This window comes from Rhizopus delemar, genomic scaffold, assembly GCF_000149305.1.
Source record: "Rhizopus delemar RA 99-880 supercont3.9 genomic scaffold, whole genome shotgun sequence".
NCBI lineage: Eukaryota > Fungi > Mucoromycota > Mucoromycetes > Mucorales > Rhizopodaceae > Rhizopus > Rhizopus delemar.
In genome coordinates, this window is record NW_027137835.1 from 583,229 (window position 1) to 705,124 (window position 121,896).

General features: G+C 37.3%; 36 protein-coding genes across 36 annotated transcripts; 16 read left to right on the plus strand and 20 right to left on the minus strand.

The window, feature by feature from the left end:
- Positions 1 to 1,593: 1,593 nt before the first annotated feature.
- Positions 1,594 to 2,964, minus strand: RO3G_11311 (uncharacterized protein; the record flags this gene model as incomplete). Its single annotated transcript, XM_067665895.1, has 7 exons — positions 1,594 to 1,640; positions 1,736 to 1,962; positions 2,031 to 2,159; positions 2,218 to 2,324; positions 2,402 to 2,557; positions 2,645 to 2,896; positions 2,959 to 2,964. 7 exons carry the CDS (start codon positions 2,962 to 2,964, stop codon positions 1,594 to 1,596), a joined length of 924 nt encoding a protein of 307 aa, XP_067521996.1.
- Positions 2,965 to 4,585: 1,621 nt separating this feature from the next.
- On the plus strand, positions 4,586 to 5,445 carry RO3G_11312 (uncharacterized protein; the record flags this gene model as incomplete). The annotated part of the gene is made up of 3 exons (XM_067665896.1): positions 4,586 to 5,086; positions 5,150 to 5,198; positions 5,336 to 5,445. 3 exons carry the CDS (start codon positions 4,586 to 4,588, stop codon positions 5,443 to 5,445), a joined length of 660 nt encoding a protein of 219 aa, XP_067521997.1.
- A 1,649-nt stretch (positions 5,446 to 7,094) lies between these two features.
- Positions 7,095 to 8,006, plus strand: RO3G_11313 (uncharacterized protein; the record flags this gene model as incomplete). Its single annotated transcript, XM_067665897.1, has 2 exons — positions 7,095 to 7,606; positions 7,658 to 8,006. 2 exons carry the CDS (start codon positions 7,095 to 7,097, stop codon positions 8,004 to 8,006), a joined length of 861 nt encoding a protein of 286 aa, XP_067521998.1.
- A 6,059-nt stretch (positions 8,007 to 14,065) lies between these two features.
- Positions 14,066 to 15,043, plus strand: RO3G_11314 (uncharacterized protein; the record flags this gene model as incomplete). Its single annotated transcript, XM_067665898.1, has 5 exons — positions 14,066 to 14,400; positions 14,447 to 14,506; positions 14,557 to 14,674; positions 14,728 to 14,933; positions 14,992 to 15,043. 5 exons carry the CDS (start codon positions 14,066 to 14,068, stop codon positions 15,041 to 15,043), a joined length of 771 nt encoding a protein of 256 aa, XP_067521999.1.
- A 3,548-nt stretch (positions 15,044 to 18,591) lies between these two features.
- RO3G_11315 (uncharacterized protein) lies at positions 18,592 to 19,194 on the plus strand (the record flags this gene model as incomplete). Its single annotated transcript, XM_067665899.1, has 2 exons — positions 18,592 to 18,746; positions 18,792 to 19,194. 2 exons carry the CDS (start codon positions 18,592 to 18,594, stop codon positions 19,192 to 19,194), a joined length of 558 nt encoding a protein of 185 aa, XP_067522000.1.
- Positions 19,195 to 19,544: 350 nt separating this feature from the next.
- On the minus strand, positions 19,545 to 22,859 carry RO3G_11316 (uncharacterized protein; the record flags this gene model as incomplete). Its single annotated transcript, XM_067665900.1, has 7 exons — positions 19,545 to 19,580; positions 19,640 to 20,385; positions 20,433 to 20,562; positions 20,609 to 20,663; positions 20,712 to 22,285; positions 22,336 to 22,617; positions 22,668 to 22,859. The coding sequence occupies 7 exons, from the start codon at positions 22,857 to 22,859 to the stop codon at positions 19,545 to 19,547; spliced, it is 3,015 nt and encodes a 1,004-aa protein (XP_067522001.1).
- A 1,147-nt stretch (positions 22,860 to 24,006) lies between these two features.
- On the plus strand, positions 24,007 to 24,402 carry RO3G_11317 (uncharacterized protein; the record flags this gene model as incomplete). The annotated part of the gene is made up of 1 exon (XM_067665901.1): positions 24,007 to 24,402. The coding sequence occupies one exon, from the start codon at positions 24,007 to 24,009 to the stop codon at positions 24,400 to 24,402; it is 396 nt and encodes a 131-aa protein (XP_067522002.1).
- Positions 24,403 to 27,070: 2,668 nt separating this feature from the next.
- RO3G_11318 (uncharacterized protein) lies at positions 27,071 to 27,613 on the plus strand (the record flags this gene model as incomplete). The annotated part of the gene is made up of 3 exons (XM_067665902.1): positions 27,071 to 27,124; positions 27,190 to 27,281; positions 27,331 to 27,613. The coding sequence occupies 3 exons, from the start codon at positions 27,071 to 27,073 to the stop codon at positions 27,611 to 27,613; spliced, it is 429 nt and encodes a 142-aa protein (XP_067522003.1).
- Positions 27,614 to 28,798: 1,185 nt separating this feature from the next.
- Positions 28,799 to 29,770, minus strand: RO3G_11319 (uncharacterized protein; the record flags this gene model as incomplete). The annotated part of the gene is made up of 3 exons (XM_067665903.1): positions 28,799 to 29,266; positions 29,313 to 29,683; positions 29,764 to 29,770. The coding sequence occupies 3 exons, from the start codon at positions 29,768 to 29,770 to the stop codon at positions 28,799 to 28,801; spliced, it is 846 nt and encodes a 281-aa protein (XP_067522004.1).
- Positions 29,771 to 29,993: 223 nt separating this feature from the next.
- On the minus strand, positions 29,994 to 30,781 carry RO3G_11320 (uncharacterized protein; the record flags this gene model as incomplete). Its single annotated transcript, XM_067665904.1, has 5 exons — positions 29,994 to 29,999; positions 30,088 to 30,184; positions 30,240 to 30,333; positions 30,380 to 30,566; positions 30,623 to 30,781. 5 exons carry the CDS (start codon positions 30,779 to 30,781, stop codon positions 29,994 to 29,996), a joined length of 543 nt encoding a protein of 180 aa, XP_067522005.1.
- A 1,289-nt stretch (positions 30,782 to 32,070) lies between these two features.
- On the minus strand, positions 32,071 to 33,050 carry RO3G_11321 (uncharacterized protein; the record flags this gene model as incomplete). The annotated part of the gene is made up of 5 exons (XM_067665905.1): positions 32,071 to 32,160; positions 32,212 to 32,380; positions 32,499 to 32,785; positions 32,830 to 32,927; positions 32,975 to 33,050. 5 exons carry the CDS (start codon positions 33,048 to 33,050, stop codon positions 32,071 to 32,073), a joined length of 720 nt encoding a protein of 239 aa, XP_067522006.1.
- Positions 33,051 to 33,428: 378 nt separating this feature from the next.
- On the minus strand, positions 33,429 to 35,137 carry RO3G_11322 (uncharacterized protein; the record flags this gene model as incomplete). Its single annotated transcript, XM_067665906.1, has 2 exons — positions 33,429 to 34,754; positions 34,796 to 35,137. 2 exons carry the CDS (start codon positions 35,135 to 35,137, stop codon positions 33,429 to 33,431), a joined length of 1,668 nt encoding a protein of 555 aa, XP_067522007.1.
- A 6,333-nt stretch (positions 35,138 to 41,470) lies between these two features.
- On the plus strand, positions 41,471 to 44,274 carry RO3G_11323 (uncharacterized protein; the record flags this gene model as incomplete). Its single annotated transcript, XM_067665907.1, has 9 exons — positions 41,471 to 42,104; positions 42,150 to 42,533; positions 42,582 to 42,839; positions 42,889 to 43,002; positions 43,055 to 43,261; positions 43,308 to 43,740; positions 43,788 to 43,861; positions 43,921 to 44,118; positions 44,171 to 44,274. The coding sequence occupies 9 exons, from the start codon at positions 41,471 to 41,473 to the stop codon at positions 44,272 to 44,274; spliced, it is 2,406 nt and encodes an 801-aa protein (XP_067522008.1).
- A 4,294-nt stretch (positions 44,275 to 48,568) lies between these two features.
- RO3G_11324 (uncharacterized protein) lies at positions 48,569 to 49,287 on the minus strand (the record flags this gene model as incomplete). Its single annotated transcript, XM_067665908.1, has 2 exons — positions 48,569 to 48,616; positions 48,772 to 49,287. 2 exons carry the CDS (start codon positions 49,285 to 49,287, stop codon positions 48,569 to 48,571), a joined length of 564 nt encoding a protein of 187 aa, XP_067522009.1.
- Positions 49,288 to 50,277: 990 nt separating this feature from the next.
- Positions 50,278 to 52,935, plus strand: RO3G_11325 (uncharacterized protein; the record flags this gene model as incomplete). The annotated part of the gene is made up of 6 exons (XM_067665909.1): positions 50,278 to 50,988; positions 51,039 to 51,093; positions 51,150 to 51,651; positions 51,699 to 52,334; positions 52,376 to 52,508; positions 52,564 to 52,935. The coding sequence occupies 6 exons, from the start codon at positions 50,278 to 50,280 to the stop codon at positions 52,933 to 52,935; spliced, it is 2,409 nt and encodes an 802-aa protein (XP_067522010.1).
- A 520-nt stretch (positions 52,936 to 53,455) lies between these two features.
- Positions 53,456 to 55,261, plus strand: RO3G_11326 (uncharacterized protein; the record flags this gene model as incomplete). The annotated part of the gene is made up of 3 exons (XM_067665910.1): positions 53,456 to 53,693; positions 53,736 to 54,117; positions 54,172 to 55,261. 3 exons carry the CDS (start codon positions 53,456 to 53,458, stop codon positions 55,259 to 55,261), a joined length of 1,710 nt encoding a protein of 569 aa, XP_067522011.1.
- Positions 55,262 to 55,774: 513 nt separating this feature from the next.
- On the minus strand, positions 55,775 to 58,779 carry RO3G_11327 (calcium-translocating P-type ATPase, PMCA-type; the record flags this gene model as incomplete). Its single annotated transcript, XM_067665911.1, has 10 exons — positions 55,775 to 55,781; positions 55,859 to 56,068; positions 56,114 to 56,559; positions 56,605 to 56,735; positions 56,777 to 57,384; positions 57,430 to 57,648; positions 57,702 to 57,808; positions 57,855 to 58,029; positions 58,075 to 58,405; positions 58,452 to 58,779. 10 exons carry the CDS (start codon positions 58,777 to 58,779, stop codon positions 55,775 to 55,777), a joined length of 2,562 nt encoding a protein of 853 aa, XP_067522012.1.
- Positions 58,780 to 60,310: 1,531 nt separating this feature from the next.
- Positions 60,311 to 60,684, minus strand: RO3G_11328 (uncharacterized protein; the record flags this gene model as incomplete). The annotated part of the gene is made up of 3 exons (XM_067665912.1): positions 60,311 to 60,402; positions 60,471 to 60,498; positions 60,526 to 60,684. 3 exons carry the CDS (start codon positions 60,682 to 60,684, stop codon positions 60,311 to 60,313), a joined length of 279 nt encoding a protein of 92 aa, XP_067522013.1.
- A 1,168-nt stretch (positions 60,685 to 61,852) lies between these two features.
- Positions 61,853 to 62,431, plus strand: RO3G_11329 (uncharacterized protein; the record flags this gene model as incomplete). The annotated part of the gene is made up of 2 exons (XM_067665913.1): positions 61,853 to 62,043; positions 62,092 to 62,431. 2 exons carry the CDS (start codon positions 61,853 to 61,855, stop codon positions 62,429 to 62,431), a joined length of 531 nt encoding a protein of 176 aa, XP_067522014.1.
- Positions 62,432 to 63,379: 948 nt separating this feature from the next.
- On the plus strand, positions 63,380 to 65,779 carry RO3G_11330 (uncharacterized protein; the record flags this gene model as incomplete). Its single annotated transcript, XM_067665914.1, has 5 exons — positions 63,380 to 63,469; positions 63,519 to 63,550; positions 63,702 to 64,327; positions 64,380 to 65,279; positions 65,331 to 65,779. 5 exons carry the CDS (start codon positions 63,380 to 63,382, stop codon positions 65,777 to 65,779), a joined length of 2,097 nt encoding a protein of 698 aa, XP_067522015.1.
- A 472-nt stretch (positions 65,780 to 66,251) lies between these two features.
- Positions 66,252 to 67,891, plus strand: RO3G_11331 (uncharacterized protein; the record flags this gene model as incomplete). Its single annotated transcript, XM_067665915.1, has 3 exons — positions 66,252 to 66,408; positions 66,458 to 66,513; positions 66,569 to 67,891. The coding sequence occupies 3 exons, from the start codon at positions 66,252 to 66,254 to the stop codon at positions 67,889 to 67,891; spliced, it is 1,536 nt and encodes a 511-aa protein (XP_067522016.1).
- Positions 67,892 to 67,939: 48 nt separating this feature from the next.
- On the minus strand, positions 67,940 to 68,521 carry RO3G_11332 (uncharacterized protein; the record flags this gene model as incomplete). Its single annotated transcript, XM_067665916.1, has 2 exons — positions 67,940 to 68,350; positions 68,402 to 68,521. 2 exons carry the CDS (start codon positions 68,519 to 68,521, stop codon positions 67,940 to 67,942), a joined length of 531 nt encoding a protein of 176 aa, XP_067522017.1.
- An 878-nt stretch (positions 68,522 to 69,399) lies between these two features.
- Positions 69,400 to 71,551, minus strand: RO3G_11333 (uncharacterized protein; the record flags this gene model as incomplete). The annotated part of the gene is made up of 9 exons (XM_067665917.1): positions 69,400 to 69,452; positions 69,500 to 69,591; positions 69,641 to 70,483; positions 70,530 to 70,626; positions 70,673 to 70,766; positions 70,818 to 71,037; positions 71,096 to 71,178; positions 71,239 to 71,318; positions 71,485 to 71,551. 9 exons carry the CDS (start codon positions 71,549 to 71,551, stop codon positions 69,400 to 69,402), a joined length of 1,629 nt encoding a protein of 542 aa, XP_067522018.1.
- Positions 71,552 to 71,871: 320 nt separating this feature from the next.
- RO3G_11334 (uncharacterized protein) lies at positions 71,872 to 72,472 on the minus strand (the record flags this gene model as incomplete). Its single annotated transcript, XM_067665918.1, has 4 exons — positions 71,872 to 71,895; positions 71,978 to 72,002; positions 72,052 to 72,222; positions 72,273 to 72,472. 4 exons carry the CDS (start codon positions 72,470 to 72,472, stop codon positions 71,872 to 71,874), a joined length of 420 nt encoding a protein of 139 aa, XP_067522019.1.
- A 508-nt stretch (positions 72,473 to 72,980) lies between these two features.
- On the minus strand, positions 72,981 to 73,890 carry RO3G_11335 (uncharacterized protein; the record flags this gene model as incomplete). The annotated part of the gene is made up of 2 exons (XM_067665919.1): positions 72,981 to 73,561; positions 73,611 to 73,890. 2 exons carry the CDS (start codon positions 73,888 to 73,890, stop codon positions 72,981 to 72,983), a joined length of 861 nt encoding a protein of 286 aa, XP_067522020.1.
- A 1,037-nt stretch (positions 73,891 to 74,927) lies between these two features.
- RO3G_11336 (uncharacterized protein) lies at positions 74,928 to 76,745 on the plus strand (the record flags this gene model as incomplete). The annotated part of the gene is made up of 1 exon (XM_067665920.1): positions 74,928 to 76,745. One exon carries the CDS (start codon positions 74,928 to 74,930, stop codon positions 76,743 to 76,745), a length of 1,818 nt encoding a protein of 605 aa, XP_067522021.1.
- Positions 76,746 to 76,847: 102 nt separating this feature from the next.
- On the minus strand, positions 76,848 to 77,350 carry RO3G_11337 (uncharacterized protein; the record flags this gene model as incomplete). The annotated part of the gene is made up of 2 exons (XM_067665921.1): positions 76,848 to 77,276; positions 77,330 to 77,350. The coding sequence occupies 2 exons, from the start codon at positions 77,348 to 77,350 to the stop codon at positions 76,848 to 76,850; spliced, it is 450 nt and encodes a 149-aa protein (XP_067522022.1).
- A 1,378-nt stretch (positions 77,351 to 78,728) lies between these two features.
- RO3G_11338 (uncharacterized protein) lies at positions 78,729 to 79,434 on the minus strand (the record flags this gene model as incomplete). Its single annotated transcript, XM_067665922.1, has 5 exons — positions 78,729 to 78,823; positions 78,883 to 78,891; positions 78,987 to 79,021; positions 79,287 to 79,363; positions 79,420 to 79,434. 5 exons carry the CDS (start codon positions 79,432 to 79,434, stop codon positions 78,729 to 78,731), a joined length of 231 nt encoding a protein of 76 aa, XP_067522023.1.
- Positions 79,435 to 81,605: 2,171 nt separating this feature from the next.
- RO3G_11339 (uncharacterized protein) lies at positions 81,606 to 82,985 on the minus strand (the record flags this gene model as incomplete). Its single annotated transcript, XM_067665923.1, has 3 exons — positions 81,606 to 82,651; positions 82,723 to 82,800; positions 82,889 to 82,985. 3 exons carry the CDS (start codon positions 82,983 to 82,985, stop codon positions 81,606 to 81,608), a joined length of 1,221 nt encoding a protein of 406 aa, XP_067522024.1.
- Positions 82,986 to 86,945: 3,960 nt separating this feature from the next.
- Positions 86,946 to 88,031, plus strand: RO3G_11340 (uncharacterized protein; the record flags this gene model as incomplete). Its single annotated transcript, XM_067665924.1, has 2 exons — positions 86,946 to 87,005; positions 87,069 to 88,031. 2 exons carry the CDS (start codon positions 86,946 to 86,948, stop codon positions 88,029 to 88,031), a joined length of 1,023 nt encoding a protein of 340 aa, XP_067522025.1.
- Positions 88,032 to 88,977: 946 nt separating this feature from the next.
- Positions 88,978 to 91,608, minus strand: RO3G_11341 (uncharacterized protein; the record flags this gene model as incomplete). The annotated part of the gene is made up of 3 exons (XM_067665925.1): positions 88,978 to 90,395; positions 90,567 to 91,430; positions 91,548 to 91,608. The coding sequence occupies 3 exons, from the start codon at positions 91,606 to 91,608 to the stop codon at positions 88,978 to 88,980; spliced, it is 2,343 nt and encodes a 780-aa protein (XP_067522026.1).
- Positions 91,609 to 92,137: 529 nt separating this feature from the next.
- RO3G_11342 (26S protease regulatory subunit 7) lies at positions 92,138 to 93,790 on the minus strand (the record flags this gene model as incomplete). The annotated part of the gene is made up of 7 exons (XM_067665926.1): positions 92,138 to 92,155; positions 92,218 to 93,079; positions 93,135 to 93,369; positions 93,428 to 93,509; positions 93,564 to 93,601; positions 93,665 to 93,709; positions 93,763 to 93,790. 7 exons carry the CDS (start codon positions 93,788 to 93,790, stop codon positions 92,138 to 92,140), a joined length of 1,308 nt encoding a protein of 435 aa, XP_067522027.1.
- Positions 93,791 to 95,028: 1,238 nt separating this feature from the next.
- RO3G_11343 (uncharacterized protein) lies at positions 95,029 to 96,310 on the minus strand (the record flags this gene model as incomplete). The annotated part of the gene is made up of 3 exons (XM_067665927.1): positions 95,029 to 95,303; positions 95,431 to 95,482; positions 95,537 to 96,310. 3 exons carry the CDS (start codon positions 96,308 to 96,310, stop codon positions 95,029 to 95,031), a joined length of 1,101 nt encoding a protein of 366 aa, XP_067522028.1.
- An 8,624-nt stretch (positions 96,311 to 104,934) lies between these two features.
- RO3G_11344 (uncharacterized protein) lies at positions 104,935 to 106,259 on the minus strand (the record flags this gene model as incomplete). Its single annotated transcript, XM_067665928.1, has 6 exons — positions 104,935 to 105,405; positions 105,452 to 105,530; positions 105,665 to 105,822; positions 105,872 to 105,991; positions 106,042 to 106,171; positions 106,249 to 106,259. 6 exons carry the CDS (start codon positions 106,257 to 106,259, stop codon positions 104,935 to 104,937), a joined length of 969 nt encoding a protein of 322 aa, XP_067522029.1.
- Positions 106,260 to 112,098: 5,839 nt separating this feature from the next.
- Positions 112,099 to 112,378, plus strand: RO3G_11345 (uncharacterized protein; the record flags this gene model as incomplete). Its single annotated transcript, XM_067665929.1, has 3 exons — positions 112,099 to 112,178; positions 112,225 to 112,257; positions 112,309 to 112,378. The coding sequence occupies 3 exons, from the start codon at positions 112,099 to 112,101 to the stop codon at positions 112,376 to 112,378; spliced, it is 183 nt and encodes a 60-aa protein (XP_067522030.1).
- A 2,232-nt stretch (positions 112,379 to 114,610) lies between these two features.
- On the plus strand, positions 114,611 to 114,814 carry RO3G_11346 (uncharacterized protein; the record flags this gene model as incomplete). Its single annotated transcript, XM_067665930.1, has 2 exons — positions 114,611 to 114,619; positions 114,698 to 114,814. 2 exons carry the CDS (start codon positions 114,611 to 114,613, stop codon positions 114,812 to 114,814), a joined length of 126 nt encoding a protein of 41 aa, XP_067522031.1.
- Between the last annotated feature and the right edge of the window lie 7,082 nt (positions 114,815 to 121,896).

The following is a 121,896-nucleotide window of genomic DNA, read 5'->3' on the forward strand; positions in this document are numbered from 1 at the left end:
TTCACCGGGAGGGATCCTTTGTAGCGAATCTTGATTCGAATTGAAGCAAAAAATACCTTTGACTTGTATTTATTGGCTTATAATTAAGAAATTGAAGCTAGATTCAGAATGAGTAAAGGTAGTCTGAATTGGTAAGGATAAGCAAGACGGATACGTAAAATACATATTGATATAGTCTCTAGGAATAGAGTCAATAGCCTTGGATAAGAGATTACAAGTATTGAAAAGATGCAAGAAAGGATGTCGTCAACCTTCTTGAAACAGAAATGGAATAGCAGGATGTGCTGAGTAGAATGGATTCTGGATGTGAAATTGTAAGAAGGAAGACATCTTCAAACTCTGATCCTGACGATCTAGTATTAGGTATTTAATCTAATGAAAGTACAAAGCAGCTTGCTGAATACTTGGGTCAAGTACAGTGAAGCTACCTTATTGCTTTGGAAGTGTTAACACTCTCCATTTAATCCTCAGAAGCACATTTTTGTTCTGGAATTGGGAAACCACCGATCTAGTCTTATTAATCACTAGCTTAAGGACAGGAGTTACTCGGAGTAGATACCAACACATAGGCGAAATAAGAGAGTTAGCAATATTTGATCTGCCCAATATTGACAAAGTTCTTGTAGAATTCAGCAGTTTTTGTTTCTGTAATTTATGAACAAAGTTAGTCATAAAAGTGGTACGTTGCAACTTGGATCGAGCCAAAGGAATCATAAGTAAACTATCGGTCTCCGGTTGGAAGATAGGTAAATCGAGGAGATACCCATTGATTCTAGTGCGGTGATATGGTTTCATCCAAAGAGTACAATAGAGTCTACTTTATTATTATTATTGATACCAGCATTCGATGAGTCACAGTACACTTTGAGGCGCTGTTTCAGCTGTGAAAAGTCTTGTAAATTTCGTACAAAAACTAGTGTACCATCAATATAGCAGAGTACTTTAACATTTATCGTATGTACGCCTAAGTCCTGAAGTTGCAGCTGTTCCTCTTGTCGTATTTATCTATTAAACACGTATTGCTCGTACGAGATTACTCAAATCTTATATAAGAAACAATAAGTTTTTTTGTAAATAAATAGTTTATTTCTATTTATAAGATATAATGTAATAGGAGTCACACGTCTGAGAGCAGTGTTTAAGCGATGGAACATGCTAGTCAAGGTCGAGTCTGCCCCTTTTGAGGGTGACAAACTGCGACATAGCACGAGTGACCAACTGTTTATCAATAAAAGGAAAGCCGTCAATAATAAATCTCCAATGGGCACACCAGATAACAAAGAGTATGCAGCAGCTTAGAGTCCAGAGATCAGTATTGTCAACAAAAGGAAACCGCTGAAAGGACCAGAGGATTGAGCATACATCATATTGAGTGAAAGTGAGGTGTGGATTAAAGAAGTTGAAGGCATCTATTCACACTCTCCATTTCCTTGGACAGCGCACGAAGAGGTGTTGTAGGTCTTCATTATTAGCAGAGCAAAATTTACATTGTGAAAGGGTCAAACCGTTATCGAATTTTGAGAGAAGTGACTGACTAAAGAGTTTACGATGGAATAGACGATAATTCTTGGAAAGATAAGGGGATTTTAAAGCTCATGATCTCAAATATGATTTTTGGGCCTTTAGCATGTTCAGCGCAACTATATACTGTTAAAGAAGATCCTGTGTCACGTTATATACGTTTGTAAGCATTGTGTAAAAAGGATCATAGGCAATATGTAAAGATTTACTTTACCTATTATTTGAATGAGTAACATACATTTAGCATTGTTCTCTTCGAGACCATTTGTTCCAAATAGTGATAGGCGCAATAAGCCTTCATGTACATTTACTGAATCTTTCTTCTTGTACTTGGCCTTAACCTCAACACAACCAGAATAGTTGATAACCCTTCTTTCACGAATAACTGCGCAACCGGCATCTGGACGTTTGTTGTAAGTTTTTAAAGTTGTCTTGTTCAACCTATTAATTGGATATAGAATTAGTATCTTTAATACTGGAGTCTAATAAGTTTTTATCAGGCTGCTTACCACAAAAAGAGCTTGTCCCCCTCAGGTCGATGAAGTATAGGACTGAGGATAGGGTCAATATAGTTCGTAATGAGCTCTTGTTCTTCTACACTGTTGTCGATTATTTCTTGATTATGCAATTTGTTTATCCTAAAACGGTAAAGTAATTGTTAGAGTCTAGCATCGTATAATATGTTATACTACGTACATATTCACTAACACATCAATCATCTTTCTGTCTTCTTTTTTAGCTTTTTCATAAATCCTAAACAGCATGATCTTCAACTCATCCCGACTAGAACCAGTCTCATCTATCTAAAAAAAAAAAGAACGAGAAAATATATGTATAAGGTTGCATTATAGTTCCACTCTTACATTTAAATTTATATCACCCTAAATGCTTCTGTAATTTCAGAGAAAACGTCCTTATCAACTTTTTCATAGTTTTTGTACTCGTCCAACATGTCCTTATATAAAACACTCATGTCTACTTCGGAATAGGTTTGTTCTTTTTTCAATAATATGATATTGTAAAGAGATCTAGCAATCTAGGAGTGTCAGTAGACGTAGTAAATTAAAGCAAGACTTATTACTAACAGAATCTCATGCAAGTGCGCGTTTACAGATAAACTCACTGACTTTGCCTGTGCAAAGGATTTTTCTTGAAATGTTTTGAATAGCTTCAAGCATTCAGGAGTGTCTTCAGAAGAAGAGACAGCACTCCAAAATCTCTTTCCATTATCTTTGATTGAGTAAAGCAAGTTTTCTTGTTCAGAATGTTCGTCTTCATCTTCAGAATGTTCGTTTTCATCTTCAAAATGATCATCAAAACCATCAGAATCTACCCTAGACAAACCACGTTCACTATCATCCTTGTCAGTTGTTGTCTATATTTTGATAATAGTAGGAGTGTTACTGTTAGCATATACATCAAATTTCTTTTTTTCACTCTCATTTACATCTAGCTTGTTCTGAATTTGCTTTCCATTGGCCCTGACCAGCTTAACAGAAACCTTATTTCTTTTGACAGTTGTTAATTTGTACGTTATGTTTAGTTTTGCTATACGGTGAAGTGATAACAGAAAGTAATTAATAGAAGACTGTAAAAGACTATTAATGTACAATAACAACAAAATCAACAATAGCACCAGTCCTGGAATTCAATTGCTTGAACATGCAAAAAAAAAATATACTCGGCGCCCAAAATTAATTTTAGTGGGAAGAAAGCCTTTTTGTTTACTACTTTACAACAATACATACTTTGAAATAACATATTAGACTAAGGTAATTGGGGAAAATATACAATTGTAAAGAGTATTGTGGTACTTTTGATAGATAAAATAAATGATGTATCAATTGAGTATTCATTTTCATGTTGATTCTTTTGGTGTTCTTTTCTGTTTAGTGTGCTGGTGTAAGTCTTCTTATAAAATTGGTAACCCCAAAATAGATCTGAAATACTAGGATCCTTTTTAGAAGAAAGAAAGATGTCCTTTATTAAAGTGTATTCTTTGTGTATATTTATATATTCTATTTCAAGGGGCTTGATCATCATTTCTTTGTCTTGAGATACAGCATAATCGGGACTTCTTTTGGGTTGGGATAGATAATTTATAGGTTCGCTTGCGCATTTTATATTTGGAAGGCCCATCATATTGTATTTCCATTGGGTCATGTCTATACTTAGTTACTATTCCTTCATTCATAGAATTGATACTGACACTTTGAACACACGATATAGTTTGAAAAGTAACAAAAAAAAGCTATACAGCAGTTTCAGTTGGTATTTCAATAGGATTGGAGCATCCTTATTTTGCATCAAATCAAGCATTGGTTGCCACTATGTTTATTATTATTACTATTATTATTATTATCCTTTCAATTCTTTGAGTCTTATCTACTCCCATTGTAAAAAGATTGAGAAGCTGATATGGTAATTCTGATCATCTGCATATATTTATGTTTTTGTAAACATTACCTACGCCTCCCTCCAATCATGATTTATCAAACTACCAAAGCCATTACATTCCATAGTCAAGAATAGAATTTCAGTTTTTTATATTTCTAATCTAGTCTTGAGGTATTTATGTATTTTCTTTCTTTTGGTAGGAAATCAACTGTTTTTGCAATAGTTTACCTTCATGTGTAACCAATATTGTGTAAGCTTAACCATTGACTTGACACTATGCTGCTCTTCATTACTTGATTGTGTCAAAAACTACGCCTTCATATTTATATAGTCTGCAGCAACCAATCCTGACGAATAAAGATTCAGAGTATCATTGAATATTTTCTCCTTACTCCTTCTTTTATATTAAGTAATAGGATAAGGCAGATTCAAAAGATACGTAGACTTAAGCATAGTACCTACTTTTTTGTGTATGGATATGACTTTAAAGATACAGATGACCATCGTTAATAAAGGACTATCTATTGAAAGTAATATGAAACATAAACAAAGCTTAATGATAAACAAAGCTATCCAATCAGGGACAGCTTTATTTTGAGGATAAAAATAAGATACATTTCTCTTTTTTTTTCTTTTTTTTTACATTTTATATTTGTTCACAAGTATTATGATCCTACATAATACTTTTAAAGATGAGGTTATCATTGATTCTGATGCCGAATTGATGGATGCCTCTGACGAAGATGAAGAAATGTATACTACAGCACCTAACTCTTCTACCACTCATGCTATTACTGCTACATCAAAGCCACAGGTGCCTTTGGATATAAATGACAGGCTCAACGCTTTCAAAGTTTCAAATAAACCCTCAAAAACTCTTGATACCTACAAGACTGACTCTGAACGTGGTTTGTTTAAACACAAGCTCACTAAACCTGTATCTCTTAAAAACATTCCATGTTACAGGGATCAGTCAGATTCTCGGTTCAGGATAATTGATGGGCAGTGCCTTTTTTATGAGGAGGGTAAAAAAAAATCCTTTGAAGTGTATACCTATGATTATACCAACGTCGATCATTTAAATATATCTGAAAATGAATGCTATGAGCCTTTTACAGATCAATGGTTAAAATTGAAAAGAGAAGAGTATTTCAAAAATTTAAGATTAGTAAGTTTACAAAAGATAGGGATGTAAACACACATTTACTTTTTTTTTTTTTTATCAACATAGAGGCTAGACGATTTTTGTATTGAGTGTGAAACACCCATCACAGTTCAATGTAAAGAGAAACTCTTGAATGTTGATATAGTAAAAAGAAGAAAGAGAGGTCCAATGTGTATGCTGTGTTACAAGTAAGACATGCTATATGTACAATGGTATATTTATTAGATTTCTTTCTTATCATAGATTAATCAGCTCTGCATCAACACTCAATGAAGAGATCGAAATCCTTGAATATTTACTTAATGGAAATTTGTCTCCAAAAGAAGCAATACCGCAAGGATTGGCACCAGAAACAATATTGAATATGCTCTCTAGCAGAAGGCGTCACATAAAAAAAAAGAAGCAGTCGTGTCAAATCCGGTATATCTTCTGCTGGATGTGTTGAGCTTTTGGTGCTGGTGAACAAATCAAGCATGCGTTGTGCCGTTACAAATTCCAAAACCTTTCTCTCATATCCCTCAGGAAAGATGCGTTATTGGGCTCTTACATTTGATCATATTTTGCCATTATCGATAGCAAGCGAACGTTATAGTGATGGTTCACATGTTGATAACTTGCAAGTGATGTGCACACTCATGAACCATGTCAAAGGCGACTGTCTTAATCAACCTTTTCTCAATTGGTGGACAAGGTTCAAGCAGGCCAAATTGAATTGTTTTTTAAATTATAATCCTACACACTTTCTCCTCTTTCAACAAAAAATTTTATTAAAATAACATATTATGCTTTCTTATTCTCTCATTTGGCTTCAAGTAATAGTACTTTTGACATGTTCCATAATGAATAATTCAAAAAAAAAAAAAAACTATCTCATCAGTTATTTTGGACAAAACATAAAAAGGCGCATTCAATTCCTTCAAGTGTGATGAGTATATTTAGTTTTCAACTAAATTAGGTTGAAACCAAGTTTTGTTGGATACAAGTATTCTGGCATTTATTATCAAACTTTCATTTATACTGATTTAGTCATAAACAAAACTGGACTTTTTTTTGTTGTTTTCATTTTGTAAGACGGTTCATAAACAATACATCAATTTATAAATAATCCAAATTTAAAAAGTTCATTAGTAAGCGAGGTTATAAACGTATACATTTTCCATCCTACTCATCTTTTTTTAATCAAATTGAAGAATATCGGAATAAAAGCATACATGCTGGCATTGAATGATGATCTCTAAGACAGTATGCTACAGTCAGCAGAAAATTAATGCGCAATGATTACTTGAATTTGTTAAAACATCCTGGCTTTCTTTTAAATGCGCAAACATGAGGAGCCATGTCTATGCTATTACTAACTCTAACTTTGTGCTTAGTCATGAAAATAAAATGAATTGAACCGCATGAAAAAGCTTATAAACTAATATCCATTTACTTAAAATCTTATTGAATACTTCATTGATAAACACCTGTCCTATTAAGTTAGGTCAACTAAAATAATGCAAGCAAAGTAAAAACTCTCTATGATCAATGGTAAAAATGAGCCAAAAAAATAACCAATCCCACGAATTCATTTTTGAGCATAAAATCAATAGAAAAGAAAATAGTAGCAATTATCAGGTTAAAAGTATTGGCAAAGAGAAAAAGAAATTATTTGGTTGTGAATAGTATAGGAATATGAAATATTGAATTATTGCTTCATTTCAATACCTTGCTTATAATTAAATATTGAATACGTAAGCTTTTGGGTTTTACAGAATTCGAGGATCTCATTTTCCGGCAGAATACGAAAAAAAAAATATTTAGAGATCTTTTTTCTTGACATAATTTGATGGATAGATTTTTTTTTTCATTGGTAAAATTTAGTCTAGAATCATTTAAAAATTGAAAGATAGTAATCAATCCATCATATCCAATGAACGACGCATGTTTCAGATATTTGAAACTTTTGCAAATCATTTTACATATAAAAAGGAGAAAGCTTTTTTTTTTTCAGTTATCAATACATACAAACATGAAGCTTTTCTCTTTATTGACAACATTTGGTTTGATTACACTAGTATGTGCAACTGATGTCTTTTACGGTCTTAATTATGGTATCAACATCAACGCCTGTCCTACATTGGATCAGTATAAGGCAGACTTTAAAACTATTCAACAATACACCAATAGAGTTCGTATCTTTTCCTTATCTCCTTGTAACCAAGGACAGTTGGCTCTTCAGGCCGCAAATGCCCTCGGGATGAATATTTATTTGGGTATGTGGATCGATCGTCCAGATACATTTACCAATGAAATGAATGCTCTTACCAGCATTATCAACTCGGGCGAAAGTCTGGATAATGTGGATGCCATTATTGTAGGATCAGAAGTGCTTTATCGTAATGATACAGATGCTAATTCATTGGCTGCATACTTGCAAAATGTCAGAAAACTTGTTACGCCTAAAGGCGTTAGCGTAACAAATGCTGATGTCTATTATGAGTTCGTTCCAGTTGTGGTTGATCAATTGGACTTTTTAATGATGTAAGTTGAATTTTTCAAGAAACTGCTTTGATTACTTACTGCTGTTTATAGGAATGCATTCCCTTACTGGGAAGGTCTCACTGTTGATCAAGGTGCAGCTGCCTTATTGGATCACTATCAAGACGCCGTCAGTAGAGCCCAAGGCAAACCAGTTCGTATCTCTGAAACAGGCTGGCCATCTGCAGGTGAGAATTATGGTGCTTCTATTGCTTCTGAGGAAAATCAAAAGTTGTATTTATCCAACGTTTTGTGTCAAACTCGTAAAAATAATATTGATGTGCTTTGGTTCTCTGCTTTTGATGAACCCTACAAGTCTGGAGTTGAACAACATTGGGGAATTATGAATTCCGACAAGACGCTCAAATCTTCTCTCTCTCCAATCACTAGCCTTGGTTGCTAATTAAATCTTGAATTTTTGGAATGCAAACATATTTGTGAAACACTTAAGTTATTAAATATGCAAAATAAAAGAAGTTTTATGTGTATTTTTCAATTCAAAAAAAATCATTTTCAATACAATGTCTCCAGATGATACCTAATTTTTCCCAGGCCAGCTTCAAAATAGACCCAAAGAGGACAAAGATTTACTACAGTAACAAAAAGAGGTTTTATAGGCTGTTGGGCAATCAGAAAATGATTTTTATCAAAACTGAGGGTTCCTTGCAAATAATATTTTTTGTATGAATTTAACTTCGTTCTGCTTTACTTCATTTCATGAAGCTATCCCTATTTTATCTTATTCTGAAACTACATATTAGGAAATAAAGAATTAATGGAGTTAGTAGGCAGATAAGTTGCTATATTTGATTCTATCAAATGTTAAATCAACTTGTTAGATTACATCTGGTTCCAAATTGAAGCAATAGTTCACCTACTTTTGATATACTCTATAAAGCCATTTCGAAGCATTTGTCTTATATGTGCTATTAAGCATATTTTCATTTATGTTGAATTTCGTATCCTCCAGAGCTTAAAGAAAAAGAGCAAAAAGAGATACATGTTTTTTTTTTTTTTTTTTGTAAACTTTCTCGTGACACGAGATCAATTGATCAATATCATGTAAGCCTTGTTTAAGAAGTGAATGTTTTATGCTTTGTAAGCTAGAGAAACTGTGGATTTGTAATTACATTAGTAAAAGGTTATTCATAAATAAAGTCTATAAAGGATAAAGAGAAAAACGCACGATGCGGCCCTTTTGGTTTTGTTGAATAAAAAAGTAAAATTGTAGCCAACTTGCGATGTTAACGATTGTTAGTTATTGAGCCTTAGTTATAGATGCCGCTAATAAAGCTTGGATTTCATGTAACCTTTTTCATTGACATGGCAAGCTCTTTCTAAAGTCACTAGTATATCTTGGCTTACTTCTTGGTTCTTCCGTTTTTATAACAGCTTTACTTGACAAATTGTTCTTATAGATCTAATCAATTTGCAACTTACTTTTCCTGTAGTTTAACTCTCTGCTCGCATGTCTAACTTCCATCATTAATACACTTGCTTTATCTAAGTTGATGCATGTATTTTACTATATTAAAGAAAATGATGGGCTCCTATCTGACAAAACCAATCATATAGTCTTGCCTCCTATAGAACCCCATCCATGCTTAGGCTTTTCAACTATGTTTATATATCAATTGAAGGATGAACTGGATGCACTTTAATTTGGATGGTTTACTCTTCTTATGACGGGATACCTATAGCGTTCAGTGCATTCGTTTTAATCAGTTCTTTTCATTCGTAAAGCAATCATTCCTTTTCATCTCGCTGACGCTATTCTTTATCACTATGGAATATAACTCAGTCAAAGTTACTTCTTCCCAATGCTCCATTCTATTGACATGTCGATTTTAGGTCATGTTTTCCGTCATCAAGGCTTCTACATCATATTTATTCCAATCTTTTTTCAATCAATCTGCTTCCAGGTTCGTGATGTGCTAAAAAAGATTCCTTTTTTATGTATGCCTCTTCCCTTTTTACTACCTCTTCTACCTTGTTTTTATAATATAAATTTTATGATAGATGCTTTCAATACTCTGATTTTGCATCCTGTTTCTATTATTTCGGCTCTAAATGCTTTTAAATACCTTCTGATCCTACTTTCAATGTACTTGGATTTCCTTTCGTGATTATTTCTGGGTTATGCTCTCTTGGTTATTTGCATACTCATTGGTCTCTGGTGACTGACTATGTTCATTTTGTCTTTACTGGGTTATAGCTATTTTATATAGAAAGACTAAATTTAGAATGGGTTGTAAAATCATGAATATAGTAAGGGGTTTTTTTCCATTGATAATTAAAAGAGTAACGATGGCAAGTGTTGAACGAAAGAGGGAGAGAGGGATTTGATGACCAAGAGGTATTATCTAGAGCATTAGTAGACAAGTGGAATTGATTGATAAAGAAGCTTGGCAAATAACATTAATCCACATGAGTCAACCAGCTTGAACAAATCTCTTGGGATGTCTATTGTAGAATACATACCTGCTTTAGACATCTCAATAAAACTGGTACCATCCATTACTGAGTCCGAACAAGCAAAAATTGTTCGATCTGTTGAACATAATTAGTCCTCTGTCTCTTACACCATTGGTACAGAACCAGTAGAGCAACATGGGCAGTGAAGTGCTCATGTTATGCAAAAGAGGGATCACTTTGTCCAAGAACATACTTTGTCACCGTGCATACCTATGATAAGCATTCAGACAGGAACGACTCTAAACCAGTAATGTGTTTCCACGAATCGAGGCACCATCAGGTTCACTAGCCATATTGATGCCAAGTAGAGTAAAATGTAGAGCAGGCTGAAAAAATAGTCGTCATTTTAAGCAAATTGACAAAGAGGTAGTATGAAGTAGACTAACGGCCAAAAATAAATGAGAAAATATAATGACTTTTAAAGCATTTGAAGGAGCATAAGTTACCTATTATCAATTAAACTATGATTCTGAAATGACTGTAAATATATATATATATATATATATATGAATTATACACTAAATCACAATGAGAATAATGAGAATAATGAGAATAATGAGAATAATGAGAGTAGTATTTTTTTGAAAAGTAAAAAAGCTCCATATTTATATGAATCTCCTTCCCCCCCCCTTTTTTTTAAAAAAAAAAAAGATAAAAAATGACTCATTGTTTACAATATATTTGGTACACATATTTTATCAAATGATTTTCTTGATTATTTTTTTTTTGTTTATCATTCCCAATTTTACCCCTTTATATACCATGTTTCACACAAACGGAGAGTACAAAAAAGGCAACACCATTCATAGCTTACTTTGTTTATATAGATAAAATTGAAAAATATGAAAAACAGTATTCAAAGTGTATTTGATTAGTTTTACTAAAAGTCTTTTTTTTTCTTACTTGACATACTATCAATTATATACCTAACTTGCATCAAGTGAATAGCGATGGTCACACAGCATAATTCTTGTATTTCATAATAATCTTTTTTGAGTGACATATAAAGAAAAACATTCATGTGGTTATTAAAGGGATAAGCTCCTTTGCGAAAACGACAAAGGTAATTAATTGATTGCTTCCTACAATAATTTGTATCAGTAAAGGTATCCTATCATTTTTGAACTTTATTAAGGCTAACTTGACCCCTTTTTTCTCTTGTTTAAAAGTCACATTGTAATCAAATCCTATTGCATGCTATGTTACACATGGCTGGGAATGTGCTTTCTTTTTATGTTTTTTTAAAAAGAAGGAAGCGATAAGGACTACTTTTACAAAAAGAGAAGGATATATTTACTCTAAGGTGAGGCTCAGGGGACTTTTCTTTCGATACATAATTTTTATTAGTAAAGAGGGCAAAGGTCGAGGAAGGGGGAATAACAGTTGGCTTTTAAAATTTTATAAGACGTTTATGCAGATTGGTGTACAAATAATAAAAAGAGCTCAGTTAGAGAAATGCTTTTTTCTTATCCTTTTTCTTTAATGTTTAATGTAAAAAATTATATTATTTTCTGAAAGATAAATAAAAAGCAAAGGGTACAAGATTAAAATTAAAAATGAAGATATGACTCTCATTTATTCGTTAACATGAAACAATACCGCTCTCTATTTATTATTCCATTTATAGACAAATATATTTTTGAATTGCTATACTGTTTAAAAATAAAAATGTAATTACATAAAAATAGAAAGAACCTTATGTATATATAAAGATAGATGAGTGTTGTGTTGTTTTTTCATTCAATGAAATCCATGTTTTCTGGATAAAGTGCTTTATTATTTTTCAAAACATCAATTTTTTGTTCCTCATGTACTATGGCTATTTTTTTAAAAAAAAAATGGTACATTTTTCCAGTGTATATTTTATATGTCGCTCCTAGAACAATGACAATAATCGCTGACAAAATCATCACATTGCTGTTTTTCTTTATGTACTATATTAAGAGCGCACCTTCAAGAATCGTATTCAGTATTTATCTTCTACCAACTATGCAACTAGATCTTCAGTCAATGTTGTCTGCAAACATAGCTTAACAAAGCCGTTCATTATCGACCATTTCACTGAAAACGAAAAGTCATAGTCATTTTTCCAAAAAGCCTTATAATTTTGGGGTGACTCTTTGTTTGATTTTATTTTGGTAGGTGAAACATGTAGACAGCTTAATTTTCATATATGATATGTACATTCATCTATGTGAGCACACTATGTATTTAGATGTTGAATAAACGCTTTTTATTCAAACAACAGTCGTTATTTTACTAAATTTATTACAATACCTGAGATAATTATAAAATTATAATATAAAATTTCTGTTCTATCTTCACACACAGTCTAATCTTTTTCTTCTCTTAAGTTGCAGTACTTGTACCAATTGTTGAAAAAGGAACAGGTTTATAATAAATTACGAAATGTCTTTATCAATTGTATATTCAAAAGATAAAAATTTGCTAAGTATATTTATACGTTATAAATGCTTATTGTACACTGAATTCCCATAAATGCTAATAAATAAACGAACATGTATGTACAGCTGAATCACATTGCTCATTTCACAAACTGCAGACAAAAGGTCGATAAGATAGCAGGATCATTGGATGAATGCTACACATAGAACAATCCATTTGAGCCACAAAATAAAAAACCATGTGATCATTCTCAAGTAAAATACCATTGGAAAAAGACAGTGATGATATGAAGGATGCAGAAAAAAAAGGTTAAATAGGACACCTAAGCTATTTGCACATTTAGTATAATACAGGACGTATGAGATTAAGGATAGGTACAAGATTACCCCATCTTGTTGTTTTTCATTTCTTTTCAATATAAACAATATTTACAAAATGGAATGATCGAAAATCTCAATAAAGAACGTATTCAAAATCTATGTAGTACGGAATATTTAAACCATTTAATTGTAAATGTTTACACATTAACATGCAAGTGTGTTTGCTGGGTGTCAAACACAAGAGCTCAAATTTATTTTACAGAAATTGAATGTGTTACTTGAGTTAAACAAATATAAAACCAAATAAGGATATAAAAAGGTGTACAAAGGTTTGCCCGCTCCTTATCTGAAGAAAGTGAAATACGATCAACATAAAATCATATTTCCCGCCAATTTATATCAATCTAAAATATGATACCAAGACTTTTCCTGAGCGGGAATAGTTTGAATAGATCAATCAATTATTATTGTTATTATGTCTATCATCTATATACAAAGCTTATGCCAAAGACCGTTCCTCTTCTTCAGCCCTATTCTCTTTGCTGTCGATAGCCATGATTCACTGACTATATCCTTTTTTTGCCTTTAGGAGAACCAAGGTGGATTACAAATCATATAGTCTATCAAAAATCATTAAAGCATTTATTAATTGTTGCACATTGTATTCTACAGAAAATGCAAGCTGGGATTATCTCAATTAAAAACGACAACAAACTAAAGAATATAGAGAGTTTTAAAGCTTGAAAATTTCTATTAAGTATGGAAAACGTCTTTATTTTGTATGGAGTGCTTTGATGAATGCAACTTGGTAAAAGAACTTTAAATTGTAGTTATGATAGGCAGAAAATAGCTTGCTGAGATAAGAATGACAGCTAGATTCATGTTAAATTATCTTTTAAAGTTCCTGAACCTATTTTGATATCCTCTCATCGTATAGTACTAGTTTATCCATGCTGCAAACTTTAAAAATTATATCAGAACATGATATTGAACCTTTCTACAATTCAATTGGGCTTTTAAGATTAGATCAATGAATGTAAAACTAGTAAGTCAGTTGTAAGTGAATTTCTCTGCTGTGATACAATAATTATAAAATGAATATATTCCTAGCAGTCTTATGTTTAGAATGAACTAGATCAATCAAACAAGAGATAAGCAAAATAAAAAAAAAGCGGTTGGGGAATTATGGGTAAACGATGTCCCAAAACCAACTAGAACAGTCGAGAGAGAGACAGAAAAAAAAAACAGTTTGGGGTGGACCATGGGTAAACAATGTCCCAAGAAACTACAAAAATTTTGCGACTGTTTAGATAGGAGTTTATTTTTGTTCAATGTCAATGCGATACCCCTTTTGATCTGTGATCCTCTCTGCTATATAAAACGATTGCATTTTCATTTATTTATTTTTCAACACAAGATGTCATCTTCTTATGGAAACGTACCTGAGTCACAATTGAGTGCTGATTTAAGTTCTGTTTTACCTATTCGTAAAGTACTCAAGGATGGTCAAATAGGTTATATTCAAATGGTGGATAAAAATAATAAGCCTTTGGTCAGCTATCTTCACCAAAGATTCAATAAAGAAATTGAAGATGGGTAAAAGTAGAATAAATAAAATGTGCGTGTATTAATCTCAGAATAGGTTAACTTATCCCCAAGAAACGTTATTTGATGAAAACCAATTTGAAAGTTTCTTCCTTGGGTAAAAACCTGTATGGATCATCTTGTTCTTGTACTTACATATAAATCTAGTTATGATGCTTTTGTGATGTCTAAGGATAGTCTTATTGAACTTGGTGACAATGATTTTAATGAAAAAATAATGGGCATGTTTTACATCAAACCTAATTATCCTGGCAGGAGTTCTCATGTAAATTAAAATAACAGTATTATTGGGAACATAATTGTAATAGTGCTCATTAGATTTGTAATGGCGGATTCTTTGTCATGGAGCATTTCCGAGGCATTGGTGTTGGTATTGCTATGGGTGAAGCATTTAAAATATTAGTGCCTGCTATTGGATATAAAGCGTCCGTATTTAACCTTGTTTATGAAACTAATATTGCTTCAGTATCAATCTGGAGAAAACTTGGATTTCAAGAAGTAGGACGTATTCCTCAAGCTGGAAGGTAAATTATATATTCAACAAGTTGGAAACTCAAATGTTGCTGTTAGATTAAAAAATAGTCCTGGAAAATTAGTAGATGCCATAATCTTTTATCATGACTTTTCAAAATAAATGAATAAATAAAGCAATATATAATTTTTTTAAAAAAAGTTTTTAATATCTGAGGAATAATATCTCTGTGCATACACTTGGAGGTTCTTGGGTTGGTTGATTTGATTAATAATCTTCAACTGTATTTTTTTTATTATCTTTTTAGCTGGCCATTTTACATAAAGAATAACCTTTGATCAAGCGACATGACCACCATTGAGCTGACACAAAGAGGCGCTACAAGTAGGATACAAATTGATGATTTGTCCAAGCTAAAGACTGTGCTGATGCACAAGTAATCTATATTCAGAAAAAGCGCAATTAGTTTACAAGCATTGAAGGCAGTTTGTTTTTATGTAAAAAAGAAAACCAAATATTAACTAGAGATTGACATCCATAAAGTAGAAAATCGTACAAGCTTTTTGAGCTTATGATGTTCAACAGAAGGGTTAAGAAAACTAGCGGTCAATTACCCATGGAGCAAATTAGTTATTCAGCAATTGTATAATGCTGGGCTAAGAGAGGGATTATTTTCCGTTGTTGCTGCTGCTACTACTATGCATCCAAAACGCAAATCATCGAATTTGGTCAAGTCCCGAACTATATTGTGTAAATTTTCATAATTCATTCATTATTCTCTTGCTGACTATCTTTAACGCAGTAAAATTTCTTATTTCCATATCCTTTCCAAATAAGTTTGTAAACCTTGTTGTTGTGTGGAGTGCGTGCAAGAAAAAAAAAAAAAGTCAGATACTATCAGTTTGATTTCAAGAGAAAAACGCAGTTTGATGCCTCTGACATGATTGTTTCATGATTCAAAAATTATGTAAGGCACATGTTTAGTATCACAATCTTTACGGTATACTTTGTTAAGGTTGATATCAACCATAAAAGTAGTCAAGCACCACCTTTCAATGCTTAGATCACGTCATGACTTTAAAGTCACTTCAAAGTCCTTTACAATCTTAGGAACAGGGATACTATCACCTTGGACAGCAACAAAGTTTCTAGAGTGCCACGTCTGGTTTTAAACGTTGAATCTCTGCGGAAAGATAGCATTCATGCTTCAAGTAAAAACAACTTGTTCACTGAACCCTATTACTTTACATACCAATGACAGCAAGCCAGGTTTAGTTTAGATCAGTTTCTTTTTTTTTAGCTACTATTTGTGTCGAACCTCTAGCCATGATTCTAAAAGCCATCTCTTTCAGGTTCAGACTATGTTCGCACCAGTGGATCATGTCTGCAGAAGGGATAGCGACAGTAAGGCTCCATCGAAACTAGTCTGACATATGAGTTTGGTGGAAGCGTGTTCTGAACAAGAGGTATTAAACAAGAATGAGGTTGACATGTATAAAGCCAGATGTTTGGATGAAAAAAGTCATACAAATATCAGATGGCATTCTTTTGGTTTATCTTGACCAAATCACCAGCATTCTTGAACTCCAAAACGAAATTCTTGACATTCTACTGTAAATTCATGTGTTTCTCATCTTTCTATATCTGATGACTGTGGATAACAATGGTCTACAGTAACAAGCATGGTGAAATGCAGCAACAAGCCTTTATTTTTTCATTATGCAAATTGTTCTCCATACAAAGGTAGCAACGCTGATCTTACTAAATGGCCAAAAAAAAAAGGAGCCCAAGTCTATAATGCCTCTTTTGTTTAAAGACTAATTATTCACCATACAATTTTTAATTAAACATCATTCAATGGATAGAGGATCCAATAGGGATAGTCAATATTTACCTATTGCATGATAGAGTCCTGCTTTTCTTTTCCTTTTTCGATGCTAAAGTTATTACCTGTTTTATAAGGAATCAGAGGGTTAGCAGAATGGCTGTATCCGGTAAACATTGTACTTGTTCTTTAACTGAAGCCACAATAAGCCATAAACTCGAATAATACCTTTGGACTCAAAGCAACAATATCTTCTATTTTCCCATCACCTAACCGGTATCGTTCAATTCCTCCCTCTTTTTCTCATGTCGCTGATATCCAGTATGCATAAAGCTGTCATTGAAATGATTTTTTTTATGAAAGCATCTTGAAACAAATAAAAGTGAGCTAGAATAACTTGCTCTTTTATTGAAAGATGACCCATGGCAATTTTTATTGTATGACTATGCAATCATGTTTAGGCAACCTAAAGAGTAGAGCTCGTGCAAAGAAACGCACTGACAGATGGACAGATAGCAAGAACGTGTTGGATGAAGGGACCCGTCTTTTTGTCATACGCGGTTGGAAGTCACCGGCAGACTCACACAATGGACAAGCAGTCAAAGCAGGATTTAGAGAACCGCCAACTGTCAGATTTTCTCTCATTCTCTCTTTTTTTCTTTTTCCTGAATGAGTCTTGTTGAAATAAAGCAATGCGAAAACAAATATTTGATATTTAAAGCAAAAGGTTTAATAACAAAAAATACAGAGTTCCTAGTGTTTAATAGAAAAAAAAAAAGATGTTGAGCGATTAAGAAAAGAATATAGAATCGTAGGTGCTTTATGTGGCACCCTACCCGACTATCCTCTACAGAATACATTTTATGGTCTTCCACTTTGCCTATCGCCAGAAGAAGTCGATCTTCTCTTGAGTTTGAGTAAGTAAAGAGATTAGCATGCCATGTCTCATTCTCTTCTTGAGTTAGATGTCGCCACAGTAAAAAATACGAAATCAGCACCAAATGTACCGAAAAGGAATGATGTGTTTCGCTATTTCTGGTCTTTGAAGTATCACATCACCAGTGGATACAAGTTTGGGGGTGACTATTTGCTGTATCCGGGAGATCCCATGTGTTTTCACAGTCAGTTCATTGTCTCTGTGAAAACAGAGGAGGAAGCCATTTCACCCAAAGAGATCGTGTTGATGGGCAGACTGGCCACCAACGTGAAAAAGATGTTTCTCTTGGCTGGACCCAGCCAGGATGGGACCAAGAATGAGATGATGACTTATTCTGTCGAGTGGGCGGGTTTTTAAGTTGTAAAATGATCTACATTTGTAAAGAACACTGTTTTTAAATTAATCGTATGGGGGAACTATCACCAAATCAGTTACTGTATAACACACAAGAATGATCTACAGCAAGTAAAATGCACTGGAGAGGGGGGAAATAAAATGAACATATTTTTAATTGTGTCAAAAAAAAATGATAAACTCTCCTTTAAACCTCTTGTTGCACCTCTTTTTTTTTTTTTTTTTTTTTTTTTTTTTTTTTTTTTTTTTTTTTTGGGGGTGATGATGAAAATTGACAGGAAACCATTACTTTTAGCAACCACCTTTCTTTGCTTTTTCGGCATCTTGTTTTATGGTTCTCGACTGGCACGACCTTCGACTTCATCTGTAACGATGCATCCTTCCATCGAGAACAATCCCAATCTCTTGCCCGTCCGCCCGAACGCCCCACGAGTCAAGGCGGCCTTTGTGATCCTGACGAGAAACAGTGAGTTGGAGGCGCTCAGAAAGACAATGCAGCAGCTCGAGGCCAGGTTCAATCACAAGTTTCAGTATCCCTACGTCTTTTTGAACGATGTCGAATTCACAGAGGAATTCAAGACGCTGACCAGCAGCATGACCGATGCCGAGATCCAATATGGTCTGATACCCAAGGAGCACTGGAGTTATCCAGACTGGATCGATATCCCAAAGGCAGATAAAGCAAGACACAAGATGGGCGCGGCCAACATTATCTATGGTGACAGTCTTTCCTATCGACACATGTGCAGGTAAGCAAAATCAAGAGCGTAGGTCGAACCTGATCCTGTCACTAGATTCGAAAGTGGCTTCTTTTATCGTCATCCGCTGATGCAAGACTACGAATACTATTGGCGTGTGGAGCCTGGGGTAGAGTATTCGTGTGATATTGATTACGATCCATTCCTGTACATGAAAGAAAACAACAAAAAGTACGGTTGGACACTGTCCCTGATCGAATATGAATCGACCATTCCTACCCTCTGGAAGACGGTCAAGTCTTTCATGAAGGACTATCCACAGCTCATACCCAAAAACAACCTGATCGACTTCATCTCTTACAATCACGGCAAGGATTACAACCTCTGTCATTTTTGGAGTAACTTTGAGATTGGGGATTTAAAGTTTTTGAGAAGTGAAGCTTATTCGACCTTTTTTGATTACTTGGATCGATCGGGTGGATTCTTTTATGAAAGGTAAGCAAGATAGCTGGGGGATGCTTTATTAACGATGCTAGATGGGGTGATGCTCCTGTGCATTCGATTGCGGTGGGTATCTTTTTGAATAAATCAGAAGTACACTTTTTTAATGATATTGGCTATAAACACGATCCGTTCATGCATTGTCCGATCGCAAGAGAATTACAAAAGAAATGTCACTGTAATGCACAAGAGAGTTTTGGTAAGTAAAGAGGAGATGAATGGATCGATTGACTAATTGAATGCAGATGACACAACCAATTCTTGTTTACGTCGATGGATGGAAGTTTAATAATAAAATAACAATGAAGAATGAATTATGAAATACAATTGTCTTTTTTAAAAAAAAAGTTATACTTGAACCGCGATATGATTGCCCACACGCACCTACAATGAAAAAAAAAAGCATGAGCATGGATCCAAAAGGATATCTCTTTTGTTCTTACCAACGTCTCTAGTGAATTCTGTGCGTTCTCTAACAGGTCATCATCAAATCTAATTTTATTCTTTTCAAACAACACCACCAGCGTGCTCCCACCAAAGGCAAAATAACCCAATTCGTCCGTCCTCGCGACCTTGTCACCTTCTTGCTTGGTCAACACGATCGAACCGACCATCATCGCCCCGATACAGACCACGGCCACTTTACCTAACGTGTCTGTTTCGAAATAAACCACGTCACGTTTATTATCGCCATAGACATCCAGCGTGGTTCGGATGGCCATCGGATTCACCGTATAATACTGTCCTGACACATGATGGATCCTCGTCAGCTGGCCGTCCACCGGACAGTGGAATCGGTGGTAGTCTTGGGGCGCCAAGCGAAAGATGGCCAGGGCGCCGTCTTCAAACGCCTGGGCCTCGACGGGATCGTCCAGGAGCTTGGGCAGACTGAATTCGATGCCCTTGATCCAGAGTTGGGTGGCCGTGCTGACGGTCGGAAAGGCCATCATCCGACAGTCGGCCGGGCTCACGATCACCCCAGGGTCCTCCGGACTGTCACAGGGACGTGCGCCCGGTTTGAGTTTTCGGTAAAAGAATTCGTTAAAGGTACGAAAGCTTTCGATGGGTTCCAAGACATCGGTCAGGTCGAGTTGATGGAATTTGATAAAAGACGGAATGTCTCGCTTGGATATCGGGTTGTCAAAACGACGGCCTTGTTTATAAGACATGTTGGCGAGGATGCGTTTGGCTAAAAAGAGGTGAGGACGCGTGTATATCGATCGGATTCAGCTTTACCTGTCTTGGATTGAATGCCGGTCTTCATGCCTTTATAGACCAATCGCATGCCCAGTCGAATGTAGACACTCATCCGTTCATCGATCAATTGGCCCGTGGCTCGGTCCTGGACGATGATGTTGGCATTATTCTAATACAAAACGTGAATAAGAAGCATCTCTGTCGCTTGACCTTACTGTGCCTGCCGAATACCGTCCATAGCCTACTTTGTTCACCAGCTTGATAAACCACCTATCACCTATCAGTCTCTCCCATCCCAACCTTTCACTGTCGACTTACTTTCTCTGTGCTTGCGCTTCACTCCCAAAATTGCCCATCAGGAATCGATCGACCGTCGTCCAATCGTTCGCTGCACATGTGGCCACATGCGTCACGATGTCCATCTGTCCTCGCTTGGACAGGTTGGGTTTATGACAGATCGGGCACTCGTTCAGCCGAATCACTTTCTCATGAAACGCCTTGTGTCCCTTCCTGGTCGTCTCCGGATCGAGTGCCAAGAGGGGACCATTGACGTATTGAATGCCTTCACCTTCGGCCAGGGCCTCATAATCGGCTTCGTCCGGGGAAGGCATGGACTCGCTGCTGTTCGTACTACTGTCATCATCATCCTCATCATTCGAAAAGTATTCTGAATCTTCCTCGATGGCCTCCTCTTCATCATCATCGTCTTCCATGATATCCTCCTCGTCATCCTCCTCGTCATCATCAGCGATAAAGAACGGATGCTGAGTGGACACGATCTGCTCTTCTTCTTCTTCTTCATCCGCCACCTTCATGCACCATTCCAAGCTCTCTGCCAGCTCATCCAGCGTCAGATCCTCCGAAAGCTCTTTGTCATGCCTCTGCCAGAACTGATCCAAGGTCGTCTCGGAGATGGTGGATCCCAAGGTCTCGAGCATCGATTGGACCTCGAGTCGACTGAGGCTCGTCGCGGTATCGGACACACAGGTCTTGGCCAAGGTGATCCAGAACATGCGACGGATGTCTGGGTACGGCACAAACTTGGCACGGAGGGTCAGGGTCGGGTGCACGCTGTCTTTCCACTTGTCGGGTTTGGCGAGATCCAAGGGGATCGTCAGTCGACCCATCTGGTGCTCGATCGTCTCGGACGGACTGGTGCTCTGGGCCATGTCTTCGGTCGACATCGCCGACAGACTGGACGTGTGCTGGATGAGGTCGGTGATCGAGAGGGTTTGGGAAGCGACGAAATCATGGTTGGAAAACTTGTCCTTGTCATAGACGGCAAACTTGATCTTGTAATTCCCTTGGGTGTTGCGGACGTGGAAATACAGCTTCTCGTTCCACACCGGGTTCAGGTTGTGTCGAATGGCGCGTGTCCGAAACGTGCTGGAACCATAGCTCACGATCACAAAGGGGTCCATGTCAAAACCGGTCCGTGTCATGTTGCGCTCCGGTGGTAAATCCTTCGCATGTTCAATTTCCAAAAAGGTGATGCCCATGATGTCCGAGTCGTATTGTGTGGAATAATAACGTGATTTACGACGACGGATCAGTCGCAGTCGACGGCGGGGCGGTGTGGATGGGGTCGAGGTGCTCTTTTTCTTTGTGAAGCGAGAGGTGAAGCTGGTCGTGGATGCGCTGGGCTGAATCGAAGGAGGTGTGTCGGGTGTCTTTGTGGATTCAGTTAGAAATAAGTCGTCTTCCTCTGTCATGTATTGCCAATCCTCTTTGAGGGCCGCAGGGTTGTGGGGTAGTTCGATGCCTTGGGCGGTGCGGAGGACAAGTCCGTATTGTACGCAGATCTCAGGTTGTACTGAGGGAGAATCTTCCCGTTTTCTTCGACGTTGATAGAATGTCTTGTGTTGATGCTTCAGTAGTGGATACCAAGTGGGCTATGGGATTGCATCAGATCTCTATTCTGCCTGTTATCAAATAAACCAACCTGACTGTCTTCAAAGGAGATTGCGTTGTCTGTAAACAGCTGATCCAAAGACCAACTACACTGTCCCAAGAAAATAGAAGAGAATTTATCTTTACTGTAGACAGCTAAACATAAACCATGTTTTTTAAATGCTCTTAGTCGTCTCTTGTGTTGAAGAATATCGGTTGTCAAGTTGACTTCTAATTGACATGACCATTCTGGGTCAAATGTCTTTTTGATGGCATCCGTTCTTTGTCGAATACCTCCACAACGTACTGTCACATATGGATTTGGTACATTGGTCTAATGATAAAAATAAGGAGAGGGGACTTTATGTTAATAAGAGTGCTTACTTGATCGTTTTGATTTAAATGACAGGCTTTTATTATAGATATTTTTAATATTAACTCTGCTGAAACAAGGTCATCCTTGACTTTAATTTTACGACGTCTAAATGAAGACAGACGATGAACAAAAGGAAGTCGATAATGATTCACATCATTGGCACTACTACTTCTTCGATGAAGTCGAGTGTTATTTTCCATAAGTGTTGAAAGTAAAAAAAGAAGAAGAAAAAAAAAAAAAAGAGGAAAAAATGGGCTTTTTTTATTTTTAATTTCTCTCCCCGCTAATGTTCCATTTTTAGAAAAATGACACACACACATTCAATGAAAAAAAAAAACTCGTTTTTAATAAAGTTGCATCTGATGCAGGGTGAATGGTAATCATGATCGGTAATTTACATCAAAAAAGTGAATTCGAATCCACCACGGACATTTTGTGTGACTTTTTATAAAGCAGAAGAATTAAAAAAAAAAAGAGCGCAATGATCACACTTGTAACACTTTTGAGGCTTTTTATGAATGTTTCATCCACCCCATTCCACTGACTCTTTAAAAATAGCCCAGGCATTGTATTTGTCTCTCAAGTCAAGTAAAAAACCTCATTCTTTTACAAGTCCCCCCTTTTCTGTGAGCAAGCAACTCATTTCAAATCCATGATGCTATGCCATTCACTGCAGAAAAAAGTAACGTCAGCAACACAGATGAATACAATGACACGTGCTTGAGCTTTTCAATTACATAATGCGCTTCACACCACTTTTATGCCATGACGACACTCGTAACCCCATTTCATTTTAAACTTGCCAAAGGGCATTTTATGCATCAAGTTCTTTATGGTTTCTTTTTGAATTAGTGTTCACTATGACAACTGATGGTATCACAACAGTGAGCGTGAGAAAGAAAAAAGATGAGTTTATAGTGGGTTGATAAAAGAAGACAATGAATCACTTTTGATAAAAACAAGTGATTCCATCTCTCTCTCCTTTTTTTTTCCGTTTTTCCTACTGGGATTCAATCGAGTCTTTTGTTCCATCTTCTTTACACAGCCATTCTTCAAAAAGAGTGGCCTATTTATTTTTTGAGGAAATAAGCCGATACTGACAAGTGGCATCCAACACACTTGCTTCAAGCGTTTCTGCATCCCTTCCATCTGTCTCGCTCAACTGTTCTTTTGATGAAGGATGGATGCATGGCCATGGATGTTCTTCATGTTTTCTTGCATCTATTATAAAATAAGCCTGTTGGAGAAACAAAGAGGGAGTGATATCCCCCTCCCGCTTTATATCTAAAACAAAGAATGTCATCTCTCTTTCTATCTTGAAGGCACACCTCATGGCTTTTTTAAACAATGTCTAAAGTCGGAATACGTCGTCGCATCCAAAGCACACTGGAAGCCATCCACCGTCTCTCTACTTCGCTCGACCGTCATGCCTGTGGCCCCTTCGCGCTTGGCTCCAGTCCTCCATGGCGTTCCATTGTCAAAACGTCTTTTTTTGTCTCGCTCATTTCGATGCCGGTCGGTGATTGCACCCATCTTCCACAGAAGGGTTCCAAGAGCCTTCAGACCCCGAGGTGGATCGAACCACGATTGGAACAGGTTTCCAAACTGGCTTTGATCCCAGGTAGCATCCGGTCGTCAAGCACTCCCTGCCCAATCCATTCCCTCGTCTTTTCCTCCTTTTTAGCTTGCCTTGATCACCGACATGGACTTGCCCCCCACGGGGCGCATCACACCTACCGCTGACCTTGCTTGAATTTCCAGAGCATCGCTGGCATTCACTCTCACAGAGGCGAGTCCCTTCTGGAGCTCATGTCCTGCTGCTCTAGCCGCGGCTGTCGGGTCTGGTGTGTGACACCAAAGGATGACCCTCTAGTGTTGATTCGAGAGGACCAATGCATCTCTCCATGTGGATTGTCGCTTGCTGAACCATCGCCTGTTGTGTTCTGAATCCCTGAGAGAGGCTGTATCGGAAGACATGAGTTGTCAGTCCCTGATGCTTGTCCAAGGTCTGCGTAGGACACGGACCATCTTGGTTTTAGAAGCTGTTGTCATGGTTCGATCGGCTGGTTTGGTGGGTCGTTGTCTTCTTTCATGGCCTCGTCTCCCCCCCAAAAAAAAGCTTCTGCGGTTTTGTTCATGTCTATCTCCTGTTCAAAACCGTTTGAGTTTGGCTCCCTATCCCCTCAAGAGAGAATGCCAGATCCTTCTGAAGACATTCAAAGCTACTTGGGAGACAAAGGACGTGGGTAGTGCGCTCTTTAGCAACCTGGTCCAATTCTTTCCTTGTAGCACACACACCCCGCAGATCGCAAGACGTCTCATTTTCTTCAGGATTTGGCCTGGGCCTTCTTGTCCTCCCTTCTTCCATGATGCATTTGAGGTCGCTATCTATTTCTGTGGTTGATCTGGCTGTTGTACGCAGTCGTTCTGTGCCCTTGTCGATGGCCGCCACAGTGTGTGCTGCACCCATGATGTGTTTACGTAGTTCAGGGATATGCAACTTATGGACAGTCTCTGTCGTATTGGATAGTATCTCTCATGAATTTCTAGAGTTTTGCTTTGAGGCTGTTTGATCTCGTAAGAAAAAGACGATAGAATTCAATGAGACTTAATTCTATTTTTATTTAATACCATTGTATCTAGTATTTGTATTCTTTTCATGTAGGGTTCAGTGAAATCCTTTTCAAGATGCTTTAATTAATTATAGCTGTAGATCTAGTATGAATCAATTTTAATAGGAAGACCTGTTCCTGGTTATGCAAGTGGACTGTTTATAATTATCTAAGTAGATCTACTTTGCATTTATGTTTCGTTGCATCAGGAGCTATATTAAAACAACTTGTACTGAGCTAAAGGAGTGGAATTAGTGATGGCTGAATAATAGAGAAAAGACTGTAACAACTCTTTGTAAAGCATTCACTACTCTGATTTCTTATTAAATCATGTTTAAAGTAGGTTGGAATACGACAGAGATCAAAAGAGGAAGAGAGCGCTCCAATCCTTTATATAGTTTCTCTGAAAGTTCAGGGCGTTCTGATCTCTCGGCTTGATCCTCTCTCTTCTCAAGTCTCATGGTGAGATCAAGCAATGACTGGATTTGGTTCTTGGTAAGGTCATGTATACTTGACATAATGTTTTCATGATGCACGACTTTGAAAGGTATAAAGAGAGAACAAAAGAAAAAAAATGTTTACCATATATTATTGCTAAAGACAAAGCGCGACCTGAAAGGCTACTGCCACATTGAGAATCGAAGTAAAGCCATCCTCTATTGGTATAGGCACGACCGACAACAACTGGCTTTCAATAGAGCACATCATGGCGCTTGCAAACTAAAATAAGATTAAGAGTAATAATAATAAAGTAAAACAGGAATAGAAAATAGGACAACTCTTTGAAGAATGGTCTTTATAAGAAGTAAAGTGTATGAAATGAAATATTCCAAGAGAAAGGCATTTGCATGAACATAATTAAGATAAGACACTTGTTTTATATGCAAATACAAAAATATCAGTAAATATACCAATAAAGTAAATACACACATTGTTAACCCATGCAAAGAAAAATACAGTAGTGAATTAATAATACTATTTTAGGAACTCTTTGTATTCTTTAAGCTTACTCTTGTTATTAGAAAACCAGTTTCAAAATGTATGTTAGCGTGCCCACAGCCGTCTCTAAAAAAAGAGAGACACATTCTGCATCTACCACCCACGGTTGAATCGCAGGCTGTACGGACATCACTTCATATTGTTCAAAACATCAAGCAATTAGTAATTAATCGTCTTGTTGACTAGTCTGAAGCAATCTGAAGCTAGCAGAGTTTAAAGAAATTGTACTGACCTACAGCTTGTTGAAAGAGTAGAATACAATCCTCTTACTATCGTTGAAGTAAATAAATTCGTAAAATAGAAGAAAAGAGGAGCAGCTGATAGAAACTTCTTGCCGTTATTGTTTTTGATGACGCGTCTTTCAATTTTTAGTGACGTAAAGTGGAAACGCGTTCATTTTCTTTCGATGCCAAAAATTAAAATCAAGCATTTAAAGGAGAGTTACGCTCACAAAGACTGGCTTAAAAGCGCAGTTGAAGCCGAATCCTCGCTTGACTATTTTTCATTTGCGAATTATTTCAAAAAAAGTGAAGCTGAAACAAACACTCATTATTCCAATATATTGAGTTTTTTACTGAATAAAAACCAATCTAAAACGCTTCGTAACATGGCTATCAATGCTCAAAGCATTTTTGCGGTTAGTATACAATTAATATAAGCCATCACTGTATATACTAACCCGTTGTTGAGCACAGAAGAGAGATGGCAATGGCAACTTTGCTAGACGATATGAAGAGTACTGGAGAAACCGTAGTTCACAAGAAGCAAATGATATAGTAGTAGAGCGTCAAAGGACAACAATGATAAGGATTAATGAAGCAGCATGTAGTGCTATCGAAGCTCTAAGTAGTAATGTAAAGCAAAGTATAAAAGAGAATAAAAAATACAGACAGCTAAAGTAAGTATATATTTTTAATAGCTGAATGCACAAAACGTGGAAGTTGAAAGCGAGAGTACAGAGAAACCTATGCAAGAAGTGTTAAGTTTTTCAAAGGATTTATGCTCTGATAAGTAAGTTAAAATATACATGCACAATAGCAACTAATTTTAGATGTATTAGAGTGGGAGAGCTGAATATCATTGATCTGAGTGAACCAGCAGTTACTAGTCTCATGAAGAAGAAATTCAAAGTATCAGTGTATGAAGAGCTAATCAATAGCATAAGTCTTAAGCCTGCACAACTAACTTTGTATGCTGAAAATTTAATTGATGCAATGTCAAAAGCTGCACCGTCAGCAAGAGCTTTGAGAAAAATCCTTAAAAGCCATGATACCCCAAATGAAATCGATCCCCTATTACATGCTGATATTTCTTATATGGAAGTAACGATCAGATATTTGTGAGTATAATAATTCACTAAATTTTACTGATAACTTATAAGCGCACATATGGGTATAGACTTGATCTTATTGAAAGCCCTCGGAATCCGCTCTTATTTCGAAACTCAGAAAGAACATCAGCTGTATACTTTATGACATATATGTTAAACCAACTCTTCTTGTCGCATAATGATATTCTTGAGTTCGGATGGATTGAAAATGAGTGCTGTACGACAGGAAAGACAAAATGGGATGGAATTTTGTTTCTGGTTGGAGATCAGAACGTAACAACAACGTTGGTAGAGTTTTCAGGTGGTTTGAAGCAAACATCCAACACAAAAGAATGCAAGGATGTCCTCAAGTTATACCGCAATTTGCTAAAGATATTAGAGAGTATTCCGAGCAACATTAAGAAACAAGCGTTTTGTGTCAGATTTTATGGTATATAAATTAGTCTTCTCAACACTTTTTCTAACTGTAATAGACGAATGGATGCACTTTGAACACTTGGTTAAAATCAACAAAGATTATATCCGTAACACGGTTGTTTCTTTCCAGTGTCCCTCTAACGCAAGATTACTAGTTGAATATGTAAAAAGGATACCCATGATTTTTGCATGGAAAGAAGCGATTGTCACACAAGCTTTAGAATTCAGACAACACTAAAGTACAATGACAACTTGCTACTTTTTTATTTTATTGTCAAGCGCCATTATCTAGTTAATAACATGTGTCAAGTTATTTTCAAAATCTATGCCAAATTTTTCAAAAAAGTATTCAAATTGGGAATGAAATGATTGTACAATGCGAATGATACCAGTTGACCTTTTTTTTTAAAAAATAAATAAATAAATAACTCAATGTTTCATGGAAAGTAAGAAATGGGTTACAAAGAGGGTATTCAAACGTCTTTCGACCATCTTAAATGCGGTTTTCTCAATACTCTAGACTCAAAAGACATGTCAAAGTAGTTGATTTAAAAAAAGAAAGCATTTCATATTTTCGCAAGCATTGTAGGATGGAAGGAGAGTTTATTTAGGTCAAAAAGAGGATACAAATTTAGACTAGATTTACATGATCTGACGTGCTGTATTTGCTATTTCCTGCAATACTCGCTTTCGAAGATACTCAACCGTATCCGATACTTGCTCAAATTCAATCCTATGATGCCATGCTTAAGAACACCTCATGCCTGCATTCTTTTGTCACTTACTTTTCATCTGGCCCACAATAGATGGTCTCGACAGGAAGCAGCAACCTGGAAGTACTCGTCACAAAGCAGCCCTCCCACTGTCCTGCCTTGGCCTCATTCAGATCAGGAAACTCCCACTGGATCCGGATGCCTTCCTTTTGACAGATGTCGATCAGCAATCGCAAGATGGTGCCCAGCAAGACATGCTCCAGTCCGGCACAGAACACGACCGGTTCCCCAGCGACCCGTTTGACGGCCAAGAAGTTGGAGGCCATGCCTTCATAGACACGACCCTGGCTGTCGACCAAGATGATCTCGTTCACGTCCTTTGGCTTGTTCTCTTCGAGATCAGAGCGTTCACGCACCCATTCGGAATCCTTCACGACCGGATTCGTTCTGGATCGGTCGCTGACTTGGACCTTGACCCGCTGCTGCAGCACAGGACCCAGATGGCTGAAATGGGCCGCCAAGATCGGTTTTTCGTCCTAAGAGAGCATCAATCCCACTGTTTCGTGTGCGTGTCAGGCGTACCTTGAAACAATACGAGATCATGATCGATACCTTGGCCTCACTCGATCGATCCTCTTGGGTGTCATAGTAGGACGCAAGTCCCTTGGCTAGCAGTGGCACCAACTTTTCTTTGAGTCGTGTCGTGTCTTTGAATGACTCGAGTGCACTGTTCACCTTGGTCGTGTCGTCATGGTCCCAGTGGATGAGAGAAAGGGATTGCGTGAGGCGTTTTATGTGAGCGTCAAATTCGACAATGGCATTTCTATGCAGTGTACGCATACCGGTGTAAGCGCCTCGAGGATAAGAAAGGATGAATTCGTGAAATGTGGTATGGCCTACTTTCAGATCGTACACTGCGGTTGATTCTAGTGGGTTGACTTGTTCTATAATAACTATACATGAAATAAGTTTATATAGAAAATAATTGCATTTGATTCTATCGACTTGCGTGCAGTAGGTTTTCTAACTGTACTTGACATTCTAAAGAGATGGTGAAAAGAAAGTCTTTTTTGAAAGGAAAGCATTAGAAAAGAAGAAAAGGAAAAAAAAAAGGCATGTATTCAAAGATATGAGTCATTGTGTTACAGTGAATTCTGTTTTTTTTTTTTTTATGCATGAAATATAATTTATTTTCTCATCGTCTCTGTTTTGCTTTATATCTTGTACAATTATCGCAATACCATTTCCCTTTTGGGACTGTTTTCAAATCTACACAAGCGATATGAAACCATTCGATCTCACACTATGCAAATCAGATGAGCATCATCATAGCAGGAAAAAATAAAGAGGGACTTACATCAGCATTATCACAAGCAACCATCTCACCAAAAGAGACTTGCTGACAATAACAATAAAGAGGTTCGTTTGGATCAATGGACATGTCTGTGTCGGATCTAAAGAGAGGAAAGCATGAGATGCGCCGATGGCTTCGTATCGCTGTAACCTTACGATTTTAATTTTGTATTCTTTCTTCTTGGCCATGTCTTTGTCTTGTTGCTACTCCCATTCGCTGGTTTTAGCCTCACGTCTTCTTTTCTTCTCTCTAATAATCCGTTGAATAAACATAAAGCATTAATCTCTCCACTTACTCTTGGCTACCAAATCTCGTTTTTCTATTTCTTGATCAAATGCATCCTTTGACGAAGACAATCTTGAAACTAAACTTTTAGAAGAAGGCGTTAACCCTGGTAAGGAAACAATATGAATATTTCCGGTTGTATTGGTTTCTTCAAATTTGACTAAATCAGCATCTAAACGATTACAATGTCTCTCAACCTAACACGTATTAGTTCCTCTCTTCTCGTCCCCTATTCCAATTCCCGTCTATTTACTGCTTCAAAGGTCACTTTGGCCAAAGCCGCTTTTTCACTGGTACGTTTGGAGGTCTCTGTCAAGAGGTCAACCAGATGCTGTAGTTTTTCAAATCGAACGTCTGCCTCAAAACTATCAATATTATCAATCAATTCAATGGCCATTTGTGCTGTAGACATGACAGACTCTGTAGATACAGTGGTAAGCAATAAAGATAATGTGGGAATGGTTATAAAAAACCTTGAGCGTAACCGTCCATTTCTTTTAGAAGAGTGAAATTCTTTTGAAGATCAAGCTGAAGTGCTTCAATAACTAATACACAGTATATTCAGCCTACAGCAGCCTCGGTTCTTTCTATCTTTACCGTCCAAGTAATCATCAATATATAATAAACTGTCCATACTTAAGAAAAAAGTCAACTTTTTTTTTAGTGTGTGCATCTGTATATGTCGTTCCTGGAGTTTAAATATCGCATCATGTGATTGTATGCAAAAAAAAAACTCATTTTTGAGTGAGATCACTTGAGAAAAAAATTGGTTCAATGAAGCAAAGCTTTGGGTCCTCTTTTTTTTTTTTGTCTTTATGGTTCATCTAAATAGAACGAGTACTTTAGTGTATGAAGATGGTATTGGTGAACTTTGTAAGAAAAGATGGGGGGAAAGATCGTCTTGTGAAAATGGAGGTTGGTTTGGGTGTCTTTTGGACAGAGCTCAAGGATTTAGAATGATCAAAAAATGCTGTACAAGAGCCAAGGGGGTTGAATGAGTTGAAAAGAAGCTCACTTTTACTCTATCAAAGAAATGCATTCAATAACTCGGATAGCAGATCCATCTGGTTATTCGGATGGACGTAGGCAGATACAGATTATTTAGACAATGACAAGACTGTGCTACATATCAATAGGAAAAAAAATAAAAAACGATAGCTTGATCCACATTAGGTGCTCGTGCAGAGGTAGCTTTGTCATAGACACAAGCAAAAGACAACAGTTTTACTTGGACTAGCTTTTTCGGTGGTGCTGTTATCCCAAGCAGATCAAGAGATTTGGTTCAGGATAAAAAAAAAGGGGGGGAGGGGTACTGTGACAGGATAGGACTTCAACTTTGCATGAACACGAACAATTCAAGGAGAGCATTCTGTTGCGATAGAGAGTGAACCAATCGAAAAGAACATTGTTGCTGAAAAAGGGGATTGATAGACGGGGATATTGTCGCATTCACCTTTCTCGCTATTCCTCAGAGTTGAATCCCAAGAGTAGTTTTAGTGGGGTTGCAAAAGCAAGATGAAACAAGGGCTGCTACAAGGCTTTGTTTCAAGGATACGTGATGCGTAAAACAGTATTCTTTTGAGAGATTCTTTAGCATTGGTAGCTATCCTATAACCAGATGGGATGATTGAAATACTATTTAGATTGTCGAGAATTTGCAAGTTGGTCAATGGTTTCCAAGTGGTATAAAATGGTATTTATTTAGGGTTCTAATACAACTTCAGTCAACATGCCCTTTTGAAGATCACTCATCAAGATTTCTTCTGCTTTTCCTAAATCATCTGCCGAGACCTAATGAATAATTAGAGAATGTGACAAGGAAAAAAAAAAAAGAGAAATTACCAAGACATTAGCACTTTTAAATGTACTGAGATATAATAAATTCATATGAGCAGTGAGTGGACGAGAAATAGACCAGACGATACCACATCGATCCAAGTTAGAACCAGCTAAATTGACTTGGATGACACGGTATCTGGGCGAATCTTCATCTTGAAAAATGCTTTCTTCACTAAATAAATCCAAGATGGTTTGATTAGCGATGAGTGATATACCTTCGTTGGATGCTGTATAAGAAAAGAATCTACTATGAATTCATCAGATTCAATCGTCCAATGACACCTTCTTACCTATCACTCTTTCCACCAGGGGAGATTAGCTCTGGATAAGACAAGATCTTGAGGACGGTCATGGCCCAATCTGACTTTAAATGTGGGTTCAATCCAACACACTGCAATTCATCCGTCAGCACACACTTTTCGAAATTTTCATGCATCGGTTCGATGCCTTCGTTTGAGGAATGGACTGAGCTGGATGGTGGTGAGTGACCTAGGTGATCATTGAGCGCTTCTTGATCAAATTCATAATTCAATTCTCTTAGCAGTTCAATCGCCTGCAGCAGTCGTCTCTCTTTCACCTATCGATCGGTTAAACACAGCCTGAATGATCCGAGCCTTTTACCAAAACAAAATCCGTTTGATAGGTCGACATGTAAAAGATGGAAAACTTGGCTTGAGCCAAAGGGCCCGAGATGTCACTGATACGCTTTCCACTGGCACCTATCTTATTTTAGATTCCGCACAAGATGACTCAAGTTGACAGTTACCTTGGCCACCTTCATCGTCCACTTGCAAGACACGATAGACATCATTTGAGAATCGCATGTCATGGCATCCGGTCATGGTCAGTGGAGGAACAAAGTCTCGATCGATCACTTGTTTATCGGCCACAATCGATATCTCATAGGCATTCTCTGTAAATGAAAAGAAATATCGGAAACTAATCAATAAGATTCAGTGGAAAGTCTAAATGGATTCTATTTACTCGTTGGTGTCTTGAAAAAAGCATGATTTCACAATCGCATGCGTTACATGCTGCAAGTGAGACTGAGGAAAATGAAGTAATTTGACTTTACAGGGTAAAATGGTAATCATCAAAGAGTGAGAATAAAAGCAAGAAAAAAAAAAAAAAAAAAAAAAAAAAAGTTTAAAAGAGATCAAGCGTGACACAAGAGGAGATTGAACAACAACAATAAAAAGAAACTCGGAAAATTTTTTTTTTCAACTTTTTAATGGCAAGAGGGATTGAATGACCTTTTCGTACATGTAAGGCGAGTGATCCATCAGCATACTTTTAGAAAACAAGACTTCTGAAAACCTTGCGTGCACGTCATCACACCGACTCAACCTAACTTTATTGCCAGAGGCCGTGATCCAATACACCGTTCCTGGCGGATACATCTTTTCGGCCGTCATGTCTGCTCGCATCGTCTTGATCGTCGCCCAAAACCAACGGTCGTCCACGTCCGACCTGCCCTTCATCTTTTCGACCACACGACCCATGATTTCCTCGGCCGCGTTGCGTTCGACGTGCAAGGTCCGTGCGACATTTTTGAAATCCTGCAAGAGACCCAGGCTGAGACAGCTGACCATGTCGTACCCGTGCACCACGGTGGTCACCAGGCCCGCACAGCGCTGGCTGAGCGAGATCGAGACCACGCCAGGAGGACCATAAGCATAGCAGTGGATCGGTCGACCGACCGGCAGGCCTGATCTGGCCGAGGTCGTGTGCTGTCCGTCGACGGACTGAGCCCAGAGCACACAGAGCAGGCTGGCGACGCCGCCGCCGAGGGAGTGGCCGCAGAGGACGAGCGAGTAGGTGGGGTAGGTCAGCAGGCCGTCTCGGATCGTCTCAAACACCTTGCCCTGGGTCAGCCGTTGGGCGGCCTTGAGCATCCCGCTGTGGGCCAGGTGGCGTTCGCCGTCGAGATCGAGGGGCGAATAATCAAAGCTGAGGTCGGTCAAGAGGTCGCTGAGGCCCAGGGTGCCTCGACAGGTCAGCACGATCGCTTGGGACTCATGGTCGACCGTGACATAGTGTACCAGGGTCTTTAGGTGTGAGCCCAGCAGGGGCTGTGGATCGGTATAGGACGAGAGCAAGATGTCGTCGACTGAGTTGCGGGTATGATGGGCAAAGGCCTGGTGGTTTGGATGATGCGTGCTGGGTAGGCTGGCAGGGATATCGCCGATGCCCAAGATCCGCATGAAGGATTCACCATAGGCGGCGGTGGCATAGTGGATATAACGAGCGATGGGGTATAGGATCTCACAGGTCGGCTGTGCATAATAGGGTGGTGGGAGGGATCGGTCGGTTTCGTACAAGACCGTGGTCGGTATCGGGCGGTGGGTGAGGTTCTGGAGGACGGCAAAGGCTGTCAGGGCTTTGGTGAGTCCGGTCAAGATGGCCATCTTGCCTGCCTTGGCCAGATCAAAATCGGGGTCATGAAGAAGCTCTTTGGTGAGTCGGGTGATGATGTAAGCAATCGCGCGTGATGTCTCATTCGATCCAAAGAGTGTGTCAAAGATGCGAACGGATTCTTCAGCGGCCTACTGAATGTGAATAAAACGTCTTGTCCTTCAACCGTTACCTTCAGTCCATATTGAATCGTCCGTGAGGTGAGTTGAAGACCGGTGATGGTGAACAGTTCGGCTAGTGAAAACGTATGGCTCACGAGGTCCAATCCGGCCAGTGTGTATTTTTCAAGTGATGATTCGTCTGAAGGATGTAGATTTTTAGCAGTTGTAATCATGTTCGATAAAGCGTTCCTGGATAGTCCCAAGGAGAATAAAGTACCCTGTTTGGCTACTTCAAACAGACTATCTACTAAAACAGATGAACATCGAAGTGAAATACGTGTGGCAAGTGAGAAACGAGTGATTGTGTTTGCCAAGTGAGGTGATAGTAAAGAGGATTCATCGTTTGTTGTCATTTTAAATACAAAAAAAAAAAAAAAAAAAAAATGAAAAAGCCAACAATTAGTTCCCTTCTTTTTTTTAATTTATTCTTTTTTTTATTTTTTTTGGGGTTCTCTTTATTTATTCAAATTTGCAGATCAAAAGTTTATTTCCCCACACACACACACAATAATAATTAAAACAATCACTGTAGCTTTGTAAACCGACGATGATAAATCTAAAATATTTCTTGTTTGCTTTTTTATTTTTATTTTTTTTTTTTTTTTTTTTTTTGCGGAGAAATATGTGTGTGGGGTTTGCACAGCATTTGGGTCTCTAACTCCCCTGAATGTTTCTGCCAAAAAAAAAAAAAAAAAAAAAAAAAAAAAAAAAAAAAAAAAAAAAAAAAAAAAAAATTGTTCTCATGACTTTCTTGTGTAAACAAGTAGGTAAGACACAATGTGAACACAAAATCTATTTAAGAAATGATTTGTATACAGTCGTTCTACTGCCAAATCAAGGACCTTCTAAAAAAATCTATGGATTTTAAAATAAAATTAGGCAACTTTCCGAAAAAAGGAATTCCTTAAGCAACCATCGATTACAGCAGTCACATCTCAATACATGCTTCTTTATTTATCAATTGTCTTGTTCACAGATGCACACTTTTACTAACAATAATGTATACAATGTTGTCTTCTTCATCTATCAACATTTTTCAATGCTTTTTTATTCAAAAACATGCTTCTGAATATGTTATTGAGCCTTTGGCCAATATCCCAGTTTGCAGACAAAATCGAATTTGATGCTTGATATGCCAATATTGCCAATGGGATCAGACATCAGACTCATGTTAATAAGAGAAATGATACTGCTATTTCCTTATGTTCAAAGAGGCATTGAAAGCTTGATGTTGCCGAAAGAGACGCATTACTTCATATCAGAACACGGCAAAACAAAAACGGTAAAGAAACAATCATGTTAGCATCAAAAGGATTACCTTCTGGTGAAGCATCTGAATCAAATAAAGTAACTACTAAACAAAGGAGAGTAACAAGGAAACCTTTCACTAAGTCTTGAAAATTCAGCGATTTATGGTTGTTTAAAGAGATTCGTGCAACAGTTTTCCTTTGTTTCATCCTTTATTTTTCGCCCTTATACCCCTTTATCTGTTGCAACTCCTTTGCTGCTACCCTTTTATCTGCTTCTATTGTTTCCTCATATTTGATTTCTATTCAAATAAGATGCTTCTGACTGCAGAAGAAGTGGCTTATTTGATTTATAGTCTTGAAATCACTCAAGAAAATGGTGCATTAGTACTATCAAGCTTACGCGACGCAGGCCTAGAACCATTAACATTAGTCAATAGCGGTCCTTTCGTTGCCATAGTAGTAGCGAGTACAAAGTTGGCGATGGAACCCTGGAGATTCAAATGTTTGGAGACAAATCACGTTCATTTTCCAATAGTCACAGAACACATAAAAACAGAAAGTAACACCACCATCAACACTACCACCACGTCAAATAGTGTGTTGACTGCACCTTCACGTGAGACCATCATTGACTTTGCGAAGCAAATCTTCACTATGGATGCTGTATCAACAGTAACCAAACAGCGTTTCCTTACAGAGAATGTGAAATATTTGGTACTTATAGAATGAAAACAGTAAGAAGTCAGTAGCTGACAACTACTATTTATTAAGTAAAGAAAGGAACTAATGATTTAAAATGAACCCTGGATTATATCGTCTGACTATTGATTGTATAGTCTGACGTGGACTGGACTGCGATCAATAATAAAATAATAAACAAAGGCGTCATTAATGACCAAATACGACAGAGCGAGATTTTCGAAATTATGCAGCTTTACATACCGAATGATCACATTGATTGCTCCATCTTATCAGAATGGATGTCGAAAAAGGGTTCATGGGGTACATCCAGACACAAACAAGTGAACAAGGTTCGCGTTTGTGGCCGTTTATACAACATGATTCACAGTCAATTTCGTAATTTCACATGAGTGCACGTTACCAACGTCCACCAGTTCTGGGCACATGTACTATCATCCTTGCCGAGCGTTTACACAATAGGCCATGTGTAAGACATCAATACCAAGGAATCACCGCTGGCCAAAGTGAAATCCATCAATCTCCAAATCTATACGCTTAAGAAGAAACTTTTCTGTGAATACCTATTTGCTTCAACCAACACGTCTGCCAATGACCCTTTGCAGTCACAGAGTTATGGCCGTAGCTTTGACTTGTATGCAAAACGGGTGGGACGCAGTGGCAATACTCAAGCTAGGATGAACAAGATGACTGGAACTGCCCAACAAAGGGGCGTTAGCAACCAAATTTGCCAAAGAATTGGGAATTGAGCCTCGTGTTGCTCAAAGATGGTGGGAAAATTACAAAGCAAAAGAGGAAATGCCCTACAAAAAATCCATTGTTAGTAATGGCAGTAAAAACATTTTTATCAACAAGCATGACAATCAAATAAAACAAATTGGTCAATGACGATCCGCAGTTAGCCGTAGAGGATACTATCTAAAAACTAGCTGCTCAGTTCGAGGAATTTAAAATCTCCAATCGCAACTAAACCATCACTTCAAAAATAATATGTGTATGACAATAAAGAAGCCTATATTTGAAGCTGAAGTGAGGAATTTTGTGAGCACCTTACAGGATAGATACGAGTAGTTTATAGAATGGAGGGATGCCGATCTTGATTATACAAAAAATGATGTATTTATAGATGAGGCCGACTTCCACATTAATATGAGATTTGACTGGGCTAGATCCGCCAGTGGAACTCCTGCCATAGTAAAAATACCAAAATTAAATCACTATCGCATGCAGTTATCGGCGCTATACACTCGTCTCGTGTTCTTCTTATCACACTGAGGAAATCATCTCCAAAAAAAAACCTAAACCGGCTCCCAAACCCAAAAAGTCTAAAGTTAATAGTGAAAAGAAAAAAGAGCCACACAACCAAACAGCAGCGATGACAAAGTAGCTGGAAAAGACGAAACAACATCTGGAGAAGCTGAAGATGACTGTAAGGCTCCTAAAGATACCACTACTTAACATTTTGTTAAGTTTATGGACGACCTTCTCGATGTCATGGGTACAGATGAGGTTTTAACAGGAGTTATTTGGTATTAGATAATACTTCAATTCACAAATCGCGGCATTTGAGACGAAAGATAGAAAGTAGAGGAGACGAATTGATGTTTTTGCCACCTTGTTCTTCTGAGCTGAACCCTATTGAGCAGATTTGGACGACAATGAAAGAGTCGCTCAAGCGTCATCGAATGTTGACAGAAGAAAACTTATCGAGTAGAATTTCTGATGCTTATAAACAAGTTCTTATTAAAGGATCAAAGTTGATTTCAGCAATCTTTCGGTTGCCTTCTTTGGTAGCTACAGCTGCGATTCGTGACAGACATTGTTTTGCAATTAAGGACACGAGCTACACGGACAATTCAGATCTACTAGACATGTCCCAGAAAGACACTATCTAGAGAGTATTCCTATTCTCCACACTTTAGAATGAGTAAATTGGTCTTGTTTACTGTTGTGAATGCTGTATCCTGAAGTAGCATGCATGAGAGTTGTTCGCTTCCTAGCGACTGCTTGGGCATATTTTTCAGCTTAAGAGAAGGCTCTGGTGCATGTGGTCGCTACGTGACTGCGTTGAACGACTGGTGAGACATTGTATTGCAAAGAGCCATGTGAATTGAACTTTGAATTTTTTTCGGAAAGTCTCACAGTATTATTTTGAAGTCCCTGATTTTTATAGAAAGTTCTTGATTTGGCATTGGAGTAACTGTGCAATTTATAATAAAGATGAAAAAGAAGCTTTTGTGTGTGTGTACGTTAAAAGATTTGCCTTTCTTGATTTTATATGACGGATTTATACATGAAATAGGAAAAATAAAAAGCGTCGCTCTTTTTTCGTACGAGGACCATCATCTGCATGTAAAAATACGGGCGATGTGAATCCATTTGGAATTCGCACGCATACTTTACTTGTGATTACAACAAGAAGAGATTGAATGTGATTTCTTGACTAGAAAAAACATGGTGGTTGAAGGAAAGCAATTCACTTTAAATTCTCAAAAGGTCTCTTGCTTTCACTCTCCATATTTCTCTCTTTATGCATCGCTGGCCAGGAAGTAGAGTTAACTTGATGCTCAATACTCTCACACGTTGATCACAACTCCTGAAGGTTAGCTTTAGTCTGAACAAAGTTAACGTTACATCCACCACGACTGTAGTTTTTTCAATTCAGATCCTTCTTTGTGCAACCCACACAGTTGTTTATTTTACCCCCTTTCCTTGTCTTGCCTCTTTTATCATTTTTTTAGTAGAGAAAGCCAAGGTCTGTTTAAATTCTGAGTTGATATTCGTCATTCATTTGTTCATCTTTGTTTATGTCGCCTATTTCATCTACATCTATCTGCATGCATATGTAGTCGAAAGTTGTTAGATTAAAACTAGAAAGGTTTAACAAAATAAGTTGTTTTCTTCATAACAATCCTAGATGAAAACGAGCTGTTCTATTCAAGAGGCACAGTGTATGTAATTTTACATGAATTTCTCTCTATCGCTTGCTGTTATACCTGTATGGCATTTGCCTTTTTGAATTCATTATTGAGTGGTGACCCTTGATTTTTATTGTCAGTCAATCTTTACTCATTCATCTTTTATGCTCAAAAGATTGATGGCTGGACTTTATGCCTTGTTTCTTTTGTTTTATTTTGGGCAATTATCAAAGTGCTTGATGGTTGACTTAGGTTATTAAAGATGCATTTCAGTTGAAATATATATATTTACTTCTTATAAAGAAGCATACAGTCAGACTTGTGGATTTTGTCGATTTAGAAAAAATAATCGTCGACAAATGAAATCCATTGTTTGGTTTGATAGAATTGATTATCAATTAAATCCAGATTAATATGTCGATTGATGCTGAAGTAATTGTTGATTTGAATTAGAGTATTTTGTCGAAACTTTAAGGCCATGATTAGTGTCGCATGGTATCGAAGTAGCTTCATAATAATGTTTTCACTACCCCCTTTTCCAAGTTGTTTGTTGTTAATATGTGCTAAAGCGTTCATTCTGACTGAAAGTGTATCTTTATCCTGATGCATTTAAGGTCTTCCTGGTTCATTTCTATTGATAAAACAGATAGAAAAATACGAGTATGCATAGGTGGTGTGAATTTTCTTGTGGAAGAGTCGATTTAGGTGTAATTATGTTATCATCCATTCTAATGTTTGAGACAGCGGAAACATGGGCAGTCTTTTGTTCCAATCACCCATTTCTCAGAACCATCCATTGAGCGTATTGCAAAACCAGACATAAAAAACACTCTAGCCTGGAATTAATTCACGCATGTTGATAGCATTGACATGTTTTGACAATCATTGGATAGAGAATTCAATTTTGCACTAAGCCATAGCACAAAGAATGAACAAAGCCGGAAGATAACTCTAAATTTGAATACTTTTATTTTGATCCCATCTTTATTCGCTTAAACAAGACTTGAGATTAAATGACAAAAGATAGTGACGACAGATATGACTTAAAAATCTCTATAAACAGAAACACGGCTATTTATTCTAGTAGCTGGCTATCAGGATCTATTCCTTGTTTTATTTAATAAAAATGGAGTCGACAACAATAAGGCTGCAGCCTTACTGACATGTAAAAACGTAATACAATTGTCATCAAATCATTTAGTCGCGTGATTTGTGAAGTAGATGCTGTCTATAAAAGACTAAAAAAAGCCACGCATTTTTTCTTCTATTGTCAACGTTATCACAAATTCTGTCTATTGAATCCCCAAAAAAAAGGGGGATGTCAGGGCCCACATACTTTTTTTATAAATCCAATTGAGCGTGTCATGTCTTTTGAGCATTTGGATTAGTTGGAGAGGACAAAGCTTGAATTTGCCATCAACGAGTTATTCAAAGCGGCACTTTGATCAACAGTTGCACTTTGTTCTGGTCATTAGCAACCAAAGGGCCGGATCAAGTGAGACCATGGGCTGACAGCAAGAAAGCAGTTTTGAATTTACTGTTTTCAAGAATCCAAACCGCGCTGCAGGCACTGTTTCTTGATAGTCTTGAAAGTTTTGAATTTTTTTTTTTTATGGCTAAAAAAGTATAGTATTCCAAGTGAGAACTTGTGCCATCATTTCGTGTCTGTCATTATTTTAACGTCAGCGAAAACAGTTATACAAGGTTCTTTTGTCCTCAATTTGCCTAGAAAAATCCGGCTCGAAAACAGGCAGTTGGCGGGATCTCAAAGAGGACGGATAAAACAAAGTATTCTGGTTCTATTTTTTTTTTTTATAAAATGGCAACTGCACAAACATTCATTAACCAACTTGAAACACTCGACCAGTCCGTTCGATCCGATTCCCTCGAGAGCGTCTTGAGCTGTATTCAAAACCCTTTAGAGTGGTTCAGCTCTGATTCGCCACTTAGTCCTTCTCAGCAACTAGCCATCGTGCGCGATTCCAGTTGGAAGAAACACCTCTTCACCGTCTTTCACGACATCTTGCCCTCCTGGGCCTTTTCACTCTCAGGCTACCGTCAGTCGGTTCTGTCGACAGCTTGGATAGAACACAGCCCGAGCGCGATCGGTGTGGTCATGGCCAAGACGAGTTTACCTATTTTGTTAGAATGCATATCCGCCGATCGATCTCTGGACACCTTGGAGATGATCGCGGCAGGTCTAAAGCATGTGGTTCTAACGGCATTCAAGCTATATCCTGCCGGACTTGAGCCTGACGAAATACCGTTCTTTTGCTCGCTGCTGTGTTCCATACCCGGACGATTGACCAATGCGTTAGGAGGAGGGGAAGCAAGAGCATGGTATAGCGATCGAGTGTATTATGGTCGACTGGCTCAATCAGTAGCTCAACATGCAGTCTCTGTCCGATTCTCGGGTGAACTTTTGGGCAAGATGATACGTCAGGGTTATGAAGGTAGTTGTGGATGATAAAAAACGGAAAGATTAATCATCGTTATAGATCAAGCCATTGCTTCTCTTTTTCCTATCGCTCTTCAGTCACCCACACCTTTTCCTTCCATCTTTGAATATACCACTTCTGTGATCTCCACAGCCGATCAAATCACCAAGGCCGTCCTTTCCTATGCACTCCAGCATGCCATCCAGGCTCAAGCGCTGGCACCTGTCTTGTTTGACGCAGATCAAACACTGCGCGTCCAGGATTTCTTGCTCTGTGCCTTGCTCCGTTTGTCCAAGTGGAGCTTAGCCAACGACCGACTGGCCAAATTAGCAGTGGCCACCGCTCTCTGTGCTGGTCTCGATCTCTCGCCAGTGACAAAGCAAGTCATTCAATTGTGGTCAGATCCGGTCTTCATTAAACATGCTGCCTATCGAGAGAAAGAATGTACGTAGACAGATAGACTAGGAGGGCTTGGACTGATCTGTATCATAGATGTGACGATAGGTGTGCTTGTGCTTTTGGGATATCTGGACGATGATACCATTCGTAATAACATCATGCCTAGCACACGATTAGTCATGAGTGTTTCATTTTATTTTGATCAAGCAGAGATGATGACAGCCAAATTGGGAGCACTGATAGCAGAGGCTGTTTCCAGTCGATTGGATACAAAACCTTTGAATACAGGATTGTTGGATGGAGATGATAGGTTATTGGCATTAAAGCAAATCATAAAAAATCCAAAGGAAGGTAAGTGTGAAGGTTACAGCGGCAAGAGTGAAAATCTGATGCGGTCTAGATACTGTCATGAACGATAAAGTGGAAGAAACGACAGTAGATCCCTTGGTGGAAACAGACGATGAAGAGGAGAAAGAGCTGGATCCAGATGCAAGTTATCTTCCTCAAGAAGAAAGTAAACGAAAAAAAAGTGCAGATGCAAAACAAGTTTTCATTTTTTTTTCTAGGCGAAGAAGAGTTTCAAGCGTATGCAATGGAAGAAGAATCAGACGATGAAGGAAATAGGAGAGAAACAAAAAATCATAAAAAACCTGCCTTTATACGCGACTTGGTGCGTTACTTGGCTGATAAAGAAGATCCGGTCCGACTTGAGATTGGATTAAAATCAGCAGAAGAAATGATCCGACAGTCCACAGGAAAAGGAACCGAATTAGGTAACGCCCAAAGATCCTAGACAGTGATACTCACGTGTGTGATTAGATGAATCTTGTAAAGCGTTGGCAGAGCATTTGATTAGCTTTCCAGAGACATTTGAAATTGACCATTTTCGACAGTTGCAGCAGAATGCATTGACTGCCCTGATTGCAGGCGTGCCAAAAAAGGTGACAGGCTATGTGATTGATACGATGTATGATCGAAATACGTCCGCAGGACAATCACAGATCATCTTGGCCTCCATCACGTTGGCCGTTCGAGAACTAGCTGGATGGAGCCCCAAATCAGGCGAGACCAGTGCAGGTTCGGTAGAGGAAGGATTGGCAGATCGATTAGGTACCTCTTTGTTTGTGTCCAAGAGATTAGAGGTGGAAAAGAAACGAAAGACAGAAAGGAATCGATTGGCAGGCTTAGCAGGCCCTGTCTTTTTCTTTCCTTTGCTTGTCGGTTGGTGGGAAGGCGCCCAAGGACGTATAAAGTAAAGTAGAGTTGTATTGATGGCATGCGATGTTTATCTATTTGTAGGTATTGGATTGGAAATAACCCATTATTGATCGAAAGGTTTATTATGACTTTAAATATCATTTTGCACAGTTCAAGTAAGTTGATCATGAAACATATACAAAAAAAGTGCTCGTTTTTATTCAATAATAAAAAGCAAATACACCTGATAAACGAAGTATTGTAAGAGAATATTTTGAATTTGCATTATCCATGAGATATGCAAATATTACTTGTAAAAGATCGTTATTGCTCGGAATTGAAGTCATTATCAATCAAAGTTATAAAGATCAAGAGACTTTATTGTTTCAAGATTTCACAAGAGAATTGGTTGAAACAAAAGAGTGGTTGGAAGGTAAGATGGAATCTAGAGGAGTTTATGAAATAACATGAACTCGTTTATGTAGAAATTTTGGAAAATTCAACCGCTGATGATCAACTTAAAGAATTAACGATAAGGATCCTACTGAGATTATCAGAAATAAATCAACAACAATTATTAAAAATGTAATAAACTCATTAGATAATCATTTGACGCGCTTTTTATATATAAAAGAAGAAAAGGAAGAAAAGCAATGGTAATGATGGTGGTATAAAATGACAAAAAATAACTTTTATTGTGGATATATAACCTTGGTTCAGATCATCTTTCTTTTTTTTTTTTTTTTTTTTTTTTTTTTTTTTTTTTTGCAGTGAAATGATGGACTTCATTGTCAACTTCAAAAAATATGTTTTTCACAATTTCATCAGGAAGAAATTAGCGTCAAGTTTTGTTCCGTCAGTAATCTAAGGGTTATAAACTTGCTTCAAAATTGGGATTATTTCAGAAGCTTGGGTTGGAAAGTAAATAATCTTTACACGATTAAGACAAAACCATCCATTGGCGAATGTGAACAGCTGAATGCATGCGTTGATCCAATTCTCTCAAACATAATGGCTGATTCTGAAAAGAATCTTCCCAAATTTAAGCAAACGTCACATATGATGCAACCAAAGACAAACATATGGAAGCGATGATATCCGTTATACATCAACTGGAATTTGGTGCTAGTTTTGGCTTCGGAGAAGCCAAGGTGGCACAGCCTAAGAGCAACAAGTTACAATTTTGTCATAATTTGCTGCATTTAACAGTTTGTTGCAAGGATACACTTGATATCAACCATTTGAAAGCATCTTTCTCCTTTCAAATCCATGGTAAGAGTAGAAAAAGGAGGACAAGGAAAAAAACAAAAAAGTAAATACCCTCACTCACTGATTTTTGCTTTACTTTTTAGACTTCAATTTCACATTCTTTTTGACTCTCTCATGTCATGATGGGTTATATGAAATATAAGAAATTAGTCACTTGGTTTTTCTCCAGTCCCTCGATGAATTCTGTGCCTTTGTGAATCTCAAAAACATTCGCACATTGTTGCAGGTGTCCAATGTCTTTTGATGGATGTGCAAAAAGGACAACGCAAGGGATACAATCTGGTCATGCCTTCAAGGATAGGAATCGAATGGGCGATATTCGCTTTGGACATGAGAGACATGTTTTCCCTTTGTTATCCCTGTTATGTTCTGGTAAAGGTAATAACAAAGATAAACCAAAAGAATACTTTTTGAGACTGAACTTTATTTAAGACAATTTTAATTGTTAAAAAGAAATCATTACAAAGTCTACTATTTATATTCTTCTATCAGTTGGCGGGTAAATGAGTAGTTATGAGCGTAGATCCAATCATTGACACGTTTGATTGAAGAATGATCACTGAATCGATTATGAAAATTTTTAATTCGTTGTTTTATAGATCTTATTGTTCTTTAACTGATTTGGGAGAGTTGTCCCGTCTTCATTGAGAGGAAATATATATTTATATGAAATGCCTCCAGTCAGATCAAAGTTGACTAGGTACCTGATCCATCATTATTCATTTACAGATATGATGAATAGTAAAGATCATGACTTATTTATTGTTCATGTTTACTTTATAGAATGAATCTAATGGTGATAGTTTTATATAAAAAGAAGAAGAATATATTTTATTTAATAAAGATTTAAATTATTATCTTTTATTAATTTTAATATACTTCTTTTAGTTGTGATTATTCAATGTCCGTTATGATCAGACTCTGTTCTACAACAATCCCATCATGTCATTACAAAATAAACCCCGTCCGATTTCTTCATCCTCTTATATATCTGGTTAATATTCATGTCACAGTAGTTGCTATATGAGGCGAACCCCCCTTTTTTTGTCCTCAATGCCGTCAACAGCCAACACCAATTTATTTTCAGTACAATGTAGAAATTTTTCCAACGACAGCGAAAATATTTATTCCGCTCAACATAAATTCACCTACAAAATTCAGTAGGCTATGTAGTTAAAATGCTGGATATGCCAAAAATAATCACAATATTACACAAGAAAAAGGAATTATTTTCTCATTTTAGATTTTCCAAAAATTCAAAAACAAAGGCAAGTAGAATTGATTGATCAGCTGCATTCATCAGTCTTTCTTGTAAGTAATTTTTTATTTCTCAAAGCTAACAGATAGGCCATTTCATCTTAAACTGATGCTTATACCATGTCAGATAAGAAAGTGTCACTCTTTTTTGTTTGTGCAACTCTTCTGCATAAAGTTTAAATGTGATTGAAACGCCTACCGTTTTTTCTAGTTTTTAGTTTTGGCCATCAAAAGTACATATGCAAAATAAAGTCTCCATTTTTTTGTATTTAATCCATGACATGTATAAAAAGACTTTATTAATGTAGAAATATATAGTGTTTTCTTCTTGTTTAATTTAAAAATAGGGGTAAATATATGTTCACTTTTGTGTGTAACGCACACTTTGGAAAAGAATTAAACTATCCCTAATAATTTGATTTTCGTCTTGATTAGCTTTCGGTTCTCGCTTTAATAAGCCAAAGTTATAGTTCTCAAGAGAAAATATAAAGTAAAGTATTAATGTCAATTCTTGTGGTTGAAATTCTTTGGTTTTGTTTACACAAAGTGATTTTTGTTTTATTTTAAAAGCTAATGAAGAATAAAAAGTTGAAATGTAACCAGGCATATGATTTATGCTGATGGATAATCATCTGTTGAAGGCTGTGGCTATTTACTACAGTCCTCTCCTACAGTTACTTTCTGCTATAATAACTATTAGATTAGTAAAATAAGGAGTTTTGGTGTTGTCCATTCAACTTACAAATAAATAATTTTTAATAATAAAAAAATATGATGTCTGCTAAAGAATATTCATGCTTAAATGTAACTGGACATGATTTTTATGAATAGGACATAAACCTCTTGAAAATACGCCATTGCTTATAATTAACATTATTTTCTTTTGTACTTCCTCTTTTTACATTTTTTGCTTTTCATGATTACATTATGAGTTGCTATAACTTGAGCCAGGCAGTGTGGTTTTCTAGGTAATGATAGATTTTTCTTGTAATCTTCTAAATTACTATTTCTTAAAGCACAGGTTGATTTAGTTTTCGATCATTGTTAATCCTATTCTTTTTTTTTTTTTTTTGCATATACCATGATGAATAGTGCTTTTTGTCATGGTACATTCATGATTACTCGAACTAATTCTAGAGAAAAGTAGTAACTCTACCCTCATTTTTCAACCTATATTAATTCATCATTACCTTTGTCTATCATCTGAAACTTTCTCCATAATCGATTAATATGCCAAATCACCCACAGTAGGAGATTGTACAGGTACGGCGGTTTTTTTTTCTTTGAAAAAAATATTCGTCTACAGCCTCAAATCATAAATACTCCATTAGCAAGTAACAACCGCCTTTTTATATGAGTGATTGTAAAGCATATAATAACAAAGATCATCGTAAATTTATGAAATAGAGATGGCTATTTATAACTCAATGGTGACATGATATTGGATAAGCACATCTAAAGGTAAAAATGAATTTTACTACCTATTAGTTTCCTTAAATCTGTCAGTGAAAGTACTTGATGATTTTTTAAACGGTTTCAGGAAAATGATTCTATTCGTCTGTCTGTACGCTTGCTTTCCTATTCATTACTTGGATTTAACCCTGTTTTGCTGCTCTGAATTGAGAAATTTACTAATCAGCTTCAACATCGATATGCTACATACGTTAACACTGCGCAAACGGCAATGCTATGTATATAGGAATATCTCATTTACATATTCTAAAACAAATCATCCACTATAAAACGAAACAAAACAGAATCAAGATGAACTAGAGTTGGATAAGCATAAAAATGTAGCATAGTACGTTATTTATTTATTTATAATATTTAGATGCACGAATCTTTGTTTCTCTGAGCTGCCTCCACCATCTGCTGAATTCATCATTTAATACCGATCCCTTGACATAGTTTATGATATGACACGTTATTTGCAAATTCTTGATACGAGAGCCATCTCGGTATTTTTTACTTTCAATACTTAATGGGGTAATATGGTCGATAGAGAATACCCAATACCGCGGCCTGTCTCTTCGATTGCGGAAGAATATTTTTGAGTTTGTAATGGCGCATCTCATGTTTGATTTAGCTACGAGCGTCAGCAATTCGATAGGCTCAGCGGAAGCAATCTCAGAGCCAACTCGGCAACTTCTTGTTCTTAACATTCTCGACCTTATATCAAATGCTTTTACTACTTCTTTAATTGTCAATTCATTTGCAACTTCTTCTTTAGGAGACAATTCTCCGCTTAACAAGTATTCCATTATTTCTATTTCTTCATTCAAACTTACAGGAAATGAAAACAACCTGTTATAAAGTAGATTAATGAATAAACTATAGCCTACTCATGTATTTACCGGCTACACAAATAGCAGTAGGGTCCTCTCTTTCTCTTCCTGATCAAATATCTGTTGTGCATGCAGATATCATCTCGTGTAAGAATGACATTGCATTCGACACAAACATCATCTCGTCGCTTTAAGTAGTACAAAAAGAAAAAAAGTTGATTTAGGTAGTACATGTGCTGTTATTTTTTTTTTTATAAAAAAAATAAAAAACTTACCACTATTAGGCTTTCAAAATACTGCCTCCTTTTCCACCTTAACCAAGGAGCTGAATAGGGCTCATAACAGTCGTCTTTGGATAGAGGCAAGTAATCAACATGGGTATAATCATAGGTATAGGACTCAAAGGTGTCAGAGTCGTCAAAGCAATAATATCGATCATGATGACGTTTCCTAAAAACCACTCTTTCACCAATACTCAACCTATCGATGTAACGTGCATCATCTCTATCCATCGGACGCTTGGTGATCCTATGTCTTGATGAAGCACGTTCAGGGATAGTATGATTGGTGACAAGAGGTTTTGAAGGTTCACTTGAAAGCCTTAGAGTCTTAAGCCTATCATTTATACCCATAAGGATGGGTGGTTTTGTTGTAACAGCAGTGGTTTGCATCGTAGGTGAACTGGGTGCTGTAAAAAAGATGTCATCGTCATCGTCATCATCGGATATAACTATTATTTCATCATCAGAAATAAAGATAATATCCTGTTCAGAAGCATCGCATTGGGTCATAATAAAAAAGAAGAAAAAGTAAATGTGAAAAGGAGAAAAAGGAAAAAAAGGGAAAAATTCCGCATTCTTATCCTCAAAACAAAGTTGCTCCTGATTTGTAATCTTGTTCATGTTTCATGCTAATTTTTTTTTTTTTCTTTTTTTATAATTCTTGTTACCACATTCTTGAACACATGTCATCGCATAAAAAAGTAGGAGTTCAAGTTTATTCAGATTGATGTGTAAACAAGTGTCAATAAGCATTCTCTTTCAAAAAGCAAAGAGATGGCAAACCAAATGACTAGCCTTCTTTGATCTTTTTCTGTATTCTCATTTTTATTCTTTAATAAGCTCTTTTGCATCTTTTTAAACCAAGATCATAAAAAATACTTTTTATGTATTCATACGTATTTGAGAATAAACACTGCTGCAAAAAAGGGATGATTTATTGTATTATTACAACCAACTCTAAAAAAGAAAATACAGTACATGTATTCAATCGCTTTAGATTGCGAATTGGATGCGTCCTTTTGTAAATAGAGTTGACAAGGGAAATAAAGGCACTTGTTCATTTAAGTAGAAATTATAAAGTGGCAGAGTGCTCAACACAAAGCATCGAAAAAAGAAGTTTAAAAAAGTGAAACGGGTGAGCTCAATGAATGTAAGCAAAAAAAGAATGTTTTTATCTTGAATGTTCGTTTGTGAATCAGCCAATGTTGGAATGTTTAATGAGACGACAGGAGAACCTCACAGATGTTGAAAAATAAATGTATTGTAATAAAAAAAGATCAAAACAAACAATAGCATAGCTAAACAAGCGTGGTGCTGAGGCTATTAAAAATAAATAAAAGAATGTCTTAAAAAGAAGGGGGAGAAGAAAGCTGTGCTTCAACACAAAAAGGTCTCACAAGCCACACAGGTCAACGCGAAAAAAAAAAAAAGATAAAATTCAATTTTTCGCGGCGTTACTTTTTTTTTCCTTTATTCAGGTTATCACTTTTTTTATTTAGCATGAGTAGTCAACAACCTTCCGATTTCACACCTGACACACCCAGTAGAGGTGGACGTCGTACTGACCTTCTTTCTTCTCAAATCGACACGCCCATGACCAACAATGTCAGAACGCCTCGTCAGCAGCGTCACCGTCGTTCCGAATTCTCTTCGACCTTTTTACCTGAAGATATGGGTGCCACTTCGCCCTTGGCTTATCCATCCACACCCGTGCGAAACAACACCTTTTTCGACACACCCCGTACACCTTTCCGTACACCTTTCACCACCAACACGACCGGCACCCCTCTTCGTCTCGACAGCCCTGCTCAGTTTGCCACACTTGACCCTGACATGGAAGAGACCGACCCTTCTCTGGGCGCTCGTCTCATCTGGGGTACGACGGTCAACATTCAAGAAGCCATCGGTCGTTTCAGAAACTTTCTCTCCCACTTTACACTCGCTCACCGTAAGGAGCAGACGGGCGAAGCGATGTCGGCCGATGATCATTCACCCTTTTATCCCATGTACCTCGCCCACTTGTTCAACACCAAGAGTACCAATGTCAACTTGAACTGTAAGAATCTGTTGGCCTATCCCGAGACACGCGGCTTGTATGAGCAACTGGTCAAGTATCCTCAAGAAATCATCCCCTTGATGGATCACACGGTGACCGAATTCTATTTGAATCAATACGAACATGAAGATCTGGGTGCATTAAGTCAGTTGAAGGTAAGGGAGTGAATGGATCAAAAGATCGGCCAAAACTAATAGAGTGGTAGGTTCGTCCGTATAATCTGGAAGGTTCAGTGAACATGAGAGATTTAGATCCACAAAGTAAGTAAGACAAGAAAGAGAGAGAGAAGGAGACTAAAGCGAGAGGTGACATGTAGATGTGGATCAATTGATTACCATCAAGGGTCTCCTCATTCGATCTTCACCCATCATTCCCGACATGAAAGAAGCCTTTTTCCGCTGCTTGATCTGTGATAATGAAGTCACTGTCGCTGTCGATCGCGGTCGTATCCTCGAACCCACCCGCTGTCATCGCGAAAGCTGTGGTGCAGACAACTGTATGAGCTTGATTCACAACCGCTGTACGTTTTCTGATAAACAGGTCGCTCGTATTCAAGAGACACCCGATGTTGTTCCGGATGGTCAGACGCCTCAGACGGTCACGATGTGTCTGTACGATGACTTGGTGGATGTGGCTAAACCAGGTGATCGTCTGGAGATCACCGGTATTTTCCGTGGTGTGCCTGTCCGTGTGAATCCAAAGCAGAGAGTCATCCGTGCCTTGTTCAGAACCTATCTGGATGTGGTGCACATCAAGCGTACGGATAAAAAGAGAGTGTCGGTCGATAAAAGCCTGGGTGAAACATCGGCTCATGAAAAGTAAGTGTGGGGACGAAGAAAAAGTAAAGACTGAGTTGTATGATTAGTTATGAAGAAGGAGATGAAATCGAACGCGTGTCGGGTACGGATGAAGAAGAAATCATTGGTCTCAGTCGACGTCCTAATCTCTATGAGATCTTATCCCGCTCGATTGCACCCAGTATCTATGAATTAGACGATGTCAAGAAAGGCATCCTGCTCCAACTCTTTGGTGGCACGCATAAGAAATCCACAAAGAACGGATCTTCTCAATTCAGAGGAGATATCAACGTGTTGCTTGTCGGTGATCCCGGTACAAGTAAATCCCAATTGCTTCAGTACGTACACAAGATTGCTCCTCGAGGTGTCTATACCTCGGGTAAGGGCAGTAGTGCGGTGGGTTTAACGGCCTACATCACACGAGACCCTGACACGCGCCAGTTGGTCTTGGAAAGTGGTGCACTTGTATTAAGTGATGGTGGTGTATGCTGTATTGATGAATTCGACAAAATGTCGGACACGACACGATCTGTATTGCACGAAGTCATGGAACAGCAAACCATTTCGGTCGCCAAGGCCGGTATTATCACCACACTGAACGCAAGAACGTCCATCTGTGCCTCTGCTAACCCTATTGGATCGAGATGGAACAAGAATCTGTCTGTGCCTGCTAATTTGAACTTGCCACCCCCTCTTTTATCCAGGTTTGAAAAATAGAAGGAGATGTAGATTGTGTGATTAACAGGTATGAGGATAGATTTGATTTGTTGTACTTGATCCTGGATCGTGTGGATGAAGATGCTGATCGTAGACTGGCTAAACATTTAGTAACATTATATATGGAAGACAATCCATTCACAGCTGGTGTGGACATTGTGGTAAGAATGACTCTAAAAAAAAAGAAGGCCCTATTCACACGCATTGTTCTTTTAGGGCATTGAGCTATTGACAAAATACATCAATTATGCCAAGGAAAAGATTCAACCCGAGCTGAGCAATGAGGCGGCCAACACACTCGTCGATTGCTATGTAGAGCTTCGAAAGCAAGGACAAGACCGAGGTAGTTCAGACCGAAGGATCACAGCCACCACACGTCAATTGGAATCCATGATCCGAATGTCTGAAGCACACGCCCGTATGCGACTATCAAGTGTGGTTGAAGTCGGAGATGTGTTGGAAGCCTCGCGTCTGTTGCGTGAGGCCATCAAGGAATATGCGACGGATCCAAAGACGGGAAGAATTGATATGGACTTGATGTTGAACGTTTTACCTAAATTAATTGAAGACGATGTACAGAATAACTAAATAACTAAACGATTTTTATAATTTCAGTAAACAAGGGTATCTTTTTATTGTTTGGATAAATGGGTTTGTAATCTTTCGACTCTTTCAATGACTTGTTGCATCAACAGTTGGCTCGAGTTCAGTCTTTTTTTAGAATCCATCAATTTTTCTAAACAGGGTTGAAGTTTGGGTGGTTCGGTGATGTCTGAGAATTGATCTAATCCTGTGTACCTTTTTCAGTTTTACATTTCTTTTTTTTATTTTCTTATCGTCACCTTCCATCAGTTTATCCATCTCTTGACTTAATTCTCTTTGACTTGTTTGAACGTTCGCCATCGCTTGGTCTATTTCCAGCACAACAGGACCAAATAAAGAACGAAGGTCTTGAGGTAAAGATTCACTCATGTTCAGTGGGAAATAAAAAAAGAAAACCAGTGTGGGATAAGTGGAGTTGCAAAAAAAAAAAGTGTGGCTGGGTTATTTTATCAGCATCACAAAGTTTTTTTTTTTTTTCTTTTTCCTTTTTCTTTAATTGATAATAATGACTGATTCAACCAAACCTCATTTTCATCTTCCTTCCATTTTTGATAATCAAAGTGGCTGGGGTCCTGCCTCTGATCTCGTTCCTGCTCAATTCAATGAGATTCCTTATGCACCTTACAGTAAAGGAGACAAATTAGGTCGTGTGGCCGATTGGACCAATCCTGAAGGTCAAAAGCAAGACAACAGAGAACAAACCCGTCAAGGAAGAACGGGTGGATTCAACCGGTTCAACAAAGGTAAGGGATGCCCATGTATGAGTGGATGCTAATAGAAAATAGAACAACCTCAAGCTTACGGCGCTTCATTCGCTTCTGCCTTTGCTTACTTTCACAACGAAGATGAGTCTTCCTTTGCTGTGGTTGACAACCGTTCTGCTGGTACAAAGAAGCAGGCTATGAAGAACACCGTGGCTCCTCGTAACGCCCGTGCTCAGGTCACCAAGCAACCCAGTTTCCGTACGGTCGGTCAACGTGTCACCAACACGGCCGTGGGTGGCAAGTATGCTCAACAAAAGAGACGTTATGGATTCAAGGATTATGATAAGCCTCAACGGGTCAGAAATGCTTCTATCACCATTGGACCTGATTGGAAAGTGTTGGATGAGATTGAATTCAGCCGATTGGGTAAATTGAACTTTGCGGTGCCTCAAGCAACCGATGTGTAAGTGTGCAGGATGGGTAGAAAAGAGAGAGAGACTGACGCGTTGGGTTCTAGTGCTTCTTTTGGTTCTGTGAATGTATACAACAGAGCGTATGACCGAGTCAATACAAAGAACGAAAAGCCTCTGGCTCACATTGATCGTGTGAAATACGACACGATGACTTCTGAAGATCCAGTGATTCAGCAATACATTGAAGAGAACAAGGCAACTGTGTTTGCTACGGATGTCGTGCTGGCTCTCTTGATGTGTGCCACACGTACGGTCTATCCTTGGGATGTGATTGTCAAGAAGACCAGCGATGGCAAGGTCATCTTGGACAAGCGTCCAGGCAGCGCTGCTGATTTTATCACCGTGAACGAAAATTCCTATGACCCTCCTGCCGAATCTGAAAAGGACACGATCAACTCCTGGTCTGCTCTCTGCAATGAAGCGACCTACATCAACCAAAACTTCTCTCGTCAAGTGGTCGATCAAGAATCCATCCCATTTGAAAAGCCCAACCCGTTCGCCAGCGAATCCGAAATGCCCGAGCTCGCTTCTTGTGGTTACCGCTACAGATCCTTCAACATGAGTCCGGTCAGTGAGGATGACGCAGAGGCTGAAAAGATCGAGATGATTGTCCGTACAGAGGTGGATGCTGCTGTCAAGACAGCCAGTGGCACCAATTACGTGACCGTGCGTGCCTTGAACGAATTTGACAATACAGCTCAAGGATCCGGAGGTGCCTTGCCCTGGAAGAAGAGTTTGGATTCTCAACGCGGTGCGGTCGTGGCTACTGAAATGAGAAACAATGCGGCCAAGTTGGCTCGTTGGGCCGTCCAGTCCATCTTGGCCGGTGCCGAACAGCTCAAGTTGGGTTATGTTGCCCGTGCGAATCCAAAGGATAACTCTCGTCATGTGATTCTGGGTACACAAGCCTACAAGCCTCGTGACTTTGCTGCTCAAATGAACTTGTCCTTGACGAACGGTTGGGGTATTGTGAAGGCTGTGGTTGACATGTGCTTGCAATTGCCTGAGGGTACCTATATCATGATGAAGGATCCCAATAGACCCATTCTTCGTGTCTACCTCGTTCCTTCTGAACAAGATTTAGAAGAACAAGAAGACTATGATGAAGAAGAAGAAGAGCAAGAAGAAAAATAAGGAATTCTTTAGAAAAGATGCTTTATTGAATAAAAAAAATAAGAGATATAAATACATGTAGATATACACACAAAATGAGAAAGAGGGGGGGGGGAATGCTGATCCATCTATGAGTCTACGGTAGAGTTTGCATCAAAGTAAGCATCCTCATCCTGTGCTGATTTTTTGTTTTGAATGTCCTTCATGACATGCTTGACTGCGATTTCCCAATAGAGACGAGAATAACTGACTTCATGATTGAACTCGTCATCATTGTTTTCACTCCAAAAGTAAGGCAAATCATTTGGCAGCAAGCGAATGATGGTACCGGCCGGGATGGAGAGAGAGCCGATGCCGATCGTAAAGAGCCACTGGGACAGAGTGAGGGGCACGGTCTTGAAGGCCAAGCCACCGAACTGAACGATGACGAGCTGACTGATGACGACCAAGGCCTGGATGGCCAAGAAGAGGTAATCATGCGAGATACCACGGAGGATGTTGAGACGATCGTCGATGCGACGGCAGTTGAGTTCATTAAAGACTTGTAAAAAGACAAAGACGTTAAAGACCATGGTCCGGAGCACCTTGGTGTCCGAAGGCGAGGCCGAGAGACCAAACAGGGCAGGACCGTGAAACATGAGGACGAGATTGACAGCGATCTGGAACAGGGCCTGACCAAAGATCATGCGGTTCATGCGCCAGTTGATCAAGCTGCTGTCCTTTCTGAGCGGCTTTCGACGGACGAGGTCATCCGTCAAGGGTTCGGTGGCCAAGGCGAGGGCGGCAAAGGTGTCCATGATCATGTTGACCCAGAGGAGCTGGACGGCGCTAAGGATGCTTTCGGACTTTTCAGACACGACCGCGCTAACAAACGAAAGCACGACGGCGGCAATGTTGACGGTGAGTTGAAAGGTGAGGAATTTCCGGACGCCGTCATTGACCGCACGACCCCACTTGAGGGCCTGGAGGATCGAGTTGAAGTTGTCGTCCATCAGGATGATGTCCGAGGCCTCCTTGGCGACTTCGGTGCCGGCGATGCCCATCGCAAATCCCACGTTGGCCAGTTTCAGAGCCGGTCCATCGTTTGTGCCGTCGCCGGTCATGGCCACGACCTCGTTGCGTTCCTGAAGGCGAGAGACGACCAAGGTCTTGTCGATCGGTGAAGACCGTGCGAGGACCTGAAGACGGGGGATGATGTCGTATTGTTCGCGGGCTGTCAGTGCACGGAATTCGGGGCCGGTCATCGCCAGTCCACCGGTGGTCAAGATGCCACACTCTTTGGCGATCGCTTTGGCTGTTTCTAGATTGTCACCGGTGATCTATCGAAACGTCAGGGGCTGGTATCTCACTTTTGATCTGCTTACCATGCGAATAAAGACACCCGCACGACGAAAGGCTTGAACGGATTCAATGACACCCGGACGGAGTTGATCTTGAATGCCGACGATACCCAGCAAGACGAGATGATGAAGCGGTGCATTGTCCGGATCGAATTCTACCAACGTCAGTTCAGGTCATCCTCTTTCTCTCACTTACCATCAAACGTCGCCTTGTTCACATCACGGTAAGCCAAGGCCAGGGTTCTCAACGATCGTTCAGCATAGCTCTGAACCAGCTTCTCTTGCTCGACACGCACATGCCGTTCCATGGGCCGAACCCGACCTCGGATATCGATATAATGCGTGCATGCCTTGATGATGGTTTCTGCTGCTCCCTTGGTATAAAGACGGTAATCCGAACGTGTGGACGAATACACATTGCTGTCGTTGACCTCGATGATCGTCGTCATGCTCTTGACGGTCGAACTGAACGGATAGATCGTGGCCGAACGAGAAGCGGCCCGCTGATCTTGATAAGAGTAACCCAGCTTTCGGACGAGTTCGATCATGGCACACTCTGTGGTGGATCCAATCAACTTCACCTGGCCCTCGGGATCCTTGCCCTCAAACGCCGTCGAATTCACCGAGATCGCTTCGACAAAGAGATCGAGTGCGGTCGGGTTCACCGCATACCGCCAGCGCTGGATCTCTTGGGATCGTGCACATTCCTTTTCGGCCACAGAGGCACTGACGACCGTCATCTTGTTTTCTGTCAAGGTGCCCGTCTTGTCCGAACAGACCGCGGTCGCGTTTCCCATCGTTTCACTATCCGAATTAGGTCAGTGCTTGATCAAGGGTGGTGATGCTTACCATGCCGACAGATGTCTCACCAGGTTCTTGTCCTTCAACATCTCGGTTGTCGCAAAGGCCAAGGCCATCGTGACCGCCATCGGTAAACCTTCGGGCACGGCGACCACGATGACGGTGATGGCCTGGATGATGATACTGACCAAGGTACTCAGCAGTTCACTGGTCGATATCCAGTGATGATGCATGTAGCTCAAAACAAACACCTTGACCAGCAGGACACTACATAAAGATGGGGTGAGTGCATCCTCTAGATATAATCCGATCTGACTCACATAAACATCAAACCGGCAGCGATAAATCCGAATTTCGCAATTTGATCGGCAAGGACATTCAACTTGAGTTGTAAAGGGGTCGTTTCTTCTTCAGAATGACGCATCAACTAGAATAGGTTTAGTGACAGAGGAAGGGAATGTGTGGTTTGTTACCATCATGGCTCTTCCATAAAAGGAATTTTCACCGACTGCGATCACCAGCACCTTGGCAACACCCTGGAGTACCTTGGATCCACTGATGATCATGCAGTCACCCTTGCCTTCTTCATTTTTCTTGACCGGATTGGATTCACCCGTCGCAGCGGATTCATCACAACGTAAATTATGACTAGAAAAGAAAGATCAGTGACTGAGCTGGATCGATCCGATTTACCCTTCGATATAGACACAATCCACATTTAAAAGATCGCCAGGTTCGATAAACATGACGTCCCCCACGACGACCTCTTGAATATGAATCTGCTGGGCCAATCCACCTCGGAGGACCTTGACCGGTCTGTCTTCCTTTTTGGCATTCAACTTTCTAAATTGTTTTTCCTTTTCGTAATCATTGATCGCATTCGTGATCACCACCACGGCCACGGCACCCAAGATGGCCACACCATCCACCCAACCCACCTTGGGTTCATCTGGCGGATGACTGTCCGAGTGATCTTCCCAGATACCGACAGCGAGTGAAACAAAGGAAGCGATGGTCAACATGACTAGAAGAAGGAGTTAATATCGACCGGATCAAGGACCTATACTTACTCAACGTTTGGTCTTTGTAGGCAGCCCAGACCAAGGAAAAGAAACTGGTCGAGGCCGCCTCGGGTATCTCATTTCTTCCAAACAGGGCTCGACGTTCTTCAAAGGCGAGGTGAGGTGTGGAGAGGATACCATAGGTTGGATGAAAGGATTCATCGGGAGATAAACCCAGGGTGGGATCGACTTGAAGGGCTTGACATAAACCAAATGTGCCACCAAAGGAAGATAACAAGTGGGGTTGTTCGATCAGTGAATTGAGTTGATCTTGGGTGATGTCAAATTTTTGTTTGGTTGAATGTAAAAGAGGTGCTTTGACATCTTCTGTATACATTTTAAAATAATTTAGAAAAAGAAAGAAAGAACAATGTACCTTTTTTTATAAATTTTTAAATAGGTTTCATCTTGTACACACCCTATTTGAATCACGGCTGATAGAAAGGAAATATTAAAAAAAAAAAAAAAAAAATAGAAAAAGATGTGTAGATCAATTATAAATATTTGATAAACAACAGAAACTTCTCTTTTTTCCTTTTTTTTCCCAAAAAGTAAAAAAATACTTTTTGTGTGCACGTACCCAAATTGTGTGTGTCATCTCATCTTATGTAAAAAGTGAAACGTCTGAATTGGATTCAGCCATGTGATTGCAAACAAAAGATCCGACATCTTCTTCATCTTTTCAGTTTATATTAAAATCATCCAAGCCATGGAATCAAATCAGTGAATCTCTTTTAAAGAGAGATCATCTTTTATCCCTTCTTTTAGCATGTTCACAAGTCGAATGAATCGTTTTTTGTCGACGTGGCTTCTTTATGCTTGTACCTGAAACTTTCTTTTCAAACATGTAGCAAATGATGCAATGCATCTCACTGACCAACGGTTCATTGGAATCCATGGGCTTTTTTTTTTTTTAAAAAAATTAAAACAACAATCAATAAAAGAATAGACAGGTTGTGTCATGCGAGAGTCGCGATTTCCTTTTTAGAAAAAATCTGAAAAGTTTCAAAATCGTGTAGAAAAGAGGACCAAAAAGAAAGTGAATAAAAAATGGGATTGTGTTGAATGAGGAGAAGGATTGCATTCTTTTTTTTTTTTTGACATGTTCCCCCCTCATTCATTCATGCCAGAGTGCTTATTCAAAGGATTGTACATGCAGTGTCTGAGGCAGCAGCCTTACTGCAAGACAAGACACAGACCCCTTACATTCAGTTTTGCTCAATTGAAAGGAATACGTCAACCGACCGCTTGATTCATCCATCCAAACACACATGCAACTCATTGACTTCTTTCTCCCCCTCTTTCCTTTGGCTTACTTCCAGTCCACCTTTGGGATCCTCTCTTTGGAACACGACATGAAAAGATTTGCCTCTGAGATGCGTCATCTTTGCCCAAACACGAGATGGATGACTTCATTTTCAGGGCTGCTTTTATCTTATTTGGTAAATAAAACATGCCAATCAGAGACAAATCAACCCTAGCCTCTTGTTTTGAAATTCGGTTGGATAGTCTTTTGTTCGTGACAGGACACATTCTTTTATCCAAACAAACATTCAACCCCCAACTCGACAACATCGCATTTGAAAACATCATGTCTGCTTTAGTCAAGAACAACTGATAACCAATTGCATTTCAATTCTTTTTTTTTGTAGAGTGACTTATTGTGGATTTTTCATTGGCTAAATTTGTAAAAGCTCTGATTGGCTGGATAACGGGTTTCGAGGATTAAAAGTCAGCACACCCGAACGAGGAAAGGGCAAGAACAGTCTATTCAGACAATTCAATTTCTTGTGGTATGACCACACACTCAATTGCCTCAAACAGTCTTTCTTCTTTTTGGAGATAGCACCAAGTGGATCAAAAAAAAACTATTCAGCACCATGGCCGTCATTATCTTCAAACTCAACTTGATCATGTTGTATCATCCACTTTTTTTCTGTGAACCAAGGACCTCTTGGGGCTTGTCATCTTCTTTAGCAGACATCTACGCCTTTTGAACAAAGAGCTCACAAATCACTGAACACGTACCTGCTGTGGAAGTGAGCCCTTTCTTTGGCTGTGTATTTTCTATTCAAAAGAGTACATCATAACAGCGCATAGTATCACTCGGGATGACATTCAACCAAGGGCCCCTTGCTGTCTGTTGTTGATCACCTTCTTGGTCTTTTTGTCTTGCCTCAGCAGAAAGCTGCTGAGTGCCCCTGTCAGGGTCAAGAGTAGGACAAGAACGGTTCAGCAACATGATGATTGTCCATAGGCTTGCAAGACGCGCCGTGACTCTAGGAAACAATAGGGTCTCTGGTGAGCCTTGGGTACTCAAATTGAAGCTTTATAAGAAATAGAAAAGGGATAGATCATTTAGCTAAAAAAAAAAAAAGTGGTGGAATGCATACAAATTGTTCCCAAATGGGCTTATTACATCTCTACCGAGGATGGTCAGATGAGTGGAGCCGCTGTTTTATTTTTATGTTTATTAACCTGTTTTCATGATCTCATGCAATCCTTGCTTGCTTTCGGTCCTCTTTCTGTTTCAGATAAAAGATGTCAATAGTATAAATCATTCAAAACAGGTACGCGCAAGATGAAAAAGGCTTATTTTCATGGCTTCATGGATTGAAACTGTAAGTCGAGGAAACACTCGTTCTGTTCACTCAATCTATGCTATTTCTTTCATAGCCTGCTCTTTATGGCTGTATAATCTGTTTTAATTTGCTTCTGTTTGTACTTTTATGGCTTTTTCATAAATAGTTTTACTGCTATTAAAACAAACTCTACTCATTCTTATATTTAAACAAGATTTTATAAAATTACGTACGACTTTATTGGGTTTATGTAACTAAAATGAAGCTTCAATGTAACCAAGGCCCTCCTACAATGTACTACAAAATCTTTAAGGATTGTGTTGTATTTATCTTGTAACACATCTGTAATCCTTCTGTTCTCTGTGTTTTGCTACTTCTTTATTAGTTTAGCTATCCAATAAAGTATAGCTTTAACGCCAAATGGATTGTTTTCTAAGCCAGTGAAGTGTGTCAAATGATGAAGTTTTCTGCAAAAACAAGAATGTAAAAAAGCACATGAACAAGCATGATTTCCTTCAATAGCAAATAAAGTTGCAGTGATTAAAAAAGAACCAGCTTACCATATCAACTAAAACGCGAATATTACTGTCTCTATTTTACATGAAATCAAGGTAAAATCAGAGATTTCAAGTTTCTTTTGCATGTAAAACTCTTGTCCAACCTCGAATTCAACTATACGAGGCAACACTTGCTCGAGATAGGCCGTGTCAAAATGTGACAAAATTCGACTCAACTTCAAGCGAATTTTACCCGACTTTTTTATTCTCAAATCATCTGCAGTTCATTTTTATTCGCAGTGAACAAAAAAAATTATTTTCTTTTCAGAGAATGACACTAGGATCCACTAGAGATCACAGTGATGACGAAGATCGACAAGTACATAAGCGTCCAAGATATTCGAGTGAAGACGAAGAAAATGAGGTTGAAGTGATTGTAGAAGAAGAAGGATCGACGACGGATACGACACCTAGCATAATTGAATACAACGAAACAAGTTTACCTGTTGATGACCAAGACGGGTAAATCGCCACAGACGAACGAAATCAATACTTACCTCCTCTATACAGATTCGTTGAAGGATCGATTGTCAAGATCACCTTGACCAACTTTGTCACGTATGATTATTGTGAAGTATTTCCTGGTCCGCAAATGAACATGATCATCGGTCCTAACGGCACAGGAAAATCAACCATCGTCTGCGCCATCGCTTTAGGTTTAGGTGGATCTCCCAACCTGTTGGGAAGAGCCAAGAACATTCAAGAGTTTGTCAAGACGGGAGAAGACGAAGCGACGATTGCTATCGAGCTCAAAAAAGTCAATGATAGAAATGTTGTCATTCAACGTTCTTTTAAAAAATCGAGCAATTCGACTACTTGGAAAGTCAATGGTACAAAAGCAAGTTTATGAAATAGGAAAACCCTTTTTTTTATTCACCCCTGTTTTACAGGCAAAAGCACAACCTACAAGGACGTGATGAGTTTGATTCACAGTTTTAGTATTCAAGTCGATAACCTCTGGTAAATTAAATACCACTGTGCCCACACACACACACACACTCACTCTGCTCTTTTTTTCACAGTCAATTCTTACCTCAAGACAGAGTGGCTGAATTTGCAGAGGTACTGCGTTTGATGTTTGTATAAGATGATCTAAACCTTTTTATCGATCTAGTTGACGCCCTCACAACTCTTGGAAAAGACACAATCCGCCGCAGGAGAGATGAGACTATATGAGATGCAAAAGAAACTGACGGACTGGAGAGAGATCCAAAAGAACTTGCAGAGGGTAAGAATGAGCTGCAAAGAGTCTAGACTAAAGCAATGCAATAGTCCCATACGTCTGATCTAGATCATATCAATACGTTGAAAGCAAGAAATAAAGATTTAGAACGAGACGTGTTTCGTATGCAACTCAAGCAAAAGATTGTGGATGAAATCAAACTGTTAAAGGCCCAAGAACCACTCGTTCGCTATGCAGCAGCCAGGAAGCAACTGGAGCTGCTCAGCGATCTGGTCCATCAGCAAAAACAGACTGTACAAAAATTCCAGACAGACCATGCACCGCTTCAAGACATTCTAAAGTAAGTCTCGGAAGGGATGTAGAAGAGGAAGTTGATGATTGTATAGGGGGTATGAAAACGATCTGAGAAAGATTCTGGTGGAAAAAAACAAAGAGACCGAGGCACAGAAAAGGAAGATACAGGCCCTCAAGGAGAATTTGGTTCAAGTTCAAACGATTGTAAGCAAATCATCTAATCGCAGCCTGTCTGTTAACATCTTTTAGAGAGGAAAAATTCATGGCTGTAAATCCGATGTGGGTATCATCGAAAAGAAAATTCCTGAAAAACAGCAAAAGATGAAGATTCTGCAGCGCAAGATTCAAGAGTATGAAGAAAACCTGTCGAATCCACCCGATGCGGACACGTCCGCCATTGAGGCCTCGATTGTAAGCTGAAGGTCATACGATGCTGGCTGTATTAACCTCGATCGTGTAGACTCGTGTGAATGAAAAGATGAATGAGCAAAGGTTTGCTAACAACGAAATCACAGAGAAAGCAAGGAGTTTTGCAAGAAATAAAAGAGAACAGCAAATGGAAGGAGAAGCAAAGAAAAAAAAGTAAGGGACAGGCGAGAATGAGGCAAGGGGATCGAATGCGATTTTAATGCGAATGGCATAGGCTGGAGGACATGAAGAACATCTTGAACATTCGTCTACAGCAACTGCAACGCTTCCATCCAGATACCGTAAAAGCGTTCGAATGGCTAAGACAGAACCGTGATAAATTCAGTGGTAGGGTCTATAATCCTATTTTGTTAGAGATCAACTTGAAAGACTCTCGGTATGCTTCTCACATCGAGCAAGTCTTGGGTGGTCATCGGAGTAACACGTTTCGAACCTTTCTGTTTGAAAAACAGGAAGACTATCTCGAATTCACACGGATCGCGATCGATCAACACGGCTGGAAGTTGACGGCTGCCTGGCCAGACAGACTACGGGAGGACGTGACGAGGACACCGACGAGCACAGAAGAACTTCGCCAAAAATTCAAATTTGAACACTACATGGTCGATCTCATTCAGGCGCCTGAATTCGTCTTGAAATACCTTTGTCTGGAAACCAAGATCAACTTGATACCCGTCTCTCTTCAGCCTATTAATGAAGAACCTGTGGTGAACAGCGGCGTCTTTCAAAAGTTTACCTCTGCCCAAAGTTTCTATAACGTCAAGCCCAATCGATACAGCAAGGGAAGTTATCAAACAGAGGTGAACTTGTTGAGACCGGCTCAATTACTCAATGATTCAAGTGAGTGACGAGAGCATGCTGTTTTATCGCTTGCTCATGCTTTATTTTGTAGTTGATAATGAAGTCAAGAAGGCATTGATAGATGGCATTCGAATGCATCAAGCCAACATTCAACAGTGTGAGCAGGACATGAAAGAGCTAACAAAGGAAGCAGACGGCATCAAACAGACCCTTCGAGAGCTAGAAGCCGAAAAATCCGACTTGCAATCCCAAAAACGAGATATTCAAATCGCCGTTCAACAGTATGAGAGAAACAAGCGTCGGCTGGAGCAGACGACCACTGAACTCGAACAGCTCCAGGCGGAACCAGAGGAAGATCGAGCGAGGATAAAGGAAATCAGAGAAGAGATCGAACGACTGCTGGACGACGAAGCTGAAAAGCTGAATCTGTTCACGGATCATTCGCATGACGTGGTCGAGAATTACAAGCGCACCAGTCGGCTGCAGCTCGAGTCCGTCGAGACCACGCTGCGTTATGAGGCCGTGAAGGCCTATATCCACAGCCAGGCAGGTGCTCTGGAGGAAGCACAAAAGGTCTTGGCGGGCTATAAACTAGAGCATGACAATCTAGCGACCCGCGTCAAGAGTTATATGAAGCAGGCGAGGGATGCAGGTCGAGAGCTGACGGCTGAACTGAAAGAATCTTTCAAGGACATTGTCAATCGCTTTAGGGAAGGTGACGCGTTGGCGTTTGAGAGTGTGGAGGAGCTCGAATTGAAAATTGCCGAAAAGGAAGGTGAGGCGGCGGCCATTGATTTTGCCAACCCGAATGCTATGAAACATTATGAGGCTCGTGTACAAGAGATTGATCGTCTGAAGGCCAAGATTGAAGATGACAAGGAAAAGATGAGTGAGATTGAGAACAAAATTGCCGAATTGAGGTCTCAGTGGGAGCCTCGTATTGATGGTTTGATTGGGCGTATTAACGAAAAATTCTCAGAGGCTTTCAGACGTAAGGACATGCATCATTCCCAAAGGGATAGACACTGACAGGCTTGTGTAGGTATTGGGTGTGCTGGTGAAATAGCGATTGATAAACAAGAGGATTTTGATAAATGGGGTGTACAGATTCGAGTGAAGTTTAGGGATACAGAAAAACTTCAGATCCTAACCGGCCAAAGACAGTCGGGTGGAGAACGGTCGGTGTCGACGATTCTTTACTTGATGTCACTCCAAAATTTGGCCAAGTCACCTTTTCGAGTGGTGGACGAGATCAATCAAGGGATGGATCCTAAAAATGAACGAATGATTCATGAACAGATTGTTCAAGGTGCCAGTCGATCGGGCACTTCACAATACTTTTTAATCACACCCAAGCTACTCCCAGATCTTTACTATAATGAGAAAATCCGTGTGTTATGTATCTATAACGGAGAATGGGTGCCAACTAAAATGGATCCTTTAACTAAATATTTAAAGCACGCTCGTCAATACCCAGAGTGTGCAGTCTAATGTTGTAAATATATTTCTAAATGGTTTGGTGGGTAATACACGTATTACAATAAAAAGGAAAATAAAAAAAAATTTTCTTTCTAAGGATTCTATAAACTTTATGTTAACAATTCAATTATGAATCATTCATCTCTAGATGGTCTCTTCTTTTCTTTTTTTTTTCTTTATTATCTTTATTCAATTTTTTCATTGTGTACTGATTGAAGAGATCTAAATGGTTAAAAGAAAGATTAGATTGGTTTACCAAAAAAAAAAAAATTGGATTGAAGGTACACAAAAGTGACACATACAGTTGCGTCCTTTTTTTTTTTTAAAAAAAAAATATATATATATAAAAGCAGTGTTCTTTTTTCATCTTTTCCCGCATCTTATTGGTTTTGTCTTGATCCTAAAAATCAGATAATTTTGTGTTTCCAATCTTTAGAAAAGATCTGATAATCTCTTTCTCTTTCCTTCTCTTTTAATCATCACAATGGAAAAACAAGATGTCAAATCAGAGACGGTTGCTAGCGAGCTCTCAATAAAAGAAGATGAAAAGCACCAAGTACATGGAGGAGGTGATACGGCACTGGCGAATGCGCCTTGGAAATTTAAAATCATTGCCTTGGTCACCGCTCTCTTGTTTCCTTGTAAGAAAACAGTGACCCATGTCACTCATAAGCTAACATGAATTCATAGTGGGTTCCCACTTTTCTGCTAGTGCATTGTCTGCCATGAAACGACCCATTATTCAGGTAGGTCCCAAAAAAAAAAGAGAGGATAGGACAGTAGACTGAAAGGATAGACTAGAACCTTGGTATTTCCAATACAAAATATGGTGTGATCTCTGCCTCTGTCTCGATCATCAACACCATCTTTCCTATTGCGGGTGGTATCTTTATCGACATGTTTGGTTCCGTCTGGGGTACGCTTGTCATCAACTTTATGATCATCCTCGGTTCCCTATTAACCGCGCTTGCTGCCAAATATGAATCCTATGCGCTGATGGTCGTTGCCCGTGTCGTGTTTGGTATTGGCAGTGGTCTGATTGTGACGATGCAAGAATCGCTGCTGTCCAAATGGTTTCGTACCAGACACCTGTCGCTGGCCATCGGTCTGCAACTCTCGATCAGTCGTCTGTCGACGTTCTTGGGCACCCTGGTCGCCAACCCGGTCGCGACAGCCACGGGGGATTGGGTCTGGGCATTCTGGCTTTCCTTTATCCTCTGCTGCTTTTCGATCCTGATGAACTTGATCTATGCCCTCGTCGTGCGTCACTTGCGAGGCCAGGCCAGCCTGACCAAGGCGGAGCGAGAGGTGATGAAGCAGAAAAAGACATTCAAGTGGCGCTCGATCTTCAAGTTCCCTACCATCTTTTGGCACATTATCCTGATTGAATTCATCTATGCTGCCGTCTGGTCTTCCTTTCAGACCATCTCGACCGATCTGGTCATCATGCACTTTGGTACCGACAAGGTCTTGGCAGGTTACAAGGCCAGTGCGTCTCAAGTGGTGCCTATCGTGGCCACACCCATCTTGGGTCTCTTGATGGATTATTATGGCTGTCGTGTCGTCATCTTGCTCACCTCGGCTGTCTTTTTGATCTTGAGTTCCGGTCTCTTGGGTTGGTCCTGGGTGGACGCAACGGTTGGCATGGTATTCTACAGTATTTCACTTGCCTTTGGACCCATTGCGATGATTACCTCCATCGGCATGATCCTCCCCTCAGAATACATCGGTACTGGTTTGGGTATCTACAAGAGTTCCAATAATGTGGGTACGGCCATCCTCGATGTCGCCATCGGTGTCGTTCAAGACCAGACGGCCGGACAATCCTATGGTCGTGTGATGCTCGTGTTTATCATCTTGGCCGCGATCGGTTTTGTGCTGATCGTGTTACTTTGGGCACATCAATTCTTGCGTTACAAAAACTTGCTTGAAGTTCGCAAGTCGAAGCGTACTGTACGTATGCAAGAAATTAACGATCGAGAGCTGTCTTATACCTCACAAGGATTGGATCCTTATACAGATACACCTGTCAAATGGACAAGTTATCCTATCGTTGGCTTTTTTGTTTCTGCCCTTATTGTTGCTTGGGTCTTGTTCTTTGTTTATTCTATTCATGAATCTTAATCTGTTTATTAATAATAAAAAATTGTTATATTAAAAGTGTATGAATGCTTATTGAAAAGTAGGTAAATTCCAAGTGGATGTTGAAGGTAAAGAAATGTCTAATAATAATCTAGGTGGGCGATGTGTCATCATTCTTTGGACAAGTGGTAAAGGATGAATGATTCTGCAAATCGTATAATATCTTTCAACGTCAATAAAAAATTTTGATTCTTGTCGATTGATGATACTCAATATACGATCTGCTTCATCTAAATCATAAGTGACTCCCAAACAAAGTTCTTTGAGATGGGTTAGTTTGGTCAATAGCTGTTGTATGGAATCAGAGGTCAACAGGTCAAGTCCACTGACATTGAGCGTTTCAAGTTGAAGGTCACTGTTGAATAAGAAGGCATGATCAGTGAGTAATCTGCAGCCGGACACATCCACATGTTTCAAAGAAGGACAGTGTGATAAAAAGAGCTAGACTTGTATTAGTTTTAACCTACTTTCTATTTATTTATTTATTTATACCTGCATGGCTTGATTTGTCACACCCGTTTGATACGCCAAGAGCAAGGTCTCTAATGACGTACACTCTGTCGCTAGCCGAAAGAATCCATCACTGCTATTCACTTGATTGCATTCACTCATATCAAAATGAATGAGCGTCTTGCTCGATTCAGCCACGTATCTGAGATGATGTGATGTAAGTTGACTGATGTCACGCATACGAAGATGAGTCAATCGTTGGGCCTGTCGAAAATAACGAGTCAGGGCGGTACTCGACAGGTTGGCGCAGTGTTCCAATCCGAGATCACACAGCTCTCTGCATCCTCCGATGGCTTCCAGAATGGCATCATTGATATCCGTCAGACGAATACAGTGTAAGGTCCCTGCATGTCTCTGGATTATGTCAACCATCAGCCGAGGATCGATCTTGCCGCAACCATAGAGAACAAGAGACTGCAGCTGGTTCCGTTGGATTGTCATCAGCGGCCGAAGGACATCACTGGATAGACAATAACACTGTGACAAGTTGAGTGATCGCAGTGAACGACTGCAGGCGGCAATCATTGGATGAATGATGTGATCTTGCGTGGCTGCATTTGAAAATTCAAGTTCTCTTAGGTTTGGAAACAAGAACGACTTGAAAAAGAGTCGTTCCAGGTTGATTTCTTCTCTTGTCGCTGACCATTTGAATTTCCAGACGAGTTTATTATAAGCCGTGTTATTATCCAAAGTGTTCTTTATCTTTCGAAGTGTCCGAAGTGAAGTCGGATTTAACGTTCGCCAGAGCCTTTCACATGAAAAGCGATAAAGTATTCGACAAGTCAAAGCAAGGCTGAAGAGATCTTTTGTATCCACTAGACTGCACAAGATACTGGCAATTTCTGCTATTAATAGTGGATGGTGTTGCATATTACAAGTAAGGAAAAAAAAAAAAAATAAAAAAAGAAAAAGAAAATTTAATTCCCACACAAAAATAGGAAATCTTTTTATTTACACACAACAAACACACGCAATTTTTATTATTGAATGATTTTATCTCTGTATTCTTCAATGTTTTCATGCGTCAAAATAACTAGACATTCATCAGTACACATCTCCTTTCATTCTCTCTTTGCTTACCTAAATCTCTTTTCGTCAAGGGTTTCTTTGTTAATGGACAAATATTCTTTTTGCCTTCCCAGTTTGTCAAACAACGTACCCAACTATCATAACTAAACCTAAAGTGAGTTTTCCTTCATCCTTTTATTGTATTTGATTTACCCCATAACATGGCCATATCGAGAGATAGCAGGCTTCACTACTTCTTCCAGTGTAATAGGGTCCAAGAAACCAGGTAAAGGATTATCCAAATTCACATCTTCTTTTTCTTCTTCATCCAATTGTTCTTCTTGTGCCTCTTCCTGAATTGGTTCTTGATGACGCGTTCTTCTTGTTGTACGCATGCTCATGGTGAATGTACCAGAATCATCATTATAATCTTCAAAATCATCTTCTTCATCATCATCGTCACTATTCCAACCTCTCGTCCTTCTCTTCTTCTTCTTCTTTTTGTCTGCAACCACAGGTGCTGCTCTCACCCTTTTTCTTGTTGGCGTCGCTGTCGCGGTACTACTGCTGCTGCTATAACTACTGCTGCTCACTGTAGTACCTCCATGTTTATTGTGAGTACGAAAGGTCTTTTCGACATTGCCATCCGCCGTCTTTTTATCAAACAGATAATGTGCCTTGCCCTTTTCATCCAAGACATAATTTGGGTCCTGGATTTCGTTCGTCTCTACCAGCAGACGATAGAAATTGGAACACTGATAGCCCACACGACCGGGGATGGTCATCGAAAAGATACCCCACTGTCCATTGGCACCCACTTCGTTTAGACGCTGGAAAAATAACTTGCGTTCCTCGGCGTTCCACTGACCCTTGCGCTGCTCTTCTCCGGGCGCATTGAATCGGTAATAATAACTGTTGGGATTTTCGTTGATCATCGAATAGGCACGGATACGGGCCTGTGACCAGCCTTCGAATGCCTTGTCTAATTTATCTTGGTTGTCTTGGGCTTGACGGATGGCTTCATCTAGACTCAGACGACCACACATACGGTATTGTCTATCAAAAGATGAGTGGATGAGAAACATGTCCTGGCTTTCTTTACTTTTTAGCAGAATCGTTCGTTGTCTTTTTCAATGTCTCTGAACGTTTCTTTAATAATTGTTTATAAGCAGTCAATTGCTCTTCACTCATCGCATTGTCTAAAGACTGTGAGTCATCCGTGTGTGCATTCATCCTTCATCTTACGTGATACTTCAACTTCAGGAGCATGCTTGGTAGCAATCGTTCGACGAATATCCAAAAGATAGGTAGGTTGTGTGAGTCGGACGATGACTTCTTCCTAAAGAACTCAATCAGTCACCAACTTCTTTTCTTTTTTTTATCCACCTACTTCGTCATGACTGCAATCCACCAACATTTCAGATATTTCTTCATCGGATAAATAATCATAGACACCTTTGATCTTTATTGACTTTCGCTTGTATTCTCGCTTTTCAAACTCTTGAAATTGACGTTGCTGGAGCGCCACGCGTTTTTGAATAATGTCCATTTCAGACTCAGTGACTTCTTCACCAAACATGTTTTCTTTGCGCACCGTTTCGATTTTTTCACTAGATAACAACAGGTTGAGTGGATAAGACAGATGGATAAAGAAGATAATCTATTTACTTTTCAGCAAGATCTATTTTAAAATTCGATTCTTCTTCATTGGTATCTTCTTTGACTTGAAGTGTCAACTGTCGAAGTTGGGTCTGATGAGAGAAATGAGTTCATGAGGAGAATGGGGAAAATGGTGTTTTTGGAAAACTTACAAGTAAAGGACTCATTTGAATCGAGTCAGGAATTGAAACTTGTTTCCAAGGTGTTTTTTGTTTTTGAACTTGATGTCCATCTAATCATCAACGTGAAATGAAGAAAAAAAAAAAATGTTAATTAGGTACATTAAAATTTTTTTTTTTTACTCATTCACTTCTTTGAATGATTTTTTTTTTTTTGCTTCAAAGAGTTTTTTTTTCTTTCCTCTATTGAAACGCGAAGAGCATAAATATGATATTTACCTTCTTTAAAGAATTTAGATACTAGTCTTTCTACTTCAGGCGTTGCCTGTTTCTTTGAACGGACCATAGTTGTATGTAAAAAAAAATAAAGGTACACTCACAATTTTTTATTTTCGCGTTCCATTTGGTGTTTTTTGGGGTGTTTATAGGATTATTCAACGTTTTCAGAAAATTTGATTTATTAAATCAAACCATGGATAACAATAAAAAAAAAAAAGCTGAAACGAGTATTGAATTCAGACTTTAGGGTCAAGAAAGAAGAATTCGCTATTTATAAACATGAGATGCTCTGGTTCGAATAGAGATGATAAAAAAACGACAGTTCATAAAGTAGATAAAGAAAAGATTAAAGGGTATCTGTTCTGGAAAATGAAGTAATGAAATTAATCATGCCAGGCTTAAGTTTTTCAGCTTGAGTCAAGACAATAGTAAAATCATCCAGATCATACAATGAAAGAGCGTTCATGACATTCTTTACAAAGTTTTCTTTTACTTTCACTTGCCCCAATATCGCAAGCCTTTTTTAAAGTGTTATTACTACAGTCAATCAAAGCATTGTAAACTTACGTCTCATCTTCTATGTATTTAATCAAAGCCAGAGCTCTTTTCACAAGACTTCTTTTCCACTGTTTTATATAGGACTCTCTTAGTCTTGTCGGTATCCTTCTCACCTCTTCTAATAAAGACTGAACCATGGGAGCTATACTGTTTACCTTTTCAAATACTTGCGAACGTTTACTGTAAAGAAAGTGAATAGACACATCACAATCAATGGCTACATCACCTACCTCCAATCGTTCATTTGAAGCTTGCTATGTCGTTGTAAAACATCATTTTCTAATTTGCTAAAAACTGCTGCCTGATAACTTTGTCTCAATTGTTGGTACTGATTGTATAAAGGAGTTCTTTTCACAACAAGCCTTGTCATATCTACAAGTGTGGTTGGTACAATGGAATCAAGCACAGCTAACTCTATACGTGGCTCCATTTCTTCTATATCCTTTTGACCTATTAGTTCACGTACGACATAGAGAGCGGTGTCTAGGTTACCTTGACAAGTAAGCCTTGAAGATATAAATCTGGCATATAACGATGATGCTTTCTTGCATGGCTTGATCTATTCCTTTCTTTTAAAGATAAAAGTAAAGACAGTGTGTTGATCATCTGTTGGTTGGTTAGTATCGATTGATTTATCATACAAGTCGGATGTACCATATTCACAGAGCCAAGGCTATTACCGATGAGCACAGTGGAGCCAAAGGTTTGTAAATGAGAAGTGATCACTCTAACAGAATGAAAATCATTAGTTCAACAGATCATCTACTGTCAACAAGCAATGTAGCTGTAAAAAAAAAGAATGTTTACAAACTTGGCAAAAAATGGAGAATCCAACATCTGCTTTGATTCATCGCCTAGCATCGTATGACTTGTCTATTACCCCAAATATATTTTTTCAGCATTCATCTCTTTGTGTTTATCTCTTTGTCACCTTTATACTATCTGTAGGTAATGAAACTGATTCTAAATCCATAATTGATTTTACAAATGGGATCAACCAATGAACTGTATAGCAATTCACTGCCGTTGACCATGCCTAGCACAAGAGAAAAAAGCATTAAATCCTGATCGCATATGTCTGTTTGCTGGTACTTTACAATATTTTCTCTCTTTTGAATCTTTCGCAATTGGATCAGGGGTTGCACTAATTGATTTGGCACACGATCTTGTAACAGCTGAAAGTAGCCTGAGAAATTTTTTTGGTACCTCGCAGGCACCACAAGAACAATGGCAAACAAGGTATGCAAGGTGGGATCCTCAAATAAAAAGGCGGTACACATCATGGATGGCAGCAGGATCCATTTGGATTCGACAGATCTCGTACCCATCTCTCCATTCAATACCTGTCTGGCAATCATCATCTGTGTCCCTTCATCCATCGCTTCCGCAGACCATACCTTGTCTACCTTGGGACCCACCACATTCGACCACTGAATCAAAAGGATGCTTGAAAAAAAAGAACTTTGGAATATCTCGAATTCGGTTGTAGGCGCAGATGTTTTTTTGGTCGTGTTTGATTCTAAGGTATATTAAAAGAGAGAGAGAGTTTGGCCTATTTTTTATCTTACCATTCACAGCATCCTGAAGTGCAACCACAGCTTCCGAGGTACATTTCATAGGGGGTGGTAGCTCTGAATTCTCCAAGATTTGGGGAGAAGGTAAAGGTGAGATGTCTGCGTGAAAAGCAGGTGAACGAACATAATGATAGTGGCGGTGAGAAAGCTGTTTGCGACTCTCTTCCAGTGGAGGATCAGCAACGACGGCCGTTGTCGTAATTTCTAATGTCTGAAGTGCTGTAGTAGAAGCAGTTGCTTTTGATTTCGTAAGTCGGGCTCTTTGGTCCGTCATGGTTTAGAAGAAAGAAAGAAAATGAAAACGGGAAAAAAAAAATAACTCAGTCACATTCATCACCGTGCATAATCATGTAACACGATTTACTTATTTGGGGCTCTCTCTAGCTTGAAAGATCACGAGGGAAAGACATCGCCTTTTTAAAATCTGGAGGTAACGCGAAGGGTTGTGTTGCATTCGCACAAGAGATGGAATAGTACATTGGTGACCCAAAGCGTTCTTTGATTTCTTGATCTTTGAAGGTTGTATTACACATACTGCATCCGACTTGTTCATCTTTATAATAAATCAACGTATTCTATGTTTAACAGCCAATAGCACCCACAAGTTCATCCTTGAATCAAAAAAGAACCTGTGGTTTTATAGAATCTTGTGCTTGGTTCTGATTTAGTATTCAAGTTGTCTTTCCTATTTGATTCATGCATAGCTTTAGTTCTTGCTAGAACTACCAATTTCATCAGCCAAAGTAACTGTCAGACCTTTCACAATAAAAAGTACGCGACAGTAGATCGTTGTATATTACAGCTAGGTTGGTTATAACCCAATGATTTCATTCACCCGTACAGCGCTTATGCTACCAAAAGGTAGGTTTGAGAAAGACACGGTACAAAAGATTCGTATTACGAGGTCTTGTGCTAGGCATTTTTACGTTTTCAAAATGGGATAGATTTTCTTTTTTTTTTTGCTAAAAAGCAGGCAGATTGATCTCAGTAGACAAGAATACATAAAAAAGTAATATTATATAGCAAGTTTGTTTTATGAATCAAATAGGTTCTCTTGGATCGATATACTTATAACTTAATCTTTTTTTTTAGACACACGAAAAAAATCAACATCAACCTAAAGGCACCTATTGATTTAGATGGAGAAAGAACAATGCACCCTTCAAGTGGAGTTTTTTTTTTTTTTTTTTTTTTTTTTTTTTTTTAAAAAAAAAAAAATAAAATAAAATCAGAGATGACGCCATAGTGTATTTCTCTTGTATTTTTTTTGGAATTTTTTTTTTTTTTTTTAAAAAATAATCAAATATTCGAATGGCCAATTGGGCAGGACTACCAACTGAGATCCTTCACTCTATATTTGAGCTTTTGGAAGGACGGATGCGTGATTATGAAAGGTCTTGGCAATCATTTTTTCCGTTATATGATTGTCTACTGGTTTGTAAAAATTGGACAGGACCTGCTCTGGTACACTTGTATCGACAAGTAGAAATCATCAACGCGGTGAACGCAGAAGATTTTATTGAATGCGTCACCCACAACCCACACGGACGCCACCTGCACACGCTCCTCTTTTGTGAACTCAGCGGCGCAAGAAACACGGGAAAGTATCTGCTGCAGATTGCCAACGCATGTCCCAACGTGAAACATTTGGAACAACTGGACGACGCGCCATTCTACTGGAATGCGCTGTCCAAAGTAGGGCCCAAGCGATGGCGTATGTTAGAGACAGTACCCGAATGCGATGTGAACAATAAAAAGCAAGCGGCAGACTATTACAAGTGTATTCTCAAGTTCAGCCAGACCCTCACTCGGATCACCGTACCAGCCCATCATCCAAAGAGCGAAAAAGGAAAGAAGATGGTGCAAGAGATCAAGACGTTTCCAAAGCTAGAAACCATCCTCGTCATGGACGGTCATAACACGGCCAATCCAGATGATTATGATGAATTGATAGAGAATTGCCCTCATCTGAAAAAGGTATGTATCTGTATTCGCGAATCACCACCAGAGAACAATCGAGAACCGAAAGAGTTGGACATTGTTCCCCGTCCGTCTGTGAAGAACTTGGTCTTGGTCTTCAACCAGGATCCAATCGGGTTTGACTACATGATGCAAAAGTTTCCAAATCTCGACAGTTTGTTCCTGGGTGCCAATTTCCCATGGGTACCCGAAAGACAAGAAAGGATGGACAGCTATCTGACGGAGAAGATGCAAATGATCACACAATACATCTCGCGTGTGGAAAACTTTGAGTATTCATTTTATGGTCCACTCTCGATGGCCAGTGGCTTTGTTACTGGCTCTACCCTGAACGTCCAATTCACTGGCAGCGGTTGGGATAGTCACAACATCTTGGATGACTTGCTGACGAAAACAGTCAATTATAAGGGTACAAATGATAGTATCTGCATCAATTTTATAGGATGCTGGAAGCGAAGTGAGATTTGTGACCTGTGGAGACTGTGCGGTCATTTGCTCAGCGTGCTCACCTTTGAGTTCCCTTCACCGATCGATGAACACCTTGTGGAGGAGTTTAATATCATTGAGGATATTCTAGTGCACTGTAAGCATTTGCGTGAATTTGAATACAGGTCACCCAAATTGGTCCTGCCTGCAGTCGATCCAGAGAGAGTAAAACAACCCTACTTGGAACAACTGGATCTTTACACCACCACGATGGACCCAGAGATCTTACCGATCTATTCTCGATGCATGCCCTCTTTAAAATCTGTGCTTCTTGGATCGACACTGGTGGGGAATCGAAAGATTGAATTAAGTATTGATATGCCAGAGACCAATTTTGAGCAATTGACTCTTGAATTTGACATTCACTTGAGACAGCAACCCAAAGCGAGAAAGCCAACCAGAGTATTCCGTCTTTCACAATTGGGCGAACCCGGTCCTTTTGTGGTGTTCAAGGTTGAAGCAAATGGCAAAAAACCAAAGACATACGAAGTATTCATTGAAAAATCAAAGTCATTTCCTTCCAAAAGAGATGCGCTTAAAGAAGTGACGACGCCTTTAGAGAAAGAAGCTATTGTGACTATTCATATTCGTTGTCGTTCTATTAAGCATTTATCTTTTGGCATAGGAGGATTTCATATGCATCATCATCCACTGAATTTATAAAATTAATCAAGTCTTCATTTAATAAATAGTTTTCATTCATTTTAGTAATAAAAAAAAATCATTTTAATGTTGATGTACAAATGAAATAAATATTCACAAAAATTAAATTCTAGCCAATGAAGTATTCAAAACATGGTCTGTTATTTCCATATCAAAATGTTGATAGAGTTCTCTTTTCTTTTGATTTGGCAAGATCCAGATGACTCTGGTATCTTCCAATCTCTGTACAATATCACTTCCGTCCTCTAGTTCCCAGCCACCTTCGATATGAACAGAAGGTTCGATCTGTTTAATCAAATGCAACTTGCCTTGCTCGGATGAACAATAGAGGACCTTTCTTGAATCGATAAAGTTGAACAGATTGGAATTATTCAGCAGGGTTTCGATCTGATGTTTGTCTTGGGGTGTTGTCGTATGAGCAATCACATAAATATCAAAAGCACTGGACCATCGGACGAGCAAAGGGATCGTGTTTTCATGAAACGCATGATTAGGCGTGTTGACATCTCGGGATGGGTTCCACAAGACAGTCTGTGAGCCAAGCAGATGTTTAGTTTTGGCATGTGCATGTTGCAAGCACTTACATTTTTTAATGAAATGGTCATCTTTCTTTTGATGCCCGCTGCCGACATCACACCCTCCATCAGCTTCGTACTCCACTTGCTACCGCGTGCGGAGACTTTGCCGGAGGCAAAAGAAAATTCAGTGGACGAGGGGGAAGGAGGCGGAGTGAGTAACTAGAAGGAAGGTCAGCTTTCGACCATCAAAGTCAACTAAGGGAGCTTACCGCTTGATGCGAGGCCTGTCTCAAGTGATATAAGCTCAAGCTTGACCTTTTGAGCTCAACCCTTTTTGCTTGCTGCTTATATGTCTTGTACCAGTAAGTTAGGATGCTCAGCAGCAGGGTGATGAAGGAAGGATAGCTCATCCACTTTACAAAAACCCATTTCTTAGGTACACTTTTGGTGGCTAATAACATTTTTTTTTAAAGAAAGTGAAAGAGGAAAGGAGAAAAAGATGGAGTTCATAAAATGTGGGGAAAGAAAAAAAAAAGGAGTTCCTTTTCACATGTCAGTGAAATGTCCCCCACATGAACATTTCTTACTGCTAGCTTGGTTACACGTAACAAAATTTTAATTGTATTTAAGCGCTATCTCATCGATAAAATAGAATTATATTTATTGAATACAAGATTGAGAAACCGCATGGTCTTCATCAAAAACTATTTATATATTTTAAGCCATGTAGATTATGTCATTCATTTACGAATATTTTCATTTATATAGCAATTACCTCATCTTTTACTTTTACACATGACAGATAAACATGCCGAGTTGTCTGCAAATGTAAGCTTTAAGACATTGATTCAGTACAGAGTAGTACAGCTTAAATAAAACCTTTTCAGTTTAGTGTCACCATCCAATGTAGCTTGACGTTGTGATTGATCAACTGCATCCCAGCTATTTTTCTTTTTCTTTGCTGTTCCAATCATAGACAAAATTAAACTAAACATAAATATATTTAGTATTGGTTAGATTACAAAGGGTTTTTTTGTTATTCACAGGATCCTAGGTGTCTATTTTATATAAAAAGATAGTTTAACAGATGTGGCTCATACAATCACAATAAAGCATATTTACATGAATCTGTGGTATTTAATTACTATGTCTTGATCATCAAAACAATAAATAAACCCTTTCTGTTGTCATGGATTCAAACCATCAACACCGTTTCCCCTCCATCTTTTGTAATGACCAATTCAGCCAACAGAAAATAAAACGATGGAGATCAACCCATTTCTCCTTCTTCAACATTCGGCTTGACTCCACTGGATGATCAAGAAAAGATACATTCATCATGATTGGTTCTCCATCTATAAACATTCAACCCGTCTGCATCGTACCACCAAACAAAGCGAAACAAAAGAAAACAACAGAGTGATCAGAGGCAAAAGAAGAATAAAGTGCTGTTTGTTTTATAAAATTATACTTTGGTTTGTGAAAGGGATTGGTGCTTGAACGTTTTGAAGAATAAACAGTGCGAATAAAGCCAGTAGTCTTCTCCATCAGAATTTATATCTAAAAGCAATGGTTTAGACAGTGTGAATGATCATTCATATGACTCTGTCTATTCTTACCTGGTATGACTATTGAAGTTTATATCAAGACGCATAATTGAGGAAGCATCCAAGGCATAATTGCTTCTATTTATTTCTTTTGTGCTAAATAACCCGATGTTTACCTTTGACTTTATCCCCCCTGTTCATATACCATTGTCTATTTCAATCGTTAAAAACTGTTTTATTTCAAAAATCCATTGTTACACTCTTTCCGGAAATAGATTGCACCGATTCAGATTTTCGAGATGGAGAGGGTCCCTACATCAAGAGGTTTTTGGACAAAAGAATGACTTTGACTGATCTTGATCATTTTGAAGGGGAATGGGGGTAATACGTTGCATAGTGAGATCAAAAAGGTCAGTCATTCGATTACATAATACTACATGTATGAACAAATGTTTCATCTTCCCTTCAAAAGTCACCTGAAGGAAACAGGGCTAACATCCATGACTTTATTGACGTTTGTAACAAGCCCCAGTGAAAGGGTAATCAAAGACGTCTACAAACATTTGCAATTAGTAGCTGCAAGAAACAAAAACGACAACAAACACTTACTCTATGTCTGTTCATAGTATTCAGCAACTTCCCTTCAAAGATCATATGCTTTCAGATCAATACTTTTCACGGTGCTCTGGGATGTCGACAATAACTAGAGCCTCATGCTTGAGCCTTACTTTGATGAAAAACGACATGTGTTTATTCAGTGATAAGATATATTAAAGTTAGTCCTTGTACCCATACGTATTGGTCGTAATTTTGTAAAACAATAGATGATACCCTTTCCGTTGACTGCAAAAAACTAGAATCTATATTATAAGCTTGCTTTGTGTGAGATTGCTGACATTGAGAAAGCCCCCCCCCTTTGAAGCTGCCACGGACGAGTTTCCAAGTACCAAGGCAACTAGTGAAAGAAAGCTGTACAATGACAAGCTAAAGTCAGTACTCGTATTCAAGTGCCACTTGAACTCGTTACTCAAGAAACTTGTATACTTGCCTCAAAGTCAAGCCAGCAGTGTGCCTATGCCAACAAGGAATAGGCCAGAACATCACTTTGTATGCCCTGTCAATGATCGACGAATAATTATATTCTCTGCAAAGCATAACATCCTGGCAAGAATAAGATCCAAGCATCTATATTTGAAGTGAATTTTTCAGCACTTGACGCTTCTATCTCCGGTAGTCTTCACCTCAAGGCCGTCCTTCTTTTAGCTACCAGCTCCCTCTTAAGGCTTGTTTGTCCAGGAAAAGCAACACGTGCAGCTAACGATGACCATTCAACGTCGCACCGTATCACACAAGGCCACGAAAAAAAAAAAAGTAGTGGTACAACCAAACGTTTGTGAATCGTCTTTTCAACAATAAACCAAATAAGGTGAACGATGAGGGTACAGTGGGTTTGCGTTCAAGATGTTGGAAAATAAAATTCTTTTTATTTAGCCAATCCAACATTTCTTGTTGCATTCAAATTCCTTGCCTGCCAATAAAAACTTCCTGCTACCCTTCATTCAAAACAGGCACGGAAGTTGGGATCAACAAAGGATGCGACCGACACGGATATGATGTCGACAATGATGAAAATGGGTGCTCATCTATTGGTGAAACAATTGACAAAAACCACGCTCTCGACGACTGAGGACGCTTTGTTGGAGTTATCCATTTCGAGGGCCATCCACAGGCTGAATATACCAATGCAAGCTACCCCATCGACAGTTTTTTCTCACAACATCAGTGGGCCCGTATCCTCAACGTCATATCGACAATGAACCTGGACAGCTACGATGGTTTATCACCGGAATCAAGTGCACTCTTTGACGCCATTGTTCATACAGGTGACACTCTCTGTGATGCCATTGCTTTTATGGATGAGCAAAAAATTGGCAAATAACGAAAACAAGGTCAGCCTTATATCTTGCTCCTCATCGTAGACCGTATTGTGCGAAATTTGGATCGCTGGTCGAAGAAAGCCGATGAATCTGAATTGACTTTCTATCGCAGGGTTGCAACCATTTTGGAGTTCCCACTAACATTAATTTTGGGTGCTGAATATTTTTTTTTTTTTTTTTTGCTCGTTCAAGCAATTGAAGTCAAGAACGAGTGTTATTGTTAATCTTATTGTTATTGTACATTCATAGGCTCTTACAGACTTCTATTCATTGGTTTCTGTTATCGCTTCACCATAGAGCGAAACTAAACATAACATACATATTAGCAACTATCAACATTTAATAGTTATTCATAACCACAACCATGAATAAAAATCACAACCACCACCGTAAATCACTTGAATGATTTTATACACAGCCGTTCCACTGCCCAATCAGAAGTAATCGTTGTCTTCAGTTTGGGGTAAACGTTTGTTCGTTTTCTTTTTTTTTTGAAAAATATCTGTGCTACTTTCAAAAGAAAAATGAATGGTAACAGGGAGTTTTTATTGGCAGGCAAGAAATTTGAATGCACCAAGAAATTTTAAACGCAAACTACTGTACCCTCATCGTTAACCTTATTTGATTTTTGTACATTCAAAAAAAAAAGACTTTTGTAGAAAATTAAATTTTACTATATAAACATATTTATACCAGCTTTTTGTCTATAAAAAGGATGGTAAGGATAATACAAATAAAAAAAAAAAAAATGGAAAGATTCATATACAATATACTCTCTCTCTCTTTTGGGCTTTGTAAAAGGGGTAAAAAGTAGTTTTTAAAGTGCATTTTTGTTTTTATCTTTATCATCTAAACTACTTAGAAATATTGCTGTACATTCTCAGAAGAATCCTTCTTCTCTGGTTGCTCCAAGTAATCAGAAGGGTGAACAAACATGCACTTCTTGCCATAATAACAAGCATCACCCGCACGGCACATCTTGAAGGGATGCCAGTACTTGCAGTGCTTGTTGGTACATCTAGGCCAGTGATTGCATCGAGCATTGACAGTAGGTGTATGGTTTTGGCGTTGTTGTTCAATCAGTTGGATACGAGTCAAGCTCTTTTTAGACGAACGCTTGCGTGGCTTCTGTTGAGGGATAAATTCGGGGATATCGTCGTATGAACGGAACGTGGGCATGCTCGCAGGCTCATTCTCGGGTGTACCAATGTCATTCTCATCACCACTGCTTGCAGCATAAGGGGTATCAGCAGGTTCGTCAATGGTCGCAGTCGGTACATCGGTCACGGAAAGAGACAAGACTTCCTCTTCAGTTGGGCCAGTCTTTTCAGGTATACCAGTAGAGAGCTCAGGGGTCTTATCATCCATCGCTTCTTCCTTGCTTATGAGTTCAATAGCGAATTCTTCTTTGGCTTCATCGGTCTCAATCACAGTCATCTCTTCCTCCTTCATGTCAGCAGTAGCCATCTTTTCAGTAACATCTTCTTTGTGTTCAGTAGTCTCTTCCTTGTTGCCAATTTCAATTGCCTGCTTGTCATCAGTAACGATCGTAACAGATTCATTTTCAGCCTCAGTAATAACACTATCAATGATAGCCTCTTGTTTAACCATTTCAACAGCATCCACATGCTCTTCCTTGACAAGTTCGGTAACAGCGATGGATTCCTTTTCAATTTCAGTAACATGAATATCACAATCAGGCTCTTTTTGTGTAATTTCAGTGGTGACAACAGATTCCTCTTTGGTGCTGGTAACTGCTATATTAACAGGTTGTGTTTCAATAGATCGGGAGGCAGGTTCGTCTTTGGTGTTTGTATTGGAGATGGTAATAGCAGGTTCATTATGAGTGGTCAAGTTTGAAGAAGGGGCGGTAGCGGGATCGTCTTTTACGTCAGGTTTCTCTGCTATATCAAAAAAAGAGCAAGTTAGGCACTGTGTATCACAAAGCAGCCCAGGGATCCAAAAAAATACTCACCCTTGTGTGACTGGTTTTCATCAGGAAGACCTGACACACCTCTTTCTTTCGAGCCCTTCTCGTTATTGTTGTTGTTGGCTATGAAACATGAAAGCATCAGTCATTTGTCATTTTTTAAGGCTTTTCATAAGTTGTGGATGTGTTTTTTTGGTGTATATATTTGTACCTTTGGAAGTAAAATAATAGATTGATAAACCGCCTAAAAGTAGTAAGGAACCAGTTACTAGAGCACGGTTATTGATGAAATTTGTAACAAGAGTCATATCAAGCTTGTTGTGAACAGTTGCGTAAGCGATTATGTTTGGTGGGAAAAAAAAATCAGAGTTTGTTTTTGTTTTCTTTTTTTTCTTCTTTTGAAAAATGTGATAGGAGGAAGTTTTTTGTTTAGCTTTTCTTTTTTAAGAGAAAAAGATAAAAGTATAAATAATAAATTAAAGTGAAAGACTTTTCTAAGTGTATGTATACAAGTGCTGTTTCACAATAAAAAAGGTGCACTGGAAAGAAAAAGAGTAAAGTAGTAACAAAAGTAAAACGAAAAAAAAAAAAAAAAATACGAAAAAAGAAAATTTTTTTGATTTTTATAAATGTTAAAGAGATAGTGCGAGGGCAGAAGTAAACTCAGAAAAGACTGAGATTTAAATCAGTGTCCTGTCAAAAACAATTGACATCAAACCTTTCTATCAAAACAGCCAAATTAGTCTGTTATTAAGCTTTAACCAAATCAAACCTTGCTTATATTTGATGAATAACAAAAAAAATTGTCATAAAAGAGAAATAAAGATGTTTGTATACATTGTTAAAAGAAAACGGTTGACCAACTAAAAAAATAAAATTGGTAGCAATAGCAGGTCAAAGACTTCAATCTCTTCCACTCATTTGACAGTTAACATCTAAATCCTTTCATTTCTTTTTCAAAGGTCAGTTTTTCTACGATGGTTCCAGCTTTAAATATGTAACCATGTATACCTGAGTTTGTAAAAGAGGCAAAGATTTTAACCATTTACTAAAGCAAGTGAGAATAAAAACTAACGAGACAAAACTAATTAGACGAAAGAAGTAAATATTGTGTCTTACATTATACAGAAATGTTTACTACTGACATTCCTCATCATATTAAGAGCATTGGTAACAAGCAAGCATTCCATTTCTTTTATTTAGTTTTTTAATTATATTGTAGTCACAATGTATTTAGCAATTGTGGCCGACATTTAAAGGAGCTCAAACTAGCAAAAGATTTGTAACAACTAAAATATTGAATTATCAATAAAAGACCAACCACCGATAAAGAGGTACCCAAGACGCCTTCGCTTATAAAGTAGCTTCAGCCTGATCTGAAGGGCCAACTGGAAACTATGTCACACTACATGATACTTACGATGTATATACCTTAGGGTTTTTAGGGTTTAAACCTTCATCAATAAAACCCCTACTGCTACTAAATTTAAAATTATAGAAGCCCTCTATCTCAAGTTTAAATTTTTTTTTTCATTAGTCCATCTGCTTCTCTAAAGATATCTCTCTTTTTTTAACTTTTGCATTTTCAGAAAACAGAAAAGTATATCAAGCCAAGTTTGAATGATTTTATAATGTAGTCTTGAAGAAAGAAAAAAATTTTTTTGACAGATATAAGCTCAGAATGATTATATACCACTTTGTCCAAATTACTTGAAAACAAAAAAAGAGAGATAGGGACTTGAAGATAGAATCCAGTTCATTTTGTGTCTATTGTGATGGTGCTAAAGATGAAAAATATGATATGCAGATATCGGTTAAGACGTTGGTCATCAAAAGCCCATCGATGTTGTCATGAGGAGGTAAGTCGAAATATTTATTGATTGGTAATTGATCGTTCAAGAGGGATTGTATTGAATTGTAGGTTAATTGGCAAACCCACACGTCGTGTGACAATAGGTTGCTCATCATAACCGAAAATACTGCATAACGTCAATAGAAGACTGATGTTACTAGAATGCAAACGCCAAATTTAAGCTGAGGCAAGAACAGTTGGCAAACTTAACTTGATATTGAAAAAGTGATATTGTCATTGTCACTTCCCACCTATTATATGATGCCACCGAGTTTAAAACATTCCATATTTCAATTTTATTTCAATGTTTTCAAAGGAAAGAAATCTGCTTTGAGCCCGTTGTTGTTCGTGATTCATTATTTATTTAAATCTTTCAGGCGTTCTTTATATTTTTTTCTACAAGTTTTATTCTATACTTTGATAGTCTTTGGTTAACATATTTAAGAATAATTAGGCCAAACAAAATAGCATACTCTGACGAAGCAATAAATCTTTTATTCAGACTGTCATAAAAATTAATATTAATAGATCGCTCTGAATTTGCAATACTGTTAGTAGCTATCATTGCATTATAATTTGCAACAGACTATACTACGCTTGTGCGAAAATCACGCAAGCAAAGCTAAGTTGAAACAAGCCCCTTTATTATTTATCTATTACTGTAGCTTTTCCCAATGTTCTCTATAAAGAGGTGGTCGAATATACACTGAAAGTGCCACGTCCATATTTACCAGATTCCCCTTTTTTTTTTCAATTTAAAATTGCACTAATATTCGAACGTTCAGCTGTATTCTGATTGAAATTTTCTCTAAAGGTTCCCCAGTAGGTGGCGCAAACTTTTAACAGCCACAAAGCCAGCAAAGCCCTGAAGCACATTTAAAGTAGGTGTCGTACTCATGTGAAATGAATAGCTGTTTGAATTTATATTTTCATGTTATAAAATATGAATGTGCAATTATCAACTGTGCCTCTTACGCTACATAGATTAACCGTTGGTAGAACAGGAGAGAAAGTACTGTAAGAGAATAGTGATCAAAAGAAGAATAAAGGTCTTAAACCAGGTAATCGAAACCATAGATTCCACCTTCAAAACAATATGCACATTAGGATTAGCCATTTATCTGGTTGTAGCATGTCGTGAATAATGTTCTATTTGCTAGTACTCTTAATATTATAGACCGACTCTACCTATATTCGTTCATGAGCGAGATTCAAAAGAATAAAATGAAAATAAAGTAAAATTGTGTTATATTAACAGGCTGTTTAAAACAGTGAAAGCAGAGCGATAGTCAGCAAGCGTTTACTCAACTGCGAGTAATATAAAAAAAAGACGAGTTCTTGATAGCGACCTAACGGATATCGTTCATTTTGTTTAATGAATGAACAAGACAAGAAATGATAGAAATAAACAATAAAAGTAAAATTAAAAGTAGAAAGCCTTATATGTAGATAGACCATACAAGAGGAAACAATTTTTATGATTATTATTTCGACATAATGGTTTTAATTCAAACATACAAAGAAACACATCGTTATGTCAGGAGTTGAGTTACTCAAAAGAGAAAAAAAAAGACGTTAATGCTGTATTTGATATTATAAAGTTATTATCTTTACAACAAACAGAATTAGAAGACACCTCAGGGATACACATAAGGATTACGCCAATCATGTGCCATTTATTTCACTGAATCCTTCTTAAAAGTTCAGAAGGACTTTTCGAAAGTGAGAGAAGAGTATGGTATATTGCTCACCACTTAGTACTGAAGATGTAGTGAAGAATAAAGCCACAGATTTATAGCCAAGCTTTATAAAGCTTTTTTCGCTTTTGGAAAAGAAAAAGGAAATGAAAAATTTAGTCACACAGCATATAGATATAATCTGTCCTCAACGCACCTTTCGAAAAAGCATTTACCAAGAGTGAGGTCTTCATTATAGTAACTTTATTTGAACTTCCGATGACTATGTCATCAGCTTAGTAGTGACTTCAGCTTGGGCATCTTAGTTCTGAGACTGCCAATAAGGATTTTGAATACCTAATGATTTAAAATATAAGTTCTGGAGGTGAAGCTATTATAGAGTGACAGCCCTTTTTCCTTTCACATTTTGTAATAAAGTATCAATACATCATAGGCTATCATTAAGGGTGCATCTATGCCATCTACATCAACTATCTATGCTTTTGTCTGATTTTTAAAGAATGTACGTGTATAACACATTTTCATTGGCCGATCAAAAGTTTTTTTTTTTCTCTCTCTTTAAAGACGCGGCGGGTATCCAAGGCAGCACTTTTTTTTTTCCTTTCTTATATTTGTATATAAAATATTAATTCTTTTAGACGATGAAGGCAAAACTTGTCATCTCAGAACCGTCAGAAGTAGTAGATCCTCTTGTAACAGAACTTGCAGCCTGTATTCAAATGAGTAAAAGGGTGCTCGTTGTTACGGGTGCTGGTATTTCGTGCAGTAGTGGCATACCTGTAAGTGCAAAAGAGCTAAATAAAAAATTTTATGGACTTAAACTCAACCATTACCTTGTTTAGGATTTTCGTTCTTCTGACGGTTTATACAACCTTGTAAAGCAAAAGCATCCCAATATCGTCTTAAAAGGAAAGGATTTATTCGATGCAACCCTCTTCAAGGACAAAAAGCAGACCCAGTGTTTCTATACATTTATGGCCGAACTGAAATCAGTAATTGATTCAGCCATGCCAACGCCTACACATTCTTTTATTCATAATTTGCAAGAATCCGGTCAATTGATGCGATGTTATACACAAAATATAGATTGTTTAGAAGATTCTTTGAAACTCTCCGTCGTAAGATTACACGGATCAATGGATAAAGTGAAATGCACTCTTTGTCCTGCCTCTTATGATTTTACAGTAGACTATGAAGATCAGTTCAGAAAAGGTGATCCACCCGTCTGCCCACAATGTGAAAGAAACGACAGTGAACGAGTCAAGTTGGGAAAACGACAACTCGCCTGTGGCACCTTGCGACCTAACATTGTACTCTATAATGAAGATCATCCAGAAAGCGAAGAAATTGGAAAACTTCAGACAGCCGATTTGAAAAAAAAACCGGATCTGATGATCGTCATGGGTACCTCGCTTAAAATACCCGCTTTGAAGAAATTCATTAAACAGGCCGCTCGCCTTATTCATACAAGCAAATCCGGAAAAGTTGTCTTTGTGAATCGTACAGCCCCAACCAAAGAATGGGATGCTGTGTTTGATTATGAAGTCTTGGGAGATACAGACGACTGGGTTACCATGACAGAAGAAAAACTTAAAGACACCATTGCAATCAAAGCAGCTAAAACACGTCTGAGGCGCGCCTTGTCGACTGTGAATACTGATGAACCATCAGCACCTCAAAAGAGCAAAAAGAAACCTGCAACAAAGAAAGAAAATGCAAAGCGACCTTCTTCTCAACTGACATTAACAGAAAGCTTTGTGAAGAGAAAGCGTCAAAATGCGAAATCTACTGCTAAAGTTGTATAAAGAAAATTTTAGGATTTCGTTCCGTTCCCTCTCTCTCACTCACTGTGTGTATTTTATTTTATTTTCTATATTATTTATTTATTTATTTTTCGGTTTGAAGCAAGGAGGAGAGAGACATCGCGTTTTTTCCTCCTATTTTTAATACAAGCCACATAATTGTTAAAGTGCAGTGAAATGGATCTAATTTGTAACAAAAGAAATTGATTTTTTAAATCAGGGTGAGAAGGGCAGATATTAGGGGGGAAAGATTTTTAGTCACGTGAAGTGTTTGGTTTTCTCTATAGTATTTATCACGTTATACTCTTATATGGATTGGGTGTACTGGTTTTTGTTTTAGGAAAAGGAAACATGGAACTCAGTCAAGAGAAAGGATGGCTTGTGTCGCGTCACATAAGCTCAAGGGAGAAGGATTGTGCGTTAAAAACAAAAAGGTTATATAACACGAAAAGCATACCTTTCTAACCCAACACAGGTTTTTCAAGCCACCGCGAAAGGAATTTTGCAACAATTTCTATATAGTTTTGACCCAATTACTCGCTCAGACAAACATGAATATAAAATCCCTGAATAAAATATTCGAAACAAGTCTTGTAGATTACATTATATCTTTCTATGATACACTGTAAAGTTTATTGAGGTTCAATTTCATTTATTTTAGTGAAAGCAATGTTTATAGTTGTAAATCAAGCATTGCTTTTTATTGTTTAATTGAGCCAATGGTATACGTTCCTTTTATCGGAGACTTAATTTTGACAATTACACACATTTACCACCGTGGAAAAGGTTATAGGCTTTCAGAGTCAAGGTATTTCTTTTTTGTTTCAAGATGATATCCATCGCAATTAATATTTTCAGTTTAACAATTAAAAAAGACTTAAATTAGTGGAGTAAAGAAAAAAGGTACGAATTGATAATTAATTACAAAGCTGAACTGCCTTTTTCATTTCTACAACATATACTTTTCTAGTATATGAGACAATGCATTTGTCCACCAGGTTTCCCTTTCAAAATTTGCTTCTGCCACAATCCATCGTGCTTGGTTGCTTTTATGTTCAATTGAATGTCTAAGTTGTCTTATGAACGTTTCACCCGAGAAATAATAGCCACCACTATTTGAGGAGACTGTCATGATCTGAAGCAAGCAAACCCAAGCTTCAATTACATATGGCTTTTCTTGAGTGATAATACATTCATGTCCAATAGTGACAAGTATGTCAATTAACATCTTCGTACATTGCGTGACAGACCATTCAGATTCATTGATACCAATAAGATGAAGTCTGCAAGTCCAATCCAAAATAAATAACATTATTTTCACAATCAAACGCCATGAATTCACTCTACTTGACATTAATTTCACAATATTGCATACATGATAAGCCATATCTCGAACCTCTTCTCCAAACAATTCAACCATGATTGCAGCATGCGCTGGGTCCTGCAACGGCAACCACTGGGTAAGATAAATGGACACAAATACACAAAATTTATCCAGGTCAGGAAATTCATCCAGTTCGATATCAAAATTGACATTATCCGCCATGCCCGTACTGATCTCAGTAATCTCTTTGCATGCGCAACCAAATAAACTTTGAATGAATTCCTTGCGGCTTGGCTCAATGTTTGTCCAAAATATCCGCCGGTGAAACACTTGAAAGTTTTCAAAGGATGCCTTTAGATGAACATAGGCTCTCTTTGAATTGGGCTTTACAGATAACAGGGGTTGTAGCAGACGATGATGGAGGTATACTGTATCTCTGAGCCGAATAGAGCAACGAAGATCAGGATCAAATACGCGCTGAATGTTTTCAATGATCTCTTCTAATGACTGGGTATATTTTGGGAGTGGCCTTAAACTTGCGGCATTCTTTGTAGATCTTAAATATTCAGCGATATTGCGGACCCATTCCACTGGTGGTTTTTGAACAGTAATGTGATCATCATTGTAAACCCGTTTAGAGGATATTCCAATGTCGTCCAAGGTTCTTTGGTAAAATCTGCGTGGATAGCCGGTAGTTTTCTGTTTGGGTTGATGATGAACATAGATATCATCCATTGTTCTTCTTGGTCGTCGTCTCTTCTTTTTTAAAGGCGCTCGTTGACTGGTATTAGCCTGGGTTGCTCTGTGAGATGATCTCTGCGTTGAGGTTCGGTGGGAATGATGAGGGATTCTGTTATCTTCAACCGCTTCAGTCGTATTTGTGAAATATCTATCAATTGTGCTTGGCCCTGTCAATTGGCCAACTCGTGATCTTTGCCGAAAGGTCTCCAAGTCAAAATGACGCCCATTGTTGTTTTCTGTTGGAATATCATCGTTATTTACATACTCGGATTGAGAACCAAGGAAGGCATCAAATGGCTGATCTAAACGCGATAGTCTATTCTCATCGTCTGTCTTTTTCCTTTTTGAGGTTATTGTCGTACGTTTTACGGATTTCGATGAATTACATCTCATCTCTTCCTCGTTTAATTCATCTCGATATACATTTAGGAAAGAGATTGGTAAAACACGTTTGAGTATTTTGTTGTTTTTACGTAGATCAGCCACTTTAAATCGACGTCTCTTTCTTGGTCGGTATTCAAAATCATCTTGTACAATAGGCACAATATCATCCTCATCATTTGTTATATTGCTTATGATACGTCTAGGATGTGTTTCAGGTTCAAAATTATCAGGAAAGTCGAAAATAGAATCGTGATCCTGTTGATCTTGTTCATCTTCTTCGTCAGAATCTATTTTTTGTCGTAACCGCCTACGACGAAGAAAGACAGGTTCGTCATCATCATCATCCTCCTCTTCCTCCGCTAACATGCTATTAAAACCTTCATCTGTGTTGTCCAGTTCAAAAACAGGAGAAATATTCCCTGCGTCATTTCGTTTGGATTTAGGTTTAGGAGCTTTTTCCAAAATATCCTCAAATGCATCAAGTCCGTCGTCTAAATCCATTGCATGACTTGAATCTTCAGTGTGTCTAGCGATAGTAGGATTAGGATCAAACGCAAAGATGTCAGAACTTCCTTTCTGGTAGGTTGCCCGAGATGGAGTGCTTTTGTTCTTTCTTCTTTTGCTGTAAGTAACAATTCCCTTGCTCTTCTTTTTCTCATGCATCGGGCTAGATGTTTCTCTTTGATTCATATGACTAGTGGATGATACGCTTTCAAGCTCATCCTCTATTACTACCTTTGGTCCTGAAATCTCTGCAAGGCTCCTTATCTCCCTCTCAGAACTCTCTAAGGCACTTTGAGTACACTGAAAGTCCAAGGATGCATCTTCTTCTACTTCTACCGCATCTGGCACAAATTCTGTATCAGACAAGTCCTGAACATTTTGAAGTTCAACGGAAGAAACTACCCTTCTGACCGAGGTCCCCTTGAGCATCGTCTTAAACTTGAGTTTCTCTATAGTAAATGGATGCAGCTGAATCTCTTTTCTTTTTCGCAAACTGATCTGAGGGCGGGCCTGGCTTTCTTGTTTCTTTTCTGCTTCATCGAGACTTATTTCAAGTGTCTGCATACTTTCCAAAAATGAGTGGGTATCATAAAGTTCTTGATCATCCTCTATCCCTTCATCAAGCATATTCCCAGCCTTGGTAGGCTGTCCTGTTTGAGATGACTTTGGATCTTCCTTCGTTGTTTCTACATGTACTGTGCTTTCTTGCTGTTCTTCATTAGGTCTGTTTGATTCTGATGCGCCTTGCTCTAAAAGGATAGGTGTTTGCTTTGCTTCTAATGAACTGCTAATAGAATCATCAAGATCAAATATTTTGAAAAAGTCTGTTTCGGTATCAAGATTTTCTTTTGTGAAATTTTAAATGAGTTTTTAAAACATTTCCTGGAAAATTGCATTTTACTTTTGTTTATTACCGAGAAGAGAATTATTTTCATTATCCTCATCGACTCTCAAAGAATCCTGAGGCTCCATGTTAACATTTACAACAAGCGACTAGAAAAACGCGTAGTGAATTTTCGGTCGCGATTCTTATTTTTTTCATCATGTTGTGTTTCAACTCCGCATTTTTTTTTGTATTCGTCTGAATTTGAGGTGTGAAGACTGTAATCAAGGAATGCTTTTAAGGCTTTTATTAAAAAAGAGAAATAACAAAAAACTAATTCCACATAAGATACTATCGAAATTAAAAAGAATAAGTTCTATGCTATAGAGAACAATCGTTGTTATTATTCTTACCTTAGGTGTACTTGAGAATTTCTGGTATCCTTTAATGACTTTGTTTACTGATTCCAAAAAGTCCTTTTCGGTAGCAACCTTTCTTCTCGCACGAATAGCAAACATACCAGCTTCTGTACAAACACTTCTTAATTCAGCACCAGTAGCATTGGGACATAATCTAGCAATCAATTCGTAACGAATATCTCTTTCTACACTCATACTCTTTGCATGAATCTTCAAAATGTGTGCACGACCTTCTAAATCAGGTAAACCGAATTCCACACGACGATCCAAACGACCAGGTCTTAACAGAGCAGGATCTAATGTGTCGGGTCTATTTGTAGCCATGAGGACTTTAATATTTCCTCTGGGATCAAAACCATCCAGTTGATTAATCAATTCCAACATTGTACGTTGAACTTCATTATCCCCTCCAGCACCATCATCAAATCTAGCACCACCAATAGCATCCACTTCATCAAAAAAGATAATACAGGCTTTCTTTGTCCTTGCCATCTCAAACAGTTCTCGAACCATACGTGCACCTTCACCGACATATTTTTGAACAAGCTCCGAACCAATGACACGAATAAAAGTAGCATCTGTTCGGTTGGCAACTGCACGAGCACAAAGAGTTTTACCTGTACCAGGAGGGCCGTAGAGCAAGACACCTTTGGGAGGGTCAATACCGAGGTTGACAAATCTTTCAGGTTGAAGAAGTGGTAGTTCAACTACTTCACGAAGACGTTCAATCTGCTCTTTACAACCACCCACATCGCTGTAAGTGACATCTGGTTTCTCTTCTACTTGCATCATTGTAACAGAAGGATCAATCTTGGGTGGTAAAGGAATTTGAATTTGATATTTTGTACGGTCAACACTAATATAAAAATGTAAGATACATCAAACGCCACCTTTTTAAAAGCACTTTTTACCCAACGCGCATTCCTTCTTCAATATCTGTTGGGGAGACATGTCGGACTAATTCCACAACAAACTTTGCAATTTGCTTTACGTTGATTACATATTTTGGATCCTCATTGTTTTCTCCCTGAATAATCTTTGTACATCGGGCTACCTGTAAAGGTTGTTCTTCTTGCATTCTTTGTTTATCAGCTGGAATGTCCCATAAATTAGGTGCAGCTAACCCTGTGTCAGATTCCTTAACACCTGTTTATTCACATTAGAACATGCTTATACAAATAAATTCCAAAATTTGCATACTCACCAATATGTTCATTCACACGCTTTTGAATATCTTTAAGATCTTGTTCTAAAGTTTTTAATTCCTTTGTGTAAGGTCCTTGACCCTATTCGTAATGAATTAGCTTTTTTTTTTCAATAACTGTTAATTGCTTATTTACATATGTTGTTAAAAGCTTAATATCTCCCTCATCCAAAGCTACATCAACAGTTTAATGAGTACCGAATTCAGCGTTAATTTTTTGTGATAGTAACACTTTACCAACTATCTTTTCTTTTTTTTCGTTATCTTCAATGTTTCCTTCATCTAAGCAACCAGATTAGATTTCGAATTTTGTTGTATCATGCTTAATTGCTTACATTTTTCCCAATCAGATTTTGGTGGCATATTGTATTTATATTAGATCGTTTTAAAGAGAGAAAAAAGAAAGAAAAAAAAGCAAGTGCTGTTCGCTTGTTAACTTACGTGTCCTGCTACTGCAGTTCAATCTCCGATACTTTGCGGTTTTTACGTCATCACTGCCACATAGAAGTTAAAGTGCACCAGTTGAAAAGGACCAATTTACTGGATCATATGAACCAAAACAAAAAGTGAATTCATTCAATTTCTTGAAACCAATTTTTGAGAAACTCAGATGTGTGTATTTTATTACTAAGTTTTTCAATTCAAATAGTCGTCTAATCTGGATATAGGAAGTTTGCAAAAGCCTGAAGACCTCTCCGAGCAATACTGTTGCATGCGTCACGCGTTTTCGAAATCAAATCTTGTAGCAGCTCTTCTTGCTTATTTTCGCAATAAACCAGAGCTGTTTAATAAAATTCAACTTAGGAGATCAGAAGATGTCTGTGGATACTGGGCTCTTTCTCAATGACAATGTTCTTACAGATAGGCGCATTATCCATTACAGCCTAACATCTGTTAAACTGTACTGTTATCCAAAGCATTCGTCGTATCATGTACAAAGTTAAACTACTGTCCTATCACTATACCACCTCTGTCTTGAACCCTAACATTAGCCTTACAGCCTCTTATGTCTATTTAATTGTTTGCAGAAGCAAAGAAACTAAGAGCAAAATCACAGCAATAGTTAAAATGAGAAAGCGTGTAAGGATCGTACACTTGCTTTGGATTATTTCTTGCTTTGCCTTTTTCATAACAATCAAAAGTTGAAAGAAAAATCCAACTCTTTTGTAAGAACAAGGAGTCATTGAGAATATAATCAAAAATAAAGAGATCTTCAGCTGCTTGAAAAAACTGCTTGATTTAAATGGCCCCATGGTGTTACGACAACTGCGCTTTTTAAAGTCATTCATTCTTTCAATAAAATCTGCATAATGGAGAATATACAATTTATTCGAAAACCTTTTTGGTATGATTTAGAGCACAATAATTTATGTAAATGTAATTAAATTATTTTCTAATAAACAATAATAATCGTATTCTCCCTTAAAGCTTAATAAGAAAGATAACACATGAACAAAGCTTGTCTCCTTTTTTTTTTGTTCAGCAAAAAAAAAAAAAAAAAAAAAAAAATAACAGCTGATGGATCAATTGTACATTTTTATTATTAACTTTCAAAGCAAGCTTGTCAGTTATATGTGTGTAATAAATAATAAACTAGGATATTAATAAGGTTTTTGTGCTGTGGATCTATGCCAATTTACATAAGATTTAGCCTGGTGCCATTCTTTCAAAATTTTGCTCATGCAAGCATCATATCGCTGCTTGTTTTTGTACCAAGGTTTTAAGGATTTCAATAGCTGCAAGTGCTGCATTGCGGCTGCTCTTGCATATTCTGAACAGATCACTTGTGATTTATTGTGAACTGATGATTTGCTGTAACCCCAGCCTAATGGAACAGATTGAAAATCACTCTGAATGCTTCGGAATCCTGCTGTAGCTAATAAAGAGGATAGTCTTCGTGAAATAAACGGATCATGTTGTAATGAGTAAAATACGTCGATCACTAGCAAAAAAAAAAAAAGTTCAGTGAGGCTGGATTTAAGGAGTAAATGATTTAATGTTACATTTGTCAATTAAAAACCCCTCTTCGATTGGGCTACTTTGTGTTTCGATATCCTGTATTCATTATGAAATCAGCAGTTATTTTTTAAAAGACAAGGTACTACTTACAGCTTCAACCAACTCGATCCAACCTCCAGGCTTAAGTATTCTAAAGTACTCCTGAATCAGAGGTTCCCAAGCATCGTCTTTCAATTCCCAGTTAGCATCCCTTTGAAAAATATAATCAACACTCGCATCTTCAAAAGGAAGACTCGCATCGTTTCTGTCCAAAGTCAAAAATCGACAGTTTTTAGGCTTGATATGTTGGGGATACAAGGCAGAATGATCGATACCAATGAAATGCATGTTTGGAAATTGAACAGCCATCTCCATTGTCCAAGTGCCTGAACCGCATCCCATATCTAGCACGGTCACTCGTTTGACTTTTTTTGTGTAGGAAAGAAGGGGAGCAGAAAAATCGCCATCAAAAGCTGTACGAAGAATATAGTGTTGTGATACCATGCGGTCAATTTCACTCTCATCCTTGGGTAGGATGCATGTCTCCTTGACGGTGGAAGATGAGGATCGACTCATGCTGATACCTGATTCTGACTTTGAACAGAAACCGAGGCTTCCTTCAGATCCCTTCCTTGTCTTTATCGTGTCGATAGTCTTTGTAGGGCTGAGTAAATGGTCAGAGATGGATTTTGTAGATGCTTTTTTGCTTAAATGTGGATCAAGCTTTAAATTGGCGGGCTGAAGTCCAAATAAGATTTGTTGAATATTATCCTTTTCTCCGTAAACCTTGATATCTTCTTTAGATATCAAAGGTCGTTTAATCAGGCTTGCAAAACGGTAGGTCATTGAAGGATCTTGCTCTTTATAAATGGATACACTAGGCATTGTTTTTTTTTATATTTTATTTATATGAAAAAAGAAGGGGTCTATTTATATTAAAATAAAGTATAAAAGAAGGGAGAAAGTATTGTTACATCGTCAAAAAACACATGGTGCACACAAGCTAACTACCTGAAAACAAAAGGATCAAAGTGAGGGTGTTTACAACCAAAAATGGTTATTTTCACATACAGGTTTTTGAAAATAAATAAATTTGCAAATCGAGATTTTTATTATTTTTCCTGTTTGCTCGCTGAGTTTTAATGACTCCGTATCTGTTCCAATCTTGTGTATATTGATTTCCAAGTCATTATTATTACTTGTAAATCCTGTGTGTGTCAAGCAAAGGATAGTAACTGGTATTTATTTCTATAAACATGTGAATTCTGACATAGCCAGCCCTAATCAATCTAATTATCCATCCAGACCATACTTTATAAGTGCTTTTTATTTACTCTGGTTATCAGTCTATTTTTTTTTTAAGAATTGCAATAAGCTGATAATAACAGTGGCATCATCGATAATATTCATGTTGACAGAATTAGAAATAATGATGCAAGTAATCTACTTGTTTCTGGTCTACCATATAGGGCTTTTACTATAGGCTGGAAGCATTTTATTTTTTCGTCATCATTAGTTGCTAGTGATAGAATTGAATTTTGAATGGTCATTGATACATCTACGTTCTGTAAATGAAACCGAATAGACAGGTCTTATTCAATTTGCATAAGACTTCATAAACGGTAAGAAAAGAGGACAATTAAGATGATGCACCAAGTAAATGCATATGTATATACGCTTTAAATGAATTTGGCTATAGCATAATTAATTTGTGAGATCTATGGACTATAAACTACAAAAAGCTGTCTTGGAAAAGAGGATGTTGCTTAGTATGCTTACACTACCTTTTGAAGCTATATAGTTCATGTTAAAATTTGCTTACCGTTGAATCTCTCATCCACAAAAGCTATTCTTGATATAAGACAGAAAAAAAAAGACATGAATTGAATAAGCGGTAATGGGTTTATTAGGTGCACTTGTCACAGAGGAAAAGTTTATTTAAAGTCCTGTAACAGTTTATGACATATAAAGGGCGTTTTTAAAAGAGGAAACACTATTGTAGCAAGACGTAATAGATTAAAGACCATATCAAAGTAGACATGATAAATAAAGAACAACTGCGAGAGATAGAAGAGCATCCAACCAAAAAGTAAATGTACAAAGAAAAATGTTATTAAAGTCTCTAGGACGCCTCAATCTCATATTGCTTCGCTTCCCCTGCTCAAGTTACGCGGCGAATTTGCCCACCTGGAATGGTACGGAATGTTATCCCATATAGCCTGTTTCGGGTCTAATGGGTCCACTAAGCCAAGAAGCAACAACTCGGTTAGCCTTAAGCTACAGCGTGAATGCTGCAAACTGTTTGCTATTTGAACTGTTTACCTACCCAATGCTTCAAGGTACCAGACTATCAGGCCAAGAGCTCTTGATGTAAAAAAAAAAAGGATATTTTAAGAGAAGAGGCAAGACAAACCATTTTTGCAGTACACATTTACAAGAGAGAGAGAGAGAGATAACAAGAACACACCGAAATATATAGTTTTTGTTTTGCAGCACCAATAGAGCAAGCAGATAAAGTACCAAAAAAGTTAGCGTCGTGAATCACAAAAGAGATCAAGAGAGACCATGAAAACAGTAGCAAAAATAAAGAGCTATCTGATATAAAGATGCTTTTACCATTGATTTGAAGAAAGTATTGCTAGTTAGCCATTCATTTTAGAGAAGAGAAGTAGCGAAGAAAAGAAAAGAAAAGAAAAGAAAAAAAAGAAAAAAAAAACTTGACAATAAAAAGCTGCTTTAAATACCTTTTTTGTTGTTACTCAATGAGTCCCCCATATTTTTTTCTTCCTCTTTGTTTACTCATTAACGATTCCAAGTCCCTCTGACCCATGAAAGAAATAGTCATTAAGGAAATGACGTCCCATCCTTTTATTTGCCCATCCCTTTCACATGAAGTTGTCATGATTTTAAACATCTACAGTCAACCAAGCAACCAGGCTGTATTCCTTGCTATTATCTCCTTTCGCAATTCAAAGCCATTTCTTATTTCGTATAAGAAGCTTTATGATTCTTTTGCGTCATTTACTTTTATAACAGATGGTAAAGGTAAAAGAGGGAGAGAGAGAGAGAAAAGAAAAATATAAAGGATCGACCTCTGTGTGTAACTTGCTACGTGAAAAAAAGAAAAGGTTATTTTTAGAGAAAATAAACAAAGCAATCGGTGAATATAGTCCTGAAGACTATTTGATTAGTATTGACAATCATTCTATCAGAATTGACGCTCTTGAGGTACATCAATAGGCTTTATATAAAAAAAAAGAGTAAACCTTGTATAGTTTATTGTTCAGCAAGCTTTACATAAAAATGGGATTTCTTGTATCACCCTCTTGAAGCTAAACGAAAAGGAAAAAGAAAAGGAAGCAAAAAAAGAAGCGAGTTTAACTCATGCATTATTAATGAATGATTCCAACAAGTACATTTCAAAAGAAAAAGAAAAAGAAAACAAGGTGGCCTTTACCCTTTTTGCTTATAGCTAACAACTCCTGTAATGATTCTATTGAAGAGTATGACATGATTTTAGAAGAATAAAATAAAGCCAGGCTATCTATAGGAAAGGACCCAGAGTTCTTTTGAAAGCATACAGCACAAAAAGATATACTGTTCAACATCCTAATGGACACTGATGGTGTCTGTCTCTACTCTCTACAGCTGCCTTATTGAATACTAGGTGAAGAGTCATCTTAACTCGTGCACTATATTGTCTTTTGAAATATTACGGATGGTTTGTAACCAAAAGTAGATGATCAAAAGGTAAGATGACTATTTACTCATTAACAATAAGCAAAATAAAAATAATAGAAAAGCTTACTGTCCAAGGTAACCAACAAGGCCAATAAATAATGTTTTTTACGAGCAAAGCAGTTTATTGAATGATTCTCATCTCGTTTTCGACTACTATTTTCCCAATCAACATCCAATAATATCCCACTGGGGATTTAGAGTGTACTCTTTATGGATCTTTATTAAAGAGAGAAAATGGATTGCTTTATTATTCTGGTAAGAAATATAGGCTTGTCTGGTTCTGAAAAGCAACTCATTTGCATCATGTACGCCACAACTTGGTAACCATCTTTTGAAAGTGGATGGCTGTCTCAGATTCATTATTAGTATACAGTCATTTGATCTTTCTCATATATAACATAAAGAAGTTCTTTTGTATGTTACTAAGCTATGCTTAGCAACCTTTGGTTTTGCTTACAGAGTCTATTTAGTATGAAGGGGTAAATGAATAAGAAGATGTGTCAAGAAAAAAAAAGGGATATCCAGATTACATAAAGTCATACTTCTCATAGGAATAAAAGAGACCCAAAAAAGATTGATAACTCTCTCTTTCTCTTTCTCTTTCTCTTTCTCTCTTTGTTAAGAAAGATCCATGCTACTTTTTGTCAGGTAATTGCTCTTCCTATTTGACTTTTTTTTTCATTCATGACAATCAAAAAAGGGTTGCTTTCCTTTATATTTTATATCCTAAATATGTCGCTTCTTTTTTTAGAGCTCTCATTTTTTTTTCCCTACCTGCAGAGGAAAGCCTACAATTTGATACGATCATCATAGAAATATATGCTTTTATACTGTTAGCTACTAAAGTTATTGAAGCTTGACTATGATGAGTTTTGCTTCTCCCTATCCTCTTTGATGTGCATCTTTCTTTTTCACTTTTTCTTTGCTTTTCTTTGTTTTCCTTTGCTTTCCTTTGCTTTCCTTTGCTTTCCTTTGTTTTCCTTTGTTTTCCTTTTTTGGAGTTTTTGATTTTTTTTGTAAATGAATGATAAAGATGAAACAGATATCATTCATCTTTGTAGTAACATCAGTAACCTATCCAAAAGCTCTTTATACAGTAATTAGGTACATGAGCTGTGATTTAAGCCATAACCAACCGATGTCAAAGAGTACGATGGCAATAAGGTCTTCTTCTTTTTTTTTTTTTTTTTTTTTTTTTTTTTTTTTTTTTTTTTTTTTTTTTGGCTTTGATGACCCAGTTATTTAATACATAGTTCATCATAGATGACTAGCAATGTTGATATCCACCCTCTTTGTTTATACAAATATGGATATAACATTACGAATGGATGTATACTATTATCTGCTTATTCTTATATTAAATAACATTATCCCCATTCTGATCAATGGGATATGCTATCTATTTTGTACTAAGCATGTATCATCCACAGTCAAAGTATGATTATTGATGTGAATCGATCAATTAGTGACCTTTGTTTCCATTAAAGTTGGCTGTTGTACTTATTTGGGAGATCTGTTATGTTTTTATAAACCCATGAAAAAAAAAAAAAAAAAAAAAAAAAAAGGACAATTGTAACTTGGCTCATAATAAACTAGTCAATGTCCATCTAGACAAAGATAGCCTTCTCATCGACATACATTATCGTCATCCACATTGAGGAAAGTAATCATATTTCATTGTTCCTTGTTCTTTTTTTTCCTTTCCTTTTCTTTCCTTTTCTTTCTTTTCATTTTGTTTCTTATAAATGTGTTATCGTAAGAATAAAAAAGACTATAAAATTCAACGAGACTGAAAAAAGTTATATCTTTATTTAATATTATACTGTCTGGTATTTATACTATTTTCATGGAGGTTTAATTAAATCCTTTTCAGATACTTTAATTAATTATAACTGTAGATCTAGTGTCAATAAGTTTTAATGTGAAGATCTGTTCCTGGTTATGCAAGTGGACTGTTTTATAATTATTTCTTCAGTAGATCTGATCTTTCATTTATGTTGCATTGCATCAGGAGTTATATTAAAAGCTTGCATTGAGTTAAAGGAGTGGAATTAGTTATGACCGAATAATAGAGAAAAGACTGTAATAAATCTTTGTAAAGCATTCATTACTCTGATTTCTTATAAATTGAATATGAATCATGTTTAAAGTATGTTGGGATACGACAATAAACATGATCAGACTTATCAGTGCAAAGGTAATGTACACCCGTAAGCTTCTATAAGATGGATTCTTCTTCCTTCTTCTTTTTCCTTCTTTTTTTTTGACTAATCATCATGTCTAATAATCTTTGTCAAGTCAATAGCTTGATGGGACAAAGGGAGACAGCTTACAAGATGATACAAGCATGATTAGCATCTATATATCTGTGGACTGATGCTTACTACATTATCCTCTTGGTCAATACAACATGAAGGATCCAAGAGGATACTGTATGATAGCTTACTGTAATGGATAAGAAGAAGAAGATATTGACGCATTAGATGCTAAATAGCATATAGGTTATGCTGATAGAGTGTATAGTCAGTCCAAGATAATCATGTTCATTTAGAGATAGTATCCCACTATTGAGCTTACATTAAGAGATATAGGTTCCATGACTTTAGGTCCAGGTGTAGTCAACAAAGAAGATGAAAAAAAAAAAGGTCCAATAGAACGGCAACGATCGTTAAATAGAGGAACCCGTGGAAGCTAGTTATCCAATGAGCATATTCAAACCTTCAAAGGTAGAGCAAAATCAAGTCTACCGCCTATTATCTATTCTTTGATCCTCTCTTGTATGCTTTGCAAAATATTCCAAGTCAATAGACTAAGATAGATAGATTAGAAACATTAAACAAGATGAAAGAATTTACATGCATATGATCTAGTGTCATACATGGATTATTCATTACAGGTCAAGCTAGACAAGATACTTGCAAGAACAAGGTGCTAGATTGATCCCTTGCTTCAAATCATAATCATAGCAAGAACAACTCCTTAAAGATGATCAGAAGCAACATGGAGTGATCATGGAATTAAATGTCTGTATCAAAGCGTTAGTATATCTACATTAGTGTCTCATAAGGTAAATAAAAAGCTTAACTCACAAGAGTATCACCAGAAATATACATATACATATATATATATACTTGGATATACTTGGATCTTTTTTTTTTTCTCCTTTCTCTTCCTTCAAGAAAAAAAAAAAAAAAAAAAAAAAAAAAAAAGCCAGTGGAATGGATGGTCCAACAATTACGAAGGCGTTCTGTTCACTGAAGACTATTCACCGTCTGCGTTGAAACGATCAGCAGAAGATCCCTCTATTCCGGAGGAGACACTCCTTTCCGTATACAGGCGCACATGGTCATGGCTGTATCGGATTCACATTTCAAGAGGCTGAGCTTATGTGAGCCAACAGATCATCAGTCCATTCTGGTAACCCACAGGAGATTTTTTTTTCTTTTTTTCTTTTTAGAAAATGAAGAGAGAAAAAAAAAAAGAACCAAAGCTTATCAAAGAGAGAGTATTACAGAAAAGGAAAGAATACCGGGTGTACAAAGAAGGTCATAACAGAGACAGGAGCAGAGGCAGAGGCAGAGGCAGAAAGCAAAAGTAAAATGAAAAGAGAAAGCCATAAGCATTTCTTGAGCTATTATGATAGATGTTAGTAAAAAGAATTCAGATGCTATAAAGTAAGCTACCATTTTGGAACTTGGATGAATACAAGACTAGAACATGGCCCTTGAATGTTTGAAGGTGCTGTGAGCGATGTACGTTTGTGGATATGATACAGAGACGTTAAAGAAGGAAAAGGAAAGCCAATAACGATGAATACAGACTTGGAGTATGAGCCAAATTAGATAAATAATAGATTTGCATGTCCAGTAGCTGACTGTAACCAGTGTGGTTAACTTACAAAAGAAAGATGATGATAGAACAGACTTGTAGGCTCCTTTTTCTTGCACAAGCCAAAAGTAGAGAAAGAATATCCAGATGTAGAGCATAGTTTGTATACCAAGAAGTGTTTGGATGATGATGTTAATAAGCCATAACTTGAGAAAGTGAATATGATGTGGAAAAAAAAAGGAAAATAAAAGAAAAAGAGGGAATTTTTTTTTAGATTGAGTATTTATAGAAAATTGAAAGCTTGAAGATGCATGCATTCCTGTTCAAACAAATCTTTTCCTTTTTATTCATAAAGACACTTGCTTATAAGCATTCTTTTACGTTTATGATCTCAAGTCAAAGGAAATCTACTCACCATCATCCTTCTCAAGTCATAAATCATGAATTGTTGTATACTAAAGGCTATGTTTTGTTTTGTTTTGTTTTGATCGTATCATTATCGTGAGTGACAGTGAGCCAATAGAACAAAGGAGCGTATACTTTATTTATTTCTTATTTCATGTAAATTCTCTTTTTCCCTATCAACCCTATTCTTATATTACGTGGTTTTCATGAATATATTTAGGGATGGAGGAAGGATGTATAGATCCTGATCGTACTTGAACATGTATCTAAGCATGACAATAGAACAATATTGCTCGCCCATTTACGCATGAATCTAAAGCACATTTGCCTTTATAAAAGCATAACTGAAGTAATAGAACAAAGCAATCAATTCTCAGAGAAAGGATAGAAAGTGATATGATGAATTCAGTAAGTGGTTGTACATTATTGTATATGGTCTAGCACATGGTCTTGTTATTCTTTATTCCCCATAGACCTCATTCTATGGTTTTATACTATCCATGACTCCTCTCATGAGCAATGTCTTTAATTTCAACTTTTCCTTTTTTGTAGATATGTATTACCATATGATAAGAAGTATATGATCAGTGAGTAAGCTAAAGGGTTGCTTGTAAATGAAGGCGATATCAGATTTCATATATAAAAATAGACTCTTTAAACAATGTGTAGAAGTTTAAGAAAGGGGAATACATATATCTACCAGTACTGGTCTCTATTGACTTCTTTGTAACGATGTTAAAAATAAAAGCTGTAATTAGTCGGCTTGCCTTCATATATTTTGCATGAATAAGTTTTTATTCTCAGTAGTAGAAAAGAAAAGAAAAGTAAAAAAAAAAAAAAAAAAAAAAAAAAAAAAAAAAAAAAAGGAAGAGATGAATTATCTTGCTTAAACAAGTATGTTATCCTTCCTCTTGTTTAAGCCTGATATAAATAGAGAGTATTTTTTGCAACCTTTATATTTCTCTTATCCTTTAAGCTTTAAAGGAGAGTGTTTCAAAATAATAATGCATCTACTATGTGGTACAAGTTAGGCAATAATCACTCAAAAAAAAAAAAAAAAAAAAACATGGCTTGTTCTCTCGTAATAATAGGCATTGTATTGTAAATGAAAAAGAGAAAAGAAAAAAGCGTTGAACCTTTCTAATTTTCGTTTTATACTTTGTGGACTGTCGTGACGCTATCTATTCTTAGATCATATTCCTTTAATTGTAAACAAACCCTTTCTTTCAGGGTCATTGGAGGTGACCATCGTTTCAAGGTAGTGAAGTAAAAGAAATGGTGATAGACAAGAAACTGAAAAAAATGACAGTCCATCTGATATATAATTGACAACTTGTACTTTTAAAATCATAATAACCACAGCTCAACTTTCTCTACTGCCCTATTCAAGTAATCGTGTCGTGTCATACAGTTTTATGATACAAGCATCATGAAAAAGAGCATGTATTAAATAACATTCCAAAAACCATCTAATTCCTTTTATAGAATGCGATCATTGAGCAATGATGGGACGATGCGAGTCATAAAAAAAAGGTTTATGTTAATTTTGATTTAATACGTTTTGAGGTACGGTTTGGCTTTGTGTCAGGCGCCGTTGATGGCTTCTTTAACACTGATCTTTCCGTGAGTTCAACGGACTTTCTCTTTTTTGTTGTTATTGTTTTGACTATAGTCGTATTATCTGATGATTTAGGAAATAGTAAGTGATTGATTTCCTTTGAGATCTGATTATCCAACTGTTTTTCAGCATCTTGCTCCTTTTCTTCTTCTCTTATAATAGCTTCATTTTCATTTAAAGTCATGACAGCGTCTTCTTCATCATCCTTCACATAAGGTATACCTAATGCCTGAACCTGTTGTATGCCTCCATCAGGGAATAAAGTGAGTTTGAGGTGAGAGACAGGTAAGCCATAGATGATTGGATGAACAGTCTTATCGTTTGGTTGACACGGTGTTGCTTTTATTAAAGTAAACCACTCTACGCTTGGGTCCATATAAGGATCTATCTGTTCTCAATGTTAAAAAAGGAACCATCATTGGTCTATTGCGTACCTCATCACTATTACATCCATCAATTTGTATGTGACTAGGACTGTTTCCTTCAAACCCTGATGTATCAATGACTATAGCACTAAGAATACCTGTTGTTGCCAATTGAATGACTACAAAATCGTTTCTCGGTTCAAGTCGAGATCTTGGTGTCAACCAACCATCTAACCTGATTTGTTGTCAATCAACAGTTTTATAAAGCACAGCATAACTTACTGTGAAGTACCCCTGTCCAACAAAATATTTGGTTTATTAGCGTACTCAGCATCTGTCCACCTCACAATCTGAGATCCTAAATTGGCTGAGGCGAGATTATACTCATGATTTAAATTTGTCCAAACAGGAAATACTTGACCATAACAACGAAATCGAGCCTATGTAAGAAATGTGTCATTATGATGTCATGTTTGTCTTTATGCTTACAATGCCACCACCAGGAGCAGTTGTCAATCTAAGACGAGAATAAATGCGTGGATCATGTTGGATCTTGTAAAAATTGTGTGAATTCATTTCAATAGGTACATTGGGAAGCAGAATAATCCACTAGTAAATAGGTCATCTCTTTGTATTGTTCGCATCTCCGCGTGCCTTACCTTTCCCTCTTCTCGTTGATTTTCAACGTAGCCTTCGACTAGTACATTTGATGGTGAAGCGTCCATGAACCCAGTTGTATCAATATCGAATCCAGTTATTGTACCAGTACATCCTAATGTAATAACAACGCTTTTTTTTTATTGTTCATTCATGCCATATCACTCAAATAGCGTTATTTACCATGCAGTTACTTGATGTCTTCTTACTTGCCAACCATCTTTTGTTCCTTCTAATATTCATATTTAAACAGTGATATTAATATTTAAATTTTCGCATATAAAATTAATTATAGTAAACAAACCTTGATATAAAGAATGACTTGTATCAGGGGTTTGCTGTTTTAATAAATTCTTCTGCTTTCCCATAATATTCATCAGACACATATTCAAATACGTGAATTTCTTGCTGCAGATGTAAGCTCAGCATAATCATCTAACCTTGTTTCTTGTATATCCTTAGCATCAATTTTTATATAGTTTGTTCTAGACAAGTTGTTTCCCATTGTTTTTATATTTCAAAATGAAAAAGAAAAAAAAAAAAAAAAAGAAAAAAAGTTTTACTCAGTCATATTAAAGGGCATACTGAAAATTAGCATGGGTGAATTACGTAAAATGCTGTAATCATACCACATTTAGGATATTAAAATGAAGACAAAGGATGTGATTGTGGTGACCTTCCGGGCCGCGCTTTTATATTCAATAGATGTAATGAGCGAGTCTTCATCTATTCTTCTTTATATCAAATCAAAAAGACGTGCACAGACACAGTTTTTGATGTTGTACTGTATGGAGAGAAAGCATGTCGGTCAACGGCAGTATCGAGAGCGAATCGCTTTTACTTCCTTCGTCTTTGTTTCACAAATGGTATTGTTTCTTTTTAATTTTTATGTGTAACCAAGAAATGTAAAGTCAAAGGTACGATTAAAAAGACGTGAGTGCGCGGTGTTTTAATACGACTTCATCACCTAAATCAGATCAAAAAGAAGTATAAAGGTTGTTGGATGCCCAAACAAATAGCAATACTGGCAGATGTTCTTCTCTCATGCTCTTCCCTCCTTCCACCAACGGATTTTTGATGATCTTTGGCTATATTTTATTACGTTCCAAAACTCACATAAAAATCTACTTCAACATGATCAGTTACAATACATTGGTCATGGTTTCTATGCTCTGTGGAAGCACCATTGGTTATGCATCTATGAACAAGCTCCTTGGGATCCATCCAGGGTTTTACAAACCTTTTATGATAAATTTTCTTTCTTGATCACTCTCGCTTAATTTCTAATAAAGTTGTTTTGTTCACAAAAATAAAAATGGAGATTTCAATAGGACCCAAAATTATATATGATTTTATTTAATAATATATGTCCAGAGTTTGTATACTTTTCACAGTGTAGATATTAATATATGTACTATGCGGATGGCGAAATGCCCACAGCCTTATGCAGATGGCTAAATGTTATATTCTATTATGCAGATCTTTATATAATTTAATATAAGCACTTGCTCCTCATTCACCAGTCTATTTTGGTAGATATACATACATATTAATAAAACTACATTTCCATATACTCACACTATCAATCAAAAATAATGCTTGATTGCTATACAATGATTATCTTGGAGCACTAACAAAGTCACACTTTATCTATAAAAAAAAAGGTATAGGGGATCAAAACAGCGTCATTGGGATCAGGGATAAAAAAGCAAAGAGAAAAGGTATGGAGTAGAATGAGAAAGGTGTGTCATAGATATCAGTATGAGTTCTGGTATAACCAACTTAAGTTGTTTTTTGGAAGAAAGTGAGGCAGTTTTTGATGATGACGGAAATGGAGCTCAAAAAGAATTAGACATATGGTGGGCCTGTAGAGGAATCCAAGAAGGAACATATTGAAAGGAGCGTGGTTTGCGAGTGGGCAATAAATTTAAAAGGAAGGACATAGGCTCTTCAATAGTAGTCGGCCTTTGTAACCTTCGATGCATGTCAAGACATTGAATAGTGTGCTTTTTGGAAAGAGAGCTGTCATGATGTTTGAGACAGGGCTTTGGCTAGCTGCCTAGTGGCCAATCAAGTTTCCAACAAACACATCTGCTGCGTTCAGAGTAGGACATGGGAAACCCAAAGCATAGGGTCCAAGAAGTCAAAGGTACTGTGTTTTCCAAGTGCTTGATAAAAATGTAAAAACAACCGAGAAAAGAGGAATAGAAAATGGGGATAATTTTTTGATACTAATTAAAGGACCTTGATGGGTTAAATGATAAAATACAATAAATAGTAACCCTTATGAAATTATTGGTCATTTTGTTATGAACTTACCACCATAGTGTAAACATTGATTCGCCAAAGTTTTTATGAATAATAGATATCGCATTCTAGCTGCGATTAATCATTGTCTTTTTAACTGGAAGATTGCCACTAGCGGTGTCTTTTTTTAGCTTACTGCAGGTTTCATAATGATATCAATTCGCATGTTTATTGACTATGCTTTATTGTGAAAACAAAAAATGAATCTTAACAGTCAAACTAAATATGAACCACCTTTTCATGGTATAAAAAAACTCCCTTGCTCACGATAAGTGTATTTGATACGTTAAAACTTTGGTTATTATGGATTTATTTAACCAGTTAAGTTAATATTAAAACGAGTTTTCTCTCACCATAAATACATTCATGAAGCACATACAATATAAAATTATTTTATCAAAAAGAAAAGATGGAGAGAAAATACATAGGCTTCAAATGAATACATATAATTCAATCTTTTAAAACAAATATCCCTTTCTATCAAATTACAGAAAGGCATATCAAAGAAAATCCACTCTTTTTAGGATTCGTAAGGTTAGGTATAAAAATAAAATTAACATGAAAAAGAGATTTCACATGAAATAGGAAATAAATACCGTATACGATTTTTTGTCCTATTGGTTCACTGTCATTCATAAGGATCTGTTCAAAACAAATACGAGAGAACTTCTAATATACAATGGTACATGTTTTATGACTTCAAAATGATGATGATGAATAGGTTTCCTTTGAATTGATATTATAAAAGTAATAGAATGTTTTAAAAAAGTACTATAGTGGATAAAGGGGAAGCTTTGTTTAAAAGAGTGGTAAACAAACATAGCTAGGAATGCATGCATCTTCAAGCTTTCAATTTTCTATAAATACTCAATCTAAAAAAAAATTCCCTCTTTTTCTTTTATTTTCCTTTTTTTTTCCACATCATATTCACTTTCTCAAGTTATGGCTTATTAACATCATCATCCAAACACTTCTTGGTATACAAACTATGCTCTACATCTGGATATTCTTTCTCTACTTTTGGCTTGTGCAAGAAAAAGGAGCCTACAAGTCTGTTCTATCATCATCTTTCTTTTGTAAGTTAACCACACTGGTTACAGTCAGCTACTGGACATGCAAATCTATTATTTATCTAATTTGGCTCATACTCCAAGTCTGTATTCATCGTTATTGGCTTTCCTTTTCCTTCTTTAACGTCTCTGTATCATATCCACAAACGTACATCGCTCACAGCACCTTCAAACATTCAAGGGCCATGTTCTAGTCTTGTATTCATCCAAGTTCCAAAATGGTAGCTTACTTTATAGCATCTGAATTCTTTTTACTAACATCTATCATAATAGCTCAAGAAATGCTTATGGCTTTCTCTTTTCATTTTACTTTTGCTTTCTGCCTCTGCCTCTGCCTCTGCTCCTGTCTCTGTTATGACCTTCTTTGTACACCCTGGTATTCTTTCCTTTTCTGTAATACTCTCTCTTTGATATGCTTTGGTTCTTTTTTTTTTTCTCTCTTCATTTTCTAAAAAGAAAAAAAGAAAAAAAAATCTCCTGTGGGTTACCAGAATGGACTGATGATCTGTTGGCTCACATAAGCTCAGCCTCTTGAAATGTGAATCCGATACAGCCATGACCATGTGCGCCTGTATACGGAAAGGAGTGTCTCCTCCGGAATAGAGGGATCTTCTGCTGATCGTTTCAACGCAGACGGTGAATAGTCTTCAGTGAACAGAACGCCTTCGTAATTGTTGGACCATCCATTCCACTGGCTTTTTTTTTTTTTTTTTTTTTTTTTTTTTTCTTGAAGGAAGAGAAAGGAGAAAAAAAAAAAGATCCAAGTATATCCAAGTATATATATATATGTATATGTATATTTCTGGTGATACTCTTGTGAGTTAAGCTTTTTATTTACCTTATGAGACACTAATGTAGATATACTAACGCTTTGATACAGACATTTAATTCCATGATCACTCCATGTTGCTTCTGATCATCTTTAAGGAGTTGTTCTTGCTATGATTATGATTTGAAGCAAGGGATCAATCTAGCACCTTGTTCTTGCAAGTATCTTGTCTAGCTTGACCTGTAATGAATAATCCATGTATGACACTAGATCATATGCATGTAAATTCTTTCATCTTGTTTAATGTTTCTAATCTATCTATCTTAGTCTATTGACTTGGAATATTTTGCAAAGCATACAAGAGAGGATCAAAGAATAGATAATAGGCGGTAGACTTGATTTTGCTCTACCTTTGAAGGTTTGAATATGCTCATTGGATAACTAGCTTCCACGGGTTCCTCTATTTAACGATCGTTGCCGTTCTATTGGACCTTTTTTTTTTTCATCTTCTTTGTTGACTACACCTGGACCTAAAGTCATGGAACCTATATCTCTTAATGTAAGCTCAATAGTGGGATACTATCTCTAAATGAACATGATTATCTTGGACTGACTATACACTCTATCAGCATAACCTATATGCTATTTAGCATCTAATGCGTCAATATCTTCTTCTTCTTATCCATTACAGTAAGCTATCATACAGTATCCTCTTGGATCCTTCATGTTGTATTGACCAAGAGGATAATGTAGTAAGCATCAGTCCACAGATATATAGATGCTAATCATGCTTGTATCATCTTGTAAGCTGTCTCCCTTTGTCCCATCAAGCTATTGACTTGACAAAGATTATTAGACATGATGATTAGTCAAAAGGAAGGAAAAAGAAGAAGGAAGAAGGGGAAGAAGAAGGAAGAAGAATCCATCTTATAGAATCCATACAAGTGTACATTAAATTTGTATTGATAATTCTGGTGATGTTTATAAGAGACAAAAGGAAAGAAAGAAAGAAAGAAAAGGGGGAAAAAAAAGGACAAGGAACAATGATGCACGCCAATGAGAAGGCTATCTATGTCTAGATGAACATTGATCAGTTTATTATGAGCCAAGTTAGAATCGTCCCCTTTTTTCATGGGTTTATAAACACATAATAGATCACCCAAATAAGTACAACAGCCACTGTTAATAGAAACAAAAGACTCCAATTATATGATTGACATCAATAGTCATACTTTGGCTGTAGATGATACATGCTTAGTACAAAATAGATAGTATATCTCATTGATCAGAATGAGGATAATGTTATTTGATATACAAATAAGCAGGTAGTAGCCTACATCCATTTGTAATGCTATATCCATATTCGTATAAGCAAAGAGGATTGATACTAGCATTGCTAGCTATGATGAACAATGTATTAAATAACTGGGTCATCAAAGCCAAAAAAAAAAAAAGAAAAAAAAAATAAAGAAGGCCCTATTGCCATCGTACTCTTTGACATCGGTTGGTTATGGCTTAAATCACAGCTCATGTACCTAATTACTGTATAAAGAGCTTTTGGATAGGTTACTGATGTTACTACAAAGATGAATGATATCTGTTTCATCTTTATCATTCATTTACAAAAAAAATCAAAAACTCCAAAAAAGGAAAACAAAGGAAAACAAAGGAAAGCAAAGGAAAGCAAAGGAAAACAAAGAAAAGCAAAGAAAAAGTGAAAAAGAAAGATGCACATCAAAGAGGAGAGAGAGAAGCAAAACTCATCATAGTCAAGCTTCAATAACTTTAGCAGCTAACAGTATAAAAACACATTTTTTTAACTAATAGCTCTACATATAAAAAGAAGGTAAAAGTTTCCTTACAAGTTAAATAATAACGAATTATCATTTCTATTCAATCAAATTGCCCTCAACATGTCAAGTATTCATTTACCAATTAAGTTGTATCTTCCCTTTGGCTCTTTGAGGTGGCTGCGACAAAGGCATTTTGGTAGGTAAAAGAAAGACTACCTGTAATATGTGGCATAGAATTTGATATAGATTGTTCAAAAAACCAGGTATGTGTTTGGTCAGGTAAGTAATAAACTTTTTGATACGTGTGTATAAATACTATATGCTTTAAAGTTTAGCATCCACGGATCAACAAAGCTATGAGACATATATATATCTTACGCATCATCAGACTTTCTATTAGGAAAGTATACTCTTACTGTTACATAATTTGGTCTCAAATATCAGTATAAATAGGCCGAATGGACATCTCAACCTATTTCTATGCATTTCAAATACAGAATTCTACTACTGTAGCTTATTTAATGACTGTATCATAGAGATTAAGCTACTTTAACAACCGCTTACAACGTCTTACCATGGACTTGTCCATTTTGTGATTGTTTTCTATACTTCTTACTGTAATGCATACTTTTAACTTGTTCAAAAATCTTAATCCAAGTGTTTGGGAACTTATCCTTAGCACTGCAGTCAATTACTGGTTGGACAGTTGAATGCCTAATATCATTCATAATACGATCACTTCAAAGGGTCTTCTGTTATTATGGAAAGCATTCTGTTTTTGCATCATAATGTATGGAATTGTACAATATTTGTCACTGTCCAAACCAAAGCCAAGTTCATTGGTTTAACCAGTAGAAGAAAAAAAAAAAAAAAAAGGACCATTATTGTGCACTTCAAAAGCGACAAAAGCTCTTTATATTGTATTTACAGTGTTCTTTTATTATTATTTGCTTTTAGCTTATAAGTAATAACGATTTTTCATTTGATTTTAGTTTATAAAAAAAATTGGTTTACAAAGTAAACCCCATCATTGCCAATAAAAAGCGGCTCAGAATTGACATTTTTGTTTTCCCCACATTTAAAAGTAGGTTAAGTTCAAGCCAATGATTACATCAATAAAAGAAAACAAGCTTCACCCTCTGTTACTAAAGCGAGCATCATCACCAGTAAAACTGGCTCAGTGTTGATGATGTTTTTCCCCAGCTTTACACTGTAGGTCGCGTATTTGTTCATCGCTCGCAATAATAAAAGAAAGCAAGACAAGTTTCCTCTTTATGAGTAAGTTGGCCGGTGTCAAGGTTTACTGTAAGAAGGGAAGTATAAAGGAATAAAGTTTTGGGGAGAAGAGAGATGCTTTTCTTGTTCTTTCCATGAATGATGATTCTACCTGCTACAAACAACCACACACCACACACCAAATCCCAAATAAAAAAAAAAAAAAAAAAAAAAAGTCTCACTCATAAAAAAATGCTGCTCTCAGTCAATATCCACATCCAATCAGTGCTGAGTTATTCCAAGAAAATGCTGACTCTAGTTGCTGACTCCAGTTGCTGATCGCCAAATACGAAACCTTACAAACAAGCAGAGGACACCATCCATAGTCCAAACAAGAAGAGGTAGAGAGGGAGTAAGTTTAATAAGAAAAGTTTCTAGAAAAAAAGTACAAGGAAAAGAAAAGAAAAGAAAGGAAAAAAGAGGGAGTATTTATACACATTTTTGTGGTTAATCGTATGACTTCATCCTCCTCTCTTCCTTTTTCAGCTAATTTACTATAGAAACAAAGGAATAGATGCAGTCTATACTCTCATAATAGCTTCATGTATCTATATTCTACAAGTGTTATACCCTTCATAGTAGCTTGTCACTCTTTGTATCTCGCTTTATCTCTTTCTCTTTTTTATTTTTATATGAAAAAAAACCTTAATGAGAGACTATCTTTTTAAGAGAAAAAAAATAGATAAACAATAAACAAAAAGAACGAATGAAAGCCATCCTATGCAGGTGTGTGGGAAAAGAGATCTAATTGCTTGGGAATAACCTTTGCTACCTTGGCTGATGTGTTTCCTTTAAAAAAAAAGGTAAACAAACCGGAATCAACAACCATCGATTGGGTTTGATTGGATCAAACTTTTTTCACAGTCTTCATTCAGTCTTTAAGGTATTTCTTTCAAGTCATTAGGGTTAGTTATAAATCCTGTGCAGGTCTAGCAAACAATTGATGTTTGGTATTTAGACATGGCTATTGTCAACCAATCCTCTTGGCCTTTTAAGTCATACTTTACAAGTACTTTTTATTTACTTATATATGTCTTGCACAATTTCCTAATGACTGTAACAGGCAGAGATTCGCAGTTCTCAATGAGTCGCCCATCTTTTTTTCTTCTTCTTTTGTTTACTCATTAACAATTCTAAACCCTGTCTATCCATGAGAGGAGCTACAATTAGGGAATGATGCCCCATCCTTTTATTTGCTCATCTCTTTCACATGAAGTTGTCATGATTTCAAACACCTACAGTCAACCAAGCAACCAGGCTGTATTCCTTGCTATTATCTCCTTTCGCAATTCAAAGCCATTTCTTATTTCGTATAAGAAGCTTTATGATTCTTTTGCGTCATTTACTTTTATAACAGATGGTAAAGGTAAAAGAGGGAGAGAGAGAGAGAAAAGAAAAATATAAAGGATCGACCTCTGTGTGTAACTTGCTACGTGAAAAAAAGAAAAGGTTATTTTTAGAGAAAATAAACAAAGCAATCGGTGAATATAGTCCTGAAGACTATTTGATTAGTATTGACAATCATTCTATCAGAATTGACGCTCTTGAGGTACATCAATAGGCTTTATATAAAAAAAAAGAGTAAACCTTGTATAGTTTATTGTTCAGCAAGCTTTACATAAAAATGGGATTTCTTGTATCACCCTCTTGAAGCTAAACGAAAAGGAAAAAGAAAAGGAAGCAAAAAAAGAAGCGAGTTTAACTCATGCATTATTAATGAATGATTCCAACAAGTACATTTCAAAAGAAAAAGAAAAAGAAAACAAGGTGGCCTTTACCCTTTTTGCTTATAGCTAACAACTCCTGTAATGATTCTATTGAAGAGTATGACATGATTTTAGAAGAATAAAATAAAGCCAGGCTATCTATAGGAAAGGACCCAGAGTTCTTTTGAAAGCATACAGCACAAAAAGATATACTGTTCAACATCCTAATGGACACTGATGGTGTCTGTCTCTACTCTCTACAGCTGCCTTATTGAATACTAGGTGAAGAGTCATCTTAACTCGTGCACTATATTGTCTTTTGAAATATTACGGATGGTTTGTAACCAAAAGTAGATGATCAAAAGGTAAGATGACTATTTACTCATTAACAATAAGCAAAATAAAAATAATAGAAAAGCTTACTGTCCAAGGTAACCAACAAGGCCAATAAATAATGTTTTTTACGAGCAAAGCAGTTTATTGAATGATTCTCATCTCGTTTTCGACTACTATTTTCCCAATCAACATCCAATAATATCCCACTGGGGATTTAGAGTGTACTCTTTATGGATCTTTATTAAAGAGAGAAAATGGATTGCTTTATTATTCTGGTAAGAAATATAGGCTTGTCTGGTTCTGAAAAGCAACTCATTTGCATCATGTACGCCACAACTTGGTAACCATCTTTTGAAAGTGGATGGCTGTCTCAGATTCATTATTAGTATACAGTCATTTGATCTTTCTCATATATAACATAAAGAAGTTCTTTTGTATGTTACTAAGCTATGCTTAGCAACCTTTGGTTTTGCTTACAGAGTCTATTTAGTATGAAGGGGTAAATGAATAAGAAGATGTGTCAAGAAAAAAAAAGGGATATCCAGATTACATAAAGTCATACTTCTCATAGGAATAAAAGAGACCCAAAAAAGATTGATAACTCTCTCTTTCTCTTTCTCTTTCTCTTTCTCTCTTTGTTAAGAAAGATCCATGCTACTTTTTGTCAGGTAATTGCTCTTCCTATTTGACTTTTTTTTTCATTCATGACAATCAACAAAAAAGTTGCTTTATTTTATATTTTATATCCTAAAGATGTTGCTCATTCCTTTGAATTGAAGGCAACCAATGTTGCTTCTTTTTTTAGAACTCTCATTTTTTTTCTCTACCTGCAGAGGAAAGCCTACAATTTGATACGATCATCATAGAAATATATGCTTTTATACTGTTAGCTACTAAAGTTATTGAAGCTTGACTATGATGAGTTTTGCTTCTCTCTCCTCTTTGATGTGCATCTTTCTTTTTCACTTTTTCTTTGCTTTTCTTTGTTTTCCTTTGTTTTCCTTTGCTTTCCTTTGCTTTCCTTTGTTTTCCTTTGTTTTCCTTTTTTGGAGTTTTTGATTTTTTTTGTAAATGAATGATAAAGATGAAACAGATATCATTCATCTTTGTAGTAACATCAGTAACCTATCCAAAAGCTCTTTATACAGTAATTAGGTACATGAGCTGTGATTTAAGCCATAACCAACCGATGTCAAAGAGTACGATGGCAATAGGGCCTTCTTTATTTTTTTTTTCTTTTTTTTTTTTTGGCTTTGATGACCCAGTTATTTAATACATTGTTCATCATAGCTAGCAATGCTAGTATCAATCCTCTTTGCTTATACGAATATGGATATAGCATTACAAATGGATGTAGGCTACTACCTGCTTATTTGTATATCAAATAACATTATCCTCATTCTGATCAATGAGATATACTATCTATTTTGTACTAAGCATGTATCATCTACAGCCAAAGTATGACTATTGATGTCAATCATATAATTGGAGTCTTTTGTTTCTATTAACAGTGGCTGTTGTACTTATTTGGGTGATCTATTATGTGTTTATAAACCCATGAAAAAAGGGGACGATTCTAACTTGGCTCATAATAAACTGATCAATGTTCATCTAGACATAGATAGCCTTCTCATTGGCGTGCATCATTGTTCCTTGTCCTTTTTTTTCCCCCTTTTCTTTCTTTCTTTCTTTCCTTTTGTCTCTTATAAACATCACCAGAATTATCAATACAAATTTAATGTACACTTGTATGGATTCTATAAGATGGATTCTTCTTCCTTCTTCTTCCCCTTCTTCCTTCTTCTTTTTCCTTCCTTTTGACTAATCATCATGTCTAATAATCTTTGTCAAGTCAATAGCTTGATGGGACAAAGGGAGACAGCTTACAAGATGATACAAGCATGATTAGCATCTATATATCTGTGGACTGATGCTTACTACATTATCCTCTTGGTCAATACAACATGAAGGATCCAAGAGGATACTGTATGATAGCTTACTGTAATGGATAAGAAGAAGAAGATATTGACGCATTAGATGCTAAATAGCATATAGGTTATGCTGATAGAGTGTATAGTCAGTCCAAGATAATCATGTTCATTTAGAGATAGTATCCCACTATTGAGCTTACATTAAGAGATATAGGTTCCATGACTTTAGGTCCAGGTGTAGTCAACAAAGAAGATGAAAAAAAAAAAGGTCCAATAGAACGGCAACGATCGTTAAATAGAGGAACCCGTGGAAGCTAGTTATCCAATGAGCATATTCAAACCTTCAAAGGTAGAGCAAAATCAAGTCTACCGCCTATTATCTATTCTTTGATCCTCTCTTGTATGCTTTGCAAAATATTCCAAGTCAATAGACTAAGATAGATAGATTAGAAACATTAAACAAGATGAAAGAATTTACATGCATATGATCTAGTGTCATACATGGATTATTCATTACAGGTCAAGCTAGACAAGATACTTGCAAGAACAAGGTGCTAGATTGATCCCTTGCTTCAAATCATAATCATAGCAAGAACAACTCCTTAAAGATGATCAGAAGCAACATGGAGTGATCATGGAATTAAATGTCTGTATCAAAGCGTTAGTATATCTACATTAGTGTCTCATAAGGTAAATAAAAAGCTTAACTCACAAGAGTATCACCAGAAATATACATATACATATATATATATACTTGGATATACTTGGATCTTTTTTTTTTTCTCCTTTCTCTTCCTTCAAGAAAAAAAAAAAAAAAAAAAAAAAAAAAAAAGCCAGTGGAATGGATGGTCCAACAATTACGAAGGCGTTCTGTTCACTGAAGACTATTCACCGTCTGCGTTGAAACGATCAGCAGAAGATCCCTCTATTCCGGAGGAGACACTCCTTTCCGTATACAGGCGCACATGGTCATGGCTGTATCGGATTCACATTTCAAGAGGCTGAGCTTATGTGAGCCAACAGATCATCAGTCCATTCTGGTAACCCACAGGAGATTTTTTTTTCTTTTTTTCTTTTTAGAAAATGAAGAGAGAAAAAAAAAAAGAACCAAAGCATATCAAAGAGAGAGTATTACAGAAAAGGAAAGAATACCAGGGTGTACAAAGAAGGTCATAACAGAGACAGGAGCAGAGGCAGAGGCAGAGGCAGAAAGCAAAAGTAAAATGAAAAGAGAAAGCCATAAGCATTTCTTGAGCTATTATGATAGATGTTAGTAAAAAGAATTCAGATGCTATAAAGTAAGCTACCATTTTGGAACTTGGATGAATACAAGACTAGAACATGGCCCTTGAATGTTTGAAGGTGCTGTGAGCGATGTACGTTTGTGGATATGATACAGAGACGTTAAAGAAGGAAAAGGAAAGCCAATAACGATGAATACAGACTTGGAGTATGAGCCAAATTAGATAAATAATAGATTTGCATGTCCAGTAGCTGACTGTAACCAGTGTGGTTAACTTACAAAAGAAAGATGATGATAGAACAGACTTGTAGGCTCCTTTTTCTTGCACAAGCCAAAAGTAGAGAAAGAATATCCAGATGTAGAGCATAGTTTGTATACCAAGAAGTGTTTGGATGATGATGTTAATAAGCCATAACTTGAGAAAGTGAATATGATGTGGAAAAAAAAAGGAAAATAAAAGAAAAAGAGGGAATTTTTTTTTAGATTGAGTATTTATAGAAAATTGAAAGCTTGAAGATGCATGCATTCCTGTTCAAACAAATCTTTTCCTTTTTATTCATAAAGACACTTGCTTATAAGCATTCTTTTACGTTTATGATCTCAAGTCAAAGGAAATCTACTCACCATCATCCTTCTCAAGTCATAAATCATGAATTGTTGTATACTAAAGGCTATGTTTTGTTTTGTTTTGTTTTGATCGTATCATTATCGTGAGTGACAGTGAGCCAATAGAACAAAGGAGCGTATACTTTATTTATTTCTTATTTCATGTAAATTCTCTTTTTCCCTATCAACCCTATTCTTATATTACGTGGTTTTCATGAATATATTTAGGGATGGAGGAAGGATGTATAGATCCTGATCGTACTTGAACATGTATCTAAGCATGACAATAGAACAATATTGCTCGCCCATTTACGCATGAATCTAAAGCACATTTGCCTTTATAAAAGCATAACTGAAGTAATAGAACAAAGCAATCAATTCTCAGAGAAAGGATAGAAAGTGATATGATGAATTCAGTAAGTGGTTGTACATTATTGTATATGGTCTAGCACATGGTCTTGTTATTCTTTATTCCCCATAGACCTCATTCTATGGTTTTATACTATCCATGACTCCTCTCATGAGCAATGTCTTTAATTTCAACTTTTCCTTTTTTGTAGATATGTATTACCATATGATAAGAAGTATATGATCAGTGAGTAAGCTAAAGGGTTGCTTGTAAATGAAGGCGATATCAGATTTCATATATAAAAATAGACTCTTTAAACAATGTGTAGAAGTTTAAGAAAGGGGAATACATATATCTACCAGTACTGGTCTCTATTGACTTCTTTGTAACGATGTTAAAAATAAAAGCTGTAATTAGTCGGCTTGCCTTCATATATTTTGCATGAATAAGTTTTTATTCTCAGTAGTAGAAAAGAAAAGAAAAGTAAAAAAAAAAAAAAAAAAAAAAAAAAAAAAAAAAAAAAAGGAAGAGATGAATTATCTTGCTTAAACAAGTATGTTATCCTTCCTCTTGTTTAAGCCTGATATAAATAGAGTGTGTTCTTTGCAACCTTTATATTTCTCTTATCCTTTAAGCTTTAAAGGAGAGTGTTTCAAAATAACAATGTATGCATTATGTGGTACAAGGTAGGCAATAATCACTCAATTTAAAAAAAAGCCGAAAAAAACAGATAAAAAAACACGAAACGAAAAAAAAACACGAAACAAAAGAAAAAAACGAAACGAAAAAAAAAAAAAAATGAAAAAAAAAACTTGAAATGAAACCCCCCAAAAAAAAGAAAAAGGGTATAAATAAAGACAAAAAGGAGTTTTCGTTTCATTCTCTTTTTTTACTCTTTACCTCACTCACACAAGTCATACTTTCTGGTCTATTGATGAATAACACTGCTCTTAAAGTCTATTTGACTAGGTATTCTGTAAACTATAGCTTAATATCTCAAGTTGATCCGTTTTTGTAACCTATGATCTTTATGAAATAGAGCTACTGCCTACACACGTTCGTTTCTTCTTATTTTGCTGCATTAGTAAAAGCACTTGGTCAAACAAATCTGACGTGTCTGTTGTTCCTATCTAGTCCCTTTTTAGACCCTGATAGTACCTGTCCGATCGTCAGTGATGCCTGTTCAATCACCGATGGCCCTCACCCGGTCCCTTCTTTGGAACCCTTATTTGTGTCTTTCTTCTCATTGGGGTTCTTTTTTTTTTCTTTAAAGTTTTGTTGTATACATCGCCCATATGATTGTGCATATCAGAAGCTTGACTCTTCTCCCACTATTGGTTACATGTTGGGGAAGCAGTATGGTAACCAAACAAGCTCAAGCAAGTGTGTAAGTACTTGTTTGACCTCCCCCGTAGAGTCGCGAGTCGGGTAGTATAATCAGCGGCATCAAGCTTCGTCGTTCCCGTATAAAGGTTAATAGTAGAGTAACATCTGCTATTGACCGAGCCACAAGTCGGGCGGTAGAAATCGTGGCAAATGCATCTCTCATAGATGTGTATAGCAATTCAGATGTTTTGAGAACAAATAGTCCCTATGAGTGGAGATGGAATCGTTTTGAAATAACTGTCTTCAGAATAGCTCTTTACAAATAGCAATAAAATATATAAAACTTGTATGCATTAACATATGAATCGTTCAGCAGATATCATAAATGTTTTTTCTTATAAAAAGTAGACCTTACTGAATGAACCCTTCAGAATTTGTATCCCTAAAGACAGAACTTGAGAAACTTCATAAGCTAGGAATAACTCAAGATACTTGTTAGACTTTAGAATTCATATGTTATCCTAGTCAAAAAGAAGGGTAATTGTTATAGATCAGTAGTTAATTAGCAAAAACTAAATGCAGCCACAAAAATGGATGTTTATGCCTTACTAAAGATTGAATTCCTATTAGATACACTAATTAACACTTCAGCCATCTCTGCATCGGGAAGGGAGGGGGAGGGGTATATGTAATGGCTTTAATCAAGTAGAATTAGATCAAGTCTCTCTGAAGAAAGGTACCTTTTGATACCTCAACATGATCAGTGAGAGTATACTAGAATGCTTATGATTCTATGCACAACTCTCTTTGATATCGCCAATCAAACCCAACTTAATGTCAGCTCATAAAACAATATGCACACTGAGGTTCTGCTTCTTACAATTTGAAAAGTCATTATGAATTTACCTATCAAGCAATTCTTTTCTTTTCTTTTCTTCATTATCTTTATTTACTTTTGAATAGATACTAACTAACCTTATAAATGTACCCTTGACATTTTTATAATAGCAATAAAACCAACCATCTTCAAACCAATAATCTTCGGTGTATCCCTTTTATCTTTAATTTCTTACTTTAAGCAGGCCGCTCAATGAATCAACATACTGATTTGCTTTCGAGGCTCTGACAATCACTATATCAGGTGAA